Source organism: Zeus faber (genome assembly GCF_960531495.2).
Source record: "Zeus faber genome assembly, chromosome: 1".
Lineage (NCBI taxonomy): Eukaryota > Metazoa > Chordata > Actinopteri > Zeiformes > Zeidae > Zeus > Zeus faber.
The window spans coordinates 64,112,132-64,256,310 of NC_137193.1; the positions used below are offsets into that span (position 1 = coordinate 64,112,132).

At 42.2% G+C, this 144,179-nt stretch overlaps 3 protein-coding genes across 3 annotated transcripts in view; all 3 read right to left on the reverse strand.

Moving 5' to 3' along the window:
• The window catches only part of ttc14 (tetratricopeptide repeat domain 14), a 25,369-nt gene extending 22,036 nt beyond the window's left edge, over positions 1 to 3,333 (reverse strand). The window contains exons 1-2 of the mRNA XM_080000840.1: positions 3,204 to 3,333; positions 2,263 to 2,428 (exon numbers count right to left, since the gene is read on the reverse strand). Of these exons, the coding sequence (XP_079856966.1) occupies positions 2,263 to 2,396 (134 nt within the window). The 5' untranslated portion in view covers positions 2,397 to 2,428; positions 3,204 to 3,333. The remainder of the gene's footprint in view (positions 1 to 2,262; positions 2,429 to 3,203) is intronic.
• A 42,170-nt stretch (positions 3,334 to 45,503) lies between these two features.
• tm4sf18 (transmembrane 4 L six family member 18) lies at positions 45,504 to 55,460 on the reverse strand (the record flags this gene model as incomplete). Its single annotated transcript, XM_080009979.1, has 4 exons — positions 45,504 to 45,702; positions 46,126 to 46,268; positions 48,096 to 48,164; positions 55,281 to 55,460. 4 exons carry the CDS (start codon positions 55,458 to 55,460, stop codon positions 45,504 to 45,506), a joined length of 591 nt encoding a protein of 196 aa, XP_079866105.1.
• Positions 55,461 to 80,538: 25,078 nt separating this feature from the next.
• On the reverse strand, positions 80,539 to 120,905 carry pde6d (phosphodiesterase 6D, cGMP-specific, rod, delta). Its single transcript, XM_080016079.1, has 5 exons — positions 120,671 to 120,905; positions 98,164 to 98,252; positions 86,666 to 86,791; positions 81,993 to 82,098; positions 80,539 to 81,815 (listed from the first exon to the last, which is right to left on the reverse strand). The coding sequence occupies exons 1-5, from the start codon at positions 120,718 to 120,720 to the stop codon at positions 81,734 to 81,736; spliced, it is 453 nt and encodes a 150-aa protein (XP_079872205.1). The 5' UTR covers positions 120,721 to 120,905; the 3' UTR covers positions 80,539 to 81,733.
• Between the last annotated feature and the right edge of the window lie 23,274 nt (positions 120,906 to 144,179).

Genomic DNA, 144,179 nt, shown 5'->3' on the forward strand with positions numbered 1-144,179 from the left:
CTTGTATGGGTACTCCTCACTTAACAACCAAGTTCCCTTCCTAGGACCAGGTCGTTAAGAGAATTGGTCGAGACGCAAGGTGTAATTTCACGGTAAGGGGGCGTGGCGTTTGTGAACGCTAGTGAATACTGACCGACTGCGGGAACTAGACTTAGACTGAGAACGGTGATGCGCGATGGTATGCTTGACACTGAGAGGATGGGCACGCAGCGGTATTGTACACAGCGCACAATACAGACAGGTCTGAGAGCTGGTTGTAAGTCCAATTGGTCGTTAAACAGGTAGGTTGTTAAGTGAGGAGTACCTGTAGTTCGTAATAGTCCTGTCACAAGCGTCTGGTGTTCCGTTGCTCCATCTGTAGCTGCACTGTGTCTCTGTATATCCATTTAGCATCCTTCACCGCCCTCTGCGGTTTGTATGACGCCACTTTGTAATTGTCCATATTTATGGATACAAGACCTTTGATGTAAGCGAACGTGCGAGCATTCAGAGTGCCACGGATGGATTTAACGACCCATGGTTTCTGGTTTTGAAATAAACTTTCACTGTGGGAACGACGCTGTCCGCCTGGCTGGCTGGAGTCCTGACGGCTTACACCTGGTGGCTTGGGATGTGCTGCGACCTGGCAGAGCTGCGCAGAGCGCCTCCGGGTGCCTTCCAGGGCCCCTGGGGGGACTGCTTGCCGTTGTGGGTGTGGGTTGGGGTGTGTGGGGCGGCGGTTGGCCTTTTGCTTCTGCGGCGCGGCTTCTCTGCGACGGGCACCCTGGGTGCTGGGGGTGGCGGAGGGCCTGTATACCTGGCGGCCTGCCAGGACAGACTTATTGCAGCATCTTGATGATTTAGGAATTAATAAAGAGTTGCATTGCAGGTTGAGAACTTGAACTCCACTTGCAGACAAACTCTGTCCTGAATGCAATGGCATACAAATACTCTGTGTTGTATGCCCAGCATGCTGGCAGCACAGGTTATAAAAAACAAAAGAAAAACGATGCACGGCCTGTTAACAGGAAGTAACAAGATGGCGGTGTGATCGGACTCCCGAAAGCAGGGAGCGAGGTGTTCTTGTATCCGTTCTTGTACAGTATGTAGCAGTGGTCTAAAGTTCTATCTCACCTGGTGGCATATGTGACGTGTTGGTGGAAATTAGACAGAACATTTTTGAGGTTCACCCTGTTAAAGTCCCCAGCCACCACCACAGCCCCGTTGGGATGTATGTTTTGAAGTCCGCACAACTCATCATATAGAACTGCTCGTGCTGTGTCGGTGTCCGCTTGCAGTGGAATATAAACTGCTGTGATAATGACCGTGCTGAATTCCCAGGGGAGGTAGAATGGGCAGCATGAGATGGTCAGCTGTTTCAAGTTCAGCGAGCAGGAGAGAGAGATGACAAGAGAGTCTTGATGTTACTGTGGTTACTCCAGCTGCTGTTCGTCATGATGCAGACGCCTCCACCCTTGGATTTCCTAGACTCCCCCAGTCTGTCGGCGCGGAACACGGAGAAAGCCTCGGGTGGACGAATGGCGTGGTCTGGCACCAGCGGGTTCAGCCATGTCTCCATCAGGCAGAGGACACAGCAGTTTCTTGTATCCCGTTGGAATGTAATCCTTGCCCGAAGGCAGCCGCAGGCACCCCCAAAGACTACCCAGCCAGCACCCTAGTCCAAAGTCTGCATAATGTCCGATTGAGCGTTATGTGTGAACAGAAAAGGTGATTTTCCGGAGAATTCGCAGCAAGCGAGTGGGTGTGTCGCTGACGTCTCTACGACTGGTGCATGATGGAGATGTCATCAACGCGCCCATTCGGCCAGGGTGGAAAAGGGTCATTTACCACAATAACATACAAGGACAAAGAAGAAGAAGATCATATATATGTTTATATTGCGGATACGTCGGAAAACCTGGAGTATCAACGCCAAAAAAGTCACAATTACTGATAAGTCGGTAGCCTTGTCCGCCATCTTGGGTGTGCTGTAAAACTCTGCATGTGTCATTGCATCACGTCCAGCCTCCTGCATGCTCTACCCTGGCTCCGCCCCTCATCTCAACCAAATTGAGTATTTCCAGTAGACGTGAACATCATTTGAAATTTTTCAGTTGAAAATTATCCTACTGTGTACTGTGTTTTATTGTGGTATAGAATGGTGCATGACATAATTTACTTGAAGGCTTGCACAATATACATTGCTTTGGCAGTTGGGTAGATACTTAATAATAATAGATCTTTGAATGTCAAAATGGTTGCCTCTTGAAAACATAACTTTACCTTTCATAAGTTGCCTTGGACAAGTCCTGGGCTACCGCTTGGAAGTCTGGGTTTTCTGTCTGTTCACATTTCAGGGTATTAAACAGTGTCTCTCCATGATAGGTCAGACACTGCCTCAATAAGTCTCTATCCATCCCGTACTCCTTTGCGACTGCTGTAATTTACCCTGCAAGAGATTAAAGGGGAAGAGGCAGCACATTATTGGATGTAACTCAGTCCATGCAAGTCAAGTCCACAGCTTGTATAATGACATTATTATAGGAAGAAAATTGAACCGCTGACTTAAAGAACGGAAGCGTTCTTGCTTTACCATTATGTGGATTTACGCTGGTAAAATGTACTACATAAACTAATTAATAACAGAAGACAAGATAATTGGGGGGGGGGGGTTCAGTTACTGCAGTAGAAAGATGAGAGAACAGTGCAAGTCAAAAGGAGATGGATACATGGAGATAGGTGAAATGAAATATAAAATATTATATTTTGTAGACATCCATTAACAAATGTTAACACAGGGCAGCACATATGCAGCTTACTGTGTTAAAGTAAAGGACGGTATGTTAGAAAAGTAATAACATAGTTATAGCACTAGTAGCAAGTGACATGTTATATGTATAGTATGTTATAATAATATATGTAATGGCTATATATAGAGAGAGAGAATGATAATATACATATACTATAGGTGTATCCGTATCAATAGTAATACTAAAAAATAATTATTTATAATAATAATAATAATAATAATAATAATATGATGCAAGTTAGTCAGATAATAAATGCAAAATATTTAAGACAAAGTCTGCAGCCAGGTGAGTTGCCTCCACAAACAGTGGCCAAGTAGCGTAGCATAGCATGCTAGCACCATTGACCACAGCTAAGCATGCTAACATCGGCTTCCAGCGAAATTACGTAATGCTTTCGCTTCCCAAGTAACTTACATGTATTTCTTTGGTACGACTCGGCCATGAATTTCGTTTGACGACAATTAAACCTTTAAATCTACATAAATCTAACAAAATCATCATCACCTTCCCCAATCTCGGCGGACAGTGTGTTACACTAAATACTGTACGGGGAGAAACCGGGTATCTATAGGAACATTTGGACGGGGAGATTTTCAAAGTGTTTCAAAATAGAAATCATTTCATTTAAAAAAAAAAGCCTATCCATCGGTGTTGAATTTGTTTTAAATATACACCGTTTTCCAAAAACAGGCGCTTGTTACAGTGTTTTTAATTTTTAATAATAAACTGGCTTTATGCCTCGTACACATTGACGAAGTGCGTCAGTCTCTTGGCTCCGCCGGAAGCCATTCATTTCAACGGTGTTTTTTTTTTAGTGGAGAATTACTGCGTTTTCTACGGAAGAGTATAAGGGCCACTCAAAACAAAATGCCCATGTCATTCGATAGTGAACTCGGAATGTCGAGATGTAAATATAAATTCGATAATTAAGGTAGCGCTTAATTATATAATTAAGTTACCCCCCCCCCCCCGTTTTTACACCCGAGCGGGATGGTCTTAAACGGGATGACAATTTTAGAATTTAACAGGGGGAAACCCTGATTTCAACACCCTGGTGGAGGGTGGCGACACCTCCTCAAACAGGCCGTCCACCGAGAGGCCACTCTCCACGGGCCACGTAGTGCTCCTCATTGAGAAACACCACCACTGCCCCACTCATGCGGGAGGCAAAGGACAGATTCTGGGGGGCGACGGCCTTAAGAACCCGTTCCATGCCCACGTCCGTGTCCTACGGCAACCGCACCGTGTGGGCGAGACAGAGCCGTCATGGCTGTATTCTCACAATGTATTTTGACTTTAATCTCTGAATTCCGGGTTTATTCTCAAAACTTTATTTCAGTTTTAAAGTCGTAATTCCGAGTTTATTCAAAAATACAGGGGGATATATATATATATATATTGGGTTGGGGTTTCTTTTTGCGTGGTTGTAATAGAAGAACAATCTTTATTTGTCACACAACGCGCCACTACAACACATGCACACGCTTTGGTTGGTAGCCGGTGAAATGGCTTTTCTGCATTTGACAAATCCTGGCTTGTCCTTCCTCCAGAGGGGGCAGCCAGGAGAAGTGGGCAGCATTCAATGACGCGCCCGGAGACCTGGTTCCATATGTCCATTGCTGATCAGACGATAATGAGTGCATGCTTTTGGTGGGGGTCCTTACTGATGTTACATGGAGGAAACCCCATGTGAGCACAGGAAGATAACCCGCCGCAGCACGGTGCCAACAGTGCCCCAGGTGGGAATCGAACCCAGGACCTTCTTGCTGTGAGGCAGCAGTGCAATGCACTGCTGAAAGAAGTCAAGAATTATATTTAAGTCAGCCAGCTGTGAGTAAACTCAACCATTTAAGTAATGTTATTTTTAAAACGTTTTTTTTATATTTTCCCTCAAATTAAACTCAAAGAGACCTACAGCAGTCACTGCTAGTACCGTACAAACGCAAATAGATGAAACAGGAGTCGCCTCCATTTGAGATGCTGTTTACATTTTTGTGGAAAACCCATACACATTATACAAGAAAATGTGTAGTTGTCAACTTCCGTTCATTCACTGGAAGTCCTCCATTGCTCACCGTGCATTAAACCAACTGAATCAAATTGAATGACTCCTTTTACTGAATCGTCAAGAACTATCAGACACCTGCTAGTTTCGCACAGCAATAATAAACCAACCACAGGTCTTTCTTTCTTATTTAATTGTGACCGGACTAACTTATAGTGAAAATCTATACTGTGCTTTGTATAACACTGGGAACATTAGCTTCTGGAATTTTCCATTCCATGGCGGGACTTCTCTGATTAATTTATTTGCACATTCACAGACCCCACAGTAGGCCACTGGGTATATGATAGCTGATAGATCCGGCCCGTCTATTACTGGGAAAGTTATATAATTAACAAAATTATTACGTTATAAACTGCAAATTATTATGACTTCAATTATATATGACAATAACAGGGAGTTATCATGTTATCAACTGTAACTTGTAACACCACAGGGTTTGTAAACACGTAGAAATTACACTGAAATTTCATCATAATTATTCAACTTATGATACCTGTTGTGTTTGTGGCCATTATAACACAACAACATAATTAATTAATACACTGGAGATGGAGAGTAACTTTTATTTTCCTTAGTTTACTTGGAAGGTTCAACGTAGGCTACAGAGCAGATAAGCACAAATAAATGCGCACCTAATAGCGCATACTCATTTTCAACATGTTTTCCATAAACATACAAAAGCATATATTTTGTTTACATAGTCACTTAATTTATATATATATATATATATATATATATATATATATATATATATATATATATATATACATACACACACACACACACACACACACACACACACACACACAGTATACACACACACACCGATCAGCCACAACATTTAAACCAGTGACAGGTGAAGTGAATAACATTGATCATCTCGTTACAATGCCACGGGATATATTAGGCAGCAAGTGAACAGTCAACTCTTGAAGTCGATTTTATTAAAAAAAAAACGTTTCAATCAATGTCTCTGAAGCAGGAAAAATGGGCAAGAGTAAGGATCTGCGTGACCTTGACAAGGGCCAAATTGCGATAGCTAGACGACTGATTTGGGGCAGCCAGCAGGCCCTAAGGGGGCAGCCCCCCCAGCTGGCTATCTGGCAGTGGGCTAACAACCTACTCCAGAGAACCTCTCGGCAAGTTAACAGTCATTGTTGCCTATGCACCAACAGAGGTTGCAGACGACCAGGCAAAGAACGTTTTCTTTGATCAACTACATCTGGTCATCCAGCAGATATCCCCTCATGACATCACTATTGTGCTAGCAGACTTCAACGCCACCGTCTCCTCTCGCAGACCAAAAACATCATTGACCCAGAATCTCCAGATCCCATCACCAACAACAACAGTGACCGCCTCCAGCATCTATGCAGTGCTGGGGTCCTATCTATTGTAGACACGTGGTTCCCCAGGAAGAACATACACAAATGAACATGGTATAGCAATGATGGCAAAACCCGCAAGGCTTTAGAACACATCATCATCTCCAGTCGCTGGAAATCCAGTGTTACCAACTGCTGTGTGTATCGTGGAGCCCAGCTAGGCAACACGGACCACCGATTATTGGTTGCCCAGTTGAGACTGAAGTTAAAGGATGTTCCATCATCACGGGCCCCACCTCGACTGAGATCCTCTCATCTCCAGGTTCCAACCTTCACCTCAGTATTTACCCGCTCCATCTCCAACCGGTATAATGCCCTGGCCAAAGAAGAACTCACCAACTGGAATCTTTTTGTGTCCACAATTAACCAGGCAGCTGCTGACTCCCTCCGACACCCTCACCATACACCTAGGCGCCCCTGGATAACACCAACAACGCTAGAAATCATAGAGCTCCGTAGAGCAGCACGTCTTAGGGGCGACATGACTGAATACCGTCGTCTAAATCGCATACACAACACCGTGATACAAGAAGACAGGGAGAGATTCTGGCAAGGAGAAGCAGAATGCCTGGAGTCTGCCGCCGAAAAAAACTTCACCCAAGTGTTTCAAACCCTGAGGCGAGTGAAATCAGGCCCCCAACAGAAGGCAGTCCAGGTAAAGGACACACAGGGTATCATACTGAACTCCGAGGATGAATGCATCAGCCGCTGGAAGGAGCACTTCAGTGACCTTCTGCATCACCCCGCACCCCAAACTGACCCCACTCTCACCATTTCATCTGAAAATGCCAGCGCAGATGACAACTGCAGCATAGACCCCGTCACCAAGGTAGAGGTCGTGCAAGCTCTGACCAAACTGAGAAATGACAGAGCCCCTGGTATTTGCAACATCACAGAAATTGAAATTATGAAATTGGGCGGTGACAACACCATTGACTGGCTCACTGAAATCATCAGTCATGTCTGGATAACTGAGCACCCCCCGGAAGACTGGACCAGGGGTATCATCCTCCCCTTCTGGAAACACAAGGGTGATAAAATGGTCTGCAGCAACCACAGAGGCATCACACTCCTGTCCATCCCAGGCAAGATCTTCACCCTCATACTTCTCAACCGGGCCCTTCCGGCCATTAGAAGCGAAAGACACCCCAACAGGCGGGCTTCATGCCAAACCGCTCCACAACTGACCAGCTCTCTGCCCTCCGCCTCATCATTGAGAAGGTACACGAGTTCCGCCAAAACAGACACCTCTACATTGCCTTTCTCGATCTTAAGGCAGCTTTTGACACCGTGGACCACTCCTCCCTCTGGAAGATCCTCACCATCCTTGGAGCTCCAAGAAAGATTACCTCTCTCTTCCAAAAGCTCTACAGTGATGCCAAAAGCTGTGTGCGTGTCAATGGCACAAACTCTACCTGGTTCCCAATCAACAGCGGAGTGAGGCAGGGATGCGTAGCTGCACCAGACCTTTTTTAACTGCATCGTCGACCAGTTGATGGAACGGATATGTGCACGTATTCCTGGGGTTAAACTAGGCAGTTACACCCTCACAGATCTGGAATACGCGGACGACACCACACTATTCTGCTCCACTCTTGATCAGTTAAAAGAAGCCTTGGAAACCTACCAAGAGGAAGCCAACAAACTGGGTCTGAAGGTCAGCTGGCCCAAAACAAAATTAATGCACATTGGAGGTGCCGCCCCCCCTCCGCTGCATATCAGTAGAGAGGAGGTTGAGTTTGTGACCTCCTTCACCTACCTCGGGTCCATCATCACCAACGATGGCAACATTTCACCTGAAATAAACCGGAGACGTGCCCTGGCAGCCAGTGCCATGAAAACACTTTGGAAGCCGCTGTGGAGACCACTCCATATCAAGAGCGACCAAACTAAGGATTTATAACACCTCTCCATCCTCTTCTACGGAGCAGAAACCTGGCCTCTCAACAAGACCCTGGCTGCTAGAATCGATGGCTTTGACACCAGAGCACTGAGCTCAATAGAGGGGATAAAATGGCAAGATGGGTTTTCCAACATCATGCTGCAGGAACGCACCCAACAGCCCCTTGTGTCCCACCTGGCAGCACAGCGTCAAATGTGCTGGTATGGCCATGTCAAAAGGCTCCCCTCAGAACACCCTACTCACGCTATCCTCCACTTCCAACCTAAAGCTGCCGGCTGGAAACGCCCCCGCGGGGCCCCCCGCACCCGATGGATTGATGCCGTCACCAGGGACCTACACCAAATGGACCTGTGGCTTGCTGAAGCCGAGTCCCTGGCACTGGACCGACCCAAATGGAGAAGATTGGCTCTACGCATGACGTCGCCCCCGTACCGAGCAAGAGACCTGATGATGATGATGATGATGATGAGACGACTGAGTCAGAGCATTTCCAAAACAGCAGGTCTTGTGGGGTGTTCACAGTATGCAGTGGTTAGTACCTACCAAAAGTGGTCCAAGGAAGGACAACCGGCGACAGGGTGATGGGCACCTATGGGCTCATTGATGGACGTGGGGAGCAAAGTCTAGCCTGTCTTGTCCGATCCCACAGAAGAACTACTATAGCAGAAATTGCTGAAAAACTTAATGCTGGCTATAATAGAAAGGTGTCAGAACACACAGTGCATCACAGCTTGCTTACTCTGATCGGTCTGTGGCTACGCAGCCGCAGACTGATCAGAGTGCCCATGCCCTAACCCTAACCCTGTCCACTATCGATAGCGCCTACAATGGGCATGTGAGAGTGAGAACTGGACCATGGAACAATGGAAGAGGGCAGCCTGGTCTGATGAATCATGTTTTCTTCTACATTGTGTGGCTGACCAGGGTTAGGGTCTGATCGAATATCTGTGGGATGTGCTGGAACAACAAGCCCGATCTGTGGGGACCAACCAGTTAAAGGACTTAAAGAATCTGCTAACGTCGTAGTGCCATACTGTGTATATACTGTATATTTAACTAACAAAACCCATTTAGAACTCAAGTCTCTGGGGAGGTCTTCTCTGGGTAATGTCTTTCATGAGACTTTTGCTTTTGGGAATGAGTCTTTACAGGTGAGTCATTAGCACTGATGAGAGGTCTCATCTGTAGATGAGGCTGATGTGGATACATCAGGAGTGTCTGTTTCTATGTCAGGTTAGTCTGGGTAAAGTGTTGGTGTGTTTTTCACCTGCACATCCAGGATTTGGTCCACATGACTTCTCCATACAGTATGTTCTATCACACATTCAACGTATACATCAGTGGGCCATCTCTTGTGAAAATTGTCCCTGGTTGCCATTTTTCAGTCCAGTAATCACATCAACAAACAAGCTGGCCAACATTGAAGTTCCGTGTTGGCTTAGCATTCAAGTGTTTGATCTGTCTGTTCTCCACATTATGCTGTACATCTGGTTTAAGAAGATCCATGCGAGATCTCAGGTTCCTATTTAGAAACATCATCGCTGGAGACAGATTGGTGGTTGCATGTACTGCATTACGATAGTCAAGAAGGAAGTTGTCTATCTTGTGTTGTAGTGGTGGATTTTCGCTGTCCACTGCTTCAATGGCTTTCTTGAATGTCTGTACAAATCTTTCTACCAATCCCTTGATGGCTGGATGGTACAGGGCAGATGTAAAGTGCTTGATTTAATTTTTCTTTACAAAGCTTTGGAATTCCTCAGAGACAAATTGTCGTCCATTGTCTGTGCAGATTTGCTCTAGTATGTCATTATCGGCGAACATAGTCCTCAGAACTGAAAGGGTCTTTTCAGATGTGGTTGACTTCATTTTTATGACCTCTGGTCATTTGGAATGTGCACCGACTGCATTCAAAACCATGGAGTGAATGACTGGTCCAGCAACGTTGATGTGCACTTGTTGCCATGGTGATGAGGGCCATTCCCATGGATGAAATGAGGCTTGTGGTGGTGCATTCTGGACCTTTTGACATCCACAGTAGTTTTTTGTCCAGTTGTCAATCTGTTTATCAATCCCTGGTCACGACACATAGGCACAGGCAAAACCTTTCATCTTCACAGTACTCGAGTGACCATTATGCAATTCCTCGAGCACTCTGGTGTGAAGATTGAGAGGAATCACAACTCTTAACCCACACATTAGTGTTCCCCGACACACTAATAACTGCTCCTTCCTTGTTGAGAATAATGGGAACAATGTGTTACTGTGCTCTGGCCATACCTTCACTGTGATGTCATACTTTTGACAACATAGGGTCCCATTAGGGTACCCATTTCTCTCTCAATGAGGTTGTTCGTCACTGGTAGCTGTTCAACTATTGTTGCCTAAAATACCTCTGCTGAATCGATTTTTGTAGTTCTTTCTGAGGTCGGCAGTGGTGAACATGACAACCCATCTGCGTTGCCATGTTGCTTGATCCTCTTGTGTTCAATGTCATACGTGTGACTTCTCAGAAAAGAGACCATCGCAGCCTTTGTGTCATCACTGGAACGCCTTTTATTTTTTTTGGTTGAAGATTAAAACAAAAGGCTGGTGGTCAGTCAACGGTGTAAACTATTGACCATACAAGTATTGATTGGAATTTCTTAACTCCCTACACAAGACTCAGGGCCTCTCTATCAATCTGTGAGTAATTGTGTTCAGCTGAAGTTTGATGTTCTTGAGGCAAAGGCTATCGGTCTTTGTTAGCCTTCTGGAAACTTATGCAGTAACACCGAACCAATGCCATGGGGTGAAGCATCACATGCCAGTCGGATTGGTAAGGATGGGTTAAAGTGCATGAGCACCTCTTCCAAAGTTATGAGTCTTAGTCTCTTTAAAAGGTTTCAGCTTTCAGTCCACTTCTATTGCGGCCCTGTCTGTAGCAGTGCATTTAGTAGATGTGGGGTGTCGTTGAAAAACGGCACTTAACAAATTAAGAGAGATAAGGAAACTAAGGAATTAACTTCAAAAATACCTTTATTAAAACTTTAAACAAGTAGTATGAAGGCTGAGCAGTTCTGCAGAAATGCTGATTTCTTCAACAATGTCACACACTTTTATACCTTAAAATATAAGGACTGCCAATGCTGAACTTGTTACAGAAATTAAAGGGTCGCTTAAATCTGCAGTTTTCCAGTTGGTTTAAAATCAAGAGGCAGACAGACGCTGTTTTTTACTTGTACAAGGGTAAGGACAGAGATGTGTTCTCGAGCAGGTCTCTGAGTCGAACCGTTTATTTTAAGGGAGTCAGAGAATATACAGTATTGGTCAGTTCGATGTCACAGATACAGAGAATAATTGGTCAGGTCAAGATAAGGCAAGCTTTGAGGGTGGGGAAGGCCTTTTGGCAGGAACCCAAGGGAGAACACAATCTAAAAGGTATGTGAAAGAATTAACCCTATGTGCTGAAATAAAGGTATGTGACTGAGGATATATGAGGTTGTGTTCTTCATTATGTGTGCGCATATATGTTTATGTGATTACAAAGATTAAGATAAATTGTTACATTCCACCATTTTAATCATTTAAACATAAGGATAATAAAAAAAACAATGGAAAATGTAAATTCTAAAACATGAAATGTAAAACATCAAAGTAGAATATAAAATGAAACACACATACAGGGAACAAAATATATCAGTAAAGTCCATCAGAACAGAAAACAAACCAAAAACTAACCTCAAAACATGAAACGAAAACTAAAAACAAAACAAAAGCAACAAAGAAAGAAACCTCAAACCAAACCAACAATAGGTACATGTAAATGTATACTTAGAATGAAGCGGGAACAAATGCAATAAAACAAATGATCGTTAAACGAGAAATAAGCGGTATGCTTAAAAATAACACTTTGTATATGGTTATCAGAAAAAACCCAGCCCTTGACGTCCAGTAAAACCCAGTGGGAATCCCAGGAAGTTCTTTTGATGGAGGGGCGAAGGAAAAAGATGACCACATAACAAGGTGGGGAGTGGCCAGGTTCGAGGGGGATTGGACTGGAGGGGCGTGGTGTCCAAGGATCATCTGGTGGAATGTTGAGTTCTTCACCACCTCCACATCTAACTCTGAGGAGCTCCATGCTTATAGTGGACTTGTCTCGTAGATGGACCGCAGCCCACAGCCAGATCTCCATTTCCAGCTCGGCCAGGGGTGAGGGGTATTCTAAGGAGGGAAGCAAAAAGGAAGATTCAGGTTGCGCCAAAAATGCCATTTGCTGCACCACCACAACCTTCAAAATCATAGCACGGATGATCGGAGCAAGCTGGTCATATTTTCTGCAGAGCAGGTACATGTGCATAGCAAGAGGGGCTCCTTATGATAAGACCTTATCTTTGATGTTCGAAGCTCCTAACAAGCTCCTAACAAGCTCTGTGAACGAGTTCTTTGTTGAGACTCACCATCAAAGCAGCGCTGATGGCGGTGTCGTTTTCTTCACAGGATGGCAGGGATGTCGGTGAGCGGGGGAGACAGTTCTGGTGGTTCAGTTGGTTCCGTTGGGGTCAGTTGGGTTCAGTTCGTGGTTATATATGGGTTTTTATAGAGTGCCCTATAGAACCAGAATCATTTTGATTAGTTCTTAAATAAATATTACATTCTAATTGTCTAGTCTAGTTGTTGAAGCAATGTTCCGAAGCTGAGTTAATGATTACTGTGTTATCACTCAGGGACACTGTTTTCAGAAAACCCTGGAGTGATTATTTTTTTGACACTGCCTGTTACAGTGATTGACCTCTCCTTTCATCTTATGATAATGAACAATACATTAAGCACCACAGGGCTTTTCACACAGGCCCAAAGGACATTGCTATTTTCCTGATATCCTGCTGAGAGACATGCCTACTCCTAAATTTCCGAGAAGGTCTGTGAAGACCTTGTATACAGAGATCCAGTTCGGCCAACAACAGGCTAAATAATTTGGGACATCTGTTGACAACGAATAAAGTTCTGTTATGTGAAATAAAATGCAAGCGTTGACTCCTGCTGCTCCTCCCCTCTACCAATGAATTTCAAGTGTTTGGCCTCCAAGTACAGCGACCACACAATTGAAAATGATGTGCACATGCGAGGAGCCTAATCAACTGTGCTTCCTTGGACCGGCATTCGATGTCACCGCATCAGACAAAACACCAAACTGAATGACTGCAGTCTCAATTTTTTACTCCAACTGGGAGCTGTGGAATGACTGACCACCTGAATTACTGCTGGATTCCTAAAATAATTAGAACAAGATGTTCAGTTTCTTTTTTTCCCCTTATAACTCCAGCCAGAACAAAAGAACGTTCATTGTTTGAGTCATGACGTATTCATTTTTCTCTACTCAGAGTCACACCCTGGCATGGCCATTCTCGGCTGTTGTGGTTATTGTTGTTTTCAGATTGTGGAATGAGGCAATGCTTGCCCAGCCATTAAACAGGAAAACGTTTTGTTGCTTTTCGAACAACCTTTTTTTCCCCACCAGCTCCATGTTGGGTTTTCTGGATTACTTTAACTGTGGATGAGGAAGATGGTTTTATGTTAGCTGTGTTGTTGCAATCTTATGGAGATGAATTACGTCTTGTTGCATACTATGCTCGGAAACTTCATACCGGGGTTATTGGGTGATTACTTGCTGTAGCCTTTATCTTGCTGCGAAGCAAACAGGCTAATTTCTCTCAAACAACACCGCTCCATCATCAACATGTGCAACTTTCACTTTGCTTACTCCAACTTCTCTTCTTCCCTTTAATGGAGATTCACATGATTGCTTGACAGTGATGGCCATTGTGGCTTTGCACCGCCCAGATCTTGCTGCTGAAGTTCTTGAAAAGTTCAGCTATGATTATTTAGACTCATGAGTACAACAAAAAGGAAGGTTTTTTGTTTGGTTTGTTTTTCTGTCATCTGTTTTTTTATTGTATAAAACAGTGTTTGTCTATCTTTGTACAACCGGTTGTGTTTGTGTTTCTATCTGTTGTGAACTTTCCTTTGTTTTATTTGGTTCCATGAATATGTACAGGCAAGTGTAATATGGGGTGGTGTTGCTGATTGATAACATACAAAACATCTGTTTAATGTTTTAATGTCATAACCCCCCCATTTTGATCTTCCTATTAGTGTGGTTTACATTAACCTACTTGACCCCATCTCTATAGGAAATGTTGGAGCCAATGCAGCCAACAAAGCCGCCGCACCCAATATTGCTCTTGTCTAATAATGATAGTTGTCTCCTCCACAGATGACGACACAAGATTCCTCACCAACTTTTTTTTCCTCTACTCAAAGGCATCCTGCACTGATTTATTGTAGTGGCAGAGTCACTTGGTACTCATTGTACTGAGCTGTATCTCTCCAACTAGTTTTTTTATTGTTTTACTTGTTTGACATATGGTAAGTACCATTTGTCAAAAAAGAGGGAGTTCGAGAATTAAGTAAACATAATGATTGTGCTTAGAACAATACAGTAACCTCATGATGGACTTATTAATCTGATGCTTTGTCATGGTTAAGATATTGTTTGGTGATAATTTACATATTTTTCTTCATGGAATCCCAGTAAAGGAAAACTCAACTAAGTTTTATTCCTGCCATTAGTGATGACGGGAATGCGAAAATGATCACATGGTGTGACAGGACTGTCCCATTATGAAGTGTTAACAGGGAGACCAATTCTTTCCAAGACCAATTCCAGGAATATTTAAAAAACGTTACATAATTTACACACTGTCAATTATTTTGTAACCTAATCGATATTCTATGGACATTTTCTCCTACATATTAGACATAGCGATAATATTATTGTTGTTACACTAGGGTGCATACATTATGTTTTGTTCCTAGTCTGTAGTCGGTTATTCAACATAACTGTTTGGGAAATCACTGAATTATTCCACGTACCCTATTTTACATTTGTGGACCTAGACTAAACAATGTTGTCATAATATGTGTCTCTCACCCAAGTGTTTAAGTCTATGCCCAGATCAAAGCAACACTACCCGTCCTACTTGAAGGACCACTACACGACTTCTGATCAGGTGACGGGGTGGTGAAACGCGACTTCCAGAAGAAAAGCTGGAACTCTTAGTTAATAATCAGCGCTATTATTTGTGCTAAATGTGTGTACCTTGGAGTGGGTGGAACTCAGTGTTATAATCTTTCTGTGTGGTAGCTAACCTGTGGATCCTGGGCGAGGTCACACACACACACACACACACACACACACACACACACACACACACACACACACACACACACACACACACACACACACACACACACACACACACACACACACACACACACACACACACACACACACACACTTTTCAGCGACGGAGCTCAATTTGAGGTATAGAGTTAAATTAATTCAAGTGCTCTCCATTTATATACTTGCATGCATTTCATCTCAAAATAATTCCAATTGAGCCTATTAAATAATCAAATTTGCAAATCAGTTAAATACAAATAGCAATAATATCAATAATTTACAAGGACCTTTGAATGCTGGACATGTTATGGCCTTACTTAAATGTAGAGCAATTTTCTTTGATAAATCCTGTTGTCAGTACTTCAAGCCTTCCCAATCAGACGCAGTCACATCTACACTTGTCAAAACTGCAGCCAGTGGGTTCCTGCTTAAAACTGAGGCAATACAACACCGAATAGGCGGGTTGGCTAATTCAGCAATACATGGTTAATTCATAATTACAACATTAATCGATCCACAAGATATTTTCAAGTTTAAACTTAAAATTTATACTTTACACTGAATATCAACATCTACCTTATTCAATGTCAAATCAAGATTACTTTAGAGTAAAAAAAAAAAAAAAAAAAAGTTAATAAAATGGTTGTTGTGATATATATATATATATATCACCAAAACTGACAATTAACTCATGCAATATCACGATTTAATGAATAGTGTTTAATCTATACTATTTAGTTATTTATCATATCCTTTCATTTAGAATAACCAATTTACTAATGCTTTGTGCAATTGTGCCAATGTGTTACTGCTGTAACACTGCAGACTACCCCTCTGTAGGATAGATTAGGATTATTTTATCCCAACCAGCAGATCATTTTAAAACAAGCCAAACTACTACAATTGCGGAAAACAACTACTACAACTAGTGGTCCTACTACCATAACAGCAGACCCAACGACGACTACTGCTGGTCCAGCTGCTACAACTAAAGGCACAACTACTACAACTGTAGGCCTAACAACTAAAACTGCAGTCCCAACTTATAGAACTGCAGTCCCAACTACTACAGCTGTAGGCCCAACAATTATTACTACAGGCCCAACTACAGGTGCAACAACTTCAACTGCATTCCCGACTACTAAAATTGCTGGCCCGACGACATCAACTGCAGGCCAACTACTACAACTCCTGGCCCAACAACTACAACTCCTGGCCGAACAACTACAACTCCTGGCCGAACAACTACAACTCCTGGCCGAACAACTACAACTCCTGGCCGAACAACTACAACTCCTGGCCGAACAACTACAACTCCTGGCCGAACAACTACAACTCCTGGCCGAACAACTATAACTGTAGGCCCAACAATTGGAACTTCAGGTACAACAACTACTAAAACTGATGGCCCGACTATGACAACTGCAGGTCCAACAACTAAAAATGTGGCTCAAACTTCTACAACTTCAAGCAGAACAATTATAATTACAGGACAAACACCTCCAACTGCAGGCCCAACTACCACAACTCCTGGCCCTACTACTACAACTCCTGGCCGAACATCTACAACTCCTGGCTGAACAACTATAACTGCAGGCCCAAGTACTACTACTACTGCTCGCCCAACAACTGCAACTGCAGGTGCAACAACTTCAACTGCATTCCCGACTACTATAACTGCTGGCCCAACAACTACAACTCCTGGCCGAACAACTACAACTCCTGGCCCAACAACTACAACTCCTGGCCCAACAACTACAACTCCTGGCCGAACAACTACAACTCCTGGCTGAACAACTACAACTGCAGGCCCAAGTACTACTACTGCTCGCCCAACAACTGCAACTGCAACAACTTCAACTGCTTGCCCGACAACTACATCTGTAGTCCCAATTACGACAACTACTGGACAGACAACTACTGGCCCAACTACAGGCCCAACAACTAGAACTGCGGCTCCAACTTCTACAACAGCAGGCCCAGCAAATACTGCTGTGGCTCCAACTACTCCAACTGCAGGCCCAACTCCTACAACTGCAGGCCCAACAACTGCAGGCCCAACAACTGCAGGCCCAACAACTACAGGCCCAACAACTACAGGCCCAACAACTACAACTACAGGCCCAACAACTGCAGGCCCAACAACTACAACTGCAGGCCCAACAACTACAACTGCAGGCCCAACAACTACAACTGCAGGCCCAACAACTACAACTGCTGTTACAGTCTATGAAATTCAGAAAATTGCATTAACTCTAATGTAAATTTAACATACCCCAAATCCTATTTAATATCACAATTGGTGAAACCAGTTATGCAACTATAATTCAACTTCTTGAAGAGGTAAATGAGATGTCAATGTATAACCTAATATTTTTCTACAATGAAAGGCGACAATTTCATGTCTCTTCCATGGTGTATTTATTACTATGTTTCCCTTCTCTCTTCTTTCTCCTCTTATTTCTTCCTTGCCCAGGTCCTTAACGGAACAGCTCATACGATTACAGTGAGAAGCATTCAAAGATTCAAAGCGGTCCCATAAATGACATGAACAGATCTGTGAACTCTTAAATTGTAAGGTAAGGTTTGTATTAAATGCACTTTGTCATTGCATTAAATAAGTTTAATCATAGGCCAAATAAAACCCCTAAAGTTTAGCTGTTTTTGTTCTGCTACTTTTGTGCATCTTCAAGGTGCAGCAGTGTTGGGGTTACATACACAGGTCACATACACAGCATTAAGACCTGTTCTCATTCATATGACAAAAATACAACTGAACTTTAAAAGATGACCTCTGGTCAGGGTTCAAAGGACAATGTCTCAGGTAATGGGTTAGATTAAGGGGTGAAAATCTTAAATATCTCTGGAATGTGATTGTGTTTTTTGTGAAGTTATCTCCATCTCATGGTGACACACTGCAATTGAATTAGGCATGTTCAAGTTTAAATTAAACACACCCACCTGTCAGGACACATGAGGAGGAGGGGCGATTCCAGCCGAATGGCAGCTGGCTGGGAGCCGCATGGTGGTTGGCTGGAAGCTGACTGGAAGCTTGTTGCAATTCGGCTGTCAACCGGCTAGAAGAGCCCTCTTCAAGTGGTCCTACTGTACAAAGTAAAGTAACTTGTTAGTGTAACAAGTAACACGACACATTCGTTTCTAAATTCAGTTATCACCTTACAGTTAGGATCAAACAATTACAGTATGTCTTTACTTGTTACTTGTGTTAGCCTACATAAGTTCTGTATCTAGCTTATAAAGGAAGAATCTCTGTTTCTGGATGTATTGTGGTAGTCATTGAAATAAGACAACGTTTGCTTTAAAAGTATTGGCTAACCAAACAGAGATGAAGACTTACCCAACATGAAAATAAACGCTGGTGTTAAACCTGAACACTAAACAATCATGCATAACATACGACATTTAAAACCCTAATAACATAACTCTGAAGGTCTGAACACAATGCATGCTGGAATACAAGAAGGCAGAATGCTGAATGGCCACTGCCCGACTGGGTCATACAGCAGCAAGACAGTCAAGGAAGCGGCGAGCCGCTGAGTCCCACAGCCATCGCCCGCAGCATGGAGAGACCCTCCCGCCGCCTCCCCTGCCCAACCGGGGGCCAGCGTGACATGCACTTGGTCTACACTGCCCATGGGGGACCAACTGTGTGGCAATTACGTGACAATGCATCTCAGGCGATACTGCGGAGTAACGTAAAAGTGCCAAAATTACAATCTACAGAGAGTAATGAGGTAAAGTTGGCATTATTTTTTAAAGTAATGAGTTATGTGTAATACATTACTTTTTTTGAGTAATGACCCCAACACTGGGGGGGCGGATGCTTGAGTCTCAGATGGCTTAATGTTACAAGGCACATTAAAGTATGTTATTTCACTAATGCACACAATTCTGTTGACATTCAATTACCAATATGTTGTATGCTGTTTTTTAGAATCTACAATCTACCAGAAAGCCAACCACTGGTTGTCTTGTATTATAGGATGCTGATGCTTGAATGTCCACTCTAGCCGTAGTGTTTATTTCTTAAGTTTCCATTGTCATCACTGCAATTGTGCTTTAATTGCCTCAATGTCTTTTAGTAACAAGCAAGCTTTTTTTTTTTTTTTTTTTTTTATAAATCATTATTTGATGAAATGTATAGATTATTTAAAATCAACTACAAAATGTTGTATCAGTATTCTGGTACAGCAGCCAGTGTTTATTCTTATACTTAAGTGTATTCCCAAACCTTTGTGTTAAAGCGTCAAGTATTGTTGATATAGAGATGGTGTATATAGGACATGAGTCATAACTGTTAAGATCTCAGTGGTAATGTCCATTGGTATACCATGGACATTGATGTTATGATTCAATTTACTTGGGGATAACATCATACTTTATTGATCCCACATGGCAGCAATTTAATCATTGCAGCAGCTCAGTGGGGAACATGAAGTACAGAGAGTATAAGCACTAAATTCACATACATACTCACTGAGCACTTTATTAGCAACAGTACCCAATACCGGCTGGTCAAAATAGCCTAAATTATTCTTGGCATGGATTCCACAGGATATTGGAAACAGTCCTTTGAGATTCTGACCCATGTTGACATGATTGAATCACACAATTCCTGCAGATTTGTCAGCGGCAAATTCATGCTGCAAATCTCCTGTTCTCACATCCCAAAGGTGTTCTATTGAATTCACATCCAGTTACTAGGAAGGCCAATAATTAACATTGAACTCATTGTCATGTTCATGAAACCTGTTTGAGAGGACTTTTGCTTTGTGACATGGTGCATTATCATTCTGGAAGTAGGCATTAGAAGATGGATATGTTGTACCTTATGCCATGGAAGGATACACATGGTCATCAACAGCGCTCAAATAGGCTGTGGCATTCAAGCCATGATTGGTATTAATGGGGCCAGTGTAATCAAAAAAAAAAAAAAATAATTCCCCACACCATTACACCACCAGCCTGGACTATTGACACAAGGCAGGTTGGGTCCATGGATTCATGCTTTTGCCGCCAAATTCTAACCCTACCACCTGTGTGCCTCAGCAGAAATAGAGATTAAATCAGAGCAGGCTACGTTTTTCCCCCAGCCTTCATTTGTCCAGTTTTGGTGAACCTGCAACAGCAGAAGATCAATTAATGTTCCACTTCGACACTTTTGGCAGACAGAAAGTGAAACCTGACATGGTCTTCTGCTGTTGTAGCCCAGCCACCGCAAAGTTCCACGTGTTGCACCTTGAGATGTTTTTCTTCTAACCACAATTGTACAGAGTGGTTATCTGAGTTACTGCAGCCTTTGTCAGCTCAAACCATTCTAGCCACTCATTTGACCTCTGTCATCAATGAAACATTTTAGTCGACAGAACTTGTACTCACTGGATGTTTTGTATTTCGCACTATTCTGAGTAAACTCTGGAAACAGTCGTGAAAATCCCAGGAAATACTCACCAGCCCGACACCATGCCATGAACAAAAACATTTTCTCGATTCTGATGGAAACATTAACTATAGCTGCTGACCTGTATGATTTTATGCATTGCACCAGTGCCACACAATTGGCTGTTTAGATAATTGCATGAATGAGTGTGTACTTAATAGTGCTTAGTGTGTATATACACAGTACATACACACAAAGTAAATAACTGCCCCTAAAGTGTACTTTCAGTGAAATGTAAAATAGAACAGGGTGTAAAGGATAAGTATAACTTATAGTGCAATATAGCACAAGTTATAATCCAAATTGTATTCTAAATGTCCATGGGCAAAACATAATACAGTGTAACTATGTCCAGAGAAAGTATAATCTAGGATATGTATTAAAATGTCTGTGCAGAAACGTTAATATTCATTATCCACATGGCATGATTGTCCATGTGTAGCAAGTGTTAGTGTTTTTTTAAAGATGGGTGTTGCAGGTTGGGAATTGGAATTCCACTTGCAGATCACCAACACCCTTTGTTGTAAAATCAGGAAAAGTGCAACCACACTTAACAGTGAAAAGCTATGGCGAAAACCTGAATGCCATCAGCTATCGAGGCGAGATAACGTAAGTGCATAAAAAGCTGTGAGTTTTAACTTCAGACTTCACGTACGTTAATTTTGGTGTACTTCACACTTGTAGGTGTCGTTCTCTGGAACATGCTTGGCAGTTGTCATATTCCATGACAATGCCAAGGTTTCTAGGATGAGTGGGAACCCTGAAACACTTGTACAAATAACGTAATTTGGGATTATGAAATTAAAAAAAGTTTATTTAATTTTGAATAAATCATAATGCAATCACAGGTGAAAATAGACCTTTAAGGGGGTAAGCTATAAATTGCGTTGCTTGTATGTATAAAGAGAATGTACCATTTATGGAAAAATTATGGAGGTCTAATTTATGTATAGGAAGAAAATGGCATTTGTAAATGTCATTACAATTAAAATCTCACTCTTACACTTATCAACAATGACTGTAGACCAAATAGTGACTTCTGATTTATAACTTTTGAAGCCTATTATTGTAATCTTTGACAGGATAAATAATATATAAATATACATTTGAAGTTGCCTTCATTCATATCGTCTGCTACCATGTGGCAGTACTCGCCGCCTCCCTCAATCTGGATGCAGCCAAAGTCTGAGTCCTCATGCAGGGCCCTACTCAGCAGGTCGGAGAGCCCTCCAGTGTTGGTGGTGATGATGCCCCTTGGCAGGAACAGCGCAACGGTGCAGGTTGAAGCATGGGGTAGCCGCATATTCAGTTTATCCTCCTCCTGGAAAGCCGATTTAAAATATGAGAAGATGTTACTGCAGCTAGTCAACCTTAGTGTATGTTCTAGGTGTAACCAGCGCTGGACTGGGACAAAATGATTGGTCCTGGCATTTTTGGCCCACACAGCCGAGCAGGGCAGGGTGCAGAGGGCATAGTAAGAGGTGTGATTGGACCAGCCCAGTGTCAGTATAGAAAATTAACCCTAATGCAGGGCATCCCTGAAGCTGTTTATAGGCTAGTTTTCCTTGCCCAAAACCTGCAAGAGCTGTACAGGGCTACATAGGAGGAAATACTTGTAAACAACTGTATCATCATGGTTTGAATTATGGGGGCTATTTAAGACTTAAACACCCAAGGTAAAAACAGTTGGGGGTTCCAAACATTTATATGTCCTTACCCATAATTTTAAACATTTCCTATATTCTGGAAGAATCTTGCAATATGATTTCAGACACCCCTAAAGTGGACTACACCATTATGCTGAGCTGCTCCACAGTAGGGCACAAGACACAGCTCAGAGCAATCTTTTCACCAAACAAAGCAAATAACTGTTTATTGTATACTTATTTTCCAATTTAACAAAGTCCTGTGCATAATGGGGGCACTCAGTCAGTCTGGATGACCGACCTCTGTTAAAGTTACGTTCACAGCGGCAAACAATACGACTAAGAGTCTGTGACTCTAGGCTAAAATCAATTACACACAAGGAATTAAAGAGAAAGAGTCTGAAAGAAAAATCCACAGAGAAACTGTACATGGGGAACGTAATCTGATGGACTAACTCGTTTTACTTTTACCCCGGTTCCACTATTTGTCCAATGTTACTGATTGAGACGTCAAGCTAAAGCAAACATGACCAGTCACTAGAGTTTTAAAGCCAAGAGGGAGCTGATTTCTATTACATGGCCGAAAAGAAAAAAGTCGCAAATATGCAGAACAAGTGCAATAAAACTGATTTATCACAATGAGGACACACCAGATGTGTTTAAATGTAAAAGTTTTAGATCCAAAACTCAAAATGATATAGAAAGCCTAGCATTGCCACTGCCAACTTTCTCACTCAATTTAGCGACTGAATTTCTTAAAAAAAAAAAAAAAAAAAAGCACCTAGGGAAAAGGTGAGAAATATTAAGTTATATTGTAATTTCTTCCTATGCATGCTGCTCAGAGTAATCAGTCCACAGCTCTTCTGCCAACAGTGCTTATTGATCAAGACCTGTTTAATACAAACACCGTGTCTGTATGACTGCGGAAAGGGGAAAAGACTGGGGTTCAAGTTAATCACAACAGTATTAGCAAACTCTTGCAAATATAAATTGCTGTTAATTATATGAAACACTTCCCTCACCACAGCCCGTGTAAAGCCATATTGCTGCAACGTGTGTGGTGGACTTCTACCGTTAGGGTGTTCCTATAGCTTTAAAATAGTTTATTCTTGTAAGTATTAAAATTGGTTTGAGCTTCTCCCACTCTGTAGATTCAAATTTACCATGTCCCTGTGTGATTACATCAATATGCAAACGAGCACATGACATCAGGTGATTTTTAGCAACTTTTGGAGCTAGTGCTAGCTACTTTTCATTGCAAAACAGTTTGTTACACTGTACGTGACGAGAGAAGGCAAATTGTAATTGTCAGATGCTGGTAGGAGTGTACTGAGCTTGCAAAGGCTAGCTCAACAGCGCTTGCAAGGGTTGCTCTAGGCAAATGAGCTACCGGCTTTACGCCGTCACAGGTGGACTAGATTAGGTGGGATCACAATGATGTCTATTGCTGTCAGACCGTGACCTCCAGCACGCACTGGGGTGGGTTGCAGCCGAGTGTGAAGCGGTCAGGATGAGAGTCAGCACTTCCAAGTCTGAGACCATGGTTCTGTCGGAAAACTGTTTTGCTCCCTCCGGGTTGGGAGCGAGTTGCTGCCCCAATTGAAGGAGTTCAAGTATCTTGGTCACGAGTGAGGGGAAAATAGAGTGGGAGATGGACAGGCGGATCGGTGTGGCGTCTGATGCGGGCGTTGTGGTGAAGAGGGAGCTGAGCCGGAAGGCAAAGCTCTCAATTTACCAGTCCATCTACGTCCCGTCCCTATGATCATGACCTCTTGGTAGTGAGCGAAAGAACGAGATCGTGATAACAAGCGGCCGAAATGAGTTTCCTCCGTAGGGTGGTTGGGCTCAGCCATAGAGATAGGGTGAGGAGCTTGGACATCCGGAGGGAGTTCTGAGTAGAGCCGCTGCTCCTTCGAGGAGCCAGTTGGTGGTTTGGGCATCTGATCAGGATGCCTCCTGGGCGCCTTCCCTTGGAGGTTTTCTGGGAACGTCCAACTGGTATGAGACCATGAGGTAGACCCAGAATGCACTGGAGGGATTATATATCCCCCAACTGGCCTGGGAACACCTCAGGGTCCCCCAGGAGGAACTGGAAAACGTTGCCGGGAGAAGGGGGCCTGGAGCTCCTTGCTTCACCTGCTGCCACCGTGACCCAGCCCCAGATAAGCTGAGGAAAATGGATGGACAATGATGCCCCTTTTTAAAGCTCTGACAACCCTCTTGCAATATGTGACTAATAGCTTTTTGCCCACTGGACCCTAAAATAAAAAAAATAACCATGACATCTGGCTTGTTTTTAGTGGGAAAAGTTACAATCTGCATTTATTGCTAAACGACTCTGCAGTAGTCATGGATATTTATCTGGTGCCGATCGGCAGTGATGCAACATGACACCCGGGTAGACAAGCTAATAGTCGCCCCGCTTCCGGACATGGCACAGTCTAATATCTGATCATTTCATATCAGATTTAGAATTGAAAAGTTTACTTCCCCTAAACTGAATATATATTTAAAAACAAATGTGATTACACAATATGGAAAGGATTAGCGAATTAGAGCTGTTTACCTGAGCTTAACCATGGAGACTGAGGATGTAGAGAGGGCCATGGCTGCAGATCCTCATAACCTGCTCACCTGTCCAGCCACCAGCAGGGGGGTTGGGAACAAACAGTACACGACCTCCCTGCACACACTGAACCCCACCAGAGCACTCAAACAGGTTTGAAGAGCTGAGATAGTAGGCATTGATATTCAGAAAGTTAGTAAGCAAGCGTCTGTAGTTGAGTTACCGGAAGCCTCCTCAATTTATACTCAGGACTTCAAGCCGAAATATTCACAGTCATGTAAAAATGCCAGCCGACCTTATACATATGTGCAATGCTCACATGAAAGACTACAAAGTAGTCAGTACATTGAGTCGCTACAGTTTGATGCATTAAATCATAAGTGGAAAACAAAAACTGAAAGGAATACAGTACAAGCTAATGTTCCTGAGCCACGGAGAGATTAGTCATTCGGGAGACAAGCATAAGCAGATATCAAGGAAACTGTTTCCACTTTTAGGCAAAGTTTATCCAAGCCAGAAAAAAATACAACAGTCAACAGGACAATGTTTCACACTACCATTCAGCGAGATGAGTTTCGGCAGAGCAAAACTGGGGCAATATTAAATGTTGGAGGTTAAGCAGTGCACATTTAACGACTGAAATTTGCAGATGCCATCTCCTAGTCAGTCTTTGAGGCGCACAAATCTAAAGACTGAGGACAAACTGAGTTGTGGTACTCAGCACTCTCGAAAGCATCTCGCGAGATACAAAATATCTTGTGATTTGACAACAAAATAAACTTATGCCATACAACAGCTACTGTGGTTATTTGTGCAGCAGTGACACAAGACACTCAAGTCTGCCACAATTCACATCTCCATTTGAGAAGTCCACACTCCCCTACTTGCTGGTTTCTTTTGCATCCCCATTGTGCAGGCGCTCAATTTCTTCAGCCGCTGAAAATTCATGTGATTTGAGGCTTTGACATGCACAAAGGATTTTGGGAAGACTGCCCCGATAAAAGCAAACATGACTTGGCCAATTGGGATCGTACAGATCATAGCAATGACAGTTATGACTACAGAACAACCACCCTGATCTCAAATCATTTAGTCACATAATGTAGCCCTAGCTTCACTTGCAGTCACACACAAACCTGTAGATATGTAAAGGAGAACCTTTGTCCTGGAGAACTTAACAGCTGCCCCTGGAAATGAGTCACTAGCCTTCTCTCCATCTGTTTGGCTGACCAGCTGTAATCAATAGTGACACGAGTGGCCATTCCCATGGCATCTAGGGCTCCTTGCTCTTCACTCTGTGAAACACCATGCCTGATGGGAAGAAACTAGATGTTACTCTTGTTGCCCATACAATTTGCATGCGACAAATTACAAACACATGGAGTCGTCGGTTTTAAAGGTCCAGACATTGTTCAGTGTGCAAACTCACATTTTTCCCCCCTATCTGGACAAAAAAAAAAAGTTGATATTGCACTACAAAAAGGAAAACATTTAGGTTTCTAAAGCTGCATGAACAATATTTCAGCCAATGAAATCAGGCCACCTGTAAAGGATTGCCAAATCCTTGCTGCTGATTGCCCTAAGAGCCATCTTCATATGCTTTTCGGTAGCTCAGAATGGTAGGGCCTGCCCAAAATGGCAGACCGCCTGTTTGTCAGCTAATAAGTGCCTGGTTAAGAGTCTAACATGTGAAATAGAAACAACCTAATTTGTAATGTAAATAGGCCAACACAATAAAGAGAGCAATGTTAACTAATTGTGTGGCATCATATACAAATAGATGTTGCCGGTTTTCGGGAAAGTGTTTCCCCAACGAATTTGTTCTCAGAGATATGGTACTTTGTTCATTCTGCCACAGATTGACAATAATGAATGCTGGGAAGGGGGAGTGTTTGCTTGCATCAATCGTCAGTTCCTTGAATTTCGCATAGAGCAGCTTTTAGTAAAACTGAAGCAAAGTCATCAAAAGAGAAGTCCACTCACTCAGTTAATCTTGCACTTTCTATCCAGGGGAATTTACATGTAAAACACCTTTGTTGAATGGAGAACCATCTATATGCAATAGGGTTGCACGGTGTTCCGGGGTACACAGATTACTTGCCCACCGCCGTTTTGCTTTTAATAGAAATAAAAAACTGTTGCCATTTAGCCTACCACACGCCACCCAAGTGCCAGTTTCAGGGACCTCCAGCACAGAGACAGACGACGGGACTGTAGTCAGTATATTGTAGAGAGTGGGCTAGTTGGAATAAGCCCAGGAGGAGACTGACATGTCATGACAAGGGCTCCTCCTGTGAGTGTGTGGGGATTTTACCTGTTGCTTGTTAGGCCAAACAATAAGCAAGAGGTATACAGCCACTCTGATCCTGGGCCCAAATTACTTACTCGAGACAGTTGTGGCTGCTCAGACAACAAACCCATTGTCCATTTATACTATTTTGTATTTTTATAAAAATACTAAGCGTGTTATCAATACTTAGTCTACCGCTACAAAACTTAAAGTGGCTGCTTGTGCACACCCAGCAGAGTCGCAGCACAGTCTAATCACAGGAGGAAAGAAGGCTATAGGAGGCACCTTAGATCAGGTATAGATTGGGACCTGTCCCTCTCCAAATTTAGATAACCCTGATTTAAAAGAGCAGTTCTCACAAATGTATCTTTTCATTTGACATTGCTCCTGCTTCTGCAGGGCACATGTACTTCTCAGTAAGTGCGGGCGCTGTGACATAGAAGGCAGAAACGTTCTCACATGAATCTTAGCGTTTAATTTTACCTGGGTCATGATTGAGGCATTTTGGTCTGGATTTGGATGAAAATGTGTGGCATTAGAGACTTTTTCAACATCATCTGTTCTCACTGACTTATCTGACATAGCCAGAAAGTGCCCTCTGGGTAGACAAATGACATCTTTCACCATCAGCTCCCTCCTCTGCAGAGCCGCCCTCCTCCACCTCACACGAGTCAGTTTGATCGGTGAGGCAGAGGCCACCTGCAAAACCAAACTTTTCAATAGCGCAAATTCAGGCCACAGTGACCGGCGGTTCTGTAAGTGTTACAAAATTAGCCTGAGAGGCTCTTTGGACTCAAGTTTGTATGGACCTCTATATAATTTAAACTTACTGGTGACACAATGGATGGAGCGTACGATTTCACCACTAGCTCACTCATCGGAGGAAAAACCTGGTAAAACAAATCAAAAAGGAATGAATGATCAACTAAAAGGATAGGCTTACCATTTCTATAACACACACACACACCTCCATCTCTATCTCAGTTTTTCCCAATACATCAGGAACTGGACTGCCACCACCAAGGTCCTCTGCCCTGAGAGGAGGCACTGTGCCACACTGGGCTGGCTCACCTGGCTGCATCTGGGCCTGGGGCCTTGCATCCTCCTCTGTGTCAGAGGCCAGAGGATGCTCTCTGTGGCTCTAGGTAGGACAAAAAGTATTATAAAAGTATACACAAAGTGTTTGATACCATCTTTTGGATTGAATCACAGTTGGTCAAGTAAGGATTGGATTATTTCCATTTGGACAAGTAGTATTGACATCAAATTCTGTGGCAGCCATTGAGTCTACCACAATGTTCAAACACATTCCACTATAGACCAGACTGAAGCCATTTTTACCACCTGTGAGTACAAATTCTACCTTCTAAAACCAGGCAAAAATAGACATTGCAATTCAGATATTACATTTCTAAAACCAGGCAACCATCACAACACTACACCATAGAGTATGCTTCATTGGAAAAAGACAAAGTTAAGTTATTATATTTCTTAATAGCTCCACCTGCATTTACATCATTACATGTGTGCTACTTTCTAAACATTCAAAGTGGGCTTGGGCAAGTGATGAAATCAAATAAACGAGATACTGATACAGCTATGATAAACATAATTCCATACATCAACACCACAAAACAGAGCAAGGGAATGATTTTTAAATTAAAGATGAAAATCTATCATACCAGGGTGTAGCATTCTGAATTTTTTGTAACATTGAAAGAGAGGAAAGCCTGATATGGTGGACTCCATATTCCTAGACCCAGGCTGTATCAAATTGAAAATTGTCACAAGTGAGAGTGTGTACACACAGTGAGTTGATCTATTCATTTTTAACATTCTGTGAGTTCATACAGAATAAAAGTTATCTGGATAACTCACATTAAGGGTGAGGTGGTTCTCCTCCGCCTCCTGCATGGAGACCACAGTGCAGGACTCTGAGGCGAACAACTCCAACTCGATGTTCTCGGTCACCCCCGCTGGCCACTTCAACACCTTCATCTTCTCCGACCTGACTTATGCGCTTATGTGGGTTAAGTCTATTATCTGTTCAGTTTCTTCACTGCTTTCTGTTTGACAGTGTAGTTATGTATAGTTCTCCTTTTGTTTGGCGGCAGCTGGGAACAATTGTAGTTCCCACCAATTGATTGAAAATAAACTACGCATCTAGTCGCTGATTGGTTGGAAGAAAATCTCTCATCTCATTGGTTAATACACATGTCTCTAAAGGCTATTGGCTGGGATGCACCAAGTTAGTCACCATTGACCTATTTTATAATTTGAGCTGTCCTGTCAACTTTCATTAATACTCACCACTTCAATTAACCCGACCTTAAGATGATTTCCATAAAGATGAATTGATTGTTGTCGTATGTATTTGTTGTTATTGCTTATATTTAATGTAGGTATGCCCACAATTTGCAAAAGACTCAATAAAATCCTGAAAAACCTGATTGCCTGACTAATAATGTCAGTGTGTCTTCTTAAACAAATATATTTATCCATATATCCAAGGAATATTATTATTTATCATTTAATGCGTTTTCTTCACACAGATTTAGTGATGAGTGTAAAAATATTCTCCCTGTAATGAGAGAGGGCATGATGATGACATTATTCAGCCAATTGATATTAGGGCGCTTTTACACCAAATGGCCACCAGAGACTCAAGGCAAGGCAAGTTTATTTGTGTAGTACATTTCATACACAAAGGTTACAACACACCCAGGAATGAAAATTAAAAAAATGACAAAGATCAAAGGTTAAAGTGCAAATTACAGTTTGATTCACTGAAATTAATATCCCGTAGTTTTGAGTCTAGATTTAGGAACCTTTGGGGGAGCAAGCTGGAGATGTTTTGGAAGTTTGTCCAGCACCATAACTCAATGCTGCTTCTCTGTGTTTAGTCTTTACTATCGAACCAGATGACCTAAGAGGTTGGAATAGTTCAAATTGGAGGATAAAATCAGTGATGCATTTTGAACCTAAGCCATTGAGAGATTTGTAAACAAGCACTAGTATCTAATAATCAATTCTGTAACACACTGGAGACCTCGGAGTTGGTGTAATGTGTGCAGCTCCTTTGGTCTTTGTAGACAGCTTCAACTCATTCAGAAAGTTGATGCATGATTTCGAACATAGAGTTTTGGAGAATGTAGTCCAGCTTACTAGAGATACGGGCATGGGTGTGTTCTCTAGGTCTTATTTTGTCACGAATCCTCTAATTCTTGCTAAATTGTCGAGATCACATGTGTCAAACTCAAGGCCCGCAGGCCGAATTCGGCCCGCCACGTCATTTTATGTGGCCTGGGGGGGCTTAAAATAAAAGTCTATGCTGCTTTACGTTGTAGTGACCACAAACTACATCTCCCACAATGCATGTCAATTTTGTGACCTGCGAAATGACGGCACCCTGTCGCTAGATTGCAATGTTTCCACATCGGCGTTTGACTAAAGCAGTTTTCTAACAAGTGATGGAGTTGAAAAAGATCTACAAATAATCCCAAAATGTCCAACAAGAGAAAAATTGATGTAGAGGGAAGGCAATTTAATGAAAGATGGGATAGCAAAAACATGTTTGTGCTCCAAGGAGAAAAAACGGTATGTCTTCTGTTTTACAAGGCAGTGTCGGTGATGAAGGAATACAATTTACATGGCATTTTGAGAATTAAAAGGCAGACTGCAATTGCAGCAGAATATGTTAACAAAAGCTACAGCCAAAAATGATGCAGCAGTGAAAGATAGCTTTATTGTGACTGAAGTGTTTTTCAGAGGGTGCATTTTTGGAATGGTACACGCTTAAGGTATGTGAGCAGGTGTGCCCTGACCAGATAAAAAATGTAAAAAAATGTCAGTTTGTCAAGAAACACCATCGTAGACCGAGTTAAGAACTAGTAGGCAATCTGACAACACAGCTGCCGAAGAGACATTCAGTTACCTGGCTTTTTCATTAGCTGTTGATGGAAGCACAGACAACACGGATACAGCACATCTATCCATTTTTATAAGAGGCGGGAAGGCAGACTTCATTGTCAGTGAGGAGCTCTTGGATGTAGCTGCCATGAATGAGTTTTGATGAGGTGGAGAGGTCCGTAAGTAAACTAAATTACCCTAGGAAAAGTTAGTTGCCCTAACCACCAATGGCGCACCTGCAATGTGTGCATCACCTCATCAACTTCACCCAGAACTTATGTAGTTGTGAACTGAGACAACCCTTATTGTTATTTTGAGTTCATTACTTCTTTGTGTGGGTAGAAATATATTCACTGTGTTTACAGGTGTAGGTGTTCATGCAGCCAAATTTTAGTTTAGTTTAGTGTAATCAAAATAATCTTTCATTAGTTGGATGTATGCCCTTTGCAAGGGTGTCTGCAGCCATTTGTTTTTGTAAATGCCACATCTGTCACACATGTTCTTAGCAGCTCACAATTATTTGTTGTACCATAGTTCTGCCCCTCTCAACTGTGACAAAAAGTTTTAAACAAAGTTGATGTGATAACTTGGGTTTTATGATAATTGTCTTTGTTATTCATTTGAAAAGTCTAATCTTTGATTGATGGAGTCTGTGGGTTTCTTAACTTGATAAATTAAAGGGATTTATGTTATAATAACACAGAGCGATGTGCTTACATATATTTTTACATTTATGCATGTACAATATTTGTACACTTGAATAAATAATACATTTAAATAATTCATTAAATTGCCCTTGTGACTTCCAATCTAGAAAACCTGGAATTAAAAGGATAGGCCGTCGGCAGGAAATACAGAGACAGTTATTTAACAATATGTTAAGGAGTAGTTACACTTATACAGTCTTACAGTTACAACTGGCCTTTTGAGGGCAACCATATTTCTGATGTGGCCCGGGGGGTGAAAATGAATTTGACACCCGTGGAGATGATAATAGGCTGATTTTGTTATTGAATTCCATCCATGATTACATTAAGATTTATGTATGCAGAGATAGGGAGTCAAGGTCAGCAGTGAATTTCAGCCCTATCTTAGTTTTATCCCTATTTAGTTGTAGGAAATTCTAAAACATTCAAACATTGATTTGTTTAATGCAGGGCGGGCATATCAATGAGACCATAATCATTTGGTTAGAGAGCTATGTAAATTTGAGCGTCGTCATCATAACTGTGGTAGGAAAATTAGTTGTTTTGTAAAATTTGGGTTAATAGAAGCATGTACAGATTAAATAAGAGGCACAAGAATTGAACCTTTAGGAACTGAATACATGACATTATTTTGCTAAGATACATAGTTGCCATGCTAGAGTGCCTGTCTTGTAAAAAAGAATTGAACCAAATTAAGTCCAACCCAGTTTTCCAATCTGTCTAGCAGAATTGTATTGTCAATTGTGTTGAATTCAGCACAAAGATCAAGTGTTCAAATGAATATTGTTAGGAACCTTAAAAATTCCACTGCCAATCTTGAAGATTTTAACTTAAATTAATGTCTGTTAAGTCTCTACCTGTCGCCAAATTAGTTAACACAAAGGTGATTGAGCCTTTGGCCGACTTATGAAAGTCCTTGCATTTGAGGTATTCTAGATTCTAGTATTCTAGTATCAAGAACCTGTGACAACTCTCTCACCATGCATTCAAATTCATGCATTCATGTGTATTGGTGACCTCGAATTGTTATGGAGGCGTGACTCAGGTGCAAACTACCAACTGACTGACGTCACACAAGCAACACTGTTTGGATCTCTGGGAAACAAAAACACACCTGCAATTGCCTTGGTGCCGTCAAAAACAACAAAACACAAATCTTCAGGATTACCACTTTAAAAAGACGCATCTCAATGCTGTGATTGGGCCAAAATACTGATTGTTTATTATCCAAGTGATTGTTTTAGATTAGAAATTAGAAATACTTTTTCAAAGGTATATTTGACACTGGACTGTAATTGTCAATTGCAGAAGCATCTTTGCACTTTTTTAACAGGCGCCTAATAACTGTTTTGATGAAATAAGTACGTAATTGAGTCACATAAAAAAGTATTTTACCTGGAATGTGGCTGGAAACAACTCATACACATCAGTCTGGTGAGGAGTGGCGCCCAACAAGAGTAAAGGTAAGAACAGTTTCATCTCTATTCAATATGAATTGTGTTAAATATAGCCAACTATGTATAGGCTAATTAGTTAATGAAAACGGAAGTGACAATGAATAAAAAATATATACTTTGAAAATAAATGTAAATATAAATTAATCATAAACTTAAATTTTGGAGATTTAAAACCAGGTAGTCCAAAATGAAGTCACATACTATTAAGACTGACTGAAATGGAGACGAAATTGTTATTTTCCTCTTTTCATGCAGTCATCCTTTATGAATCTTTAATCGCAAAAACTAAATTTTGTGTCCAACAGCCGGGAACTGAATCCACTAGATAGTGCTGTTACCTGCTTGAGCAACATGTATAATGATGTGGAACGTTTGTATGAGGTCATCAGCAGCACATGGGGTCCACTCAAAATGGACCCGTGACACAGTTTCTGTGTCAGTATCTTCCATAGTGTCTGCCTGTCTATCTATCTGTCTCTATCTCTATCTCTATATAGCAAATTTAATTTCTTTGAGTAATGCACTGTGTGTTGATCTTGTTGAAAAGGGGATGGTAGCTCAGGCAGTAGAGCTGGTGGTCTAGTGATCTAAAGGTTGCTGGTTCGATCCTAGGCTCCTCCTCCTGCTAGCATGCTGTAGTGTCCTTGAGCAAGACACTTAACCCCTAATTGCTCCTGATGGCTGCGTCCATCGGTGATTGAACAATTGTAAGTCGCTTTGGATAAAAGCGTCTGATAAATGTAATGAATAGACTGTGCACCATATACCTTATATTCAATGCTGTGGCCATGCCGGTATGCAGGTCCACTTTGTTGCCCATTCCCATCCAATACTGTACCAGTACACCTTATCGCCCACTTCCATGTTCAGATCATGTACCATGTACACACGGCCATTAATCGCTACTCAGCAAACACACACTGAAAACAAGTTAATGTTGATAAATAAAAAATGTAATTGAAGAATATAAATATTGAATTTAATTAATATTTTGACAAACAAAAAGGCGATATGGGAGTTTCATCTCACCGTGCATCTTGTTACCCTCTACTTACATTTCATCTTCCTTCAGATTTCTTGGAGGGTTTCTGATATGGGTTCTGATGTTGTCATCTAAATACCTAAATATCAAAATACAACATTTTATAATGTGCATACCAAGCAGAAAATTGTTCCATCCATCCATCTACCTACCAGCTCTCATTCTCATCAAACACCAGGAACAGCAGGGCAAACTCCTTAACCTCTTTATTCAGACCCAAAGTCCTTAAAGTGACAGGAGCAGAATAATCTTGTATTATTCCATACTGTAGGGCCTTTCTGTATGAATAGGTCAAACAAAGTTGCGTTCAGTTTTAAATTGGTTTTACAAAAAAATACATTTATATGGTATATGGTAATTACAAAAATGTATTATTTACTGGAAAAAAAAGCTTGCTATGTCAGAGAATCTTCATAACAAAGTCACTCAATCTCACTGTGCTTCAATGCAATCCAAAGGGGCAAATGTTTGCGCCACAAAAGAATCATGTTAAAATCAAATTTTCAAAAATGAGAAGCTCACATAATTGAATCATACCTTTAATGAACGAGAATATCACATATCATTTAGAACTACTATTTGCAATTGAAAAACATGAAAAAATGCATGGTTTGCCATTTTTATTTTCAATATAACATATCTGTGAGTGTGCATTTACTTTAGGATTATGTGCCATTACAAATTAGCTTTATAATACATGGGCAAAATACAGAATTGAGATGGACAATCTAAAACAAACTTGCTTTAATAATTATATTGTCTAGATTACATATTATGAAATCTGGAATGACCAAATTTAGGTCATCACACTTACCGAGCCCAGCGACTTCGACAGATCACCAAAGGGCCAATCAGACCACTATACAGGTCCTAGTGGAAGGGAAAAGACTTAAATTCAGCTCATTGATGCGGTTTCAGTTGCAGAGGGTGTGTTTTTATGTCTGTAAGCCTACCTTGTTGATATCCACAGTGGAGTAGTACGCCCCTCCAGAGCACTCCTCTTGCTCTAATGGGAGAAATTTACTATAACATTCAAATGTAATATATAAGTATTATCTTGCCTACATGCTATATGAATCAAATAAATGTGGGGAAATATTGAGTAAAGAAGATACCACTCTCCCCCAGTGCTGATACAGTATGCTAAGGGGTGAATGAGTACAGTAGCTCTATAGAATGTGTAGAGTTAACAGATTTCCATATGTGGTAACACAAGCTCAAGGCCAGAAGGAGAATAAGGGTACAGTGGACAGATTTCCATATGTGGTAACACAAGCTCAAGGCCAGAAGGAGTACAAGGGTACAGTGGACAGTGGATATAAAGAGTGAATATATGGTATGATATGATGACGTATGGATGATAGATGTGTAGAATGGAGCATATAATCCAGCCTGGCTCTGGAGTTCTTTGCAAACCAACTCAGGCTTTAATGTTACTTGTTCACAAGTGATGATAAAAGTCTTTATCTTTCAAACTTTGGCTTCGTCAATCTCTCTCTTATTTTGTTAAAGTGTTAGAGTAAAGTTGATCTACCACACTCACTGGTTGGCCCAGCTGTTTTTGTGACATACCAGGTGTAGGTGTAAGTTTCACCAGGTAAGGTAACAGACAGTGTGCATATACAATGGATATTTTTTCCAGTGAGGAAGAGCGGCTATTTCATATTGGATAAAATGTGCAATGTTGGTTGCAAAATGTTATAAAGGGTTATAAAGAACGAAGGCAGAGTTCTGCTATGTCTGTCTGTCTGTATCTGATCTGGTGTGATAGACATTACGGCTTTCGGTCTTGACTCCGTGAGTGTGTATTGAATTAGGCATGGTAGCCATGTTCTTAAAAAACACTTTCACCCTCTCACCCACATCAGCGTGAATCATGAGACCTGAAAAAGGAGAGGAGAAGAAAAATTGATCCAGCATTCAATTGTATTTACAATATAAGCATTATACTCTGAGAACATTTGAAAGAAGAATTGAACATTTTTGTAAAAAAAAATACATACACTACTCCGAAAAAGTTAGGGATATTTGGCTTTCGGGTGAAATTTATGGAGAATGTAAAATGTTCATGCTTCAGTGATATTATATCATGAAAGTAGGGCATTTAAGTAGAAGCATGCAATGGTGATTTCCTCATCTCAAACAATTTATTGAAACAAAAGCCAACAACAGTGGTGGGTATACCATAACAAAAAATGCCAATGTCTCAATAACTTGTCATGTGCCCTTGAGGATCAATTACAGCTTGACAAACACGTCTCATGCTGTTCACAAGTCGACTTAATGTCTGCTGAGGCATGGCCCCCCACTCTTCTTGAAGGGCGGCACTCAGGTCATTGAGGTTCTGGGGTACAGATTTACAAGCCTCTACACGGCGACTCAGCTGATCCCATAGGTTTTCTGTGGGATTCAGGTCTAGAGAAAGTGCAGGCCACTCCATTTGAGGTACCCCAGTCTCCAGCCGCCGTTCTCTAATGATGCAACCTCGATGAGCTGGAGCATTGTCGTCCATGAAGATGAAATTAGGCCTGTGTTGTTCATGCAGGGGCACAATGACTGGATTAATGATGTTATTCAGGTAGTATGGGCTTGTCACTGTACCATTCACAAAGTGTAGGGCAGTTCTGTATTGACTAGACACACCTGCCCACACTGTAACACCACCACCACCAAAGGCTCGTCTGTGGTAGATGCATAGCGCCCTCCTTGATGTCTCCAACATCGTTGGCGGCCATCATTTCTGCTCAACGTGAATCGACTTTCATCAGAGAACAGCACTGAGGCCCACTGGTCCCTCGTCCAGCGTAAATGCTCCCTGGCCCATGCAAGACAATGATGCCTGTGCCTGGTGGTGTGGTCAGGTACCCTTGCAGGTCGTCTAGCACGCAGACCATGCTGATGTAAACGGTTTTGAATGGTCTGTTACACTTCACAGCGTTTCACTCTACAGCGCGGCACAAGACAAGGATGTCCGCTCTCCCCTTTACTATTTGCCATCTTTATTGAACCCTTCACGGCGGCTATCCGTCAAAACAGTTATATTGTAGGCATACAAACAAGAAACTGTTCACAAAATCAGTTTGTATGCAGACGGTATCCTGTTTGTTAGGCCCACAGCCTCCCAGCGCCAGTAGAGGCCGCTCTTGCCTCATCTGCAGCTCCCTCCTTGAGCCAATCGCACACACCTGGGATCAATTACCTGCATCACTCCACACAGTATTTAGTCTCCAGCTTCCCAGTCATTCTTTGCCAGACCGTCAACTAGTTTACCCGAGTTGTACAGCTACTGGCGCTTGTTTCACGTCTCTAATTTATGTCTCTTTGTCTTGTCTTCCCCTTACCTGCTTGTCTACTCTCGTCGACCCAGTCTGCCCATCCATCGCCAGCCAGCCCGGTTTACCTGCTTGTCTCCGCTCGTCGACCAAGGCTGTCCGTCCTTCTCCATCCAGCCCGGTTCCCCATCTCTCCACCTGGATCCTGGACCCCTCCTCCCGGTCATCACCATCCCTGCCCAGCCCTGCTCCATCCTTACCTGACTGGGTCCCCCCGGCCAGCTCCACCGTGTGGGCTAATAAACATCCTTTGTCTGCCTCCAGTCTCCCCGTGTCGAGCGTTTGGGTCTCTCTTAGCCCTGGTCGTGACACTGTTGTACATACAGAACCCAATATCATATTACCGGAGGTGTTCAATCTTATATCAAAATTCTCAGCTATCTCCAATTATTTAATAAATTGGACTACAACCACAGTCTTACCACTCATTGGGGGGGACTGTAATGCTGCAACCCAGAAACTTCACTTAACCATCACAGCGGGCAATTTTAGTTAGCTTTGTATTGAGATCTCCCCAATCTATCAGATTTGTTAACCCTTAACTTCACTCCATTGCTCAAATCCATTGAAGAAGAACCACACTAAAACACATGCTTTTGTATGGTGGCCGGCGAAATGAGGCCTCTGCATTTAACCCATCCTGGCTTGTCCTTCCTCCGGGGGCAGCTTTCGTTGACGGGCCGGGGACCTGGTGACGAGTGTCCATCGCTGGTCAGATGATGATGTGTGCATGTTTTTGGTGGGGGTCCTTACTGACATTAGGTGGAGGAAACCCCATGTGAGCACGGGGAGAACATGCAAACTCCACACAAAGGCTCCTATTTGGGAGATAACCCGCCCGGAGCACGGTGTCGCACACACGCACACGTGTGTGAGTGCATGTGTTGTAGTGTGGTGTGATGATTAAAGATTCTCCTTCTTAATTTGAATGCTTGCTATGTTATTGCCATGTTCTTTTTTTTTTTTTTTTTTTTTTTACTTTTAACAGTTATTGCTTTTTCATTAAACATCATACATTTGCAGCTGAGTTGAAATCTCTCAAAATTTTTGCAAAGAGCCTTTAAGAGTATATCTGATTTTCTCAAATTTAAAAAAATGCATGGTATCTCTAACCCAGCTTGAAAAATTAGGAGGTGCTTGTTCCTTCCAAGAAAGAAAAATAAGATGTCTTGCAATTAAGGAAGTAAATGCAATGATTACACAAGCTTTGCTTTTAAGGGAGCGAGTTTCAGGGGTTAATCCAAATAGGGCACATTAAGGAGTAGGGGTAAGTCTTTTCAAAACATCTCAGTATAGGAGCAGTGAATGAGGGATGAGATCACAAATATTGTTATAAAGAATGGAAATTAAACACTTACAGTGAGGCGACAATGAGAGAATGTTATCAATAGTGTTGCCTGTTGGAAGGTCTGGAAAGGACATAATATTTTTCCAGACAAATTTTCTAATTTGAAGATATCTAAAAAAGTTAGACTTGGGTAAATCTAATGACTGGGAGAGTTGCGCAAACGATCCAAACTTGCCATCCACATATAAATCAGAAACTGCTTTCATACCCTTTGAGGACCAAACCCCAAACGAGGAACCTGAGATGGAGGGTGGAAAGTTGTGGTTGTTAATAATAGGAGAGTGCACTGATGTTGTCTGCAGCTTGAAATGCCTACTAAATTGTGACCAAATTCTGACTGAATGTGAATTTGTACCCAGGCCTCACACTTACCCGGCAGGTCTCTGCCAATCCAGTGTAACATCACCTTTATGTTACATGTCCAGTAATAACAACATAAAGTTGGGAAGGGCCAGGCCAGCCAGTTTTTTAGGTATTTGAAGGGCACTTCTTTTAATTCTTTGTGGCCTACCATTCCAGATGAATGCGGCTATGCTCTTCTCCAGTGAATAAAAGAAGGATTTCTTAATCAAAATGGGAATGTTTCGGATAAGGTAAAGAAATTTTGGTACCACAATCATTTTTACCAGATTAATTCATCCATCTGGTTCATCCATCTGGCCATATCTTTCTTACATTTTTCAAATAGAACATTCAAGTTCTTGGTGAAAAGTGATGGGAAAGTGGATGTGATCTCGATGCCGAAATATTTAAAACCCTTAATGACAATTCTAAATGGAAAACATGAAGCAGGAATAAGAGCAGCTGACTGATTAATAGGAAAGATTTCACTTTTTTCAAAATTGATTTTATATCCTGAGAGTTTTACAAATTGGACAATTGTATTAAGAACGGAAGGAACAGATTTTACTGGGTCTGAAACATACAAAATAACGTTGTCTGTGCATAAGGATAATTTGTGTGTCTATGCCCACAAAGTCATTGGATTGTCTAAGAGCAATAGGTAGAGGTTCAATCGCAATGGCGAAGAGAAGAGGGGATAAATTGCAGCCCTGGCAAGTACCTCTGCCAAGAAGGAAATATTCAGATCGTTGTCCATTTGTATTTACCGCTGCTTGAGGTTGAGAATAGAGGAGTTTTATCCAGGAGATAAACCAATCTTCAAAACCGAATTTCTTTAGGGCTAAAAACAAATACTGCCACTCAACTCGATCTAATGCTTTTTCAGCATCAAGTTATATTTTCATTTCGGAGGATCGAGTTGAGGGGGTGTAGACAATATTGAGGATTCGCCTAAGATTGGAACTAGAGTGCCGATTTTAAATTAAACCTGTTTGGTCTGGTGAAATTATATGTGGGACAATCTTCTCCAGTCTCGTTGTTAGCGCTTTGGATAAAATTGTGTAATCTACATTCAATAGAGAGATTGGACGATAGGAGGTGCACTGGAGAGGGTCTTTGCCTGCTTTCGGTAAATGTGTTATTGCTGCTTAACGTAGGGTGGATGGGAGATGCCCAGATGTCAGAGATTCATTAAACATGCCTTGGAGTAAGGGAGAAAGCTCAAGTGCAATTTCTTTATAAAATTCTGCGGTATATCCATCTGGGCCAGGTGATTTGTTGCATTTCAGAGAGTTGATAGCTGTAATTATCTCTGCACTGGAGATCCCCCCTCCAAGTAAAGAGATATGTTTGGCTGGAACAGAAGATAGGTAGAGTGAGGTTGTCAAAGAAGTGGTTAAGCTGCAGAAGGTAATTAACACATTCTGAGCTGTACAATTAACTGTAATACTGTTTGAAAGTGTTGTTGATTTCCATGTGGTCTGTTAGTATTTTGTCTTTTTATGCTACCTATCTATGCCAAGCATCCTTCTTGCCAATGTTCAGTCTCTGGAGAACCAGATCGATGAACTTTGAGCGAGCATTAAATTCCAACGGGACACGAGAAACTGTTGCATCCTCTGCCTGACAGAGACATGGCTGAACCCACTGGTGCCGGATGAAGCCATTCGTCCAGCCGAGTCCTTCTCTGTGTTCCGCGGCGACAGATTGGGGGAGTTGGGGAAATCCAAAGGTGGAGGCGTCTGCCTCATGGTAAACAACCACTGGTGTAACCCCAATAACACCAAGTCTCTCTCCTGCTCCTGCTCGCCGAACCTGGAACAGCTGACAATCTTATGCCGTCCATTTTATCTCCCCTGGGAATTCAGCATGTTCATCAATACACCTGTTTATATTCCACCCCAAGTGGACACCGACACAACACATCCTATGATGTGTTGTGCGGATTTCAAAACAAACATTTCTAAATGGACGTACAGAGAGATTTTGGAGCCACAGATAGAGCAACAGGACACCAGACGCTTGTGGCAGGGACTATAACAAACTACAAGAGCAGCTCCTCCCCAGCCACGAGTGTGGACGCCTCCCTCGCCAACAAACTGAACTCCTTTAATGCGCGGTTTGAGTCTGGCAACAACACCGCCAGCTCGCCGGCTAATTGGAGTTTCAAGATTCAAGATTCAAGATTCAAGATTTTTATTTGTCACATACATATACATACTTTCATACATATATGCAGTGAAATGTAATGCAACACACCCGTTGATAGCACACAATATGTCCTAGGAAAAAAAAAAAAAAAAAAAAAATGTCTTTCTAATAGCCCGACTAACTGACTATCTAAAACGTAATACAGTAAGTTGAATACTTATAGAATAAAATAAAAATATATAGAATAAAATACAATAAAAATAAAATGAAATAAAATGGAATAGATAGAGGGAATATGCCTATGTATATACAGATATGTGCATTAAAGTGGCATGTGAATTAAAGTGGCATGTGAATGTGAATAGTGTGAGGTAGTGTTTGGGATAATACAGCACAGTATACAACAGTACGGCGCAGCAATACGGCATCACGAACAACCCTGAACAGTGACACAGTATGCGGTACAGTATGCTACATACAGTACAGTAGGTAGTGGAGCCTATGTGTATGGCTCAGTTAGGACCCCTGGTGAGGTCAGCATTGACAGTTCTAATGGCTTGCGGGAAAAAACTCTGTCTCAGTCTCTCTGTTCTCGCTGTGTGACTGCGGAGGCTCTGCTACTACACCTCCTGGTGTATAACTCCTGCAAGGGGGGGAGGGTAGTTCCAGTGGTACGTTCAGCTGAACGCACCACCCTCTGCAGGGCCCGCCTGTCCTGGGCAGTACAGTTCCCAAACCAGGCAGTGATGTTGCCTGTCAGGATGCTCTCCACTGCTCCATAGTAGAAGGACTTGAGGATCCTCACCGAGACCCGGAATTTCCTCAGCTGCCTGAGGTGGTAAAGACGCTGCCTCGCCTTTCTCACCAGAGTGTCTGTGTGTACAGTCCATGTTAAGTCCTCTGTGATGTGGACTCCCAGATATCTGAAGCTGCTCACCCAGAAGTCCCATTAATCCACAAAGGCGCGTGCGTCCTCGATTGTGATCCACGCCTAAAGTCCACAATCAGCTCCTTACACCTCCTTACACCTTACACCGCTGGGGATGAGCGCGCACTTTCAGTGTCAGAGCATGACGTCAGGAGGGCTGCTAATCAGCTAGCCCCGGTGTTCACTACAATATTCAACATCTCCCTGGCTGGATCAATGGTCCCTTCCTGCTTCCACCGTCCACCGTCAATACTGTCCCGAAGATCGCCTCTCCAACCTGCCTGAATGACTACCGTCCAGTGGCCTCCACCTCGGTGGTCATGAAGTCTTTCGAGAGGCTGATTAAGGATTATATCTGCGTCTCCCTCCCCCGCAACTTGGACCCGTTGCAGTTTGCATACCAGCAGAACAGATTCACGGATGACGCGGTCTCCCAGGTACTGCAAACCACGCTCACGCACCTGGATGGCCGGAAGGGGGCCTATGTGAGATTGCTGTTCATCGATTATAGTTCAGCTTTCAATACCATAGTCCCCTCCAGACTGGCTGTCAAGCTGAAGGAGCTTGGACTGAATACTCCGCTGTGCACCTGGATCCTGGACTTCCTCTCAGCCAGGCCCCAGGTGGTTAGGGTGGGGAAGCACATGTCCAGCTCCCTCACTCTGAACACAGGATCCTCACAGGGCTCTGTCCTCAGCCCCCTACTCTACTCCCTGTACACACCTGACTGTGTGGCCAGGTTCAGCTCCAACACCATCATCAAGTTTGCTACCGACACTGTTGTCGTGGGCCTGATCACCGACTCCGATGAGAAGGCCTACCGCGAGGAGGTGACTGACCTGTCACTCTGGTGCCAAGACAACAGCCTCCACCTGAAGATCAGCAAAACTAAGGAGCTGATTGTGGACTTTAGGCGTGGATTACAACCGAGGACGCACACGCCCTTGGTGATTAATGGGACTTCTGTCGACAGGGTGAGCAGCTTCAAGTACCCTGGAGTCCACATCAGAGAGGGTTTAACATGGACTTTAAATACAGACACTCTGGTGAGAAAGGCGAGGCTGCGTCTTTACCACCTCAGGCAGCTGAGGAAATTCCGGGTCTCGGTGAGGATCCTCAAGTCCTTCTGCTGTGGAGCAGTGGAGAGCATCCTGACAGGCAACATCACTGCCTGGTTTGGGAACTGTACTGCTCAGGACAGGCGGGAACTGCAGAGGGTGGTGCGTTCAGCTGAACGTACCACTGGAACTACACTCCCCTCCCTGCAGGACTTATACACCAGGAGGTGTAGTAGCAGAGCCCGCAGGATCATAGAGGATCCTCGCCATCCCAACAACGGACTGTTCCAGCTGCTGCGGTCAGGCAAGCGCAGTCACGCAGCGAGAACAGAGAGACTCAGACAGAGTTTTTTCCCGCAAGCCATAAGAACTGTCAATGCTGTCCTCACCAGGGGTCCTCACTGGTAGGCTCCACTACCTTACTGTACTGTATGTAGCATACTGTACCGCATACTGTGTCACTGTTCAGGGTTGTTCGGTGTTACCGTATTGCTGCGCCGTACTGTTTACTGTGCTTTTTATCTCACAAACACTACCTCACTTGATTCACATGCCACTTTAATGCACATATCTGTATATACATAAATAGCCTATCCCATATACATAGGGCTATCCCATATATATAAGCCTATTCCCTTTATCTATTCTGTACCCCCACCCTGCAATTCCCTTGAGTTCCTATTTTATTTTATTTTATTCTATATATTTTCATTTTATTCTATAGTATTCGACTTACTGCATTACCTTTTAGGAATCAGTTAGTTAGTGAAGTAGAAATTCTTAGGTAGCTACTGTGTTCAGTCTAAGACATATTGTGTGTTATCACCGGGTGCGTTGCATTGACATTTCACTGCATATATGTATGAAAGTATGTATATGTATGTGACGAATAAACCTCTTGAATCTCTTGAATCTTGAATCTTGAAAACGCACACACACACACACACACAGAAAAACTTGGCATGTTAGGTTTTGTTTGTTTTTAGCAAGTAAATCGCGGAATAACTATCAACAAAAATGCAACACAATTCAAAGGATTAGATAATAATTGTATTCTTGTATTTTGTATTTTCTTTTACCAGTATAGATCATATTAAAATACATCACGCTGCTAGACCAATTACAGTACATTTTAGTTAATTAATTTTGCATGCAATAATAATACTTTAAAATTGTTTGTTTGGAGATGATATGCAATCTGCCTTCATATCTATATCTACATAGTGATCTAGCAGAACAAATATTTTAAATAATTCTGTCACTCTGTCACTTTGCAGTATAAAGTAAACAATTTTGACAGGATTAAGGAATTCCTATGAGAATGCAATTCTCCACTCAGAGCCAACAGACTCTTCTGACTTTTCACCAGAAGTCCCTCCTCGCTCACCATGTATTAAACCAAATGAATCAAATCGAATGAGTGGGTCGTCAAGAACGAGTCAAAAACAAAAGACTCAAACCTTTCACACTTGGTGGGGCATTGCACCCCGTGCCCATGCCAAGAACTGGGCCGTATGTAACGGAACTAGACTTCAATACAACATCATTATGTTGAACAAGAATGTGGTAGTGGGGATTGGTTTTGGCGGCATCTGCAGGAAGGGAGCCCAGCGTCACAGCAGCTTTTCTATTTATCTTCATCTCCTGCAGCTGCTTCCTCTTTCAGTTGCCAATGCTGGCTTTCCCCACCCGCAGATGGCACACAACCACTCCCCACTATTACAGACAACTTTTACTTTTGATATTCAAAAGAGTGCATTAAATATAAATTATTCTTTACATCAGTAGATTTTAAACTGAGTAATCATACCAAAATGCTCTTTTCCAAAAGGGTGTTGACAGGATATAAGCAATTTGTCCATGTGTTAAAGGCATAGCAGGCATAACCTGTAAACATCTTTAAGCATTAAGACTGTACTCCTGTTTGTAGCAACAGGGCCTGCAGACTGCGTTGACCAGGCCATTCCCCAGCTGCAGCAGACAGACGATGAACTCCAGCACAGCCAGGCTCAGAAGCACGCACAGCAGGGTTACATTCCATTCTACTATATGGATAGGCTGCAAGCACACGGACCAGGACTCTGCCTCCAGGAGATACCTGGGAGGTAGAGAGAGAGAGAGAGAGAGAGAGAGAGACAAAAATTCCTAACCCAGTACCGGTATTAAAAACAAGGAACGGTACCACAGACGACCTGTTAAGACATCTTTATTCTCCCCAAGATCAATTTACTCTTAACGTCCACCAATTTTCTAATTGATTATGATTGACCTGCAAAAAAACATAGCTCCCCGAAAGACAGGTGATGTTGCCAATGCAAAGAAAACCCAAGTTGAGACAGTGCTGCACATTCTAACAGAGTTCATAAGCATCCAGTCAATCTCAACTAAATACTTTGACAAATTCAAACAAAAACATCCTCGATTTGTCCACATCACAAATCTAAACAGTACGCCTGCTGAACGCAACATCGCAGAACGTTTTTCTATTGAAATTTTTATTTTTTTATTTTTTTGCGCCTACCTTCCCCCTTCATTTGCAAAGGGGTACGTCCAGCCCAGAGAGGTGAAGCACTGGGGTCCCTGTAGCAAGGCGAGTCCTGATAGGACAAAACAGTAGCTGGACCCCGCCAGACCAACCACTGCAGCCAATGCTGACCCACACATCTTGAGAAAGACAGCAAGGGTCAGCAAGAAAAACAGACATATACATATCCATATTTGTCAGTGTCTGCCTTCTGTGTGTCTCCGTGGTGTGTGTGTATGTCAGAATCAGAATCAGTTTATTCCGCCAGATGCATTTACATATACTAGGAATTTGTTCTGGAGAGGTTTGGTGTGTTTTGCTGCAGACCATTAGCCTTAAAATAATGTTTTAAGGCTTAACAGTCCGAAATAATGGAGAATAAAAATAATAATAAAATAAAATAAAATAAAAAAGAAGTAAAAATAAAAAATATAAATATGATTGTCAAATATATAGAAAAACTACAAAATAGAAATAGTCAAATATTTAAAGATAGACGAATATATAAACTAAATAAATTATGAACTAAAATTATAAATTAGAAATAACTAACTAGCTTCTTGATGTATGAGAGAGCGAGGGGGCGAGAGAGAGAGAGAGAGAGAGAGAGAGAAAGAGAGAGAGAGTTTGTTCCAGCAGCTACTTGGTATGAACCTAATTCAAAATGTCCTGTCTAAAGAAAACGTTGCCCTCTGCAAACACATGCAAACACTCATGCACACACACACACACACACACACACACACACACACACACAAACACACTTGCTCGATTCCTCCGTACCTCTCTGTATTATCATTACAGTCAGTACTAGTATCCTTATTATTGTTTTTATTATTCTGAAGATTATTATTATTTAAATGCCTCATTTCTTCGCTACTATGCTGTTATTTTGCCAGACAATAGACAGATATACGTATATAATATGGCTATACACATATTTAATCATTGCATATTATACACACTGCTGCTATATACTATTTGTACTTACTTTAGTGGAATTGCCCATATTGGGCTCAATAGCTTGTATTATACTGTATATTTTTTTATTTTTATGCTATTCTACTTTATTTGAATAATATTTTTATTAATTTTTTCGGACTGTAAAGCTGTTTTATTTTATAATGCTAATGGTCTGTACTGAATTGCACCAAACCTGACTGGAAATAATTCTTTGTGTATGTAAATGTGCCTGCCGAGTAAAACTGATTCTGATTCTGATTCAGATAGTATCATTACATTTTTTTAAATTCTTTTATCACTTTCTTGACATGCTTTCTTTGATATGTTTTCTACTGCAACACTTGAGTTTCCTCCCAGGGATTAAAAAAATATTGGAAATCGTGTGTCATTATCATTTTATCTTATCTTAAATTGCCAGCTATTGGCCTCATTGTGGCTTGTACCAGGCAAAAGGATACTTGTTGAATCATTCTATCTGAAAAGTATTCAGAGGGTAGACTGTGTGAAACTATTATTCTCCGAACTGGGAGCGCAAAAGCTGCAGAATGGCATCGTCTCTGAAAAAAGCATGGTATGCTGGTGTGTTGACATTTATAGAGAAAGAGTGGAAAGTAAGCTATTACGGTAAGAACTCATAAGTTGCAGTAACTCCCCAAAAATGCTTTTAAAAGGGCACAATAGCCCAGTGCTGGTCATTTCCACCACTGACTATATACTATACTATACTATTTAAAAAATAAATACACATACATATACACACTACATCATATAATTGTAAATTATTACAATATTATAATTTACTACTCAATACTATAGTGTACTATCTACTTGCCATGTAACATACCTGTACTTTATATTAACATACTCGCCACCTGCCCATATTCACCTGACAAGTTAACATTGTGGTCTCTTATTCTTAGCATCAGTCTTGTTCAATTCCTTATTTCCCCTAGCTCTTCATTATCTTAGTATCCTCCCATCATTAGTGTGGTGTAGTTCCTCACCATTAAACTCTCATTCCAGCAACAGCTACATTTCCCCAGACTGACAAAGACCGCCACTGGAACCAACATCTACAAGCAGGGATAAAATAGCATTATTTGACCCCCAGCAGTTCAGAACAATAAGACAGTGTTATTATTTCCGAGCACAGCTGCCCCCCCCCCACCCACCCCTTACCCTTACAGGCACGATAGCGCCAAAGGAAGATGCAGCTGGACCTTTCTTCTTGTTCATTATTACACTCGGCCAAGCTCACTTACCAAGAAATATTTTCAATAGATATTCAACTGTCTCACCTTGTTGTCTGTCACAGTACACAGAGAGTTGACCATCTGAATTCCTGAATAATCCCCCACTGTGCACTAGACTTTTATTTAGTGCTATCTGACAACATAAGAAGTATATTATTCATGAACTTTTCCAAGTCTGTCATTTCTTAGGCCTCATTTCTAAAGACTTAAAAAAAAAAAAAAAAATTAGAGGAAAAAAAAAAGTTATATCAAGACAATGCAGTGAGAAAGCTTTTACTCAATAACATGAAAAAAGAAAATTTGTAATGGAAATAATCTTACAGTTGAGGTGTCTTGGAGGGTGTGGCGTCCCAAGACAGCCCCATCGTATAAGAACATTTCTAAGAGATGGTGCTAGGGGTCCCAAGAGAGAGAGAGCCGATTGCCAGGGGGCCCGGAGATAGGGGAGGTGGAATGTGTCCTGGGACCTATGTAGGGGGGCAAAGTGGTCACCATTGTCTTTGGGCAATGTATAAAAGAAACCGCCCATGTCTCATTCGACAGAGAATCCTTCCGCACTCCTTCTTCATCAACACATTCATCAAGAAACTGCAGTCTTAAAAATGGAAAGTAAACATTTTAATTAGAATACTAATTGAAGGCAAAGCTGAAAATAAAAGTGTGTAGCATTTGCTTGAAAGCACCTGAAGAGTCTCTAATATTCTTTGCTAGCTTGTTCCATAGTTTGGGAGCATAGATGAGAAAGGCTGTATGTATGGAAGACTTGAGGGATTCTTGATGGAAAGTAGAATACCAGTGATTGTGTAATGTAGGCCAGTCCGAAGCCATTTAGAGCTTTGTATGCAAGTAAGAGGACTTTTTTTGATTGATAAATTTTAATTTATTTCGAACACGTAACAATATGTAAAAAAAATAAACAAGAATAACATTTAAAATGAACAGTAAAAGTATACAGCAAACTCTCAAAAACAAATTCTCATAAACAACAACAAACCCTACCCTAACCCTAAATAAATGCTACATGTCCGAAAAGGAGTAGGAAGAACTATACACTTATTGTATATGGTCCTTATAACTCACACACAACTACCCCAATACTAATATGTACAACACAAATATCCATCCAGTGTCACTCCAATATAACTTAAACAATTACCTCAACGTTCATCCTCCCAGCCCCTCCTCATCCATATACCTTTAAAAAAATTATATCCAAACCATTCCACAAATTCCATCCACAAATTGATATACACATACTTTTCATAGTGGTACTAACACAATGTTTTTTTAAATAAACTTTCTTCTTAAATTTTAAACCATCTCTATATCTAAGAACTATCTATTTCTCTATCTATCCTTTGTACGTAAAGAAGTAAATTATTTCTTGCTTTATACATTTTTTGTGCAGTCTTAAATTCTACCAGATCCATGAACTTTAAAGCATGTGACTTTAAAAACAACGTGTCCTACATTGTTAACTATTCTTATGGCTCTTTTTTTGTAGTCTGCATAATGAATGTAATGTGCTTTTGTAAGTGTTACCCCACACCTCCACGCAGTTATTCAGATACAGTAATACAAGTAAACAATACAAAGAGTGTAACTGTGGCACTTTCGTGGGAACATGTCATGAGTGTGGGTGTGGGGATGGTGCTTTTAAACCTGCCGCTTGTTAGCCCAGCAACGAGCAGGCTAACGCTCCTTGCCAACTTTGCTCACACATATCTTATATGAGGTTTCCAGCTGATTTTGTGGTCCTTAAATCACGCCCGGAAATGTATTTTCATATGCTCTTTCTATATTTACATTACATTATTTTACAATTTCCAAACAGCATAATCTTTGTTTTGTTCAAATTTGATGATAATTTATTTATGTCAAACTACTGTTTTAATTTACTAATTTCCGTTGTCATCACCTCCAAAAGCTGCTGTAAATTCTCCCCAGAGCAGAAAATATTAGTGTTAAGTCCGCAAATAAAACAAATTTTAATATTTTTAATACTCTCCATATCACTTATGTACAAAATGAACAATTTCGGGCCTAATACTGAGCCCCGATGGACTCCAAAAGTACCACAATACTATTTCAAATCAGTTCTAAAGGAAATCTAAAATCAAAGTCAAAATGGATATAGTGTGATAAATAGATAAACTGGCATATCGCGATAAACTGGCATGCTGGTTCTTATGAAGTAGTTTGCCTAAGAACCTCACTTAGCTAGCTTAAGAAGGTTGAAGCCATCTTTACTTGGAACCCGACACACGACAACAACTCAGTCCATGTCAAGGTGGCGCGTCATGTGAAACAAACAAAATCTAGGGTTGGTGCATTTTTCAACCCAGGCCAATTTAAAATGTTGGTTCTGCTCATTTATAGTTAATAGCACAACCTTGCTGAATGCTTTACTATCGAGAAACTTACCGCTCTGCTGCAGCTTTTCAAAAATGGGGTCCAATGGAGCATCGTTTAAGGCTTAAAAAAACACGTCCAATCTCCAAAAAACCCTCAGTATGGCAGTGCTACGAACAGTTACATATGATGGGAGCCACCATTTTAATAAGGGTTGAAAACTAGCAAACCTATGTCCTTTCTAAATCGCATTCTAACAGAGGAAGGGGATTTCTCAAAACAACAAAGATGGAAAGCATCAAGAGCCAGAAAGAGGTCCATGTTGTGAAATGGAGACAGAGACGTGGAGGACTCCAGATTGCTCTTTGACAGATTTGGGTCTTTGAGGAGGCATGGTTGTCAGTTAATGAGATTTCCACCTTGTCTTTGAGAATGAAAAATGCTAGTGATGCATAAAATACAGATATCAGCTGTGCTCATGTGCTGGTACTTGAAAAAATGCTGCAATAATGATGTATTGGTACTTGGCATTAGTATTTGTACTTGGTCTGAAAACAATGACATTGGTGCGTCACTAAAAATGTCACAGTTAAGCATTGAATGACACCAATACCTTACATTGTGTAGTCCATTGAAAAACTGTATACTCATCATGGAAAAAGTTATTATGTGCAAGTGAGTATGAGCCTCTATACCCACAGGAGTACATCTACACGAAAAATGTGGATTGAGGGGAGGGCCTCCTTTGGGCCTCCTCCAAACCAAAGATTACACTGAAGTATAATCTTTGCTCAATACCATTCTTAGGGGTGAAGTTTTATCCTACCCAAAAACCCTTGCTGTTTAAGTGGGTTAATTTGCTTTAAAAAAAAAAGAAAACACAACCAAACAATTTATTCGTTGTACTATTTACCAAACCTAAAGAGTAGCTCCCTTCTGCTCAGTCAGGAGGTAAAACCTCAGATCCCTGACATTTGGGGCAGACGGATTAACTATGAATTCACATAGCAGCCCATTGTTCACAGGAGAAAACAGCACGAATCAAACGCAGAGCACGTTGAGAAACCGTAGAAGGTGTTTTTGGGGCAAATTACGCCACACACCACAACTCCACCATCTGAATGGGAATGGCTGGATTTAGAACAGTTTTAGTTACGAATATCTTCAGTTATTGATATAATGTTCTTCTTGACTGGGATATGCTGCAAACATGATTGAGGGGTGAATCATTTCAGTTGAATGCCAATTGAAATGTCTTTCAATTGAAATCATTATTAAAGTATTTTTGGTTGCTAAATGTGTGCACAAACACACGACTGTCTGTTGCTACTGTTTAAAGTAGCAATGACACATAGAACCAAACAAAAGCTAAATACACCAAGTGGACTATCAAACCAAGTTAAGCCTATTTGTTCTCACTGCAGTCTTCATCAGATCTGCATTGTATAGGGATAATCATCTTAAAATGATGAAATGAATGAATGAATGAATGAATGCTGCATTTGACACGGTTGTCACAATATATTACTAGACCAGTTTGAAAACTGTGTGGGACTTTCTGGCAGAGTACTAAACTGGTTTGAATCCTACTTAAAGGACAGGGAGTACTGAGTGTCTATAGATAATTACGCATCTGAGTGGACAAATAATACATGCAGAGTTTCCAAAGGCTCCATTCTGGGGCCTCTTCTGTTTAATGGCTACATGCTCACACTGGCTCAGAATATGGAAAACAACAAAATATGTTACCATAATTACTCAAATGACACACTCATTTACATAACCAGGGGACTATGGTCCAATACAATCTCTGAACAAGTGCATTGAACAAATCAACGATTGGATGTGCCAGAATTTCCTCCAATTAAACAAAGACAAAACTGAAGTAATTGTTTGTGGAGCCAAGGAAGGACGACTAAAAGTCAGCGCTCAGCTTCAATCAGTCATGTTAAAAAGCACAAACCAAGCCAGAAATCTGGGTATTGTCATAGGCTCTGAACTACATTTCAACGGCCACATTAAAATGATAACAAAGTCAGCCCCTTTGATCAGCCACAGCATGATGCTATGGGAAAGGGTAGTGGAGGCTAGGTTGAGAGGAGGTGGGGATCAGCGAGCAACAGTATGGTTTCATGCCAGGAAAGCGTACTACAGATGCAATAATTGCTTTAAGAATGCTGATGGAAAAGTATAGGGAAAGCCAGAGGGAGTTGTACTGTGTCTTTGTGGATTAAGAGAAAGCATATGATAGGGTGCAGAGAGAGGAAGTGTGGTATTGCATGAGGAAGTCGGAGGTGGCAGAGAAGTACGTATGAGTTGTACAGGATATGTATGAGGGCAGTCAGACAGTAGTAAATTGTGCAGTAGGCATGACGAAGGCATTCAAAGTGGAGGTGGGATTGCATCAAAGATCAGCTTTGAGCCCTTTCTTGTTTTCAATGGTGATGGACAGGTTAACAGATGAGATCAGCAGGAGTCTCCATGGACTATGATGTTCATTGACATTGTGATCTGTAGCGAGAGTAGGGAGCAGGTTGAGGAGAGCCTGGAGAAGTGGAGGCATGCATTAGAGAGAAGAGGAATGAAAGTCAGCAGGAGCAAGACAGAATACATGTACCTGAATGGGAGGGAGGGCGGCGAAAAGCTGAGAATACAAGGCGTGGAGGTGGAGAAGGCGGATGAGTTCAAGTACATGGGGTCGACCATCCAAAGCAGCAGAGAGTGCAGGAGAGAGGTGAAGAAGAGAGTAGAGGCAGGGTAGAGTGGGTGGAGAAGAGTGTCCGGAGTGATCTGTGATCAGGAGGCAGAGTTGAGGTTGTTGAGATTTCCATTGGGAGTGACGAGAATGGAAAGGATTAAGAATGAGTACATTAGAGGGACAGCTCAGGCTGGACAGTTTGGTGAAAAAGTGAGAGAGGCCAGATTGAGATGGTTTGGACACGTGTGTAGGAGAGATGAGTTACATTGAGAGAAGAATGCTGAGGATGGAGCTGTCAGGCAAGAGGAAAAGAGGAAGGCCAAAGAGAAGGTTTATGGATGTGGTGAGGAGCTGAGGTGAGGTACATGCAGGCAGTTGGTGTAAGGGAGGAAGATGCGCAGAACAGAAGGTATTGGAGGCAGATGATCCGCTGTGGTGACCCCTAACGGGAGCAGCTGAAAGCCGAAGACGAAGTCACCACCATAAGAATATATCAAGGAATAAAGGTCTTATTAACAGGACTCCCTAAAAGATCGAACAGACAGCTGCAGTTGATTCAGAACGCTGCTGCTGGAGTCCTCACTAAGTCCAAACAAGTGAATCATATCACTCCAGTCCTCAGATCTTTACACTCGTTTCCTGTCTGTCAAATAATTGATCTCAAAATACTACTGTTGGTTTATAACAAACTCAATGGTTTAGGGCCAAAATACATTTCCGATCTTCTGCTATGTTATGAACCATCCAGACCTCTCTGGTCGTCTGGGACAGGTCTGTTTCCTGTCCCCAGAGTCAAACTAAACATGGAGAAGCAGCGTTCAATTTTTATGCACCACATATCTGGAACAAACCCCCACAAAACTGCAGGTCTGCTGCAACTCTTACCTCTTTTAAATCAAGGCTGAAGACTTTTCTGTTTGCAGCTGCCTTTTACTAAACCAAATTAGCTTTTGACTAATTTCTTGCACTGCAATGTAACCTTTATGACTTGATTTTATGCATTGTATGTATTATATTTTCTAACTTTTTGAATGTCCTTTTATAATGTGTTCGTACCGTTTATAATGTGTTTTTTTTGCACTTTGTCTTAATGCTTCTGATGTTTTAAGTAAAGCACTTTGAATTGCCTTGCTGTTGAAATGTGAATACTAGTGGCTCCACTTTATTATAAGGGCTTCGTCCTATCACTTCGATTTCAGATAACTGAAAAGATTTCCAGACTGTTTCTCCGGGGCAAGGATATTGACTTCACAAGGTAGAATGTTATTCTGGGAATAGGGGAAGAAAAAGTTCTCCCGACCAGTTCTAAGGGGCTAGGATATTGCCTTGAAAAGGTAAATCGCTCTTCTGGGAATAGACAAAATAATTGTTAACAAAGAGTAAAAAACGGTTTCTTTGATTCCCTTCTTGCACTGCACTGAAACTTTTATGCATTTTAATTATTCTATTTTTTTAACTTTATGCATTCCATGTCCTTTTATAATGTGTTTCTTTCGCACTTCGCACATTTGAATTGACTTGTTGAATTGTGCTATCAAAGTAAACTTGCCTTGACTTAAAATGCTGAATACCACACACTACCGATAGTGTATTCAGGGGGCATCAAGAAATTCCCAAGAGGTCACCGGAAGAGAATCCAAGTATCGGAAGCTTTAGTGTGGTAACAAGTAATATTCATATCCTGGTCAAAACGCTTTGCCAAACAAGGTGGACTATTCCGCATTGTAGAAAAGACTCCACAGAAAGTAAGTTTCTGCAGGCTCTGCGAATTCAAGTGAGTGGGAAACGTTATAAACACAGTGTCTTAGACTACCAAAATAAACTTCACTACAATTGAACAGAATAGAATTTAAAAAAACAAGAAGTAAGAAACAGTTTCTACGCACCAGCAGTCCCCCCCCTCCAAGCCCACCGAAATACCAGACATAGCTCGCCAGCCGGTCCTGCTGGATGTAGGTGATTGCTCCCATTGGGAACAGTAGCAGCAAGTTGGTTAGGATACAGCACAGGGCTAGCAGCAGCAGGGCTAATCCCAGGTACCGAGTAAAACCCACAGGGCAACACATGCTGTGGCCAAGACACCCCACAAAACAACTGCAACGGACGGCATGCAAATGGGAGAAAGCAGAGTGGAAGAAGAGAGAGAGGGACATGAGGAAATGAACAAGTGGTCCCTGGAAAACTTGGCATTCGTGTGTGTGTGTGTGTGTGTGTGTGTGTGTGTGTGTGTGTGTGTGTGTGTGTGTGTGTGTGTGTGTGTGTGTGTGTGTGTGTGTGTGTGTGTGTGTGTGTGTGTGTGTGTGTGTGTGTGTGTGTGTGTGTGTGTGTGTGTGTGCGCATTTTCAGTTTTCCCACACCATTAAAGAAAGAATGAGCTTCCCTCAGTACCACTAGAGTCATCAGAGTTTGTCTCCCCAAATATATTACAATCCCAGTCAGTGCCCAGTTCATCCTGTCCATATCAGTCGGGTAGGTATGTTAGATGAATATATATTGATAGTCTATGTTCAATACTCCAAGTTCTTGGAAACTTGTTGTAGACATGTGAGCCAAATTCACAATGGGAACCATAACGATTGCCTTTTGTTAATGTGTTTGCCTGTGCTTCTGTGGGGTTGTGCTCGATCGGAGGACTCCAGTAGTTTGCGAGGAACCCTGATAATCCATCTGGAATGCAGATTAACTGAGATTAATGAGTCAACAAGCATGTTTCACAAACACAGCGCTTAAATTTGATTATGTAAAAGATAACGTATTTTGTATTAAGACGTTATTAACAGGTATGGACACGTTGTTCTAGCAGTTCTGGTGCTGATAGGGAGCCAATTGTGACTTTGAGCATGGTCAAATGATCAGACTTGGGGACAGATGGTGAATAGAAAATGGATTCTCTTTAAATATTATTTTAGATTAAATTTTAAGTGTCTAGGTCTCCTCTGTGTGTGGAGTGTGACGGGGCTTTATTGTTTTAGTCGCAGTCATAGAATGCCAATGAGTATTATTGGGCTTCATAACAACCACAATGAGTCAGACAAGAAGCAGGAAGTGCTTCCATGACCAACTTCCTTCTTCCTGTTAGCTAACAAATAGGCCTATGACTATGACCTATGACTAACTTCGTAGACAAACAGAGGTATACAGGGTGTGTAAACAACAATCAATGAGACGCCACTGTGAGTGAGTGATCCACTGATCCACTGATTAAAACTGTAGCATAACACAGACTGAAAATGTCTACTGATTGGTCCCTCAACTTGGTTTTATTAACTTGCTGTGCAACTTTACCATGATATATCAGCAAGGACATCCCTATGCTTCCTCATCCTATGTTCCCATTACGCTTATGATCGATCCCACACTTCATTGTTAAAATTTTAGTTCCTGTGTTTTGTCCAACCATCGACCAGTGCCATGGCCCACCACACTTCTTTTTTATTGCCAAATTGTTGTGAAAAGCTAGGTTGTGTTACGGTGCCCAGCCTACACAACTTGCAAATTCCTAATGTGGCTGGGGTGTTCACCCTATACAATGCTTTTCTTAAATTATTTTGTCTTGAAGACGGTGTTTAAACTTCTATAAAAAAAAAATTGCCATGGTAGAAAAAAAAGGTTGTGAAACTGTTGTTATAATGTATGGCATTATATTACTAACCACACCCCCATTTTCCATTTGGAGAAACAAGGGCCCTTCGTGGTCACACAACATGTGGGGGAAGTCGATTATGAGGTCGAACGCACAGACAGGGGGGGGTCTGCCCAAATTTACCACCTAAACTTCCTAAAATGGGGGATGGTAGCTCAGGAGGTAGAGCTGGTGGTCTAGTGATCCAAAGGTTGCTGGTTCGATCCCAGGCTCCTCCTGCTAGCATGCTGTAGTGTCCTTGAGCAAGACACTTAACCCCTAATTGCTCCTGATGGCTGCGTCCGTCGGTGTTTGAACAATTGTAAGTCGCTTTGGATAAAAGCGTCTGCTAAATGACTAAATGTAATGTAATGTAAAACAATGGAGGGAAGGCGTGCCTGTGTTACTGGCCACAGCGCGATTGAGAGGGACGAGTTCGGGCCGGAGGTTCCAAAGCCGGCAGATCGCAACATGGCCCTTTAGGTGACCAGCTCTCACCGGGCCAGAGCGCGGACATCGCGGCGCTGCATGTTCTCTCCCCTGCCCGGCTGTACGCCCCCTCATACTCCACCATGCGGAGACGAACCCGGGGATGAAAGTGCGCTCTCGGCCCTATCGCCTGCCCGAAAACAAACGGAAAATAGTGCAGGTGGGCCATGCTAAGGCCATGCTGGACATGGGGGTAATAGAGGAATCTACTAGCGAATGGTCCAGCCCCATGGTGCTAGTGGGTAAGTCTGATGGGTCAGTGCGGTTCTGTGTAGATTACCGGAAGGTGAACGCGGTGTCAAAGTTCGATGCCTACCCAATGCCCTGCGTCAACGAGCTTCTCGACCTGTTAGGTACGGCTGTTTTTTTACGACGCTGGACCAAGCGCTACTGGTAGATTCCCTTGTCCAAGCAGTCCAAGGAAAAATCTGCCCTCTCCACTTCGCAAGGCCTTTTTCAATTCAGAGTGCTTCCGTTCCGGTCGCTTGGTGCCCCTGTGACCTTTCAGAGACTCATGGACAGGGTCCTGCGTCCTGGGTAGGGCCTTCAACCTCTGTTCGGAACACGCCCCACTACAATGGCTCCACCGCATGAAAGACACCAATGCGAGGATCACCCGGTGGTATCTGGCCCTACAACCCTTCAACATTTTCCGGTTGATTCACAGGCCAGGTACCCAGACGGTCATAGCAGACTTCCTCCACAAGTGGCCACTTGTGGAGGTCATCTCTTGTTTTTGTGACATTAAGAGAGATGTTGTTGTCCTGGCACCAGCTGGTTAGTGCACTTCACCTCCTCTCTGTAGTTCATCTCATCATTGTCTGTGATGAGGCCCAGGATGGATGTGTCGTAAGCAAACTTAATGATGACATTTGAGCTGTACTTGGCAACACAGTCGTGGCCACCGATTCTAACCACCTGGGGCAGATCTAGCTGCAGATGGAGATGTCCAGTCTAAGATCGACGAGCTTAGTGACAAGTTTTAAGGGGAATGATTGTATTAAATGCCGAGCTGTAATTGATAAAAAATATTCCCACATATGTGACCCAATTTCTAAAATCGCCATGAGCCGCCAAATAAGTTGAAAAAACCTTTCTAGAAGGAAAATTCGATTTTTCCAGAATTGTGTTCCTTTTTGTTTTTTTTTAATCTCTCTCAATGCACTGTATCTGCAGATTCAGCCAGGAGCAAAAAAAAAATGGAAAGAGGCAGCCCCAAACAAGCTCTCAGAGTGTAGCTGGGGCAGGGTTGGGGTTAGCCCACATAATAACTAAAAGAACTTTGAAGGTATTTGGCATACGCACATTTACATATAAAATGACACACCAAGGTTGATATACAAAGACTAATATTATTGACTGTACCTTTTGTTATGTTGTCTGCACTTTTAAACTCTTAAATAATTTCACTTTTATAAAACATGTATATTCTTACTATTAAATAAAAGCTTTTTTAAACAATAAGATTTTGTGTGTCGATGACGCTGTTCAACATTCCCTCAAACCACAAGAACAATGCAGAGATTGCCCCATTCAGCAGAAAAATATTAAAAATATTTGCTTAATTCGCACAAGTGACATCTTGTTTTGAAGCTTTGATTCTTCGCTTTCAAATGACATGAAAAACGCACCAAATGCACCTAAAATCCGCAGTTAGTCACAAATGAACTCCTTTTACTATATCCTTTGACGAATCTCTGTAACCAGATACCAAAGTTCTGACAAAAATAAGGAGAAGAAATGTGGAAAATAACCAGAATATCTGGTCATGTGTGTACATCTAACTATCTAATCTAACTTTTCTGCCCCCGCTTCAGTGTGTGTGTGTGGCGCGCACACCTGCTACATCGGCTCGACAGATAGTTAACAGTTTTTCCAAGAATGAAGCAGCTTGTATCGTTCAAACTTTTGCAGCAGAAAACCTGTACCTGCCTCCATTGCTTGTTGTTGTAGCCCAATACGATTCGGCTGTCTGTGTAGAATGTGACCTTGTGGATGTCTGTGTCGAGTTCTTCTGTAATCATGTCCGCCATTTCAACAGCCAAGACCGCACCACAAAGTTCGAGCCGTGGAACAGTATGTGGGGGATGAGGAGCCAGCTTTGACTTGCACATGACGAATCCAATGTGAATGTATCCGTTTTCATCTGTTGCTTTAAGATAGGCCACTGCTGATATGGCCATAGTGGAAGCATCAGAGAAGACACAGAGTTCTCTGTGTTTTGTGGAGCACAAGGAAACGGGCACATAGGGTCTTTCAATCTGAAGCTGCTCAAGCTCACAGAGTGAGTTGGTCCACATTTTCCATTGTTCCTCTTTTAACGCTGGCAGGGGAGCATCCCATTCAGCTTGTTCAGCAGACGGCTCCCTGACTAAGGCTTTTCCTTGAATTGTGACAGGTGCCACATAGCCCAGGAGGTCATAAAGCCCATTGACAGTAGACAGGATTCCCCTTCTAGTGAATGGCTCCTTCTCTTTGGATACATGGAAAGTGAATGTGTCTGCATCGAACATTGCTTGCATAAAGTTGAAGAAGTGTTCTTTCATGGCATGTTTCTTCTCCAGCATGCGGCGGAGGGAGGCAAGGTGGTTAATAGCATGTTGTCTGTTGTTGGGCAGATGCGGCCTGTTTGGCCTGAATGGCAGCGGTGCTACCCAGCAGTGTGCTTCATTCATGTAGACTTCCTTATCCATGAGGTCAAGGAACAGCTCATCTTCGATGGAAAGGCCAAATTGGTCGTCGCGTTGTTTTCTTTGAAACACGTTTCTGCCCAGGCTGTCTGTTTCATCGGCTGCATGAGACACACATGGAGAGATGTGGCATGGCACAGGGCTGTCAATCTTCTCTCTGACCGTTAAGCTGCTGGTGCATGGGCTGAGGAGGAATTGGCGCCCACTCCTCAGCACACTGGTTCTGAAGACGCTGGCAGTGGTGGGTTTGTGTGCTCTTCCCAGACAAACATCTCCAATTATCACCCATCCAAGGTTGAGTCGTTGGGCAAACGGTGCGTTGTGTGGCCCATTACATTGTTCCCGCACTTTGTGCACCTGAATTAAGTCCCTCCCAAGGAGAATAATGATGGGCGTGTCTGGGTCCAGGACTGGGATTTTGTCTGCCAAGTGTTTGAGGTGAGGATGGTGTCTGGCTGCATCTGGTGATGGTATTTCAGACCTGTCGTCTGGCAGCATGTCGCACTCAATCAGAGTAGGCAAGGGAATGTGGATGTTGCCGTCTAATGACTCCACCATGAAGTTGCTGGCTCGCCGTCTGGCCGTTTCCACCACTCCTGAACATGTCTTCAAAGTGTATCTTGTTCCTGTGCCTTGAATTCCGAAATGTTGGAAGAATTCAGTTTTGCCTAGGGACTTGTTGCTCTAGTCATCAAGAACAATGTAGGTCTTCATGGCTAGGTCCCGTTGGCCCACAGGATACACTAATGCAAGACAGATTTTGGAGCATGATTTTGACGTGTTCATACTTCCACAGATATCTGTGCATTTGGACGTCACAGACGGAATGGCTTCCAGCGGCTGTCGCTCCCCGCTGTGTTCTACGGTACTCACGTGGGCATCCGTTTTCCATGGGGCGGGCCCTGGATGTAGCGCTGATGGGTGTTTGTCGCTGTTGCACTCTTGGCACAGCACAGGCTTGCCACAGTCTTTGGCAACATGAGTGGACGATGCACAGCATTTGAAACAGATGCGTTTTTCCTTCAGATACGCTTTCCCTTCTTCCAGAGTTTTGTTTCTGAAGCCACAACATTTTCTCAGTGGATGAGGCGTGTCATGTAGTGGACATTGTTTGTCGGGGTCATCGTGTTTCCTGACTGCTGTGGTGTTATCGTTGCCGCTGCCACTTGTTGAAATTTCAGTCCTTCTCACAGCAACTGATGTTTTCGTGTGATGACTGGACGGCTGGAAAACACTATTTTCTGTCTTTGTTGCACACCATGCTGCTGTCTTCTGGCGAAGCTGGGATCATTGCGTGTTTTTGCTTGTACACAGACAAAGTTGACGAAGGCTGAAAAGGGAAGATATGACACTTTGTTGTTGATCCTTGTAACATCATCCTACAGTAATCCCCTTCTATTGTAGGTTGGATGGTAGTTTCTGGACTATTGGGCTTACTCCACGGGAGGTGTTGAGGTATGAGAGACCAGGTAAGTATCCATCTGCCCTGGCTGCTTCAAGTTCCATGAGAATGTCTCCCAGTTCTCTTAGCTTGTGGTTTTCTTTGGCTGAGATTTTGGAAAAAATCTTTTCTCAGAAGAGCGTTTTCATAAACATCCTCCAGTCTTTGCCATAACATCTTGAGGCCTGCAGGTGGATTACGAATGTGTACGGCTCTGATCCTTTTAGCCTTCTCAGATGACGAAGGCCCAAGCCATTTGCACAGCAGATCAAGGTCCTCTCTGGCTGAGAGTTTTAGGTCATCAGTAGAGACGATAAAAGATGCCTTCCAGGCCCAGTAGTCCTCTGGCTTGTCCTCAAACTTCAGCAGGCCCGAACTCAGCAACTCACGTCGCATCAGATACTGTACTTCCCTTGGTCTGTTTCAGCCACTGCATTAGATGGTCTTGTGTTGTACATAGGGAATGACGGTATGTGGTAAGGCTGATTTGGGGTCCAGGTGGCTTCTCCTCTGTGTGTGTGGTGTCGAGGCAGGTCAATAAATTTGTGGTCACTGATGTCAGACGCATGGCCCCCCTTTTCACATCTGTTGGCTTCATCGCTTTCCATGGTAGGCTGGCGGACTGGTGAATGTGAGGTATACTGCGGCCTTGCATCTGATGGTAAGACTGTGACTGTATTTTCTATATTGGCTGCTTTTACACACTGATAGGACTGGTGACCTGGATGTGTAACAGGAATCTGCATTTCAGCATTTTTCTTATGAATTTCAACTTGGGTAAGTGGCGCTGTGTTCATTTTAATTGGGTTTGACAGCACATATTCATATTCTTCTTCAGCAGCTGCTTCTAGGATTTCAGCTTTGGATTAGCGGTAGCCTCTGCCTTTGCTAATTTCAGTTCGCGCAGACTGGCATTTAGAATGGCTTGTTGTTTCATTAGCTCTGCCTCTTGTCTAGCGAATGCGAGCTCCGCACGAGCAGCCTCTGCTTCAGCCCGTGCTTGCAATGCCATAGAGTTAGCTACAGCTTTTCTGCTGAATCTTGAGCAGTTGGATATTTGTGATCTTGTTTCTAGTTCATCAAAATCCTCTTTGTCTCTTTTTACTGACATGCTGATTGCTTTAGTCGTTTTGTTTTTGACTTACAGATTGGACGAATGCTGGCCGTTGGAAGATTTGTCTTTTTACTTTTCTGCCCCCGCTTCCGTGTGTGTGTGTGTGGCGCGCACACCTGCTACATCTGCTATCATCTGAACGTCTGTTTTATCTTAAATTAATAAGCGCTTTTCATTACAAAACATTGTAAACTCTGCCCACAAACAAATTTCTGAAGTTTGACGATAGTGTATGCAGATTGATGGCGGCAAAACTGCGCAAATTTAAATTCACTGGACAATCCACAGACACCCCTGCTCAAAGGAACCCGCCTCCACTAGACATGGATGGACATAGATAGAAGCGAAAGTTCTGAAGTCACAGATCCTTCTCTCACTGAAAGCGGACATTTCGCCAGTGATGAAATCAGAACTGAAAAATGCACTTTCTGAGGACTTCCACTTCCTCAAGAGTGAACTACAAGCGGTAAAAATAGAAATAACAAACAACACGGCGGTGATCCGCTCTGAGATGGACCAAATGAAGACTACAATCAAAGAGGTGGAAGGCAGACTGTCAACATGGTCAGATGAGGTGGCAACTTTACATATTACGGTGACTGACTTTGAAACAGAGATGACAGAGCTTCGAGCGAAATGTGATGACATGGAAGGAAGAATGAGTAGATGCAACATCAGGATACTGGGGGGAGCTAAGACGAACAGATGCATCGGTGTCAAAGCTCCTGAGAGAAGCGCTACAGCTGGATAAAGACCTGCTTGTGGAGCGCTCACACAGAAGCCTGGCTTCAAGAAAACCAGATGGGAAACCATGTGACATCAGAGCTAAACTCCACTACTATCAAGACTGTGTGGAGGTGCTGAGGCAAGCGTGCACTCGTGCTCCGCTCCTGGTCAGTGGGGAGACAGTTGCTATCTTTCAAGACTACACTGCAAGTGTCGCCAGGGCCAGGGCTGGCCCCTTCCTGACTCTGCATCACACACAACAGAGAGAAAAAGGAGTTCACTGACGTGAACAAAGCGATGGTCTACATTAAGAAGAATATCATCCCTATAACAGAGGTTGGAGTATAAATAGACTAGCTTTCTGTGCTAATACCATATCCCAATTTAAATCTCGCCTCAAGGGGGAAATACTTCTGTTTGCATTAATAGGAGGTGAGGAGGTGAAATTGGCCTTACCAGAGGACTGTTTTCAGCAGCTGTTAATGCTTCCTCTCCGCTCCTTATATTTATTTTATTTCTGGGCATAAGAGGCATGTCACCCTCAGTTACAGGCCAGTGATGCTCTATTTAATTTCATGGCCAACTTTTGACCGGACAATACTTGTCTAAGCCTACTTTCACTGTTCTTGTTAAGGCTATTGGTCCCAGTCCTATTTTATAATACAGTTTCACATGCAGTATTACTATTTCTTCTGTTATATTATACCCCAAGGTATATAAGCAACAGCTTATTTATCTATATTCATAAGGGGTGGGGAGGTTGCTATGTAATGTATCAGAGCTTCCTATACACCTTTAAAATAACTATATAAAGGACAGTAAATAAATTAAAATTAATAATAAATAAGAATGTGATTTTTTCTTTTTTTTCAAATTTTTTATAATTTTTCTATACAGCACTTCTCACCCTCAGCCATTAGCTTGCGATTCTCTGATGCATTACAGGGCTAACTTTGATGAGGCGACATGTGTAAAAGCACATTATCATTGCTTTTCCTACCAGTTTTAGTTTTATTTTAATTCTGTTTTGTCTTATTTTATCATGCAGCAGAAGTTTCTAATATATCATACCATACCATATCCCAATTTAAATCTCGCCTCAAGGGGGAAATACTTATATTTGCATTAATAGGAGGTGGGGAGGTGAAATTGGCCTGACCAGAGGACATCTTTCATGTAAGATGTTCTGCGGGAGCTTGAGCAGTCGCCTCTAGTGTTCTCCAACACAAACACTATATGTGTGGATTTCTTTTGGAAGGGTACTATGTTCACCTTGTTTTTGTAGCCGTTGTGGGGGGGAGGTAGGTGGATGCCAGACAAGTTCATCTATCGGCAAGGGCGTCGTTAAGGGGGGGGGGACCATAACTGATTCAGACCATAACAGATTGTTGTTTGTTGGACAACAATGTTGAATATGTGAGGATTTTTTTTTTTTCTCAACCTGTGCTGTCAGCATGCTGGGCATACAACACAGAGTATTTGTATGCCATTGCATCTTGGACAGAGTTAGTCTGCAAGTGGAGTTCAAGTTCTCAACCTGCAATGCAACTCTTTATTAATTCTTAAATCATCAAGAACTGCTGCAATAACTCTGTCCTGTGGATGGCCTATAGGATGCCAAGAGCACAGTCTTTGGTGATACAGAACCACCACCAACTCCCCTCTTTGGAGAACTATTTATCATGTTTGGGTCTATAAACAACTGAGAGAGGGAGATCAACTACGAGATGATAAAACATAGAACCAAACAACATTTACACAAAAACATAAATATTGGATGACAACATGTATTGAAAAACAGTTAATTAGGTCCAGGAAAACTAGAACTACAATTGGGCACGTGGCCTCTTCCATCGCACCTCGATGTTACCCCCCCGCGGCCAATGCCAGCAGGCCGCCAGGTACAGGCCCTCCACCACCCCCAGCACCCGGGGCGCCCGCCACAGAGAGGCAGTGCAGCAGAAGCAAAAGGCCAACAGCCGCCACCCACACCCCAACCTACACCCACAATGGCAAGCAGCCCCAGGGGCCCTGGAAGGCACCCTGCGGAGAGCGCAGCCCCGGCAGGTCGCAGCGCATCTTGAGCCACCAGGCGCAAGCCGCCAGGACTCCAGCCCAGCCGGCAGGGGGACCCACCCTACCACCCCCCGGCCAACCACGCCCCCACGCCAACCCGCCGGCGACCAGCCACACCGGGAAAACCCCAGTGCTCAATGTGCGCTGTTGGTAATTGCAGTTAAAATTACGGGGTTGGGGGTGCAAGTCTTTCAGGAAAGTCAAACCCGAACCCAAACCCTGGTCCGGTGAAGTGTTGTTTGGAGTAGGATTGGTGTGTGAGTGTATGTGTTCTAAGCTAATATGAGTGGGATTGAAATTGACGGACGGACGAGAAGCATGCTTGCGCAGGAGCATGACAGGCAAGATGGCAGCTGCCTGCCACATCCCCACCCACATAGCTTGCACCCTGCCCATCCGTGTTTCTGAGATAATCACCTTCAAAGTTTTACCCACACTTGGTTCATTCAGCTAGCTCCCAGAATGCATATGGAATTGGCAGACAAACAAAGCTGCATGGCGACTTAACATCCTGGTGAATGGTCACTGCTTTGTTCATGTGTTAGGAGGGAATGTTGAACAGCATCATCAACACACAACTAATTTTGTATTTTAAAAAGCTTTTATTTAACAGTAAGAATATACATGTTTTATAAAAGTGGAATTATTTTGGAGTTTAAAAGTATGTACAACACAACAAAATGTAGAGTCTATCAATAATATGAGTCTAGGGAATCTGAAATCTGAAATCTGAAAATCTGCCAATCACCAAACTCAACGGACTTCACATCATCAACTTCTTCCGTTGTAACAACAATGGGCGTATCGTCGGTCTCCTCCGGTGGTTCTTGAAAATATTCCGTTTCATCGTCACATTCAGGTTGTAATCCGCTGTTTGAAATGTTCTCCAAGTCCAGGATAATATCAGATTTAGCAACGCTGTCGTTCTCAGCGTCGCTCTCTGAGAACTGACTATCATCGCGGAAAATGAAGTCCAGTACGCGCTGCTTACACTGATTTGGAATTATAACACTGGTCAAATGAACGTCCGTGATATGATTTAGATCTTCCCCCCCGCTTCTCCTAATCCATAACAACAAGGAGACAAAAATTTTCACAGACAAGTGATGCTTGTCTTGTTTACGGAAGTTACGTCAGTGACGTCAGGATTTCTTCTTCGACGGTAGACGCTGGTACACGCCCCCTCCACAATGATGTCTCCGTGTGTAGTACGATTTAAAGGTTGAATTCTATCAAAATGGTTCCACATTGTGACTTCACATCACATGGAATATGGAGGAACGATCTTCACCTGGACTGTAGCTTTAAAGGACCATCGATTGTCGTTGTTCTGCTGTGTGCTGTGTGCTGTGTGACAAATAAAGATTGTTCTTCTTCAGCGCTATTCAGTGTCTCGGTAAGTGAACTGTGTTTCCCCATGTAATCTAACGGGAAAATTTAGCTGCACGGTTTAACATATTTGTACTATTTATAAACACAAAGGAACACGAATCTGGAAAAATCTCATTTTCCTTCAAGAAAGGTTTCTTTCAACTTATTTGGCTGCTCCTGGCGATTTTAGAAATGCTTGAGAAAGTGGGTTTTGGTGCGGTGGGTCACCTATGAGACTCATCTACGGTCCGCGTTCATTAACAGACTAATGTCCCCACTTGGGGAAATGTTGAAATGCACGTTTGTCACCTGGAAGACGCGACCTTAGCTTCGCGACCGTCTTCCTCCGCGCTGAACACGCCTATGAGACACACCAAAGGGTCAAAGACTGCGAACAAGATCATAAGAAACAACGTGAGTCCCTGACCCAGATGACCATGCTCACACAGGCCATCACCCAAGGTCAGCGAGGTCCATCACGGCCTAAGCAAAACCCCTCTCACCAGTTTAACCGAGGCTGAGGATTTCGTGGGAGCCGTATCAATTGCCGAGGCCGAGGAGGTCCAAACACCTGCTATCGCTGCAACCAGGAAGGACACTGGGCCTGCAACTGTTTTGTGCCATGACACAGATGACCACAGGCCAACTGGGGTCAAACAGGGGAATCAGGACAATATCAGAATGGACGCCGGGAGGAGGGGACCCCAGGGAACAACCCAAGCCATGGCTCTGCACGACCTGATCATGTGACACGTACACACACACACACACAGGATTCAAGTGCTGCCCGTTCTGTTGTTAGTGCATGCCCTTCACCACTCACTCCCACACTCGCACTGACACCGACACATGCACTGTCACAGGCTGTGCCAATACTCGCATGCGCAAACACTTTATGGAGCCTCTGGACTGCTCACCCCGAACAGAAACCTCAAACACACATTGATATGGTCTAAAATGTGTCCAATTAAGCTCTTAGGCTGTGATTTAATGTGTGCGTTTGGCATAAATGTCATAGCATGTGACGGCCATCTCGACGTCACCTTTCGATCAGAAAACCCACTTTACCCCCTCGCGGCACGCACCATTTTCGAAGGGCACGTTATCGATTCCATTTTTGCCGCCAATTTAGTAAATACGGGTCGTATGAAGGTGGGTCGGCTGACGTCTCCTTTATGCGACCCGCCAATCTACACGTCAATCTACACTGCCTCTGTGCAACTAAACGACAATCCTGACTACCTGTTTCAATGGACTGATGTTTCACCACAAACAGAAACTCTTACACTGTGTAGTTTGTACTATGACTTTTCCCATGCAGCATGCTCCGTTTCTCTCAGTACACCACAACAGTTGAAATTGGCATGGATCCAGCCACCACATGTTTCACTCGCAAAACCCTCATCCTCTGTCTGGAAGGACCTGGATCCCTGGCTCCGTTGTGCTTTAAGTGCCAACGCGCTTTACAGCCCGTCCACCGACATCTACACCACACCACTGCAGCACGTTACATTGTCGAACGATTTATGGTGTGAACAGATGCAGATAAAAGCTTTCTGTTGATAGGCGTATTAACAGAACATGATTTAAGAACTTCTCCCTAATGTCTTTGGGCCACCGGTCCCGCTGATATGGGATTAATTATAGAAGCCACTCCCTGCGTGGTTCAACAAAAGGGATCTTATTTCCCTCGTCAATCTCAATACCCCTGTCGGCGCGGCACTGTAGACAGCATAACCCCCATTTTCAATGCTCTCGTAGAAAATGCCATCATCATCCCAATTACCAATTCGCCTGTTAACACTCCAAGTTGCTTCTTGGTCCAGCGTTGTAATCCTCTTTCGGTTCTTGTTTTGTCTTCTTCGGTGGAAGCCGATCTCGTTCTCCTCCGCTGGTCCAAGCAGAAGCTTTTTTCTTTTTCTTCCTTTCTTCCCTTGTCTGAGCCCTGATTCTCAGTCATTAAGACCAATTATTAGGTGGAAAGCCGGCAGGGCACTTATGACTTCAGATCAGAAGATTACAGGCCTTGATCAGTGCGTGCAAGATCGGTCCGGAGCAACAAGTGAACTTGTAAGATAAAGCAATTAATGAAAAACACAAACTTATGAAATACTAGTAATTATGACAAACAAACGATGCAAATGTGGTATGTGAAACAACAATGTGTCAAGTAAAGTCAAGTGATACCTTAATTATGAAGCGCATTTCATACCAGCAATCACAATACAATGTGCTTTACAAAGAAGTACAATCAAAGGAAATGTATAAAATGTCTGTGTAATCATAGGAACAGTCAGTGCAGAATAAACAGATCTCACAGCATAGAGAGCAAACACACAAATCTCATAACATTGAGAACACACACAAACACACACACACACACACACACACACACACACACACACACACACACACACACACACACACAGAAGTCAGTCATAGCCTTTATTTCTCAAGTTATAAATATTTTCATTACAGTGTACACACATGGGAAAAAATGCATTTTCAGCCGATTTAAAGGCTGAAAAGGTGGTTAGTTTAAAAGCTTTAGTCCTTACCCTGTGTGACATGGTCAGACAGTATAAATACTATTCTGAACTTTTAGGAAACACTGAACCATTTTCTCTTTATAGGTGAATAAGTCAGAATGCTGCAGTAAACCATAGAGGTTTATCTACTATGAGGAACTAGTGTGTGCTTGTAAAGTGATATTTGTTGTTTGACGACTCTCATCATGACACGTAATTTTCTTTAAAAAATAATGATCATACACATGCACAACATTGCTAAGCATTTGCATAATATGTAGAGTATGTCCCATGTATTTCCCATTAATTTGAATAACATACATTATAAAACAATGTTTTTAAATATTTGAATTTAAAGTAGTCTAATGTATTAAAAAGTATATGTATATATACAGTATGTTAATATATATAAATGCTTTAGAAGATACAAGGACGCGTTACCATGGGGTAAGCTACGTGAAAACCACCGCATACAACACGAGGCGTAGCTTCACATTCCTGTCTATCATTTGTCCACGTTTTGTTGTAAATTGTTTATATTATTGTTATTTCTCTAATTATCTTAGTACTTGTAGAGTCCAGTGCTGAAGCCAGCACGTACGTAGCAGCTAACTGAGCCATTGGAGGGGCTGGGTGGGTGGATTGGTGAAGAAAAAATCCTTCCACTTATACATTCTGTTGATACTGGTAGTTAATTTATTGATGCCATGGGGCTCCAGGCATTTAAGGCCCCAGTTCGACGCCGAAGCATGCACGTGCGTAGCATTTAACTGAGCTATTTGGAGCTAACCCCATGTGTTAGCTTAATGATAGTAGTATCTCATACAGCTAACTGGGATGTGCAAGCTGTGGCAGCTGCAAGCTGCAATTTTTTCATCTATAGTTTGTGTGTGTGTGAACTGAATGAGCGGTCTATGATCATTTTCTATAATGATTCAAGATGCAAGATTCAAGATTCAAGAGGTTTATTCGTCACATACATATACATACTTTCATACATATATGCAGTGAAATGTAATGCAACGTACCCGGTGTTAACACACAATATGTCTTCGGAAAATTTCTTTCTACTAGACCAACTGACTGATTCCTCAAACGTAATACAGTAAGTCGAATACTTATACAATAAAATAAAAAAATATAAAATCAAATCAAATAAAATAAAATGGAATAGATAAAGGGAATAGGCTTATGTATATGGGATAGGCAATTATGTGTATACAGATATGTGCATTAAAGTGGCATGTAATGTTTTGTCAGATTTGATTTGCCACCTGACTGGGGAAGGTTGAGCTCTGTGAGCGACCAACAATGTCTGACTGCTTTAGGTTGCTGTGGCTTGCTGCTGGTGATTGATTCAGGCCTAGGTTTACACTTTGCAATAATATGCATCTTGGGTGATCCGATAAGTGCATCTGTTTACACCTGGTGTCACAATGCGTCTCCAACTGCCTATCGTGCCATTGGAGCGCCCTTCCCTGCTCTATATGTAAATCGAATATATTGCGATTCTAATCAAGCTTTGTATAATATAATCCCAGCTATTGCGATGGGCTTGTGGTTTGGATCCGCTTTTGTTGCTTTTCGGCTCCGAGCCGCTGGTGATGGCAATGTCAGTCATTACACATGCTGGCATTGCGCTTGGAGAGCATCGTAACAAATAACCACCATCACTTCCACCTCCATTTTACAGCTGCTACGTTCACCCCCCTCTCACCATTAACTCCCACTGCGCTCTCCTCAACTGCACCTTGCTCTGGTCATGCACTTTCAAACTTTATGTTCAACAGTCGTTAGTGCAGGGCATAAAATTTCAGCAAATAATTATAAATGAAGGGAATCATAAACATAAAATCCTTCAAACCCGTCCTTCACACATTGTATTACAGCTATCGAACCACCCAGAACGCATTTTATTTTTATGCACTGCGCTTCGCCTTGTCATTGTTTTCCTTTCTAAAGTTCAGCCACATTTTTGATTGTTTAATCTTCAATAATAACAGACTTTCACTGTTTAGGGAACACTCAACACTGACCGCACGGTTGTGCAGCAGTGAGATCCTGGACAGATGGCCACCCAGCTTAAGCTGAGACTAATATGTTGCGATCTGTTCGATTGCGAGAGGTGACCGGGTGGAAACTTTATTTTACGCCTTGTTTTATTCAATGTGTTTATATTATGAAATTAGAAAGAATGAAATGGCAGCAATTTCTTTTTTTGGGGTTGGGGGGGTGTTAATAGACTAACTGATATGATATTCTACAGACCAATCAATTGAAAATGTTTCTTAACCTAAACAGCCAGCAGTAAGGTTTTTGAGTTCTTTAAATTGCAGTACACTTGTTGTAGAAAATGATTTGTTTCTAAGTTATGGAGCCATTTCAAAATGCTATTGTCAAATTAGTGTCTTGTGCTGTCCTTATTTATCTATTGTGCCTTCACACGTTTAGATGCCTCGTGGAAAATCCTACCGTTGTTCTCAAGCGACCAAGAGGAGGATGGAGGAGCGACGCTCTGTGCCCATTGAACCTCAGCAACGCATTGCCACTTCTACACATATGTACCTAGCAATATTTATTGTTACACTAATGTTGTTGTGACACTAATCTCTGTCGCAATGTAGCTTGAATGTTATTCTCCCTTGTAAGTCGCTTTGGATAAAAGCGTCTGCTAAATGACTAAATGTAAATGTAATGTAGCAAACCATTCATTACATGACTGTGAACTGCCCCCCTTGTATTTTTGTTTAATTATTTATGAACAATACTTGTTCTGATGAATAAGATCTGATTTTCATTGAAAAAATTACTTTCTATGTTTTCAGTTTGTTTCAGTTTCACTTCTTGTTGGTGACTCCCATCTATGGAGTGTTGTGGATGGATTTGTGAAGATGCCAGAGGGAGGAATTTCATTTGGCTGCATGTGGACACCGGGGGCCTGTGAGCCGCTGAGTTGAGGACCGCGGTACTGAATGCTTTTTTGTCTCGGTGACCTGATGCAGTGTGTGCTGTAGCCCATAGCAACGACTTGACGGCTAGCAGGACCCTCGACGAGGCAGCAGTGAACTTTCGCAGCCTCCTGGTCAGTGTCTGCAGTCGCTGGCCTTAGGGTACGCTTGATATTTATTACTTTGTTGGTAGTATTAATATTATAAATACTTTTGTTTTGTGAGCTCTTGCACAACATATTTTACATTTTGAAAACAAATGTACTGTCAATAACAACTGTATTTTGTTTGTATAGGTGTTTGTCCTAGACTTCCCTCCGTGTCTGACTACAGAGATGGCGCTGCAAGATTTGCTCCGTGAGGAATACCATCATGTGGCAGCATGCATGGGTATGTTGGAATCATATTTTAGTTCAAGTACAGTTAAATGTATAATGAAGTATATCTTTTTAGACAAACCAATTTAATAAATATTTTTCAAATTAACAAAGCTGACCTACAGTATATGTATGCATATTTTTATCCATCATAATTGTTGTTTTTAGGTATCAAGTACTTTTCTGCAGCCAACCCCTTCCCATTGAACCACCCAGAGCTGTGAAGCAGAGATGGTGTAAGTACAATTGTACAAGTTTCATGTACCCTTCTTTGTAGTTGATACAACAAGTTCTGTCCATAGCTGATACACATTGAGAGTAACTGTGAAATACCATATACCCGTAATGATGTCAATCTGCTTTGTGCATTAATGTTTCAAAACTTATTTTTGCAGGTACACCTGAGTAATGCTGAAGGGATGAAGATCCTTGTGACATTGCTGTGAAATGCTGCTTATCGCCAACTGGAGACAACAGCACCGCCAAAACCACCAAAGTCAAAGGTTTCTCCCGGCAGGTCACTTTCAACAGTCTCTCCAGAAGTAGGTTTGAAGGGAGAGCTCATCGTGCCTCATCCTTCACCCAACCCTTTTGAGTGGAGACTTGCTGGAAAGGGCAGAAAGGCAATGGGTTGCACATTGTAATTGTTGGGTTAAGCCGTGATATTCCCTGATATTCACTCAAAATGTATCTATTTTTTTTTTAACAATTTTGATATGTATATTATGTGTGTAGTCTGCCTTTTGTCAAGACAAAGTCTTAAATCGTAATTTTGCTCTATGATTTCACAGGTGGAGACAACACCAGTTGCGTCGCTGGAATGGTCCATCCCGCTATCTCCTGTTTGGTTCAGCAGTGCCATGTTGGATGCGATGGATCAACTTGTTCCATCGCATCATTCTAGCCCTGTCCAGTGTGGAGATGTTCCAAAAGGCAAAGAGGTTAGTTGGCATGCAAATTGTATCTTATGAAGTGATTCATTCTACCTGCCACACTGTAAAATAATAGCAGTAGTGACTGCTTATACTGTCCAAAATGAGCTATGACCCAAAAATGGCTTCAACAAGTTAATTTTGCTTTACTTACATTTGAAAACCACGGTGGGACAATCGGCAGAAAGCTACTGCCTCCAAGAGGACACTGGGAAAGAAGCAGGTTTGCTTTGTTCTGCTTTTTTCTTCTTTTTTTTGTGGAATATTATACTTATTTAGAAAACATTTGTTGGACAGTTTGAGTTGACGGGCAGCAATGACATTTTTGATAGTAGTACTTTAGTTTTATTTGTTCATGCATTTCATTCTATTGCTTTTTGTTAGGAGAAGGCAACACCAACCGTTGTGGGGGTGTCTGCTAATCCATCACCTGCCAGTGCTGTGCCAGTTCTTGTGAAGGAGAAGCAGTGCTCTCAAACATTCGTCAATGGTCAGAGTGACGCTGCTCCTTAACATCCTGAAATGGACAGTGCTACAGTGTTTTCTGATGTTTCAGCTGAGCTTGGGGGTAACAGTTGTGTCATGGGAACAGGTGATGTGAGTTCTGTCCTGGGAACAGGTGGTGCTTTTGAGTGTCCTAGTGCTACAGATGAGGTTGTAGAAGCTTTTTCTGTCAAAGTGGCAAATTAAAGTGTTAATCTGGAAAACATTCAAGTTGTAGCTGAGCCTGAGGAGTGCTTAATTATCAACGTGGTGTAAGGGGATCATTTTATCAGGGGAATGATATTTTTACAAATGCAGGAGTACAGTGCATGGCAATAGGTTTGGCAAGCCTCGCAAAACACATGTTTCAAAGTGTTTTTGCATGGCAAATAGAAGATCTTTAAACATTGTCTCTCAGGAACCCCCCAACTTTATGTAAAGAGAAATGTTCTTTCTCTCTACAAAGTCAATTCTAACATGGAAGAACCACATCACATGTCGTCCTGTTTACCTTGTATGGAGACGAAGAATAACCACAGCGGAGCCTGGAGGTGCATTGTAAGGGATTGTAATCTGCGTCTGCTAGGTCATTTACAAGTTCCTGTAAATTTACTGTTTGAGGTTGTCATCCAGGGAGACAGTTGAGGGACACAGACTGGTAAATGACTTCTGACCCAAGCCACACTCTCTGTTGTTGTATCAAGCCCTCTTGATCAGAAATAAGATCAGACGGGTCAGAACACTGCTTTGGAGCAGTAATGAACCTTTCTCTTTATTCAGCAGAATAAATAATCTTCATAATCAAAAACTGAGAGCACTGCTTCTCAGTTTTTGTTTTCTTGTAGCGGGCAGATTAACCTCACCGATAATTACATAAAAATTTCTTCCAGAGTTTTGGCGTTGTCAGCAGGATCTCTGCTTGGCTCTGTTGGACCTCTTCATGACCAGGTTGTGTGCACAACGGCAGGCAGGAACCAACTGTAAAGACATCCAAGGAGTCATCTGGGCATGACTGGCAGATTCATCAGGGACAACACGAGATCTTGAAAAAATGAAGGTGAGGACTAACTGAGATATTGTACTGATCAGAGAAGATCGAAGGAAAAGCTATTGTGTAAGAAATAGCTCTGAGTAAAACTTAACTCAGAAATCCCCACCCCTCACATCGACGTATGGCCTGTTTGTGTGCGGCGCAACTAGGAAGGGGTAGTGGATAAACGGTCTGGAGGACCGTGGAAGTGGCCAATATTGTATCGATCAAGAGGATCGTGGGTCTTTGTTTATGTATCTTTATTTTTTATTATATTATATTGAATACATAATATTGTAGAGTATTGTTGATTCCTCCTAGCAGAAGCGTTGAGGGAAGGTGAGAAACTTCTGGTGTAGAAATACAATAAAGTTAATTAATAACCAGAGCAAAATTGATTACAAAAAAAAGGGGAATAAAAATAAAATCAAATACAATAATAATAATTGTTATTATTATAATTTTAATTACTCTTTTGTTTAATATTTTTATACTTTTTTTTACATTTTATTTTGGAGATATTGATAATCCAGCTATGCGACTTACTTTCTAACTAGTTCGGTAAGTTTGAAATAGTTAGGAAAAGGACGGAGTTCAAGGGCCCACTGTGTGACTCTATTTGCAGTATAATACACTTTCATATGAATCCTGTGTGATCAAATTGGTGACTGGCCGATTTATCACTCTGGAACACGTATGGATGAGATGAGTTCGGAGAGATTCTATCAGTTTCTTGGGCTATGTTTAGCCTCCTGGATGTTAAAAATCTCAATGAAACAAGCAAAAGTAGCATTATAATCTAAAATATCTGGTAGGTTTGCTAGAAAGGATACCGTAAAGTTTAAAATTAATTTGGAAAATATTTTTCTTTTTTGGAGTTGACTATTGTGTACGTATTGTTGACTATTTTTTTTAATATATAACAAGGTGAGAGAGAGCTGTAAAGGTAATGATAGACTGAAAGGATAAGGGAAGTTGAGATGTGAAAGACAATTTCTTTTTTTTTTTAGGGTATTGCATTAGCGTATTGGGTGACGTGGCTGCCTGCACAGGCGCTCCTTGTTGATCATGTACATTTTCATCTTTTTTTCCGATTTATATCACTATGTTCGCCAAAAACTCATCTGCAGTGATCTCCTACAGCCGCGATGCACTCGTGGATATAAAAGTTTCCCTGGGACTTTTTATCTGCGGATCCAGAGTGGCCCCCAGATATTTTACGCACCCACGCTCTTAACAGCAACATCAATAACAGCAACAACAAAAATGGAGCGGCTGTTCCACGGCACCGTGGTAAACGAGCCGGCATTCAGGTCAGAATGAGGACACAACCTTACCGTCCACCTCTGCCAAGCATTATTCTTGCTAATGTCCAGTCCCTGGACAACGAGATGGATGACCTTGGAACGAGCATTACATTCCAACGGGATACGAGAAACTTTTGCATCCTCTGCCTAACAGAGACATGGCTGAACCCACTGGTGCCGGATGACGCCATTCGTCCAGCCGAGTCCTATTCCGTGTTCCACGTCGACAGGTTGGAAGAGTAGGGGAAATCCAAGGGTGGAGGCGTCTGCCTCATAATAAACAGCCGCTGGTGTAACTCCAACAACATCAAGACTCTCTCCTGCTCCTGCTCGCCGAACTTGACACAGCTGACCATCTCATGCCATCCATTCTACCTCCCTCGGGAATTCAGCACGGTCATCATCAAAGCGGTTTATATTCTACCGTAAGCGGACACCAACACAGCACTATCAGACGTGTATGATGTGTTGTGCGGACTTCAGAACAAACATTCTGATGGGGCTGTGGTGGTGACAGGGGACTTTAACAAGACAAACCTTAAAAAAGTTCTGCCTACTTTCCATCAACACATCATGTGTGCTACCAGGGGAGACAGAACATTGGACCACTGTTACACAGCATGTGAGAACGGATACAATACCGTCTCGCTCACTGCTTTCAGGAAATCGGACCACGCGGCCATCGATCTGATCCCTGTTTACAAGCCGTGCATCGAGCGTGGAAATGTAGTGACGAGGGACGTAAAGCGGGGGTCAGACCAATCAGAGGCCGCGCTTCAGGAAGCTCTTACTGATGTAGACTAGGACATGTTCCAATCACGTTCCAGTGACATCATCGTTCCCACGGTGAAATTTTGGATATTCCCGAACCAGAAACCGTGGGTCTATATCCATCCGTGGTGCTCTGAATGACCGCACGATCGATAACAACGACGGTCTTGTATCCGGAAATATGGACAGTTACAAGGCGGTGTCATACAATCTGCGGAGGGCGGTGAAGGACGCTAAATGGATGTATAGGGACAGAGTGGAGCGACAGGTGGAGCAACAGGACACCAGACGCTTGTGGCAGGGGCTGCGGACTGTTACAAACTACAACAGCAGCTCCTCCCCAGCCACGAGTATGGACTATCTGATATGTGATATGCCCTCCTAAATATGGCTGATATGTAAATATCCCTGAAAAAATTTGCTCAAATTAAAATAACCTGGCCTCACAGGATCCAGGAAGGGACGGAGAGCTAAGCACTAAATTGAATAGAAGCTCGCCTTCCTGTTGGGACCACATTCATCCTGCCTTTTATACCTTGAGATACAAAAAAAAAAAAAAACAACACATCCCATAGCTAGCAAACAAACTGAACTCCTTTTTTGTGTGGTTTAATTAATAATAAGCTAATTGGAGTTACACCACTGGGGATGAGCGCGCTCTCTCAGTGTCTAAGCATGACATTAGGAGGGCTCTGATGTGCGCGAACACCACGAAAGCTGCGAGCCTAGATAGCATATCTGGGCGAGTACTGAAGACCTGTCCTAACCAGCTAGCCCCGGTTTTCACTAGGATATTCAATGCCTCCCTGGCCGAGTCGGTGGTCGTCCCGTCCTGCCTAAAGAGGTCCACTCTCATTTCTGTCCTGAAGATCACCTCTCCAGCCTGCCTGAATGACGACCGTACGGTTGCACTCACCTCGGTGGTCATGAAGTCCTTGGACCCGCTGCAGTTTGCGTACCGGCCAAATAAAACCACCGAAAATGCAGTCTCCCAGGTACTGCACACCACGCTCACACCTGGATGGCCGGAAGGGGGCCTATGTGAGATTGCTGTTCATCGACTAAAGTTCAGCTTTCAATACCATAATCCCCACCAGACTGGCTGTCAAGCTGCGGAAGCTAGGACTGAGCATTCCGCTGTGTGCCTGGATCCTGGACTTCCTCTCAGCCCGGCCCCAGGTGGTTAGGGTGGGAAGGCACATGTCCAGCTCCCTCACCCTGAACACAGGATCCCCCAAGCGCTGCGTCCTCAGCCCCCTACTGTACTCCTTGTACACACATGATGGTGTGGCCAAGTCCAGCTCCAACACCATCATAAAGTTTGCTGACAACACCCTTGTGGTGGGCCTGATCACCGACAACGATGAGAAGGCCTACCGTGAGGAGGTGGCTGACCTGTCACTCTGGTGGCAGGACAACAGCCTTCTCCTAAACATCAACAAAACTAAGTAGCTGATTGTGGACTTTAGGAGGGGATTACAACCGAGGACGCATGCGCTGCTGGTGATTAATGTGACTTCTGTCGACAGGGTGAGCAGCTTTAAGTACCTGGGAGTCCACATCACAGAGGATTTAACATGGACTTTACATACAGACACTCTGGTGAGAAAGGCGAGGCAGTGTCTTTACCACTTCAGGCTGCTAAAGAAATTCGGGGTCTCGGTGAGGTTCCTCAAGTCCTTCTACTTTGGTACTGTTGTGTACTGTATATCTCCATACTCACTTTATTCACAAGCCCTTTACTGCACATATTTCTATATGGGATAGGCCTATCCCATATAGATACTTCCATTCCCTTCTATTTTGTACCCTCACTTTGTATTATCTTTTTGAGTCTTTAATTTTTATTTAGTTTTATTTATATTATTCTATTCACTGCATATATGTATGGAAGTATGTATATGTACAGTATGGGATAAACCTCTTGAAATCTTGAAAAATATATACACACACACACACACACACCGACATACACATGCACAAACACGCACACACACACACACACACACACATACTCCTGTAGGTGTATAGGTGTTCCTGATTGACCTGGTGACCTAATTATTCATTCAATCAATTATCTAATCTGCCTATCGTGTAGCAGCAGTGCAATTCATCAAATCATGTAGATACAGGTCAGCAGCTTCAGTTAATAGTCACATCAACCATCAGAATATGCAAAAATGTTACTGTATCTCAGTGATCTCGACCATGGCATGATTATTGGTGCCAGATGGGCTGGTTTGAGTATTTTTGTTCCTGCGGATCTCCTGGGATTTTCATGCACAGAATGCTGCAAAAAAACAAAAAACATCTTGTGAGCGCAGATCTGCCGACAGAAACGACATGCTGATCAGAGGTCAACAGAGAATGGCCAGACTTGTTCAAGCGAACAGAAAGGCTATGGTAAATCAGATAACCACTCTGTAAAATTGTGGTGCGCAGAAAAACAACCAGAATGCCCAACATGTGGAACCTTGAAGCAACAGCAGATGGGTGATGGGTTACAACAGCAGAAGACCACATTGGGTTCCACTTCTGTCAACCAAGAACAGAAAGCTGAGGCTGCAGTGGGCACAGGCTCACCACAACTGGACAGTTGAAGACTGGAAAAATGTAGCCTGGTCAGTTAAATATCCATTTCTGCTGAAGCGCACAGATGGTAGGGACAGAATTTGACACCAACAGCATGAATCCATGGACCCAAACTTCCATGTGTCAACATTCCAGGCTGGTGGTGGCAGTGTAATGCTGTTGCTGATTTTTTTCTTGGTAGACTTTGTGCCCGTTAATACCAATCAATCATCACTTGAACGCTACAGGCTATTTTAGTATTGTTGCTGACCATGTGCATTCCTTTCATGGCTACAATTAACCCATATTCTAATGTCTACTTCCAGCATGATAATGCACCATGTCACAAAGAAAAAGTCATCTTAAACTGGTTTCATGAACATGACAATGAGTTCAATGTTTTTCAGTGGCCTTCCCATTAACCAGATCTCAAACCAATAGAACACCTTTGGGATGTGATAGAACGGGAAATTCGGAACATGATGTGCAGCTGACAAATCTGCAGGAATTGCATCAACATGGACCAGAATCTCAAAGGAATGAATCCACATCTTGTGGAATCCATGCCAAGTAAAATTGAGGCTGTTTTGAGAGCGAAGGGATGCCCTACACCACCTAGTATTAATGTTGTGCTCATAATAAAGTGGTGAGTGAGTGAGTGAGTAAGAGAGAGAGAAAGATATTTTTTATTTTTACATAAGAAGAAAGCTTGAACAATGAATGCAATACGTTGACAGAAACAACATGTAGATATTTAACATTGGACTAATTTAAGTCATAAATTCTGTTGTATGTAAACATAAATCCTATTTTACATAGTTCAGTTTTCAGCTAAAAAAACAACTCAAAAACCAAATCTGTGAGATACACTAGACAAGTAACCTGGTTAAAACATGGCAAAGACACACAGAACCAACTGGCTTTCAGCAAGCAGTTATTTAATTTGAAGATTTTCTGTGAATATTCCATGTCACTCTAAAAACTTGTAACAATGTAATAAGTACACAATAACTTAGTTTCAATTAGTTTGATAAATGTAAAACTTTTACATCCACTCAAAGACCAATATAACCACAATATTGCAGAACCTTAAAACTTCTGAGCAAAAACTATACATTAAACAAAAAAACAAATCATAATGGATATGTGCTAGCACCCTAGTCTTACTAATTACATACTTTTTCAACCAAAACCTAACATTTGAATCAAGAAAAAGTTTAAATGTTATGAAAAAAACAGCTTGTTAAAATGCATGTGAAATACAGCATTGCAAAGCTTATTGTGGAACATTATACAGCAGAGCTCTTGTGGCATATTCATTGGGGGAAATCAGCAGAAACACAGCTTCTGTGAACGCTGACGACCACAAAACAACCGGATATGTTTGACAGGGAGATAAGTCTCAATCCTGTGTAGTCTTAAAGGTAAAGCAAATGGTTTCAAATTAAAAAAAAGTTACAAATGGGATCATTTACAGGTTGGTTTCCAGGTGAATTTCAATCCAGTAGCAGGTACAGTAGCAGGTTTACATTAGAATAGTCTGATGACACCTGGGAAGACAATATCTGGTCTTAATCCATTTCCTTTTTCTCCTTCTCACTTTCTTTTGCTGTGTCATGGTTTGGGTTCATGGGGTTTCAAAGAAAAAGGGGTTGTGTGGAGAAGGATGGTCAATGGCTGCAAGTGATTAATGACAATGACAATAAAATAATCAAGGTTTCAATTCAGCAACATTGAGAGCAGCTCTGGGACCTGATGGTTTCTGGAATAAGCATGCTGATCCCTGTAAAAGGATGATTCATTGTTATGGAACAAGTTGCTTCTTCGAATGGTGGCTCAGCTTGGTAGGTAGTGGGAAGCAACTCAGACGTAGAAAAGCCGTACCCTGGACGTGCTGACATGGAGCTCATCATCATAGAACTTTGTTTCGATAATCACATTGCCCCTAGAACAGAAACAGACATAATATTGCATCTGAAGTATCTGAGATAAGTATCCCGGATAGGAAATTTATAAATCATAATATGATAGAAGATGCTCAGATATTGCAAAAAAATCTTACAATTGTCCCTTGAACAGCAGATGAGATAATATAGCATTTTTTGCAGTAGCTGAGACTCACGTGAGTACATTAGCTGGCATCATCTGGGACTCAGGAGCCGCTTCTATCAAAGACTGCCACGTGTTGGTTGAATTAGGGATGACAAATCCAAACTCAAAGAACCATTCTGTAAGGTGGAAAAAAGCAAAAGGTTTACAATGGATGTACATTAATGCTATTTGTTGGTATCTTTTCAAAAAGATATGTTAACGGTAGAAACATGGTAGGGGCCATTTAAAATGTGTTTTTTCACTATTTTGATTTGAAATGATTGTTGTCATTGTCTTCAGGTGGTGACACCACTAGTAACATACAGTATGTCACAGTATGAGGTGGATGTGTCAGGTAAACACAATATATATTTTATCAAACAGTGTTTTAAAACCCATTAAACCGCCAAAAATGTACATCTAGCTTTACCCTTTACACCCTAAGATGGTTACTTTTTTTATTTTAAACCTTGCCCTCTTCTGATGGATTGATTTTTTATATTGACGTGCTCTTTTTTGTGAACGCTCATCCATTTTGACGATGGGGTCCACCATCCAAAGCAGCGGGCAGTGCGGGAGAGAGGTGAAGAAGAGAGTGCAGGCAGGGTGGAGTGGGTGTAGAAGAGTGTCTGGAGTGATCTGTGACAGAAGGGTTCCAGCAAGAGTGAAGGGGAAGGTGTACAGGACGGGAGTGAGACCAGCTATGTTCGGTTTAGAGGCGGTGACACTGACAAAAAGGCAGGTGGCTGAACTAGAGGTGGCAAGGTTGAGGTTGTTGAAATTTTCATTGGGAGACAACGATGGACAGGATTAAGAAAGAGTACATTAGAGGGACAGCTCAGGTTGGACAGTTTGGTGGAAAAGTGAGAGAAGCAAGATTGAGAAGGTTTGGACACGTGTGTCAGAGAGATGAGAGTTACATTGGGAGAAGGATGCTGAGGATGGAGCTGCCAGGCAAGAGGAAAAGTGGAAGGCCAAAGAGAAGGTTTATGGTTGTGGTGAGGGACATGCAGAGGGTTGGTGTAAGGGAGAAATATGAGCAGAACAGAAGGTATTAGAGGCAGATGATCCGCTGTTGCGACTCCTAACGGGAGAATCCAAAAGAACAGAAAGGCTTCTATTTGAGATAACCCACTGGAGCACAGTGCCAACAGCGCCCCAGGCGGGTATCGAACCCAGGACCTTCTTGCTGTGAGGCAGCAGTGCAATGCACTGCGCCACCTTTCCGATCTGCTGAAAAATACATCCCGTTATCCGATCACGCTCATGTGATTGGACAGCTGCGCATATGGACTACCGTTGCAATTTTCAGTTACCACAATAGTGAGATTGCTGATTTTGACACTGTTAATTATTGTTCATTATTCACTACAGAACAATAATAGAACATTGAACTAGCTGAGTTACAATAAAACTGATTATGGGACTGTCACCAAGTTTCAGTATAATCCAACTTGTAACTCTCACTGAGTAGGACCCAACATATAACTAACATGGAAATGTCCAGTTCAAACTTCAAATGAAAGTCTCTTTCGCTTTAAGTTCAAATATACATATTATTATAATTATTTATACTATATTTATATGGAACTTTGCAAATAAATTGCAATCATTACAAAAAAATAAAAAAATAAAATAAAGGCTAACCCTTGAACGATTCATTTTCCTGAATGACTCATCAAGAAGCAAGTCTCGTAAAAGAGTAACTTTTCGTCAAAAGTTTAGCTCCGCTGGATAGCGGAAGAAAAGTCTGCACAATGTAAAGATATTGTCAGGCGATAAATAAATAACTGGTCTAATCTTCTTTGTTTACCTTGAAGTACCTCCAAACAGCCGACATTTTCTTTCTTTCGCTCTCTTTTTTGAGTGTCAACTACGTTACATAATGTTGGTATCGGGTTTGAGTATCGGAGCATTTTTTTTTTAAAAGAACAGTACATGAGCACAGTATGGGGCGGGTAAATTTGACCAGCATAGAATCTAAAAATATATCTGACACTGATCGGCTTGTGAAAACCGACCAATTCCAGTCATGGCTGATCGATCTCACGTTTATATGTTAACATTACGGTCACATTTTTGTGCTTTATTACAACTCTCCCACTTCCCATTTTACCTCACAATGCAGAATCACACCTTGGTGGAAAAAAAAGTACTGCTGCGCTCAGTGCATTGCGTATCAGTGGATGTTGAGTGAGAGGAGAGGAAGGGGTGACAGAACCACAGGTTCCAATCTGAGGCATGTAGTTTAAATACCCAATAAATGTACGGTATTGTTTTGTATTGATTGATTGCCATCATTAAATTACAAAATATATACTGTATATATAATTATTATTTTTTATTATTTATTTATATATAATATATTTTCTTTTTGCGTAGTTTCAGCTGGCATTTCATTCCTGCGTATTTTGACTAAGAATTGCGTAGTTGGTACACAAAAAATCGTGCAGGTTGGCAGGTCTGTACATGCTGTGCCAATTTTGTAGGAAATGAGGCGAGACATTATGCCAGTGTATTCTACCATGAAGAAATGACCCATCAAACTTTGGATAATGTGCAGATATTAGAATATGAAAGTGTGTTACCAATTTTACCGGTGGCGGACCGTCATTGCCTTCATGGCCTTCAGTAATGTAAGATTTCTCAGGAAGAAGAAAATATGTCTTAATTATTAGTATAATGAAATGTTTTTTTGCGTCACTTTGGTCAATCTATTATCTCTCATTATGTTCTGAGTGCTATAGATGCTCGGGTCAGGAGGGATTTACCAGTCTGTCCGAAAATATTTTATCCGATCAGCTTTGTTTCTCCGCCGTCTCCACGTGGAATATGAATTCTAGACTCCCTCTCAAACACCTTCAGAATCTCCACTGAATAGCTCTGCTACCTGAGTGAATGGGGACCTGATTTTGTACTGACTGACTAATTAGCCAGTCAGATTTAGATTTGTAGGTGGTGGGTCGTATTAGTTCACACTTTCATAGTGTCACAAGGCCGCAATAGGATAAAAGATGGGCTTCTGGAGAACTTCCTTCGAGTAATACATGTTCAATACAGACATCTATGACAAGGACCTCAAAGCATCTGAATAAAACATAATTAAATTGTAAATAGTTAAATTTCAAAAGTTCCAACTTTTTCTGTTATTGCTGGGAAGCACAACTTTTTATTATCTGGAAGGCAATCATCTGCAAGTCAAATAGGTAAGCTGGAATTATTTTTAATGCAACAGTAAATAGAAACATGCATAAACTGTGGTTGTGACCGTCTAGTGAAATGGTGCATAAACAGAAATATGATATATGAATATGAGAAATCCCCAGTCCATGTCCATATATAGTCAATCAAGTCATGGCAACACCGAGTCGGAGCACAACTTGAGCCCTCTAATAATAAAAAAATTATCTGTCTTGCTTAAGTTTGGTTTTGCCTCTGTTATTCACTGTTCACAGCTATATTGTTTTATGGTGATATGGTCTTGTGATTTTTAGATGGTTTTCATTCAACAATAGACTAAAGGTTTGGTATGGATTACAAATTGTGCGAAATATGTTGAATATTGTCAATGACGTTCAAATAAGCCGCACACAGCACCTTCTGGCATGATTACAAAGGCATGTTATCATGCGAAGTAGCTCAGTGACAACTAGCCTTAAAGCCTCACATCTTAATTGGAACACAAAACAACAGACGCTTTTTGGAACCTTTTCTAATAGACGGGGCTGACTCACAAGAAGTATTGTGAGTCAAAGACATTTCTTTTCTACTACTAATGATAAGTCATATGTACTCACTTCCTACATTCTGCATATAACAGAATAAACTGGAAATATTTTTTTACTTTCTAAAACACAAAAACAGCTCAAAGTTACAAAAAAGAATAGCTCGTCTTGTTTCCAGTAATAAGTAAATTCAGTAAACTTCCAACTGAACATACAGCAAGCACAAAATAAAATCAGTACAGTGTGGCTATTCTTATCTGATTATCTGGTTCTCGTGGAAGTGGCAAAAGGTTTAAGCGGCGGCTGATTTGGCCATCTAAGGCAGAAAAGTTGATACAATTCAGCAAAATTTCCACTGCTCGCTAACATTGCAGAGATTGATTTGATTTGCATTATTGCGATTTCATCAAGGTGCTGCTATATACTGAAAATGCCAGGAATATAATTCACATCTGACAGTGCTGCATGTCAGATGTGGTGATGAGCAAAACTGTTGCATCATAAGACTCCCAAACCCACCTAGCTGCTAGTCCTCTTGCTCTGCTTCTCCCCACATGCCGACGGAACACCCCAGAATCTCATACCAAACTACTAGACCCATGAACTTTCTGCACATGGTCATCCACCCAAACACATGCATAAGTTGCTTAACATTGCAGCTTTTATCTAATATTTCTATATTATATCTTATATTTCAAATTTTATCTGATATTTATATTCTGTACATTTTTTTTTTTTTTTTTTTTACTTAATTTCTTACGACATTATTATTCATATTTATCTGTAAATATATAGTGTACATATTCTTAGTCCTTTATTCTTTTGAGTATGGAATAATTCCATTTGCTCCCTGGGGATCAAGGAAGTTCTATCAATAAAGTTTAAAGTTCTAAAGTTTTATTGGATAACCATTTACAACATATTATACGTGTGATGTGTGTGCAATTAGTTAGCATATGGGGGTGTGAATTTTGGATACCTTCTAAACACTGGCCTTTGAAGAACACCTTTTGCTCCAGCCTGAACTTCTCCAATTTCTCTGATGATGAAAAGTTTAATTCTCTGGACACTGCTTTACACTTGAGAATCTTCTTAGGAACACGGGCTAGAAAATGAAAAACACAAAGAGCAAAAAGAAAAGAAACGGAGAGTTACAGAATGGACAATAAAACACAATATTTTGCTCAGAAACGCTTGAAGCTTTGTGCACTTGGTGATATTGGATGATTTGCAAAAAGGAATGTGCGTCCCAATCTCTATACCTCTCACCTGGCCAGTCGTAAAATCTAACATCTCCGGTTCATATTTTCATAGCAATATTCTCTTGCAAGAATATAAGGTTGGTTTTATCTTAAGTCTTAAAGTAGTCTTATAGGCTCCTATAGTGTGTGCTACTCAACCACTGTAGGATGCAAGTCTGATCCCGGGATCAGACATGCATGCACGCGTTCTTGCTAAATGTTACAGTGTGCGTACTACTGGATCCACATAAAGAGCAGAAATGAGTGAAAAAGCGACCAAATTTGACCCAAATCACAGACACGGTCTAATTCATAGAATGCCAAAACATGTACAACAGGACTAAAAGTATCTGGACATTAGCTACGAACACGGTTGAGGTGTTGTTTGAACCGGTATGTCACAAACATCGAGTGGTTTAAGTTTCATCCAAATCTATCCACATATGAAGCAAGAATTAGTGAGAAATCAATCAACTTTGACCCAAATCACAGACAATGTAATTCATCGAACGACAAAATACGTACAACAGGGCTGTGGTGTGGAGATGGGATGGTTTGAGCAACCACACCTGACCTGGATCTCGGTGATTTAGTCAGGGTGGCTGCATACCTGTTGCACATTGGTTGGGCAAACGAGCAGCAGGTTAAAACCCCCATCTTCACACTCACTCAGGATAGCAGCCCTGTCATGACATGTTCTATCTACTCCTGGCTAATTCCACCTAGCTTCCTCTCTACAATAAACTGATGTCTACAACCCATCGTCGTCTGTGTCTCTGCGCCGGAGGGCCCTGAAAACGCCACTTGGGTGGCGTAAGGTAGGTAAATACATCATAATTGACGCACACAAGACACAATGTCACCTGCCGTCACTGAGACTGCACATGAATTACACACAAGGTAAGTTATAACAATGACAAGGTTTGGTTTAGAGTAAAATATAAACTGTTGTTTTTAAGAAACTTCAAGTATAAACAGTTTCCCACACCTAAACTTAATGCTAAATTAATGTTAGTTCCATAAATTTTGTCTGCATTACAATATAGACAAGTAATCAATTAAACTGAATTTTCCAATTGTAGATTACTTACCCTTACTTCCGAAAAAATACAATCAAGTACTAAGTAAAAGTAATTAATTTATTATGTTTGTGAAATAACATGTATTTATTATTATTGTTTTGCAAAGTTATTACAAAGTTTGTTTTAATTATTGTTCCAGATGCCAAAAAAATACCTGAAAGTCAAAGACAATAAAGAAGCAATTACCCAAAAATCCATTCCTTGAAGGTCAGTCCATGTCGACTGGTCCAGATGAGAGCACAGATGGGTTAAACTGCAGGGCATTTCTGCATGAAGCACCTCCGACAGTGCCATTGGGTTGGCTGCAAGGTCGTCAGTTGGGGGCCACCCTTCACTGGTGTTTCGCTCCTTTAAACCCAGAACACCTCCAGGTGGTGGAGCAGCGAAAGGGACGTCTCCCTGACACTCCTTGCAGCCAACCCTAAGACCCTTGCTTTCAGCACGCCTTGTCCTTTCTTCGGTGGCGGTGCTGGTGTTGTGGGCCTCATCTTTCCTTTCTTTCTCTGTGGCTTTGGATCACATCTTCAGTGCCGTACCCCATCCAAGGCCAGCCCTCCCCGGCTGCTACACTCCAACAATCTCTCAGTGCTTTAGACGATTGATGGCCTGGTCAACTGATTGGTTGCGCTCCACTTACGACCGGTGCGAACCTGGGCGTTACGGCCGCCAGGATCCGGTGAGTCCCTCAGCTCGAACACGAGCCTCACCTTCTCCAGCTTGTAGCTCAAGCTGATGGATTTCAGTGGAAGCTTCGGCAATGTTTCTCCCAAACAGTGCCGTGATGGTAAAGCAACTGGGGAGGCCCAGCCACTTTCTGATGTAGTTGTTGGCTTTGGCATCCAACTTCAGGGCTGTCGATAGGGTGATGTCACACAGCTTCAGCAGCCACATCAGGCGTTGGTACAAGGTGAACTGGTAACACCCAACCTTGAATTTTCCTGGCAGGAAGCTGTGGTCGATGTCGCTCAGACCCTCCAAGAGCTGGGATGTGACATGTGCAGCCATGTGCCTGTCGGAAAGGTCGGCTGTGTACAGACTTCCGAGGCTTCACACCGGCTGGTCCGCCAAGAGCGGGATCTTCTCACCCCCGACAGAGAAGGAGATGTTGTCACTCCTGACTCCTTTCCTAATTGAGAGACTGCGCGACTTGGCAGGTTTGATCTTCATCTGTGCCCAAGAGAGCAGTTCCTCAAATCTTTTCAGGAGTCTGGAGGTACAGGCTGCAGTCTGGAGAAGTGTGGTGACATCGTCCATGTAGCTCCGTAGGGCCGGGAGTCGATGACCTGATTGGGTCCTGACTCCTCGGACCATCTGTCTTCCTCCAATCAGGACGATCTCAAAGGCTGCTGTGAAGTGGATGGGCGAGATGGAGCAGCCCATTACTATCCCTTGCTCCAGCTGGTGCCATTCAGTTGAGCTCATCTGGGTGGAGTAGCAGATGTGGAAATTGTCAAAGTACTTTTCTCCAAGGCCCTGGATGCATGATGGTATGTGAAAGAAGTCCAGGGCGAAGTTGATGAGCTGGTGAAGAACCGACCCGTAGGCGTTCGCTAGATCCAGCCATTCCAGGTGGAGATCCGATTTGTGGCTCTTGGCTGTTTGGAGAGTGTTCCACACAGCTGGGAAAACCTGGAACGTCTGCCTTTTAGCAAGTGGCGTTAATGTAGTTATTTGCCAGGAAGTAGTAGGTCATCGCTTTGCCATTACCGAGAAGAAGATATTTCCCTCCACATTCAGCAGGGCAATACGATGTCATGGGAATCCTTCTCCTTTGGGATGAAAGTGGTGATTGCTCTGCTCCATGCTGATGGAATGGCTTGGGTTATCCAGGTGACTGTCATCAGCTTCTACAAAAGCTTGAGGAGACCTGGACAGCTCTTGTACACTCTGAAGGGTACGCCATTTGGTCCGGGGGCTGATCCAGCTCTCGCTCACTCTACCACCTGTTTGACTTCAGTCCATTTGGGCAGGCTGGTGTCAAACTGTGACGAAGGCTCTGGTGGGCGGGGTACGTGCACTGCTTCAGTTCTTGCTCGGAAGCTTGCAGAGCCCCCGACTTCTTTTCCTCAAGGAGGCCTTGGCTTTCTTGGTCCTGGAGAAAACTTGCCTTCTCCTGGCGACTTCTGTGTTTCCTGATCCTTTCAGCTTTCCTCAGGTGTGAAAGCCTGGCTCTGATCTGATTCCACAGGTTTTTCAAGCCCTCCTTCTCCTCATCTGTGGCTTTACTCCATGACTTCCGCAGCAGACGTCGTTCCTTTACCAGCTGGAGAACTTCCCTCTCTCGTCTCGCAATCTAGTTAGGAGTAACCCTCCTCCGGTGCATCTCTCCTTGTCATTGGCTTTTGGCCAATTGACTTTATGGGTTGGCTTCTTAGATGTTTCTCTTGTGGGTACTCTTCGATGCTCATGCTGTGGGTTAGGCTGATGTTGCGGCACATCCCCCTGGGGAGACAGGTCTTCCTCTCTCTCCAGATGCAATGGTGGGATTAGTAGCGCTGTGGTGCTCAACCTGGCTATGACTCCTTGTCTCATCTGCTGCTGCGGTGCAAGTTTGCATCGGGGTGTTGCCGTCGCATTTAGTCTTCCCCTGGTGGATTCTGAGGCCCAAGTATGTTGTTACCTTGGACCACCCACAGCTGCATGCTCTCAGGGTCTTTTGATCATTCGTAGTCGTCCTTACCGTGGTATCCGCCCTAGATGGTTCATCTTCCACCCCGCCTCTCGGTGGACCATAGGGTTGTTTCTTTCTTATTCTGCTGGTAGTTGATTGAGGGTGTCCAGGAAACAGCTGCCTTTCGGACGTGTGAGAGCTGGGTAACTAGCCCCTCCACCCCAGTGCAGTTTTTCCTGGCGCCAGCCAGACTTAAGTCCACGGTGTTTGTAACTTTTGTAACTTGTAATGCGTTTCACAGAAACCAAAAAACTAATACATACGTAAAATAAATAAACTGGACCCCGTGTATTGCTGTCTGCAGATATAAATATAATTATTATTATATATTTTTCTCCTGTATTTTGTCCAATAACTCATTCGTATATTGTTAACTTTTTGTCCATTTTGGCATACCTATAGTCGAGGCCATTCATAACCTGGGCACTTACAATGGCACTGATTGGCCCATAGGGGGAACTATAATATGCATTCTAGGTCAAAGCCTCATTGCTGCCATGACGTTTATCTGAAAAAAGTGAAACTTGAAGCACATATGAAGCTGGGCATTCTGAACAATTTTGCAATTGCACCTCTTATTATTTTTCGCCATTTTGAATTTTTTGAAAAACCTTCAAAAATCTTCTCAAGAACTGTCAGTCCGAATGACATGAAATGTGCAGGGAAGGTCCACGGGATACCCATGGACATCTTTTGCTAAGTAACTGGTCAAGAATCAGCAAAATTTATATTAATTATATTTAATATGAATTATCCTTCTCCTTTTTTCAGCTGCTCCCGTTAGGGGACACCACAGTGGATCATCTGCCTCCAATACCTACTGTTTATTATTTAATATTAATTATATATAAAAATATTTCATAAAAATTGGCAAAAACATTCAATTTGCTGTTAATTCATCATCATCAACCAACCACAGGGACACAAAGCATAACACCTCTTTCCCACAGTGGCCACTATAATAAGCACTTTCAGTCTAAGGTTCATTGCGTCTGCTTGCATCGAGGTGGATCTATAGAAGGGCATACTGTGCACAAAGTTGCTCTGTTCTTTCGATCATGTCATTTTGCAGAACCCGGTCCATTGCTGCCTTGCAGCTATATTTATTAGGGGTCCAGCACCCTAATTGACCCCTAAAAAACAATACACAATTGATATTGTTCAGGGTAAAATTCTCAGAATTTTGAAATCTAAAACTATCTGGAACACAAACTCCAGCAGAACCTACGATCATGGTTGACTTATTTTTTGAACCTCTATGTCTCAAACAACTTGTGGGTGAAGTTTCATCCAAATCAATCCACATATAGAGCAGAAATTAGCGAAAACCAAATTTTATCGATATCACAGACACGGTCCAATGCATTTCACGCTGAAATATGTCCAACCCGGCTAAAAGTATCTAGAACACAAACTTCAGCAGAACCTACGAACACGGTTACAGGGTAGTTTAAACCAGTATGTCAAAGGGATCTTCTGGTTTAAATTTCATCCAAATCGATCCACATACAGAGCAGATATTAGTGAGAAACCAAACAACTTTGACCCGAAATATTCAGCTCGCTTAACTGACATGCCACAATTTGTAATCAAAATGAACAAGATAATATCAACAGTAAGACACTTTATGACGTCATCACACTATTAACTATAAATGTACAGGTTACGATTGAGAATGTCCAGTCGGACCATGTCCAGTTTGCGAGTGAGTACTCGGTCAAGCTGTACTTCGAGTGTTCGACGTTACCAACTATCGATTGACCCGTGTATTCATATAGCTTCTTACCTGGTAGATGTCAGTAGAGCTGTTGGATTGATATTTAATCTTCGTAAAAAAAATAATGACAAATAAATGTTAAAGTTCCATAAATCTTGTCTGAATTACAGTATAGACAAGTAATCTATTAAACTGGAATTTCCAATTGTAAATTATTAAAAGAAAAAAAACAATACAGTAGTTATTACAACTCATATGTATTTATATATAACTAAAATGAAATATATTGTTATGAAAATGAATTACAAAAGTTGTTTGTTATTGCTCCAGATGACTTGTCATTTCTTTAATTTCCAAATTACTCTACAACTTACAAACAAAATGAGGACTTTTAGCTCAGCTATTTAGAATTGTTATTTAGAACTGAATTCTCTCACTCTCTTTCATCTAATAGAACACAAATTATGTTACATTAGAACTTAAAATCATTGGTTGATGTTGGTTAAAATGGGAATGCTTCATACATAATGTCATGAAAGTTTGATTTGTGGAATTACATGGACATAACTAGAAGAACAATCTTTAATCGTCACACAGCACACCACACTACAACACATGCACGCACACATGTTTTGGATGGTGGCCGGTGAAATGAGGCCTTTGCATTTAGCCCATCCTGGCTTGTCCTTCCTCAGGGGGCACCGGAGCACGGGGAGAACATGCAAACTCCACCCAGAAAGGCTCCTATTTGGGCGATAACCCGCTGGAGCACGGTGCCAACAGCGCCCCAGGTGGGAATGGAACACAGGACCTTCCTGCTGTGAGGCAGCAGTGCAATGCACTGCGCCACCGTGTAATAAACTGGACCCCTTGAAGAACCCCAGGCAGCTATAATTAATATAGCTGCCTGTAGCTATATTAATTATCATTAATTATTATTATTATTATTATTATTATTAGGAGGGGTCTATCCCTAAAACTATCTGGAAGACCAACTTTGGCATATTACACGGTTAGAACACGGTTGACGTCTTGTTTGAACCGCGCTGTCACAAAGACCTTGTGGTTGAACTTTCATCTAAATCTATCCACATACGGAGCAGATATAAGTGAAAAACTGACCAAAACTTGAGCAATTTAAATACAGACGAGCCAGTACATCTGATGCCTAAATATGTCCAACCCGGCTAAAACTATCTGGAACAAATACTTCGGCATTAGCTACGAACACGATTGAGGTGTCGTTTAAACCGCTGTCACATAGATCTAGTGGTTTGAATTTCTTCCAAATCGATCCACATATGGAGCACATATTAGTGAAAAACCTAACAACTTTGACCTGAAATATTCAGTCAGACTTGGTGAACGTCACACGTCTCGAAAGTCACACGAGATGACATATACAATAAGATGCTTTATGACATCATCATATTATTTACTATTAATGGATTCCAGTTGCGAATGTCCAGTTGGACCGTGTCCAGTGTGAGCCGTGGACTGGATCACTTGATTTACGTGTATATTTATATAGCTTCTTACCTGGTAGATATCAGTAGATTTGTTCGATTGATATTTAAAATCTGTGGTCCATATTACTTTGCCGGATTTATGAAAAAAATTATCAAAAATAATCCTTAAAATGTCTCTGTGATGCGTTCAAGATCCAGACAGGCGTCAGCAAAATAGAGGCCCTGCAATGGTAATTATCCACAGAAACATCACAACATTTTCGTATTTCATGGAAACAGAACTTACTGAAAATGTAATCCAAGTAAAAAACTAAAATTAAATTTACAAAAAATAAAAGTAAATTAAACTGCTATTGTAAAACAACCTAAATATGTCATAATTGACGTATACGAGACAACATCTACCATCACAGAGACTCCGGATGTACTTCAATGCAACAAGTTATAACAATGACATGACAGTTTAAAATAGAAAATAAAATATTTTTTGTAATAAACATTTTTCTATAACCAAACTTAACAAATTTTAATGAAAAGGCAGAAAGTGTTCGTATTCTTGACAAATTATTCCATAATAATTTGAATTGCAAATTTATGTATATGTTACATAAATGTTTTCTTAATTACGATATAGACACGTAATCTATTAAACAGAATTTTACAATTGTACATAGAACGCATAAGCTGGACCCCGTGAACTGCTGCTTTTTAATTATAAAACGCCAATAATAATAATTACTATTATTATTATTATTATTATGTTTATTATACTAGTAAAAGTAAATTGTTATTTGGACATAACTTATAATACTACATTGGATTAAAAATCTGGACAACATTTTACACATGGATATTCAAAATATCATTTTAATATCTACTTCACTTCACTATACAGGGCTCTAGACAACCTTTTTCCACTAGTAGCACAGAATTTAGGAGTACCACTGAATGTAACGCAACAAATTCATGTTTTTTCCATCTGTATTTTCCATCTGTATTACTGATAAATGTTTTGGTAATAAATATACCATTTACAGAAATAACAATCTGCATTTTATTATAAATAGAAAAAGTCACAGTTTTGAAGTAGGGCTTTAACAGAAAAAAAATTATTACATTAAATTATGCTTTTTTTTTTTTCTCCTAAACAGACACCAAATAATAAATTAACCAAACATAAGGTATGTGGTCAGCACATTACTGTAATTAACAACAATGGTGAGAGCCTCAGCTCTCCATCACACACACACACACACACACACACACACACACACACACACACACACACACACACACACACACACACACACACACACACACACACACACACACACACACACACACACACACACACACACACACACACACACACAATATTTGAATGCTATTGAATTTTAAAATACAAATGATGTTCCAATCTGAAAATTAACATATGAAAAAAAAAAAGCAGTATGTGTTTCAGCAGAAAAGCATTATTTTTTATAAAAATATAATGCACATATGTCAACATACATCCTCTTTGTGCCCGCAAGTAATTGAGCTTTTTCCGTGCATCAATTTTTTTTATCCGCCAGCCGAGCGGGTGCAGGTTGGGCCAGCTCTTCCTATAGGTGAGATAAGCGGTCGCCTAAGAGTGGCGTGGAGCGGGAGCGATCGGGGCGTAATTTACCCACCTGTCTCCCTCTCGATCAGTGATGGGGTGACAACGATTGCCGCACCACAACAGTGTGTTTGTATTTTAGATGTAGTTTATTTTTCGCTCCTTACGGAACAAAACCAGCACCAGCGTAATGAGGTCCCTTTCTCTGTGACTCATATTGATATAGGATGACGATTTAAAAAAAAAAATTTTAAAGTAAAAAATGTAAAAATGGTCATGAAATGTGACGAAATGGTGGCAGTCTGGAGCCCTGCTATACACTTACTATACTTCTATAATTGTTGCTACTGCTGTTATCTCTGTAACACTACCTTCTCATTGAAAATGATCACTACTACAGTACTGCTAGAAATGACCTGTACTTACTTAGTTTACATTAGTAACTGGCAGCTGCCCACATTGGACTCACAAGTTCACATAGTGGTACTGGTAATAGTGTGTAGACACACTACATGGCCAGAGACAGGGCTCGACAGTAACTGTTACCCTCGGCAATCAAACTGAGTCAACCATTTCCTGGCCTCTGGTTGCCCCCTTTGGCAACAACTTCTTCTATAAAACATTGGGAGAGCAAACTGCAAAATGTGCACCCCAAAATAAATACATTTTAGTGATATTTAAATATTGCTGTTAGTAAGAACCAGAACGTTGCATGTGAGTAGACCCACGTGCACACCGTTACACACGGGATACTAACAATTACATTTGTTGTTTTTTTCTGATTAGGGTAACTTGTGTGAGCCGGCACGGAGGTGCAGTGCATTGCACTGCTGCGTGTGTGTGCATGTGTTGTAGTGTGGTGTGGTGTGTGACAATTAAAGATTCTTCTTCTCTAGAACGATGTCATCCGCTAACGATTAACTACTGGACTCATTCTCTGTTCAGCTAAAAGTACATTTCAGACCTTTTTTCCCTCCATACACGTGTTTACATCGCTGTACAGTTAACTAAAACTAAATTTAAAACTAAAACAAGGTTTGAAAAAACATTTTTGTTAAAGCCAGACATAAAAAAATTAAAACAAATTTAAACTATATTATTTACTTACAAGAATAACTAAAATAAAGTAAAAAATATACAGGAAATGTCTTTAGTTTTAGTGTTTTTTCTAGTAAATTTGTCAATATAAAGCCGTTAAAATTCAATAATCAGTTCTTATCTTTGTAGACGGACTGCATTAATAATAAGCATGGCTCAGACCTCCTCTGGTGGAGAGCTACTTTTAAATATAAAGATGCAAATTACACTTTAACACTGTTAACAATGTCTGTCTGTGTGGTGAGCATATACATGTGGGTGTGAGACAGAGACAGGCTAATTGTGATCAGGCCAAGTGTGAACAGAGGAGATAGATAGTGTTAGCACAGCTTTTGTTTGTCTTGACTTGTGTTTCATCCCCTCTGAAGACTAAAATTCTGTAAACTATCGGATAAAACACGAACTAGAGTTAACAAATAATTATGTTTAGTCACAGCAATGAAGCTTTTAAACATTCTTTTATGTCACATTTTCATTACTAAGCCAGACCTGCCAACCTTGGGAAAATATTTTCAGTACCACAATAGTGTGAAAGGGAGTCTCCATGGCGTTTGAGTTTATTGACACCCAAAACACCCATATGTGCTTTATGAACATTCAATTTCAAAAGCACAGGCATTCATATGGAGAGTAGAAATGCATTGGATGTATTATGGCAATTTTAAAAAGTAGTTTTGCATGAAATGTGATATTACTTATATATTAAAAAAAAATACGGTAAGATATGTGACTAAAATGTGAGTTTCCTGTTTTTGAAAAGCAAATTGAACCTGTTTTTTTTTTTTTGTTGTTTTTCATCATTAGACTGAATTTAAGCACAGTGAGAAGCTGCAGCAGATCATTATGTCTCTTCACAGTAAACTGTTTATAGCACGACCTCAAGTGTGAGGTCGTGCTATGAACAGTTGAACCAACATGTTTATAAGGCTTGGGTTGAAAAATAGCAAACCTTTCCTTAAACCCTACATTCACACATGCGTTGATAAAAGCGCTTACAGTCGCTGACGCTATACTGTAACTGTCTCTTGTCTCCCACAACCTGCTGCTTGTGGGCATACCTACTGATTTGCATATCCACCCTGATTGGGCAGTTTCTCGCGGGACAACACGTAGCAATAGCGGATTGTTTGAATATATGTTCTCTTACTTGTCCTGAACAATCCAACAAAATCGAACAACATTCGCCTGTGGTGTGCACAGGCTATTTTAGCCAAAGGAATAAAACCCCGAATATTGTGAACCAACTTCTACATTAGCTGATACAGGTGAGAAATAAATCGATATTCGGCTACTGCATGGCATATTTTTTGCCATTTTTTTTAACAAACATGTTTTGTCTGACTGTTTAGGAGAAATAAGATATTGTAGAGTCAAACTGATTGTCAGTCTGATTGGTTCATTCGGGTTGTCGCCTCAGCGTGTCATGTCTCATTTGCATAGAGCGGAACCGAGCTCAACTTTTGTCGTTGCGCACTGCTATCGCTTGATGTTGCTGACGCCTGTGTCGCTTGATGTCGCTGGCTGCCAGGGAAAATGTACGTGATCCTGGCCCTTTTGACGCCCCATGTGTGAAAATAGGTTAAGTATAGGGAAATCTACCTTCGTGTTCCACTCCTGGTAGAGACAGATCGTCGGTTCCCTGCCAAAGCACTTTGCCCGTCTCTGCATCCCGAAGGTTCATCCAGTTACTAAGAGAGTGAGTTAAGAATAAAAGAGCAAAAGGACTAGACAGTTTTTTTCTGGTGCAAAAATAGCTTTGTTCGTGCCCATGTGTGTTTTTGCACTCACAGAAGTGAACAAGCCCCCTCCCCGGTTTTGCTCCAAAACTCTTAATACAGGGGGTTCCCATCATTTTTTGGCTCTGGACCCGAATTTAAGGTCCGGAAATTTTCCGAACCCTAGCTCTTTAAAATATTGATATTTCTTTGCTATTGGACTTTAATGACATAAAACTTTAGGCTACAATCACCACAATCACAGAGTACACTGTAGGGCTGTAGGGCTGAAGGATTTGGTAATAATAGAATTGCGATTTTTTTTTTTTTACCAATATTACCATTGAGTATGCAATTTTTTTAAGTTCCACATCTTCTGTATAATTATTCACTTAACACAAGCAATAAATCCCTCTATAGTATAACCAACACAACATTGGCTCTTTGTTGTAGGCCAGGACTACGTGTTATGATGAAATGTGAATAACTGATGGATGAATTTATATGAATAACATAGCTTTATTCAACTACTGAATTGTAAAAAGAAAAATCTTCAATGACATTAGAATGTTGACTGATTCATCTTCAAGCCTTGTAAATTGTTAGTCCGAAAATTCACATTCGAAAAATATGCAGTTTCAGCAGAATTGTTTTATTTTTTATAAAAATGTTGCGCACATACGTCCCCATATACGAAGGGTCGCTTCCTGTGCTCAGGGACAGCTTGCCAATACGAAGGTAGCCCTAGACAACCCTATTGGTTAGATTGTGTAACATAAAAAAACAAAACTTATTTAATTTTTTTTATTCGAACTATTTGAAAATTCTGTTCTATTACATTGCGATATCAGTTTGAATTTGATTAATTGTTCAGCCCTACATCAAAGCACAATATGTTGGCACTCATTTGAACTCACCATGTCTTATGAAACGGTTGTGCAGCAGTGCAACTGTCACATCTAAGCCTGGACCGGGCTTCATGCAAAAAAAAAAAAAAAAAAAAAGAGCACTAAATCCGGCTTTGCACAAATAAGTGCTTGCGAAGGGAACGGCAAGTTTTAAACTGCACCACAGTGTCGCCTCTGGGTTATCCACTCTTGCTGCAAACCAAATCTCCTCCACCGAATCTCCAGAATGCAGTCCTTGCAGCGAAGATTTAACGCTATTAAGCATCTATTACAGTATACAGATTGCGCTTTCTCATTCAATAATAACAAAAATAGATTTAATGACATAATTATCTAGATAATGCAATGGCTATAAGTTATCCAAGTTACTGTGTCACTCACTGAGGTATAATAGTCCTTGGTAAGTGGACAAATTTGTGTAGAAAATGTATATAAACTTTATTAATCCCAGACGGAGTTGCAGAACTACTGTACGCAGTATCTCAATACTACTCTATTTGAAAACCTATATATTATTATATAACCTAATACAGGTACTCCTCACTTGACAACCGAGTTCCGTTCTTACTACCAGGTCGTTGAGCGAATTGGTCGATAAGCGAGGACCTGCCCCGTTACCGTTATTTCACGGTAAGGCCGGGTGATTGGAATGCTCGTGAGGTGAATAGTGATACACGCGCACACAGTATATAGACTGTGTATACACACACACACACACACACACACACACACAGTATATATATATATATATATATATATATATATATATATATATATATATATATATATATATATATATATATATATATATATACACACACACACACACACACACACACACACACACACACACACACACACACACACACACACACACACACACACACACACACACACACACACACACACACACACACACACACACACCGGCCACTTTATTAGGTACACCTGTTCAATTGCTTGTTAACACATAGCTAATCAGCCAATCACATGCCAGCAAGGCATTGCATTTAGGCATGTAGACATGGTGTGGATGACTTTCTGAAGTTCAAACCAAGCATCAGAATGGGGAAGAGAGGGGATTTAATTGACTTTGAACGTGGCATGGTTGTTGGTGCCAGACGGGCTGGTCTGAGTATTTCAGAAACTGCTGACCTACTGAGATTTTCACGCACAACCATCTCTAGGGTTTACAGAAAATGGTCCGAAAAAGAGAAAATATCCAGTGAGCGGCAGTTGTGTGGACGAAAATGCCTTGTTGATGTCAGAGGTCAGAGGAGAATGGGCAGACTGGTTCGAGATGATAGAAAGGGAACAGTAACTCAAATAACCACTCGTTACAACCAAGGTATGCAGAACACCATCTCTGAATGCACAAAACGTTGAACCTTGAAGCAGATGGGCTACAGCAGCAGAAGATCACACTGGGTGCCACTCCTGTCAACTGAGAACAGGAAACTGAGGCTACAATTAGCACAGGCTCCCCAAAAATGGACAATAGAAGATTGGAAAAACGTTGCCTGGTCTGATGAGGCCCGATTTCAGCTGCGACATTCAGAAGGTAGGGTCAGAATTTGGCGTAAACAGCATGAAAGCATGGATCAATCCTGCCTTGTATCAACGGTTCAGGCTGGTGGTGGTGGTGTAATGGTGTGGGGGATATTTTCTTGGCACACTTTGGGCCCCTTAGTACCAATTGAGCATTGTTTAAACGCCATAGCATACCTGAGTATTGTTGCTGACCATGTTCATTCCTTTATGACCACAGTGTACCCATCTTCTGATGGCTACTTCCAGCAGGATAATGTACCATGTCACAAAGCTCAAATCATCTCAAACTGGTTTCTTGAACATGACAATGAGTTCACTGTACTCCAATGGCCTCCACAGTCACCAGATCTTCATCCAATAGAGCACCTTTGGGATGTGGTGGAACGGGAGATTCGCATCATGGATGTGCAGCCGACAAATCTGCAGCAACTGCGTGATGCGGTCATGTCAATATGGACCAAAATCTCTGAGTAATGTTTCCAACACCTTGTTGAATCTATGCCACCAATAATTAAGGCAGTTCTGATGGCAAAAGTGGGTCCAACCCGGTACTAGCAAGGTGTACCTAATAAAGTGGCCAGTGAGTGTATATATACATCAGACATGCTAACTGTTGAGGGGTGAAAAAGGTGAGAAGGATGCATGAGTGGAGAAAAACACAGACCCACTAGGGGGTTCCGAGGTGTCCGAGGTCTGGCGGCGTTTCCTTTTTGAAAAGTAAGTTACTAAATGCTCATTTGTGACTACTTTTAGGATTACTTTCGGGTTGACTTGATCACAAGTTATAATAATTACAACACTGCGCAAAATTAAGTACAAATTATGAATTTATTAAGTGCAAAAGGCAGCCCCACTAGGTGCATAACTAATTAAAAACTTGATACTCTCCAGGAACAATATTGCTAAACTAGACAATTCTGGGAAAGTGTTTGGTGCTTGCCGGCACAAACCGCCAACTCAGTGCATGTCGTTGAGTTGCGTGGCGTGAATTAAGTGTGCAGTGGACGTAGTGGTCAGTTGCCAACTGACCTCCATGGCGCCCTGCCCAAAATTCTATGTGCTTAATTCACCCTGAGGGTCCGTGTAAACAGAGAGGCTCCCTCTTACCAAGTTGATGTCACTTTACTGAACACAATGAAATTATACTTATCAAAAAAACCTTTACTTACATTGTCATCATCACTTTCCAAATTACATGGATTGGGGCGCTTGAGACTTAACTTGCGTTATCTCCAATAGTTCACAACATAATAATAAAAATAATAATAATAATAATAACTGGGATTTATATAGCACCTTGAACAAAACCAAGGACACTTTACAATGGAAAACCAAAAAAAAAAAAAAAACAAGTCGAGGTAGATAAATTTAAATAAATAAAGAACAGGAAAAAAAAAAGGAAACCAAAAAGGGTCAGGGGCAGTAGGCCTCGTTGAACATGTAGGTTTTGAGGAGGACTTTGAAGGTGGCCAGGGATGGAGCATTTCGAATGAGACTGAGGGGGAGCTGGGTGGATGGTTTTGTGCTAGGTATAACTGGGTGTCATCGCCGTAGGTGGGGAAGCATAGACCGTGGTGGCATATGAGCTGACCAAGGGGGAACATGTAGATGGTGAAGAGGGAGGGGCCCAAGCAAGGAGCCTTGATGCCTTGCCTTGGTCAACTGGGCCAGGGAAGGATCAGGAGTTGAAGGTGTTTGTGAAGCTCATGGTTGTAAATCTGCTGTTGGATTTGGGCGTCAACTGCTCGTTCCAGGATTTTGCTCAGGAACGGAAGGTTGGAGATCGGGCGGTAGTGGTTGGGGTCACATTGGGGTCAGATGTCACATGCTGTTTGAAGGCCTCAAGGTGGACAGTGAGGGAATATCTTCTGTAGAGCCTCTCCAGCTGATTGTCGCTGGCCTTCATGGTGCGGAGTTCAGAGCTGTACCAGGGGGCAGGGAGAGTGAAGGAGTCAGTCAGGGTTTTGAGGGGGGCAAGAGAACTGAGGCTGAGGGAGAGGGCAGAGTTGTAATGGGCAACCAGGCCATCCACCGTGGAGTCAGGGGGATTTAGGGCCAGGTGGGTAGTGAGGGTGTTGATCAGGGCTGGTGTACTCACTGGTGTAACTTCCTGAACGGGATGGTACGTTTAAGGCATTGCCTGGGGGGGGGGGGGGACAGTAACAGTGAACAGGACAGCATGGTGGTCAGAAACAGCTAGGTCCAGGCACTGAAGATGGGAGGGAGAGGTGCCAGTGGTGCACACCAGATCGAGCGTGTGGCCTTCGGCGTGGGTGGGACCTTGAACGTGCTGTGTAATGTTAAAACAGTCCAACAGTGACAGGAAACCTGTGGCAAATGTAGAGCTGGTGGAGTCCACATGGATGTTGAAGTCACTGAGCAGAAGGGTAGATTGGGACATGGAACAGACAGAGGTAAGCTGTTCAGACATGAAGGTGGAGGCTTTAGGGGGGCGAGTGATGAGGACAACCTGGAGGTGTGCAGTCAGAGAGAATGCAACACATTCAAAGAGGTGGTGTTTGGCACAGAGAGTTCTGACCAGGATGTCTGCTCAGTGTATTACAGCCAGCCCACCACCACAAACTATGGAGCGGTGCTTCTGTATGTACACATATGCGGGGGGGTGGCTTGGTTGAGTGTAAGAAAGTCCTGTTGAACTTGCCATGCTTCTGTTAAACAGAGGAAGTCAATTTTCCATTCCATGATAATGCAAGTGAGTAAATGAGTAGTGATTTATTGCTGGGAGATTGTGCATTTTGTAGCATAAATGTTGCAGTTTTAACTATGAAAGGTGAGGCAGGTGAGTTGGAAGGAACGAGCCTGTCAACACAGACCAGCGGCTGCAGAACAGAGTGCACATGGGATTTGTGATGGTGACGCTGCCTCCGCCGATTCGACATAATGGATGGAATAGTGCGATCCGGGTAAACAGACTTACAGCGAGCAGCCCTGTGGATATAGCAAGGGCAGCGCAGGAGTCCGATGGATTTAATGTCGGCGAGGCAGTTTGGAGTGGAGTGACATGTGTGGCACGGTGGCGCAGTGCATTGCACTGCTGCCTCACAGCAAGAAGGTCCTGGGTTCGATTCCCGCCTGGGGCGCTGTTGGCACCGTGCTCCGGCGGGTTATCTCCCAAACAGGAGCCTTTCTGTGTGGAGTTTGCATGTTCTCCCCGTGTTCACATGGGGTTTCCTCCACCTCACGTCAGTAAGGACCCCCACCAAAAACATGCACCCATCATCGTCTGACCAGCAATGGACACTTATCACCTGGTCCCCGGGCACGTCCACGTATGCTGCCCACTGCTCCTGGCTGTGCCCCCGGAGGAAGGACAAGCCAGGATGGGTCAAAAGCAGAGGATCCATTTCACCGGCCACCATCAAGCATGTGTGTGTGTGCAAGCATGTGTTGTGGAGTGTCGTGTGACGATTAAAGACTGTTTCTTCTTCTTCAGAAGAGATTCTTGAGTTCCAATGTGGAGTATTTTACGAGCACCATCTCAGCAACAGGTGAGCACCATCTCAGCAACAGGTGAGGGCCCATCTTGGCAAGCTGTGCTAGCAGTGGTAGTGGCGCTAGCTAGCAGGGATAGTTTCAGCAGAAAGAGAAAATAAATAGCCTCAGGTAGTTGCAGCAGTTGGCCAAAACTGAAGTAGCAATAGCCAAAAGTTCGGGTAGACGAGAAACAAACAAAAACAGACACGCAAACACGCAGGTGAGAAGCGACAACAAAACATGCCAGCGTCCTGTCAACGCAATGCGACGGTCACTAATCTGACTTTTTCAGGGCTACGAAACGTATATTACCTTCAAACGTTGAAACCTTAAAATCGGGGAAAACAAGGCTGCATTTCTAGACCGCATTTGAAGACACCTCCAGAATGGGACAGCACTTTGTCGCGCCAGTGTAACGCATTCGGTCTTAAAATGCAGCCAACAAGGCTGCAGCCCCTGATATGGGACACAGCTTGTACGTCCATGTCCGTGCCCTCGTTACTTTTCTTGAAGCCAGGTGACAGCAGGGCGGTCATACATACAACATATGTATATGTATGTCACAAATAATCTCTTGAATTTGAAATACATATACACACACACACACTATATTGTATGTGTGTGTGTGTGTATATATATATATACACACACACACATATACACATGTATATATATGTACACACACACGTGTATATATATATATATATATATATATACACACACACATATATATATATATATATATATACACACATATATATATACACACACACACGTGTATACATATATATATATATATGTGTGTGTATATATATACATATATGTGTGTATACACACACACACACACACACACACACACACACACACACACATACATATATATATATATATATATACACACACACACATTTACAAGTACATATATACACACACATATAGTGGGGCAAAAAATTATTTAGTCAGACACCAATTGTGCAAGTTCTCCCACTTAAAAAGATGAGAGAGGCCTGTTATTTTCATCATAGGTACACTTCGACTATGAGAGACAAAATGAGAAAAGAAATCCAGAAAATCACATTGTCTGATTTTTAAAGAATTTATTTGCAAATTATGGTGGAAAATAAGTATTTGGTCAGTAACAAAAGTTCCTCTCAATACTTTGTTATATACCCTTTGTTTGCAATGACGGAGGTCAAACGTTTTCTGTAAGTCTTCACAAGGTTTTCACACACTGTTGCTGGTATTTTGGCCCATTCCTCCATGCAGATCTCCTCTAGAGCAGTGATGTTTTGGGGCTGTCACTGGGAAACACGGACTTTCAACTCCCTCCAAAGATTTTCTATGGGGTTGAGATCTGGAATCTGGCTAGGCCACTCCAGGACCTTGAAATGCTTCTTACGAACCACTCCTTCGTTGCCCGGGCGGTGTGTTTGAGATCATTGTCATGTTGAAAGACCCAGCCATGTTTCATCTTTAATGCCCTTGCTGATGGAAGGAGGTTTTCACTCAAAATCTCACAATACATGGCCCCATTCATTCTTTCCTTTACACGGATCAGTCGTCCTGGTCCCTTTGCAAAAAAACAGCCCCAAAGCATGATGTTTCCACCCCCATGCTTCACAGTAGGTATGGTGTTATTTGGATGCAACTCAGCTTTCTTTCTCCTCCAAACACGACAAGTTGAGTTCTTACCAAAAAGTTCTATTTTGGTTTCATCTGACCATATGACATTCTCCCAATCCTCTTCTGGATCATCCAAATGCTCTCTAGAAAACTTCAGACGGGCCTGGACATGTACTGGCTTAAGCAGGGGGACACGTCTGGCACTGCAGGATTTGAGTCCCTGGTGGCGTAGTGTGTTACTGATGGTAGCCTTTGTTACTTTGGTCCCAGCTCTCTGCAGGTCATTCACTAGGTCCCCCCGTGTGGTTCTGGGATGTTTGCTCACCGTTCTTGTGATCATTTTGACCCCACGGGTGAGATCTTGTGTGGAGCCCCAGATCGAGGGAGATTATCAGTGGTCTTGTATGTCTTCCATTTTCTAATATTGGCTCCCACAGTTTATTTCTTCACAACAAGCTGCTTACCTGTTGCAGATTCAGTCTTCCCAGCCTGGTGCAGGTCTACAATTTTGTTTCTGGTGTCCTTTGACAGCTCTTTGGTCTTGGCCATAGTGGAGTTATGAGTGTGACTGTTTGAGGTTGTGGACAGGTGTCTTTTATACAGGTAACGAGTGGAGGACAGAGGAGCCTCTTAAAGAAGAAGTTACAGGTCTGTGAAAGCCAGAAATCTTGCTTGTTTGTAGGTGACCAAATACTTATTTTACCGAGGAATTTACCAATTAATTCATTAAAAATCCTACAATGTGATTTCCTGGATTCTTTTCCCCCATTCTGTCTCTCATAGTCGAAGTGTACCTATGATGAAAATTACAGGCCTCTCTCATCTTTTTAAGTGGGAGAACTTGCACAATTGGTGGCTGACAAAATACTTTTTTGCCCCACTGTACGTGTATATACGCACGTACGCGAATGCACGCACACGCACACACGCACACACACACACACACACACACACACACAGTACAACTTTATTTAAAAAACAAAAACTGCCTTATTTTACATATTCTTATACATTTTACTTATCGTTTTCCTGTTGCTTTGCTTTACTTTACATTTATGTTCCATGTATGAACCGAACACCAAGACAAGTTCCTTGTACAATGACAGCATTAAACAGATAGAATCTTACAAAATGCACAGGCACTACATTTCCATGAGGAATAATAAGTAAGGGGAATACTGTATATTCTTAAATGTGTGAATCATCCAGGTCCGGACACAGACACACACATGGCCCTCTGTGTGCCCCAATCGCTGTGTCACGTTCCTCCAAATAAAACAACTAAAAACTGTGTGGGATTATTTTCTGCGCATTCTGCATGGAGAGGGGGTGATCGGGATAAAGTGTCCCCATTGCGCATGGTTTCGTTACAGACGTAAGCAGACGTAAAATAAAATAACCTACATCTAAAATAAAACACACTGTTTTGGCGTGCCGATCATGGCCACTCTATCACTGTTGCGCGCATCACTGGCGCGCATCGTCAGAGAGGCAGGTGCGCATAATGCTCCCCGATTGCCCTCTCTCCACGCTCTCCGCTTTGGATGGCATCCTAGGCCGACGACTCTCTCGTCTAAATAAAGAGCCGAGCCAAGCCCCACCGAACAGTCGAATATTCACATTGAATCTGATTAGACTGACAAAATTCTGAGTCAGGTGCAGACCTAGCAGTCACCACTGCAAAGGGTTGCACAACTAAGTATTACAAAAGGGTGCCATTCACACTGCCGAGGCCATATTTTCCATTTTCTTCAGTAAAAAAAATTAAGAATAAAAATCAAGTTAAGACTGATATTTTGTTAGGTCTATAACTTCAAATCCAATAAAAATGTCCTGATGACCAAAACCTAAATTTCCAATTATTTCTGAATATATTACATACATTACATCGTATGTAAGGGTGCGGATACCATTGGCCAGAACTGTAGGGGAGTCAGACCCCCACTACCATTCCACCGGCTGTAAATATTGCATTCAAAATGTCAAAACAGAAATACAAGGATGGATACATCTCATACGACTTTGACAGCAATTCAAAAGATTGGATGGAGAAGTGTGGAGTTTTAAAATGAACAAAGTGCACCTGCACATGAAACACCCACAGCATGAGGGAAAGACAAGGGAGTTTTTTAAGAGACAGTGTTTGATGGTGGAAGAGTGAATTATTATACAGTAATACCCAGAGAAATTGTAATGTACATAAGTATGGTTCTCTCGTAGTTTGTCTGAGTGTGCATATATATATATATATATATATATATATATATATATATATATATATATATATATATATATATATATATATATATTTGTATTTGGCTTTCGGGTGAGATTTATGGAAAATGTAAAAAGTTCACGCTACAGTGATATTATATCATGAAAGTAGGGCATTTAAGTAGAAGCATGCAATGGTGATTTCCTCATCTCAAACAATTTATTGAAACAAAAGCCAACAACAGTGGGGGGTATACCACAACAAAAAATGTCAATGTCTCAATAACTTCTCGGTGCCCTTGAGCATCAATTACAGCTTGACAACGACGTCTCATGCTGTTCACAAGTCGACTTATTGTCTGCTGAGGCCTGGCACCTCACTCTTCTTGAAGGGCGTCCCTCAGGTCATTGAGGTTCTGGGGTACAGAGTTACGAGCCAGCTGATCCCATAGGCTTTCTATGGGATTCAGGTCTAGAGAAAGAGCAGGCCACTCCATTTGAGGTACCCCAGTCTCCAGCAGCGGTTCCCTAATGTTATATTACATTACATTGCATTTAGCAGACGCTTTTATCCAAAGCGACTTACAATTATTCAAACATCGACGGACGCAGCCATCAGGAGCAATTAGGGGTTAAGTGTCTTGCTCAAGGACACTACAGCATGCTAGCAGGAGGAGCCTGGGATCGATGAGCTGGAGCATTGTTATTCATGAAGATGAAGTTAGGCCTGTGTTGATCAAGCAGCGGCACAATGACTGGACTAATGATGTTATTCAGGTAGTATGGGCTTGTCACTGTACCATTCACAAAGTGTATGGCAGTTCTGTATTGACTCGACACACTTGCCCACACTGTAACACCACCGCCACCAAAGGCTTGTCTGGTGACAAGAGCGGCTGATGCATTGCGCTCTCCTTGACGTCTCCAACATCGTTGGCGGCCATCATTTCTACTCAACGTGAATCGACTTTCATCAGAGAACAGCACTGAGGCCCACTGGTGCCTCGTCCAGCGTAAATGCTCCCTGGCCCATGCAAGACGATGATGCCTGTGCCTGGTGGTGTGGTCAGGTACACTTGCAGGTCGTCTAGCACGCAGACCAGGCTGATGTAAACGGTTTTGAATGGTCTGACGTGACACTTGGGTGCCTCTCACCTCCCTTCAATGTGGCTGGAGTTGAGTGGCATTCATCATCCGGTTCCGCAGGGCACTGTTCACAATGAAGCGCTCATCAGTGTGGGATGTGGCCAAAGGACGTTCACTTCTATGCCTTTCTGTGACTCTTCCAGTCTCTCTGTATCTCTGTTGCAACCTGCTGATGACACTCTGTGACGCTCTAAAGCTCAGTGGCCACTTCCCTCTGAGAACATCCTGTTTGAAGCCTCGCAATGACGAGGTACTGTTCATCAATTGTTAGGTGTCGTCTTGGTCCCATGATGTCAACATGTGAACAGCATTATGAAGAGAACTGTTTAAATATCAATTCTAATTGAACCAGGAAATCTATTGGTCGATTCATGGATCAAACACCTGTTGTGAATTTTGCTGTTCAGCTCCTTGTTAGAGAACAGCAAGTTGTGCAAAAAGTACTGAAACATTGAACAGTTGGACAAGTGCATTCAAAAGTTTAGAGAAGGTCAGATTAAGTTAAGCGGAATATCCCTAACTTTTTGGGAGTAGTGTGTGTGTGTGTGTGTGTGTGTATATATATATATTTATATATATATATATATATATATATATATATATATATATATATATATATATATATATATATATGCACACTCAACACTCAGACAAACTACGAGAGTTCACTATGTGAACGCTTGGAGCGTTCACACTACACAATCCTTTTTCTTAAATTTTTGTTTTTGTTGTAGCAGTGTTCAAACTACATGATGTGTCACAGACAGGGGTGTTCCAACTATATGATCCTACACTCGGCGAGGGGTGAGAGTTACGTGAGACAGCCGCTGTCCCCTACAAAAACAGCTGCAGGACTTGGGTATTTTTCCATGTGACTTTGCCAAAATAAAAATAAAAATACGAAAAAAAAACAACAACTAATGGAGCTTTATAAAGAAGAAAGGCTTGCTGTTGTAGTCGCTTGTGCACTAATTTCTATTGTACTGACAAAAGAAAAAAACAACATAATGTAAATTTGCAGGAGTGGGTGGGCAGACATGGACTGCATGGATTAATCCTGCAGAGTGGAGGTAAATTATTATTATATAAATGAATTCCAAAATAGTGACGTGTAACGAAAATAGCTAATATTCCTCTATAAATGCATTTCATATACAGTGGGGCAAAAAAGTATTTAGTCAGCCACCAATTGTGCAAGTTCTCCCACTTAAAAAGATGAGAGAGGCCTGTAACTTTCATCATAGGTACACTTCGACTATGAGAGACAGAATGGGGGGAAAGAATCCACGAAATCACATTGTAGGATTTTTAATGAATTAATTGCTTAATTCCTCAGTAAAATAAGTATTTGGTCACCTACAAACAAGCAAGATTTCTGGCTTTCACAGACCTGTAACTTTTTCTTTAAGAGGCTCCTCTGTCCTCCACTCGTTACCTGTATTAATGGCACCTGTTTGGACTCGTTATCAGTATAAAAGACACCTGTCCACAACCTCAAACAGTCACACTCCAAACTCCACTATGGCCAAGACCAAAGAGCTGTACAAGGACACCAGAAACAAAATTGTAGACCTGCACCAGGCTGGGAAGACTGAGTCTGCAATAGGTAAGCAGCTTGTTGTGAAGAAATCAACTGTGGGAGCAATTATTAGAAAATGGAAGACATACAAGACCACTGATAATCTCCCTCGATCTGGGGCTCCACGCAAGATCTCACCCCGTGGGGTCAAAATGATCACAAGAACGATGAGCAAACATCCAAGAACCACACGGGGGGACCTAGTGAATGGCCTGCAGAGAGCTGGGACCAAAGTAACAAAGGCTACCATCAGTAACACACTACGCCACCAGGGACTCAAATCCTGCCGTGCCAGACGTGTCCCCCTGCTTAAGCCAGTACATGTCCAGGCCCGTCTGAAGTTTGCTAGAGAGCATTTGGATGATCCAGAAGAGGATTGGGAGAATGTCATATGGTCAGATGAAACCAAAATAGAACTTTTTGGTAAAAACTCAACTTGTCGTGTTTGGAAGAGAAAGAAAGCTGAGTTGCATCCAAAGAACACCATACCTACTGTGAAGCATGGGGGTGGAAACATGCTTTGGGGCTGTTTTTCTGCAAAGGGACCAGGACGACTGATCCGTGTAAAGGAAAGAATGAATGGGGCCATGTATCGTGAGATTTTGAGTGAAGACCTCATTCCATCAGCAAGGGCATTGAAGATGAAACGTGGCTGGGTTTTTCAGCATGACAATGATCCCAAACACACCGCCTGGGCAACGAAGGAGTGGCTTCGTAAGAAGCATTTCAAGGTCCTGGAATGGCCTAGCCAGTCTCCAGATCTCAACCCCATAGAAAATCTTTGGAGGGAGTTGAAAGTCCGTGTTGCCCAGTGACAGCCGCAAAACATCACCGCTCTAGAGGAGATCTGCATGGAGGAATGGGCCAAAATACCAGCAACAGTGTGTGAAAACCTTGTGAAGACTTACAGAAAACATTTGACCTCTGTCATTGCAAACAAAGGGTTTATAACAAAGTATTGAGATGAACTTTTGTTATTGACCAAATACTTATTTTCCACCATAATTTGCAAAAAAATTCTTTAAAAATCAGACAATGTGATTTTCTGGATTTTTTTTCTCATTTTGTCTCTCATAGTTGAGGTATACTATGATGAAAATAACAGGCCTCTCTCATCTTTTTAAGTGGGAGAACTTGCACAATTGGTGGCTGACTAAATACTTTTTTGCCCCACTGTATGCTTCTACATTCCACCTTCCCCCCGACTTTCCTCGCCTGCTTTCATTGACTGCTGCTTTCGTTGGCAAGCTCCCGATGCTATTGCAAACTGCATGAACTTGTGTCGCCAAGCTCTCGATGCTATTTCAAACTATAGAAGCTTTGTCGCTGATAAAGCCAGATTCGGAAAAATATTGTGTAGTCCAAACAGGCCATAAGAGAATTGGAGGGGAGTTTTTTTTTTCCTGCCGGGCAGCATTGTGCTGGTTTTCCTGTTTTTATTTTATATTTATTAATTTATTTTTGATAGTTTCCTGCTTGTATAAAATGAAAAAGACAACTCAAAGATGGCCTCGCTCCATCCCGTTGAGCCGTGCACTAGCTCCTTATGCGTGTCCACGCACAGGCCGACCCCAGATTTGTAAAGGGGTGCCACATCCAGACTTTCCAGTGATCTGTATTATTTACAGATCACTGGAAAGTCTGACATTATTGACATTATTAGGGGTTGTTGATTTTGGTCCATTTCCTGTCTAAAAGTGTCTGGCACACAGCAACCGCTGAACCCACGGACATGAATGGAGTGTCGTTGGATTCAGGGCAGTTCAGACATTTTCTTCTCCAAGTTTGATCCGTATCTGTCTTTATTTGGAGCAGGAAATAGTGAAAACCTGTTGCCAATCTACTCAAAGTAGCCAAATGTTGGTGGAGCAGGGCAGGCTGCGGTGGTGCAGCCGACTGGGGTGGTGGAACAGGGAGCTTTGTGACATCATCATCCAATTTGTTATATTATGTGCAGGTTGTGGCTCTGGGGAGGATTTCACATGGGGCCAGGTGCATAGTTGCACAAAACAGTTGTTTTAAAGAAACTCATGTATATCCAATTTCCTACAGCTAAACATAGCAGACTTGAGAAGTTAGAAGCTGATAAGTATTGACAAGTTGTTCTGTAATAATTCTAACGGCAAATAAATGTTGAAGTTCCATAAATTATGTCTGCATTACAAGATAGACAAGTAATCTAATTAAACTGATTTTTTCAATTGTAGATTACTAACCCTTCATAAAGAAAAACACAATGGAGTAATAATTAAAACTAAAAGGTATTTATTATGTTCTTGTAATAACATGTATTTATTATTATTGTGTAAAGTAATTACAATGTTTGTTTTTGTTGTTCCAGTTGCAGAAAAATTGCCGAAAGTCTAAGACAATAAAGTAGCAATTCCAGCCTTCGAGGTCAGTCACAATATTGTCAACGGAAGAACGAAAGAAAAATACTGTGAAAAAAATACTAATTTGAAACTTAAATTTAAATTATTATACAAGTGTTAATTTGCCATCTGTGTCAGTGTTAAGAGGCTCATTTCATCAGGATGATTCACAGTTTGGAGACAAACAGTGCTCCTATCAGTTGTTCTTAACAACAAGATCCAGAATGTTTGCACATGGACACAAAATTACCTAGACGATGTTTTGATTAAAGGAAATAATATAGATCAGGATATGCTAAGTCTGGTAGAGTAAATGGTAAAGTTGTAGGAAGAGATTATATTGCAATAACAGAATTGGAAACAAGACGAACAAAGAATTACTGGAGTATTACATCGATGACATGACGATGGTAATGAAGACCAAATTAAACATGTCACCAAAGGACAATCGTACAAAATGAAGATGCTGTGACGACCCGCCATCAGGACAACTGTGTGTATCTGACAAGTACGAAAACACGACCATTGTAGTGAGGTTCAGACAGACATGGAAGTCGCAGAGAGTGAAACTGACATGAAACTCTCAGAGGAGGAACTGTTAGTAATAGTGGGCATAATAATGACTATGGCACTAATTTGACAAATAAACATCTATGCAATAAGTGTGGGGGAAGTCAGGAAAGTTTCAACACTGACGATGACCACCACACCTACCAAAATTGTAATAGAGTCCAACTCATGGATAAATACAACTGCAACATTAGTGGCACTCTACATGTCACCAATGATGCAATGCCACCGAACCTGGATGTTACAGTAACTATTACAATGTTTGTCATGCACCATATATCATCAAGCTGATGTTATAAAAATGTGCCTCCCAAACAGTCTTATTTTGTGAAACAACTACATATAACAATGTTTATAAATACTGTTTACTTTGACAACTTAATAAAAGTTGCCCATTTTCTTTTTAACATTACTAAAGATTGCTGTTTTAATAATACATACGTATTAATTGCCGTGTATCTTTATAAATACTGTGATATTTGTTTGATAATTTTGTCCAGATGTTTAGGACAACTTTCATAAAACAATTATTCAACATGTCTTGCCATTTCTTGTCCTAATTTGCAAATGAACTCTATTTTACAAGTTATAAACAAAGTAAGGGCTCCTATAACTTAAAAATAAATACAAATTACAATATTTTTTGGATTACTCTCCTCTGCATTATCGGCCTCCAAGGATCCCAAACACGACAATCTCAGAACCTTCAGGCTGAGGATTGTTGGAATCGGAACCTTTCATACGTCGTCGTCCAAGTTTGATTCAAACCTATATACCTTTGTATAAGGAAATATTTATAAACATGTGTTACATGAGAACACAACAATTCCACGGTTCATTTCTGAGTGGTCGTAAAAATCCAAAAATTGTAGCTCGTGCTTCATTGCACAGAATCCGGAGAAGTGTAATACGTATCTAACACAACTAAACTGGACCCCATTACTAAAGGCGTTACAAACGTCGACAAACAGTCCCATATTTCCTATTAAACTAAAAAGATATAGAAAAAACAAGTAAAAGTTATAGGGAATAGCGATAACGTGGTCAAAATTGGCATTGAACCACAGCCTTCATCTGACACTGCTGCTGCAGTGGCCTAAAGATGGAGGACAATGGAAAGCTTCGCTCAAACCGTTTTTTTTATTAAAGTGAAAAAACTGAATGAAAAATATGGTTATAATATACAGATGAATATTAGGGTCACGCAAAAAAAAAAAAAAAAAGAATGCCCCTGTGTTTCGAGGATAAGCTTGGAATTCCGATGTGGGGCGAGGCCCCGGAGCAGGGAACAGAGTGCACCGCTCTCCGATGTGATCACTCCCTCTCCATTACGCATTTGGGTACAGGTGGGAACGAGATATGCCATTGCACCCCAATGCCCCCAAATGCATAATGGAGAGGGAGCGATGTGCTATGCTCTGCACGCTTCGTCACACATTGGGGCTTTCCCCGTTTCCCAAACAAAACAACTAAAAACAGTGTTTTTAGCACGGTTTAAAACAGACTTTGTGAATTACAGAGAAATTTGAATGACAGAAATCTGTTCAGAATTACACACAGGGTCTTAATGAGTGAATGAACTGAAGTGTTGGATCAGGGGGGTGTGAGCTGGTAGGGAGGAGACATGCATCATGAGCACATGTTGCAATATTATAACATTGAATGTTATAATACATATAACTTTCTGATTATCACGATTATAATAATGTATAACGTGAACATAACTCAGAGAATTGGAGTGTAGTTTTTTCTCCTCTAGACAGCGGAGCGCAGTACACACCGTGGTTCGTTCCCTCTCCACTGTCCTGCAGATCGTAAAATGGAGAGGATCCACTGCAATGTCTCCAAAGCTGTATTTTTTTCCGTTAGTTTCCAACTTGTATGAAACTACATTTATTAAACATAACTCAGTTAAGGGACTGTCCCGATCACTGTGTAATAGAATGAACTAAATAAATAACCTGTGCATCCTGTGGAGCGTCAAGCATATCTCCCCGTTGCTATTGGACTTCAGTTAAAACTGGAGGTTTTTGTGTAAATCCTTTACTTTTAAATAATAAATCCTGCATTTCTGTAATGGGGAGACTTTCCCGACCAGACCAATTTGACGCCGCTGGCGCGATGAGCACGTACTTCCGCTTACAGGCAGGAAATCCTTTGAGTAGGCGGTCCTTCAATGTGGCCAAGGACACATTTGTGACAGCTTCTGGTGAAAAAGGGGAGCAAGTCGGCAAACACGAGGTCCCCCAAATCAACACGAAAGTTGCTTTTTTTTCCCAAAAATGTGTTTTTCATTTTTTTCAATATTATGAAAGTTAAATGTTGAAGAACCCACTCAATATAACAAACAACAGTTTTAGATCACTAAATACTACCAAAGTAAGCTTGTTTTAGTCTTGTGTGTCTCAGTCTGGGGAGCATTGTGTGGGCCTGATATCCTTGTGCAACTTGGTTTAATTGGCCTGGTTATCTATTTGCAAATTGGTTTCATTATAAATGAATGATTATGATTAATGATGATGAATTGAATACATATCAACTACAAATAAATAAATAACATTTAGGGAGAGTATCATATATTTTCATGTGTTCTTTTTTTTTTTTATACTCTCACACTTTACCCCACTGACAACAACAGGTGTCCAGTGGGGGAGTGGTTGGGGGTGGAGTTAACAGCAATTGTTCCCACCCATTTCCTGCCTCTGAAGTGTAAAAAACTTGATGAACTTTGAGGGGCATTTTCTCTGCTTTAGGTGTACCAACATTCAATTAAGCATATCTTCTTAAAATATTTTCAGATTTCAATGTATGACAAAATTTCCAAGCTTACAATCTGCACATTCGTAATCTGTTAAAAAAAGGAAAACTGAGGCAAAATGGCCTACTTGAGACCCAAAACACCAGTTGCTGTCACATTTGCATATACACCACTAAAAGAATGTGGCCAAATGCGGCACAGACCATCCCCAAATGCGGTCTGAACGATCAAATCTCAAACCTCAATGAGGACGCATTGGGTGCGTTTACACCTGGCATTGGAGCACATTGTACTTGTGATCATTACCAAAGTGTAAATGAGGTCTAAATCCAAAGCTTTACACCTCATGCTTAAGAGAGAGAGTGGGATTTGTTGCACATGTTGCCTGACAATAAATAAACAGCTGTCAATTCATGATATTTTCACATCTCTTAATTGTAATACTAAAAATACAATGTTAAGAAAAGTTAAATAAATAAATAAATAATGCCACACGATAAATAGAAGGCTTCAAATAGACCCTGTGATAGGTGATCGCTATTGACCAATACTGCTTCCAGCGATCCATGATCGGCCCCAAAAACAGTGAATGGAGTACTCTTGAGTAAATGTTGTGAGTCAGCTAGCTGGCTCCAATCTCCACATCAACAATCCAAACATTACAGCCTTCAACCACAGACTCTTCATAGGTGGAGAAAATGGACCAGAAACATCATCTTAAAGCAAAAATTTAAAAGCAAACACTGTCAGGCAGCATGTCAACGACCTGGGTTGAAGAGGCAACACCAGCTCCAGTTTCTCCTATTGTCAAAGTCTTGCACTAAGTGTCTCTGTCATACTCAGACGCCAAGTGTCAGGCACACCTGCACCGCACACTTACAAGATTCAAAGTCTCCAAACCATCTGTGGTACCCTTTATACACTCTCCCTTCCCCCATCCTTTCTGTACATACATTTCAAATGGCAGAGGTTAACAAATTCAAGTTTTACTATGTGACAAATTCATGAGTGAGTAAAGCTGGCCCATGTTGCCATAATCAAGTATTAGATTATTTGCAATAAAATTCAACATTGTCTCTAGTTCTGCCAATATGCCAAGTTATCCTGCAATAGACTGCCATTAAAAAGGCAATTGCCTTGTAAAGAGCAGAATAAAAACATTTTGCATAACTGAAATAATAATTATTATGACTGAAATATATCTATATCTATATCTATATATATATATATATATATATATATATATATATATATATATATATATAATATTCAATCATAATAGTTTAACTCACAATCACAATAGAAATGCTGCAACCAGAAGAAACATTGAGCGGCTGGGTGAGCATGAAAATTATCCTGGCATACAACATTGTTTTCATCCGATACATGTATCTTATACACAAAAAATGGGGATGTCCTGATCAAAAACCAACGATCAGGAGTCATGATGACATTTTTCCTTTTTGGTCTCAACCCATAAAATGTTGCAAAAATGTACAGCAGATACTGCAAACACCATTTTCAGCATTACAAATATATATTTTTTTATACATTTATATGTAAAACCTTAAGATAGCAACTTAAGTGTATTCATATTGTGAAGCCATATCATGTAGTATATAAAGTTCAGGTTGGACCTCTGCCGATACTCTGGCCTACTCCGGCCGATAGTGACATTAACTAACTTGAATCTGGATTGGGGACCAGAAAAAGTTGCTGAAAATGTCCATTAAGAAGTTGAACTAAGCAACTGGTAACAACATATGCATATATATAATGTGTAAATATACACATTACTTTAATTAGCCAACTGCACTTCTGACAGCCGTGACAATGTATTACTTAAAGCAAGAATATTGCTGCAACAACAGAACGTACATACGTACTCTAATCCTCTTAAGTCACACCTCCACTTGAACTTATCTTCTGCCAACCACGTGCGCTTACCTCCCTTACTCCTCCACACTTAACTTTCCAGAATGATCTGCGGTACTCTGAAGACACAAATCACATGCAGCAAATACAAGGTGAATGCATTAGGGTTGTTGCCCCAAATAGAAACTACTTATAGCAGCACACCATTATTATTATTATTATTATTATTATTTTTACAAGTGTAAGATATAAAAGAAAAATAAGCACCTTAAGAAATATAACAAATCATTTCAGTAGGTCACAAAAACCCAACATGTCTCTTACACTTAAATATAAATAAAACAACTTCCTTCCAACAAGACCCAGAGTAAGACTTTCATAATAATTTTTGCTTTTTGGTTAGTCAAATGACAGTCATCAAGAAGCTCAACTAAAAACACTTGTATTTACAACAGTTGCTGGGGGGGGGGAGTAGTCACACAGGGGAATGAGGCAACCCCACACAATTACAGGGGATAAGGAAGGACTTTGTGAAAAATTGCTCCAAAAACATGCTATTAATTTCGAGTTCAAAAACATGTCCAATATCTACTCTAAATATAGATGTGCACATAAATCTGACTTAACTTCAAAGTAAATAGTTTGGACCTGTAGGCATACAAACAAACTGTCAAACACAAGATAATGAGTCCCTCGTGAGTAAGTACCAACGTCTGTAAAGACGCAAGCCATAACGTCTTAAAACGAACCTCTAGCCTCACCTCACTATTCAACAAACAAAGGGACAAGACAATCTCTGAAAATGCAAATAGCACACAGTTACTGGTTTTACAATATACCACAATGAAAAGTTAGAATTAGAGTAGTAGTAGGAGAGTAGAATTCTAAAGTTTATATAGGGTTTATAGATAATGTAGGTGCATTGCCACTATTTTGTTTGAAACAGCTGGTGTTGGTCTGTAGTCCACTATGTCCAATATAAATTGTGTAATGGTTAACGGTGAACTGGGCTACCGCAACATGCAAAGTGGTCAGTCATCAGTACTATCACATAACGTATCTAAGGGATGAAACAAGGTAATCCAGAAAAGTTAACCAAATCTCTTTTCAAAGTACTATAAAAACATACATCTCCAGAAAATTATGAATTCAATTTAGCAGAGCCAGCTACAGTGTATTATCACAAGCAACACGGTTGGCAAACACTAGCACTAAACCCCTTCCCCAAGTCACAATTATACAGACAACTTTTCAACACCACAAACAAATTAATGTGAAAACAGGTAAAAGAGCAGGCAGTTGGAGAACAAAAAGTATGGCTCAGAGGTTAGGAGGAGTCCATTGGTTCCTTTTGGTGAGAGTCAGAAGCCCAATTGCAAGATTCTGCAGCTCACGGTTTTATATGTTCATATTTTAAAGGCTGAAATGTTACAATCTCATTGCACCAGCCGCTTTATTTCCGCTCCATTGCCTTTAAAATTTAAAAATTATAATACAATATTGACAGTAGAATATAAATAGTAACAGGAATAATATTCCTGAATTCATGTTTGTTTGGTGTAGTGGAATTAATACATATATATATAAATATAATTTCTCAAATGCTGTTCCTGGACAATTTGTTGGTTACAAATAAAACAAAGAGGGTAGAAGCAGCACTGATGGAAATTTTATATGCTTGCAAAAAAATAGGAAAGCCGTTTAAAGACAAGTTGGCAAAGTTGTCCGCCAATACAACGGGTACATTTTTTAAATTATTAAATACAGATGGTAACGGAAAAAAAAAAGTTAAAACATGTTGTTCTCTTGATAATAAACACGTCAACCCAATATCTTGAATGTGTTGGCACTTCATTAAACTCAGCTTATTTATTTTTGTCTTAAGCACGTCTTCATTATGGCCACAGTAGGCCTGCCACATAAATAAACTGCCATAATAAAAGGATGCCGTTTTGCAGTACATGTTATTCTTTGGCTGGTGAAACACGCTTTGGGAGAGGGACATGCATTTGTGTGATTCAATTTGCAACAGTATGTCGACCCACACATACTCCAAAGTTGAACACAACGTTTATAGAACATTACATATATATAACCCCAGGTTCGCTCACATTGCTGTCAGCTGACTAACATATTTGTAGGGTTGTAAAAGTAACATTGACACAGCAGGCTTATCTTGAAACTATAGGTTATTGAAGACATGACAAAATGTCATTCGAATCGCGACAGAAAGTCAGTCAACCTACTTGTCACCGTCCCTGTTTGATTACAGGGAAACTTGTTCCAAAGAAAAAGGATACAGTTTGAAACCCTTCAAAATCTCCTTGGCCCTGTCTTCGTCCGAAGACATCTCCAAATTCAGTATTTTGTACTTCAGGTAGTGCGACGAGACACAAACCCAGTAATCCGCCGTTCGTATTAGTATCTATATATAGGAAGCCGAAAGCGAATATGCACCCAATATAATTAAATGCCGGCGGAATGTAAAGGCAACGATAACACAGTTGCCCTCGGGATCAGTGCATCTAAATTTAATCTGGGAGCCACTGAACTGATCCGATAATAACCAAACTAAACTATAGTTGTTGATTGACAGATCGACTAAACAATCACAAATGCGTCATGGAGCAAAACAGCAAATTGTGGTCTGAAAAGGGGCAGGTGGGGCGGGTCTTAAGAGGATAGAGTCGCGTCACTGGTGGCAACGATCAGATAGCGTTGAGGAAGTGGCGAATACGGAACGCCAGAGGCTCATAATTCCCCTCCGTGTTTTGTCTCGCTGACTGGTCAGTAAAATGGAGGACGCGCGGAAGCGTTTCACCATTCCAAGGAACCTCACAAAAGGCATCATGATAGTTGAAGACATGGCGATAGTAGATCGAACCGTGGTAGCGATACAAGCCTCGCGAGGCTTTTTAGTTTCTTCCGGTTTCTGCCGAAAAAGCTTCAGGCCATGTAAAACAGCAGCACCTGGTGGTTTGAAAAGTTGTAGCAGCCACTTCATCTGACTTCCTGGTGGACGTTTGTGCACACTATATAAACCAGTGGTTCTCAAACTTTTTTTTAGTGATGTACCCTCAGTAAGATGTTTTTTTCAGCTGAGTACCTCATTGACTGGAATTGGGAAGGGGAAAAAAAAGAAAATTAACAAATTATGGGCACTTTGGGCGTCTTAAGTTTTGTTTTTTAAACATAATATATAACCAACAATTTTTCAAAGTACCCCAGAGTATCCAGAGGGGTTTGAGTACCCCCATTTGAGAAGCGTTTTATTTCAATCTTCTCATAGTCGTGTTAAATTATTAAAGTGCTGCAATAAATGCATATATCATAATCTATGTTGATATGCTTAGCCATAATTGAATGTTTTGACTATCGGGTACATGTTTGTGGTGTGGGGGTTTAAGCAACAGGTAAAAAACACATCTCCACACATACACAGGTAGAGCCTCTGTCATGACAAATAGATCTGCTCCCAGGTTATTCCATTTTACCCATTCTTTACAATAAACTGGTGTGTTTGCAACATCTCTGCCTGTGTCCCTTTGTCAGAGGGCCCAAGCGGCAGGAGGCACATCCACGATGTTAAATGATTTGTTTCAACAGCTACAAACAGCATGAAGACAGTATAAACCCTAATCTATTGAAGCATATAATGAAATTACATTACATTGTGTCATTTAGCAGTCACTTTTGTCCAAAGTGACAAACCATAAGTACATTTTGTCAGTGTATCAAACAACTGTTTATCACAGTCACAGCCATCTAAACCTTCTGGATTCAGTAACAGCGTAGTTGGCACTTTTTTATCTTGTTATATATTTTTTTCATTATGAACATTAAAGTACGTTCGAAAGTAAAGAGGAAAGTATGGAAGTGCATTCCTGCCTTATAAAACACAAATCGGGTCAGAATTTGAGATAAAAACTCTAAATTTTGACTTTTTTCCCTCAAATTTGTGGTTTTGTTCTCAAAATGACAACATTTTGGAATTATGAGATAAACAATACACTATCTAAAAATGGCGTAACCAATAGCTGTTTTTTTTTTAAATAGATAAATCTTAAATCTTTTAAGACATTAAACACAGAAACCTACTGAAAAGAAATCCATATTATTCCTGAGATTACATTTTTTGAATGCTTAAATGCCTGTTCTCTTAGATTCAGTATTGAACAATGGAACTTTCGTTTTTTAGAGTTACAAGGGCTAAATAGCACCCTAATCATGGCATCACCCACATAGTGAGCAGCAGTGTGATTATAGTTAAAGGGATGTAGCATGTCGCCTGCCAGACGCCCCCTGAGTGGCGTTTTCAGGGCTCTCTGAAACAGAGATGCAGACAATGGGGTCGAAAACACACCAGTTTATTGTAGCAAGTGGGCCAGGTGGAACAAGCCTGGAGCAGATGTAGAACATGTCATGACCAGGCTCCTCTCCTATGTGTGGAGGGATGTGGGTTTTACCTGTTGCTTGATGATTAATCTTATGGGCAACAGGTACACAGTCACACTGATACCGGGCCCAGTTACCTAGACCCAGGACAGGTGTGGCTGCTCAAACAGCACCACCCCGACACCACAAGGGCTAATAGACAACTTCTTTGCTTTTAATTATCATTATTAAGTAATTGTTGATTTGACAGTGTCATGACTATAGAATAATGACACCATAGGCATTGAGATTTGTTCCCTATAAGCCTCGATATCACTATGCAATTCGGACGGCTACTAGGTACAAATCCCAGGGAATATTATCAATTTGCGGCAGTACATCACAGGAAGTGCATCAACCAATGCGCAACCATTAACGTAAATGGCTGACGGTGGAGCAATGTGCTCCACGTAGATCATAATCCCTTGAACATAAAAACGACTCATTGAAATTGGTTGAGAAATGTAAATGTCATAGTGATTTTTATCCACCAAAAAAAACGCAGCTCCCCTATTTGCTTGAGTTCCTTTACAGGCCAGTCTTCCAATTTGGCGCAGCAGTCATTGCGGTGTCTATGTATACAGTTTATGTCTGTAGCAGGCTCACGACCCCAGTTCAGGCAGAAGGACAGAGAGAGACACAGGTTTTTTTTGAGGGGTGCCGGCACACCGGGTTTTATTGGCAGTGGTTTAACATTAAGTGCTCCAGTGCGGAGATAATAATAAATGATAACATAAAACAAATACAGAAACGTTCAGGGTTTTTTCTCTGTATCAGTTGAGGAACCCACGGTTTTGGAGCGCACCTTCACAATCCCTGTCCGGGGATCCCCTCACTAAAAGACAAGCAGACACATAAGAAAACTTCCCAGCTGCCGTGATTGGCCAGTCAGTTAAACCAGACAGCTAATACTGAAGTGGGGAGCGTCAGTCTACTACAATGACTTTCCCTTGCCTCGCCTGCTCAATCACGTCCCCTAGTCTACCACAATGTCTTTGTTGCGCAACCAAAATAAACAACTTGAACTAAAAGTGTGACAATTTCAATTTTGCTCTACAGTTAACGTGCTGTTCTTTCTTGTCTCTTATTTCCAAAGTGGTGTTGATCATCTCCACAGAGATGCATAAAGCGATCTGGTTGTCTTTGCGACAGCGGTGCAAACAATAATACCACTTGGAAATACAAGAGGGTGGTGGGTTAAAAAGTTGTCTATTGCCTTTAATGAAAACCCAAACTAAAACCAACAAAAATGGTGGAAAAGGTTAATTTAAAAAAATGTTAATTAAAATTAAAAAAAATTTATAATAATTAAAATAAAATTAAATGAATCTAACACAAAAAACTAGAACCACACTGAAAAAAAAATACAGCGCTTTAAAACAAAATATACATTTTATTAAAAAGGAAGATAAATACCTCTTGTTTTAGTTTTCTTGTTTTCATTTTCTCCGATCCTTTCCCAGTGCTCTGGGAGTTGATCGCTACAAGATAAAAATGTTTGCATCTTTTGCAAGTGAGTACTGTCTCCATGATGGAGGCAGCCACAACGTCCCGGGCATTGGGTGGTCTGAAACATCGGCGTATCCAGGACGTTTTGACTGGGGTTGCCAAGATGGGACACAGAGAGCTTGGGATGGCCATGGCCTAATGAACCTTAAGGTGATCAAAATGTGTAAATACAGATGTTCAATGCATGGCATTGCCTCAAGGTGCTTGGCTAAGCCACGGCTGTAGACGTGGCTTCCTTCCCGCGGCTTCCTTCCCACGGCTGCCCGGCTGCCCCGATTCGGCCGAATCAGCACACGTGTGGCGCTGATTGGTCCGGGAAATGCTCTTCCAGGCGTCTTAGCATAACCCCATGGCTGGTCATCTCGGTCACGATAAAACACGTCAGTGCATAATGGCCCACTTCAATTGGCTGGACATTTGTGCAGGTTTGTGTACAGTAAATGGTGTGCCAAGTGTCCTGAGTGCCAGTTAGTCAACCCTACGGCTACACCAAGAATGCCGTTGAGGCCCTTTCCCCTAGTTGAGGCCCTATTCGAAAGACTCGGTATGGACTTCATCAGGCCGTTATACTGTTGTGCCCGTGGGTACCGTTTTGTGTTAGTCCTAGTGGATTATGCAACCTGTTACCCATGAGGCAGTGCCATTGTGCAGTATTAAAGTGTGGAGTAGGCGCTGTTTCAGGTCATCTCCCGAGTCGGGATTCCGAAGGAAATCCGGACCGACCAGGCCACTTCCTTTATGTCACAAGCACTTCGGGAACTTTACGAGTTACTGGGTGTCCGCTCAATTCGGACGAGTGCTTGCCATTCCTAGTCCGACGATCTGGTGGAGTGCTTTCAAAACATGCTGAAAAACATGATTCGGAAGTTTGTTCACAACGATAATTGGGAAAAGTGGCTGGACCCCCTGTTGTTTGTGGTGTATGGGAGAAATTTACTATACATTGAAAGGAAATACTATTATGTACTATACATAACAAGAAAGTATCATAATGATCTAACCTATACACTATATGAATGAAATAAGTGTGGAAAAAAACAAGTCTGGGACCAACCTAAAACACAGGGAACGTTTGTGTACGTATCAAAGAGGCGAAAGATAAACTACAGCTATGTGCGGAGCATGTGTGTACATTTCACAGTGGCAAATGAAAAACATGTACCAAAATAAAGTAAAAATGCATGGGATGTTATGACAGCCTGTAAGAGATGGAACTACAGGGCAGGGGATTAGAGTCTGGGTCTGATCGAAAAAGATAACTTTCCAGCAGAACTGCTCAGTCTTCATATTACTTGTTTTAAGTTCTAATGTATGGTCTTTTTGAATTTAATTCCTTGCTTAACTGATCTTTCTCTTAATTTATTAATGTTGTTAATCCACAACGTAGATTGGCATCACCAACAGGATTGAAGAAATGGGACCAACGCTGCTGTTGAGCCGCAGGTCGGGGTCTGGCAACGAGTCACACAAAACAGAGTGGCCACTCATTTGAGAAAGGTGAGCAACATTCTTACGTATTAGTTATAGAAATATTGTGTGATCAGTACCTACCCGATCTTAACGCTAAGCAGTAAGTAAAGTGTCTGTTCAAATTTATGAACCATAGTATACATGAGAGAAAAGAAAGAGGAAGCCGTGGATGAATGTGCATGCATTAATCATAAGCTTTTGTGATATACTAGACTGCTGATAAAGGTTTATGAAGGCTTGCGATTTATTAAAAATTGCTAATATGGTTTTTAAAAGCTTTTGTGGTATTCCTGATTGCTGATGATATTTCTGAAAGCACTGTGATACATTGCTGGTGATATTTTCAGGAGCTTTGTGGTTTATTGCAGGGAATTTCAGAGGCTTTGTGGTTAACTGCTGATATTTTTTGAAAAGTAATCCACACATACAAAGAAATCAAAACATATATGTCCATACATTACATTATGTGTAATAAAGTGGAATGAAACAGGAAAAAAGTATTGAACACGCTTGCTGAAATTTCTTTAATACTAGAAAAGCCTTTGTTGGTAATGACAGCTTAAATACGCCTCCTGTATGAAGAAACTAGTCGCATGCATTGCTCAGGTGTGATTTTTGCCCATTCTTCCACACAAACTGTTTTAAAATCTTGAAGGTCCAGGGGGCCTCTTCTATGAACTCTGATCTTCAGTTCTTTCCATAGATTTTTAATTGGTTTCAAGTCAGGCGATTGACTGGGCCATTCTAGAAGCTTTATTTTCTTTCTCTGAAACCAATGGAGAGTTTCCTTGGCCATGTGTTTGGGATCATTGTCTTGCTGAAATGTCCACCCTTGTTTTATCTTCAGCATTCTGGTAGATGGCAGCAGATTCTTATCAAGAATGTCTCGGTACATTTCTCCATTCATCCTTCCTTCAATTATTGTTGCGTGGTATACTGAGCAGACCCAGGTGCAGAGAACGAGGCAAAGGCAGTGATGAGGTGGCAAAAAAAAAAAAAAGGTTTACTTGTAACAAGCACACAACAAAAAAACGGACAAAAGACAAGTAAGAATTTCGTGGGCTTGGAAACGAGAGCTTTGTCAGGAGTCTAGAAAAACTCAAGGCTGAGCACGGAAGGACACAAAAGACAGGGTAAAATAGGAAAGACAAAACGAGACACAGGTGAAACATATGACATAATGAGGCTGGGTAATCAGAAACAGGTGAAACAAAGCAACATTGATGAGGCAGTACTGGCGGCATCTAGTGGCCGATGCCGGAAGGACCCGGGCGAACCCTGACAATTATTTGAAGTCTGCCAGTATCATATGCTGAAAAACAGCTCCACACCATGATGTTTCCACCTCCAAACTTCACTGTTGGTATGGTGGTTTTAGGGTGACGTGCAGTGCCATTTCTCCTCCAAACAGGGTGTGTGCTATGCCATCCAAAGAGTTCAATTTTGGTCTCATCTGACCAGACTATTTTATCCCAGTATTTCATTGGCTTGTCCAAATGTGGTGCAGCACACTTTAAACTAGCCTCAACATGCTTTGTCAAGCACCGTGCAAGCAATGGTGTCTTGCACGATGAGCGTGCATAGAGGCCATAGCGGTTGAGGGCATTACTTATTTACAGTATTTATAGTACTCCACACAGTATTTAGTTTCCAGTTCCCAGTCATTCTTTGCCAGACCGTCAACTAGCTTACCTGAGTTGTACAGCTACTGGCTCCATTCCCAGTTCCAAGTTCCTTGCTCCTAGTGCTTGTTTCAAGTCTTGTTTCGTCTTCCCCTTACCTGCTTGTCTCCTCTCGTCGACCCAGTCTGTCCTTCCCTCTCCAGCCAGCCCGGCTTACCTGCTTGTCTCCGTCGTCGTCGACCAAAGCTGTCCGTCCTTCTCCATCCAGCCCGGTTCCCCGTCTCTCCACCTGGATCCTGGACCCCTCCTCCCGGTCATCATCATCCCTGCCCAGCCCTGCTCCATCCCTACCTGACCGGGTCCCCCCGGCCAGCTCCACCATGTGGGCTAATAAACATTCTTTCTCTGCCTCCCGTGTCGTACTTTTGGGTCTCTCCTAGCCCTGGTCGTGACAAGAACATAGAATAGAAGAATAAATGACTCAGGTCACAATACAGGGCATGACATCGGTCATAATGGTCTGCAGTACTTGGATAGATAGATTTCAGGTAGTCTGTATTTTGAAAAATTAACTCTATGTAGTACCTTGAGTTATATAAGTTCTAGCCTTGCACAAGGCGTACTTGAGCATATTCTGTTCGCTGCTTCATCTCACCACACATTTCACTGCATATATGTATGGAAGTATGTATATGTATGTGACAAATAAAAATCTTGAATCACTGATTTGTGAAGTCTACTCCCAGCTCCCGTTCCAAAGCAGATCTTGTTTAGGCAGCGGAATGACTTCCAAAAGTCATGAGTTGTTCATATATCTTGATATGAGTTTTCATTTTTATTTTTTTTATGAAATTGTAATCAGAAGGTCATCCCATGCTTTGTAAGTGGGGAGGGAAGGATAGCCTGGAAAGAGAGAGGAGGCACAGTGCCTAACTTGAAAGTAGCGAAACAGATGAGATGCAGGCAAATTTAAATTAGGACAGATTTGAGAAAGTGCTGTCTTTGCAGAGATCTCTCTATCTTTTTTCTCTTTTGTATATTTCATTTTGTTAGTACACCTTTCCCACTAGATTAGTTCTTTGTTTGGAGAGTCAAATTTATTTTGGTCTTAACAGCATCATCAGGGAAAAAACGCGGACGCTTCCCCCACATGCAAATAAGCAAAAATGCTTACCTTGTTTAAAGTGGCCACTTTTCAATCTGTAGGAAGGACCGCCACCTTGACGACACCATGCCTTGAGGCTCAAAAATATCTTCCTTTCCTGCTCTTTTCCAATCCTGTTTGACGCAAACTATGTGGTGGAAAAAATTACCCTGGAGAAGAGGTCCTTAGTTCAATGTGTTTGCATGTTCTCCCCATGCTCACATTGGGTTTCCTCCACCTAACGTCAGTATGGACCCCCACCAAAAAAATGCACACACTCATGGTCTGACAAGGGATGGACACTCGTTACCAGGTCCCCGGGCGTGTCGACGAATGCTGCCCCCTGCTCCTGGCTGCCCCCCCGGAGGAAGGACAAGCCAGGATGGGTTAAATGCAGAGGCCTCATTTCGCCGGCCACCATCCAAAGCATGTGCATGTGTGTGTGTGTGTGTGTGTGTGTGTGTGTGTGTGTGTGTGCATGTGTTGTGTTGTGTGATAATTAAAGATTCTTTTTCTTCTTCTTCTTCATATAACTGAGGATCTATTATAATATGGTGGATAATAGTCCTCTCGGGCGCAGGAGAAATGGCGTTCCGCTCCTGGACTGCTCACAAGCCCGTGCGCCGATCTCCTCTGTAAGACAAACAAAACATTAATGACAACTCCCTGCCTCGAGTCAGACGGTGCTGAGTGGACTGATTCAACGCAGCTTGGTGGCCACGGGAAAATGGAACCGTGCTCTCGTCCGCAGCCGGTGCTTGACCACGCCCCTTTGTTCCGCCACACAGTCTTTTGTATGTAAGGGAGGAAACACGAGCAAACTTTCGATACATTTAGCAAAAGTGCATCACACACACACAGAGAAATGCACCATCTTCGACTAAGATAGTAATAATAATAATAATAATAATAATAATAATAATAATAATAATATTAACTGTTGAATAAATGTTAAACATCAAATCCAATCAGAAAACAGAATGGGATGGGAAAGAGATTTTTCTATTGTTTGTTTTCTGGCAGCGATTTATCTTTCTGCTAGTGGGTACGAGTTGTGCCCCGTTCCTTCATGTCCTGTCCCCAAAATGTTTTTAGTTGTTTGATTTTATGGCTCTCGCATGGAGAGCCGTGTCCTCATTGAAATGTTATCGCTGTGCTTTTTTGTGAGCTTCTATCAATTTTATCCTGTTACTGGCAAAAAACAAACAAACAAACCAACAAAAAAAAAAAATGCTTTACTTGAAGAACCTCAGTCCACTGACGGGTCTCCGACTGATGATTCGATTTGTCCAACTTCATGGGGCAGCCCTGCCATTTAAAATGTGCAATGGAATGTCTGAGTGGGGGGTTTGTTTCCAAATTGTTGCTATTGCTGCTCTGGGACAGTAAATCATCAAAAGCTCTCTCATCTGCATAATTCTGCTCCACAGAAGCCCCCTCTACTGTATGCTGATAACGCAGTGAAGGACACTAATGAGGAATGTTTGTCGGTAAAATCTCTGATGAAGCTATTCGGTCACGTGCACATTTTTCTTCCAATCTTTTTGCCCTTTTCCAGTGAGCTTAGTATTTTCTATCTGACACGGCAACTTTCCTAAATCCTGAACACAGCCCAGAAAAAAATAAAATAAGTACTGATGAAAATTCAGAGGAACAGAGGAAATCAAAAAAGGTATAGCCAGCCCAATGTGAAATCCATGCTGTTTTCAATGAAAAAACAGAAGAACACAAAAGATTCTGGTATGAATAACATTCATTAACATTCATGTAAACAGAAATATCAGTACAGTTGACCAAACAGTTGATCATAATAATAATGAGCAGAACTATATCGAAATACACATTTTATAGCTGTCACAAGAAGAAGTTGCAGTAGATTATCTACTTTGACTGCAATCACGATAAAACACTTCTTCTTTTGGCTGCTCCTGTTAGGGCTCGCCACAGCGGATCATCTTTCTCCAATACCTTCTGTTCTGCACATCCTCCTCCCTTACACTGACTGCCTGCATGTCCTCCCTCACCACATCCATGAACCTTCTCTTTGGCCTTCCTCTTTTCCCCTTGCCTGGCAGCTCCATCCTCAGCATCCTTCTCCCACTGTAACTCTCATCTCTCCTACACACGTGTCCAAACCATCTCAATCTCGCATCTCTCACTTTTTCACCAAACTGTCCAACCTGAGCTGTCCCTCCTATGTACTCATTCTTAATCCTGCCCATTCCAATGAAAATCTCAACATCCTCAACTCGGCCACCTCCAATTCAGCCACCTGCCTTTTTGTCAGTGCCACCTCCTCCGAACCGTGCAACATGGCTGGTCTCACTGCCATCCTGTAGACCTTCCTCTTTTACATTACATTACATTAAGCAGACACTTTTATCCAAAGCGACTTACAATTATTCCGACGGACGCAGCCATCAGGAGCAATTAGGGGTTAAGTGTCTAAGTGACACTACAGCATGCTAGCAGGAGGAGCCTGGGATCGAACCAGCAACCTTTAGATTACTAGACGACCCGCTCTATCTCCACCCACCCACAACAAGAAAGGGCTCAGAGCTGATCCTTGATGCAATGCCACCTCAACTTTGAATGCCTTTGTCACGCCTACTGCACACCTTACTACCCACTGACTGCCCTCATACATATCCTGTACCACTCTTACGTACTTCTCTGCCACCCCCGACATTCTCATGCAATACCACACTTCCTCTCTCGGCACCCTGTCATATGCGTTCTCTAAATCCACAAAGACGCAGTGCAACTCCCTCTCGCCTTCCCTGTACTTTTCCATCAGCATTCGTAAAGCAAACATTGCATCTGTAGATCCGCTGATCGCCACCTCTCCTCCTAACCTCGCCTCCACTACCCTTTCCCATAGCTTCATGATGTGGCTGATCAACTTTATTCCCCTGTAGTTACTACAGCTCTGTACATCTCCCTTATTGTTGAAGATGGGTACCAGTACACTTCTTCTCCACTCCTCCTACATCCTCTCCCTTTCCAGGATGGTGTTAAACAGTCTCGTTAGGAACGCCACTGCCATCTCACCTAAAAATTTCCATGCTTCCCCTGGTATGTCATCTGAGCCAACTGCCTTTCCACTCTTCATCTTCTTTAATGCTGTTCTCACCTCATCCTTGCTAATTTGCTGCACTTCTTGATCCACTATCCCCACATAATCCTCTCTTCACTCCCTCTCATTTTCTTCATTCATCAAACCCTAACCTGCTGTACATCCTTCCCAGTTTGGTCCTTATGTCTTGCCAATCGGTACAAGTCCTTTTCTCCTTCCTTACTTGTACTCCTGTCTACTTTCTTCATCTCTCTGACTATCCCATTTCTTCTTCGCCAACCTCTTCTGCTCTATTCTCCTGTACTTACTCATTCCACCTCCAAGGGTCTTTGTCTTCCTTCCTCTTTCTGCATGATTCACCGAGTACCTTCTTTGCCGTCTCCCTCACCACTTCTGCAGTTGTTTCCCAGTCTTCTGGTAACTGGTCATTCCCACCTATTGCCTGCCTTACCTCTTCCCTAAACTGCATGCAGCACCCCTCCTTTTTCAACTTCCACCATTTTATCTTTGGCTCTTCTTTCACTCTCTTCCTCTTCTTGGCCTCCAGAGTCATCCTACAGACCACCATCTGATGATGCCTCGCAACACAACCACCTACCACCACTTTGCAGTCACTAATCTCTTTCAGATCGCACCTCCTGCATAAGATGTAGTCAACCTGTTTGCACCTTCCTCCACTCTTGTATGTCATCCTGTGTTCCTCCCTCTTCTTGAAATAAGTATTCACAACAGCCAATTCCCTTCTTCTGGCGAAATCCACCACCATCTGTCCTTCCACATTCCTCTCCTTGACACCATACCTACCCATCACCTTCTCATTCTCTGATCCCTTCGCCAACATGCCCATTGAGATCTGCTCCAATGACCACTCTCTCTCCCTTGGGGACGCTCTCCACCACTACATCCAACTCACTAAAGAATTCCTCTTTCTCTTCCATCTCACACCCAACTTGGGGAGCATATGAACTGACCACATTCATTATCACCCCATCAATTTCCAGCTTAATGCTCATCACTCTGTCCGACACTCTCATCGCCTCCAAAACACTCTTGACATATTTTTCTTCAAACCATCCCTACCCCATATCTCCTGCCATCCACTCCATGGTAGAACAGTTTGTACCCGGCTCCGATAGTCCTGTCCTACCTCCCCTTCCACCTGGTCACTTGTATACATAGTACATCTACCTTTCTTCTCTCCATCATGTCAGCCAGCTCTCTCTCTTTACCCTTCATAGTGCCAACGTTCAAAGTTCCTACTCTCAACTCTACTCTCCTACCCTTCTTCCTCGACCGATCCGGTGCGGAAATCAGATATGTTGTCCACATGTTTGATTTGGCATGGGGTTTTTTTTGTTTTTATTTTACCTGTGCTGTCAGCATGCTGGGCATACAACACAGAGTATTTGTATGCCATTGCATACAGGACAGTTAGTCTGCAAGTGGAGTTCAAGTTCTCAACCTGCAATGCAACTCTTTATTAATTCTTAAATCATCAAGAACTGCTGCAATAACTCTGTCCTGTGGATGACCTGTAGAATGACAAGAGCACGGTTTTTGGTTTTAGAGAACCACCACTAACCCCCCTCTTTGGAGAACTATTTATCATGTTTGGGTCTATAAACAACTGATCACTACTCCAAGAGGGGGAGAATCACCACGGGTGAGACAAATAAACATAGAAGCAAACAACATTTAGATGAAAACATAAACATTGGATGACAACATGTATTGAAAAACAGTGAATTAGGTCCAGAAAAACTGGAACTACAACTGGTCATGTTGCCTCTTCCTGTCATAATTATGGCAGGAAATGAGGGAGGAAAGGAGAGGAATGCAACCAGGAGGGTGCTGGGGTGCACTCGAAGCAGGTGTGGTGGTGTGTGCATGTGTGATGGGACTGCCTCTATGTGTTGTGTGTGTGTGTGTGTGTGTGTGTGTGTGTGTGTGTGTGTGTGTGTGTGTGTGTGTGTGTGTGTGTGTGTGTGTGTGTGTGTGTGTGTGTGTGTGTGTGTGTGTGTGTGTGTGTGTGTGTGTGTGTGTAAGATGTCCACGGTGAGTGTACATGACTTATCCCCATTGGTACTGGTGTAGAAGGTCGGTATTATGTCGCGGCGCCTCCAAGCAGCGGAAAGGGCCCGAAGCCCACCCGAACTCTGCAACCCTGTAGACACCCTACGGCTGCAGGAAAGCCCCATGTACCCTGCCCTGCGACCACAGAAGACCCCCGGGCCCCCAGAGAAGCCAGAGAGCCGTGGAGCAACCCCCACGCCTAGCCCCGAGGAGCATTACCCAGTCCCAGGGAGCACGAGGAGACCCCACACCCCAGGGGCGCACACATACAACCAACCCCCAGGTGCAGGCACAAGACGCAGCCGCCGGCGCACAAGACACAGCCGCTGGCATGGGTCTTGTGATTTGGCATGGTTTTTACGCCAGATGCCAAACTAGCAAATATTAGTTATAATATTAAACAAAACAAGGAAGACCGGCCTGGTAATAATGATATGTTCAATTTAATGAAAAATGTCATCTCCTGTTTACTCATCTCGCAGAGCAACCACTATGCGGTCTACACAGCGCAACCCCCCTGTCTTTAAAACAACCGTCCATGTTTGCCTGTAAACCAGAACTTGTGATCGCTAGAACTCACCGTCTTGTCTGTGGAAATAGGGCTGCACTCTCAGTCACGGGAGGCCATTTCGTGCCGTGTCGGGCACGTAATTTATTTGTTGAATTTTTTCCTTTGCGATTCCATAAAATATGAAAAATGTTGTGGCATTTTTGTGTGTAGTTACCATTGCATGGCTGCAATTTTTCTGACGCCTCGCTGGATCTCAAACGCATAACTCAGTTGCTCATTTCAGTGTTTTCGATGGAGTGCTGACAACATTTTAAGTCGTTTCTTTTTTTTTTTTTCATTAATCCGGTCCAGTGATGTGGGCCACGGATTTAAAATATCAATCAAACAGATCCACTGACATCGACCAGGTAAGAAGCTATAAATATACACATAAATCGATAGTTTGGTAACTTTAAAGGACTCCTAAGTGACCATGCTGCACACAGCAACAGTCAAACTGGACGTTGTCAATCGGAATCTGTACATTTATAGTAAATAATATGATGACGTCATAAAGCGTCTGTGGCAGTTTTGCCTACCAAACGCCACCCAAGTGACGTTTTCAGGGACATCCGGCACACAGAGGCACAGACGATGGGGCTTCAGACACACAGTTTATTGTAGAGAGTGGGCTAGATGGAATAAGCCCTTGAGCAGATAGACACGTGTCATAACAAGGGCTCCTCTCCTGAGTGTGTGTGGGGATGGGGGTTTTACCTGTTGCTCGTGAGACCAACCAATGAGCAACAGGTATGCAGCCACACTGATCCTGGGCCACAATTACCTAGACCCAGCTCAGGTGTGGCTGCTCATACCACACCAGTTATTTTTATTTAATTTTATTTATATTATTCTATTCACTAACTGCATTAAGTTTAGGGATTCCTTCGTTTCAGTTATTTAGCTAGGTATAAGGGTTAGGATAGCTATTATGTTCGGTTTAGAAACATAATCGTGCATAATCCCCTGGTGCATTGCAAAGACATTTCACTGCATATACAGTATGTATTAATGTAGGTACTGTATATATATATGACAAATAAACCTCTTGAATCTTGAATCTTGACCATCCCCCCGACACCAAAGTGAGGCCACACACACACACACACACACACACACACACACACACACACACACACACACACACACACACACACACACACCAAGCAGAGAACAAAAAAGAAAATAAATGCCTAAAATACAGACTCTGACACAGTGTTACTATACCTAAAAAGGACAGACTCTGACACAGGGTCCTATACAGTATCTTAAATTAATAAAACACTGGATTCTGAAACAGAGTTCCCATACCTCAAACCAACGAAAAAGGTCTAACAAAACAGAACTGGTCCCCTTCCCGGGGACCTGGTTCCCTCGAACAGCATGGTCCATCAGCTTCCTTCCTCCACTGCAACGGCAGCTTACTTCCTCCCCCCTTCTGAGGCGTGGGGCCTCGGGCTGCTGTGCTGGCTGGTGAAGGCGTGGCCGGACTCGGCTATTGTGGGGGCTGCTTGGAGGGGTGGCCTGCCTCCTGGGCTAATGGATGGTCCCAGTGGTGGCTGCTGGGCAGAGTACCCAGCTGCCAGTGTTACCCGTGGTGGTTGCTGTGGCTCCTACTCCCCCGGTCCTCCACCAGACACCCTGGGTTCTGCTGCTGCTAGTCGGGAGAGTACAGCTGCTGTGTCCCTTCCCTGTGCCGGAGAATCCCTATTCAGGCGCCAGTGTGGCAGTTTTGCCTACCACACGCCACCAAGTGGCGTTTTCAGGGACCTCCAGAACAGAGACACAGATGATGGGGTTTCATACACAGAGTTTATTGTAGAGAGTGGGCTAGATGGAATAAGCCCAGGAGCAGATGGACACGTGTCACGACAAGGGCCCCTTCCTGAGTGTGTGTGGGGATGGGGGTTTTACGTGTGGCTCATTAGATTGAGGTGTCTTGGAATGTGTGGCATCCCAAGAAAGTACCCATTGTAAAATATAATTACTAACAGATGCCAGGGGTCTCAAGAGAGAGAGCCCATTGCCAGGGGCCCCGGTGATAAGGGAGGTGGAATGTGAACTGTGACCCATAGATTGGAATCAGATGGCCGACTTTGTCTCTGGACAAGCATAAAAAGACACTCCCTAGTTCCATTCGGCAGGGAACATATTTGCCGTCGGTTCGCTCCCAGACATTCCATGGCAAGTCTGGTTTGATGCTGTTCTTACTTGTAATAAACGTAATATTATAATCAAGTCAGCGTCAGCAGAGAGTCCTTCTTCATCAACACATCATTGACCACAAAGAAACTACAAGATCAATCAACGAGCAAAAGGTATGCAGCCACACTGATACTGGGCCCCAATTACCTAGAACCAGGACAGGTGTGGCTGCTTAATTCAAACCATCCCCACATCACAGCGTCTTATTGTAGATCTCATCTTGTTCATTTTAGAACAAAATGTGTGATGTGTCAGTTAACCAAGACCAGCTGAATATTTTGGGTGAAAGTTGTTCAGTTTTTTAGAAGAAGCTTTAATTGACACACACACACACACTTTGGATGGTGGCTGGTGAAAAGAGGCCTCTGCATTTAACCCATCCTTGGCTTGTCCTTTCTCCGGGGGGGGCAGCCAGGAGCAGTGGGCAGCATTCATGGACGCACCCGGGTGACGAGTGTCCATCGCTGGTCAGACAATGAGTGCATGTTTTAGGTGGGGGTCCTTACTGACGGGAGGTGGAGGAAACCCCATGTGAGCATTGGGAGAACATGCAAACTCCACACAGAAAGGCTCCAATTTGTGAGATAACCCGCACAGAGCCAACAGCGCCCCTGGCGGGAATCAAACCCAGGACCTTCTTGCTGTGAGGTAGCAGTGCAATGCACTGCGCCACCGTGCCACACAGTGCCACATGTGCCACACAGTTTTAACAATATCTGTTCTGTTTGTGGATAGATTTGGATGAAATTTAAGAGATCCTTGTGACATTTAAACAACGGCGGTTTAAACAACACCTCAACCATGTTCGTAGCTTATGCCAAAGTTTGTGTTCCAGATAGTTTTAGGGTTGGACATATTTTGGTGTCAGATGTACTGGCTCGTCTGTGTTAAAATCAATCAAAATTCGGTTGGTTTTTCGTTAATATCTCCTCCGTATGTGGATTGATTTGGATGAAGCTTCAACGCCAAGGTCCTTGTGACAGCACGGTTCAAACAAAACATAGATTTGTGTGTTATGCGAAAGTTCAAGTTCAAGAGCTTATTTGTCACATACATACATACGGTCGGTCATACATATATACAGTGAAATGTTAAGTTGGTGTTCCACATAGTTTAAGGCTTCAAAATTCAGAGAATTTTTTATTGAACAATACATTTGTGTCATTTCTGAATGTTCACTTATATTAATTTACAATGCAGTGAGTTACATCATTATCTTATCTTTATGTAGTACAAGCAGTGGCTCGGTCCATGGGAAAGAAACACTGTTTTGGTTTCGATTGTGTCCTTTTGATTGAAATATCGCTGGAACCAATGACAGCTTCAAATCTCCACCTACCCTTCATCCTCAAGGCCATTACAAATTGCTTCCTGCTGCTTCCACCGCATGCAAAATATAAAGTGCACCTGCATGATCTAGAGAAATCCCAGGTCCAAGTCTAGATATGTTCAATGACGTCATGGCAACCCAGAGCTGGACCTTGCAGTTTGTGCGCTATAAAAATAAAATTAAATAGTGCGCGCGACTTACAAAAATTTTGAAATATTTTACAATGCACTTTATCTGTTCACTTTAGAGGGCAGCTTGTGAGACGTGCGCCAACGCCAAAGAGTTAAATATAGAAGTGCCAGTCAGCACTGGCCTATAGATAATGTGTGTGTGTGTGTGTGTGTGTGTGTGTGTGTGTGTGTGTGTGTGTGTGTGTGTGTGCGTGTGGGTTTGCGTGTGGGTGTGCAGCAAGTTCAACCAAACAACAATTTTTGTTATCATTTGGGTTAACTCAATGGTATAGCCCTAAGAAAATTTTATAAATGTGGGCAAGCTGTTTGTCATTAGTCACCAGTTTGCACGTAATTCCCAACATACACCAACCACCTTGAATGTGCATAAGAGTTGCTGGACACTGCCTAGCAGGGTTGTTGATTGCTTCCTGCATACACCCCCAATGCACTCATTCTAACGTCAGGCATGATACTGTATTCTTCAGTATCTCATAACTAGGGAACCCCTGAGGTTCAAGGGAGCAAAAGAGATGAAATTGTTCTGTCAAATTACAATTTGTTCCCCCCAACTACTCAACTATACCCTTAAATTGATTACAATTTTCATATTAAATTAGTCGATGAAATTCACTTAAATTATTAAATCCTTCAAAATGATTGAATTGTGCCCTATTCAAATGACAAATGACTACATTGCGTCTACAAGTCAACATGGATCATCTGAATAGAGAAAAAGATAAAAAATAGATAGAAAATGTCTATATATAATCAAATTGTTCTGAATGAACAACAGCCAGAGCAACACGATGCAGTCTTATAAATGGTTTAATCGACATTAAGAAAGAAGAGAAGAAACAGTCTTTATTCGTCATGCAACACACCACACTACACATGCTTGCACACACACATACATGCACATGCTTTGATGGTGACCGGTGAAATGGATCGTCTGCTTTTGACCCATCCTGGCTTGTCCTTCCTCCGGGGGCACAGCCAGGAGCAGTGGGCAGCATACGTGGACGCGCCCGGGGACCAGGTGATAAGTGTCCATCGCTGATCAGATGATGATGGGTGCATGTTTTTGGGGGGGGTCCTTACTGACGTGGAGGAAACCCCATGTGAGCACGGGGAGAACATGCAAACTCCACACAGAAAGGCTCCTATTTGGGAGATAACCCGTCCAGAGCACGGTACCAACAGCGCCCCAGGCGGGAATCGAACCCAGGACCTTCTTGCTGTGAGGCAGCAGTGCAATGCACTGCACCCCCGTGCCACAACCCCAAGAGGATGGGCTCATTGAATTGGTTGAATTTGTTTGTTTTTAAGGTCCTGCATGGGCACTGAGCTATATTACTGGACCCTCATAGTCCAGCTCGGCCCCTCAGATCCGCAGATCAAGGGCTGCTAACCATCTCTCGGTCACATCGGAAACCTTTTAGAGACAGGGCTTTCTCTATAGTAGCACCTAGACTCTAGAATAGTCTCCCTGAAAATATAACAACCACAGAATCTCTGGACTCCTTCTATCATCTGTAACGATTTGTGAAATGATATGTACTCTATATTTGGGTGCATGCGTGTACATGTGAAGCTGTGTATGTATATTTGCATGTTTGCAATTACCGTATCTTAGAACTTTTGTATAATGATAACTTCTGCTCAATTATTTTTGTTGTAAAGCACTTTGGCACAAACCTGGTTTGTTGTAGTGCTCTATAAATAAGTTTGACCTTGATCATCATCTTGTTAATACTGTATGATCATATGTATATGTATGTGACAAATAAACATCTTGAATCATGAATAGTGCTGTAAAGCATAATGCACATTTCCCACGTTTTCAAACCAAATACAGAAGTTACATAGTGCAATAACAGGTATTTGGGGGGGTGGGTGGGAATGAAAGAGGTGCCATTTTTCATATTAGAAGTCAGTGTACCATCCTAGTAGTACTCAAGATCAGTCTTGATCTTAAGACCACTTAGTGAAGGTCTCGTCTTAGAATCAACCACAATTTTACTCAGTCTTGTTTCGGTATCAGACAAAGAAGACTCTGGATTTTATTTCAAGACTGGTCAAGACCACAATTGCAGGGATATCACTACATTGCCTGAGCATTGTCTGATTTATTTGTTAACATCATTATTGTGATTTGGTGTAAAACTTCCTGCTTCAACCGCAAACAATAACTTCACTCATTTCTAATTTGAAATTTTTGTTACTGTTAACGGCTGTCATCGCTCCTTACAGCCCCTTCACATGCAGTCAAAGAAAGTGAATGCAGAAGGCAGGAGAAGAAGCTATGGCTGTCTTGTAAGAGATGATGGTTTCTCGTGGAAAATAGTCACCCAGAAAACCTGGTGCTTGCACAAAAATTATGTTGTGTTAGGTGGATGGTAAAACATGGAAAAGGAGTGTTTCCTAGAACGGAAACTAAAAATTGGACATTGTAGCAGTTCCAACAGAAATAGGTCAGTCTATTTGCACAAGATATAGATATAAATATAAAGTGAAGGAGTGCCGGTTGATATGTACATGAAGTTGTGGTGATGTACATTTAATTTACATAGGTGACTACAGATGTTGCAGGCTGAGAAGCCTGATGGCCTGAGGGTAAAAACTGTTTGTGAGTCTGGTAGTCCGTGCCCGGATGCTCCGGTCACGTTTACCAGACGGCAGCAGCATGAACAGTTCATAGCCTGGGTGGCTGTAGTCCTTTATGATTTTCCATGCTTTCCTAAGGCATCGTGTGCGGTAGATGCCTTGCACGATGCGCTCCGCTGTCTTCACTACACTCTGGAGCGCCTTGCGATCAGCAGCGGAGCAGCTGCCGTACCAGGCGGTGATGCAGCCAGTAAGAATGCACTCAATGGTGCATCCGTAGAAGCTGGTGAGAGTCCTGACAGACATGCCAAACTTCTCGAGTCTCCTCAAGAAGATTAGGCACTTTTGGGCAGTTTTTATTGCCGCGTCCAATTGCCTGGACCAGGAGAGGTCATCACTGATAAACATACCGAGGAACTTAAAGCAGGTGACTCCCTCCACTTCAGCTCCGTCGATGTGGATGGGGGCATCCTCCCCTCCTGCTGTCGTTTCCTGTAGTCCACGATCATCTCTTTAGTCTTGCAGACGTTGAGAGAGAGGTTGTTATCCTGGCACCATGTTGCCAAGACGCTGACCTCCTCTCTGTAGGAGGGTTCATCTTTGTTGGAGATGAGACCCAGGATGGTGGTGTCATCCGCAAACTTAAGGATTGTGTTGGTGCTGCTGGTGGCCACACAGTCAGGGCGTACAGGAGGGGACTAAGTACGTAGCCCTGTGGGGCTCCGGTGCTCAGGGTCAGTGCAGAGGAGGAGAGGTTTCCCATTCTCACCACCTGGGGTCTGCCCGTCAGGAAGTCCAGGATCCAGTTACAGAGGGAGGTTAAGACCCAGGATCCTGAGCTTGGGAACAAGCTTAGTGGGCACAATTGTGTTGAATGCTGAGCTCTTATCTACAAACAGCATGCTCATGTACAGTATGTCTTGCTCTTGTCCAGACGGGAGAGGGTGCTGGGTGGTGTCGTCCGTAGATCTGTTCGGGCGATATGGAAATTGAAGGGGGTCCAGGGTGTCAGGAAGGGAGGAGCAGGTGTGGGTTCTGACTAGCCACTCAAAGCACTTCATGATGGTAGAGGTCAGTGTTACGGGGCGATAGTCATTCAGGCAGGTGATGGGTTGTTTCTTTGGTACCGGGACAATGGTTGTCTGTTTGAAGCAGGTGGGGACTGTAGACTGGATCAGGGAGAGGTTGAATATGGAGGTGAATACCTCCACCAGCTGGTCGGCGCACGCTCTGAGGACATGGCCTGGAATGCCATCAGGCCCTGGAGACTTCCAAGGGTTTACTCTTTTAAGAGCTCTCCTCACATTAGCCGCAGACAGGAACAGAGTGCAATCATCCTGGTCCTCAGTTAGCCTTGCAGCCGGGATGGTGTTGCACACCTCAAACCGTGCGTAGAAGGTGTTGAGCTCGTCGGGAAGAGAGGCGGCTGGCTGGGCATCACTCCTGTTTCTCCCTTTGTAGTCTGTGATGGTGCGCAGTCCACACCACATGCGCCTGAGGTGGGAACCGTAGTAGTCCGACTACAGCTTTTCTCTGTAGCCTCTTTTGGCATCTCTGATGGCTTTCCGAAGGTCATATCTTGACTTCCTCAAGGCACCGTAGCGTCCAGCCAGGTTTCTGTGAACGCCAGCACACAGCAGTTAGCAATGTCCCACTGGAAGTTAATCCGTGCGTGTAGTTCGTCCATTTTATTTAGCAGGGATTGAACATTTGCCACTAAAATGCTCTGTAGTGGCGAATTGCAGAATGTCGTCCGAGATCTGCACGGAATTCGTTTGGCTCTTCTCTTCCTCCTCCTCCGGAACCCATTTAGACCTCTGAAGGTGTCCTGTGGTATCTGGCACCAAGATCTTAGCAGCAGATCCTTTAAGTCCTGGAAGTTGCGAGGTGGGGCCCCCATCGATTGGGCTTGTTGTTCCAGCACATCACACAGATGCTCAATCTGATTGGACCCTAACCCAAGCCATCCACATGATGTAGAAGAAAATGTAATTCATCAGACCAGGTCACCTTCTCCCATTGCTCCATGGTCCAGCTTTGAGGCTCACATGCCCATTGTAGGCACTTTTGGCAGTGGACAGGGGTCAGCATGGGCACTCTGACCGGTCTGCAGCTATGCAGCCCCATACACAGAAAGCTGTGAGTTCTGGGACCTTTCTATCAAAGCCAGCATTTACTTTTTCAGCAATTTGTGTTACAGTAGCTCTTCTGTAGGATCGGACCAGATGGGCTCGACTTCGCTCCCCACGTGCATCACTGATCCTTCGGCGTCCATGACCCTGTCACCGGTTCACTGGTTGTCCTTCCTTGGACCACTTTTGGTAATTATTAACGACTGCATGCTGGGAACATTGCATAAGACCTACCGTTTTGAAGATTCTCTGACCCAGTGGTCTAGCCATCACAATTTGGCCCTTGTCAAATTCGCTCAGATCCTTATGGTTGCGCATTTCTCCTGATTCCATCACATCAACTTCAAGAACTGAGTGTTCACTTGCTGCCTAATATATCCCACTCCTTGACAGATGCCATTGGAACGAGAACGAGCAATGTTATTCACTTCACCTGTCAGTGGTTGTAAAGTTGTGGCTGATTGGTATATATACAGGTACTCCTCACTTAGCGACCTACCTGTTTAACGACCGTTCAGACTTATGACTAGCTCTCCGACCAGTTGGTAATGTGCGCGGCGTTTCAGCGTCAAGCATCTCATCGCACATCACTGTTCTCAGTTTGTCCCGTTACCGCAGTCTGTCAGTATTCACTACACTATACTAATATACACTATATACATCTCATCTCATCACCGTTCTCATTCTCAGTCTCGTCACCGCAGTCCGTCAGTATTCACTACACTAGCATTTGCAATCACCACGCCCCCTTACCGTGAAATAACATGGGTCCACGCTTATCGTCCGATCTGCTTAACAACCTGGTTGTAGGAACGGAACTCAGTCGTTAAATGAGGAGTACCTGTATAGTTATAAAAGATGTGAATGAAGACAAATCTTCCTTTGTTTTCTGTGGGTGTATTTATGGGAATGTGGATCTTTCAGTTCAATTTGAGGAGTGGCTATGGATTGCATGTTCTTGCATTTGATTGTAGGTGTGTCATGCAGTGTGAGACTCGTGCTGGTCTGGTCCTGGTCTCGACCTGGTCTCAACCCCTCAAAGTCTTGGGTCTTGTCTCGGTCTGGATACACCCTGGTCTTGGTCATGACTTGGCCTCAGTTTATGTGGTCTTGACTACAAAACTGATGTAGTGTAATCCACCCACACCATGCATTGTTATGGATTACCACTTTAACCACACTACACCGGGTTGCAGTTACCCTCATTCAGCCCTCAGCCACATACGTTGAGTTGACAGCTCTTTCTGGCCGCCTTCAACAGCCCATAAGGAATGGCTGGTTATTATTTTTTCCTGCTGAATCCAGCCAAGAATCCACCCCCCCTTTTAAAACGAGACAATTTTAGATATATTTCCAACAGCAACATGTCACAGTGTTTTGAAGCACATTGCTGCGTTCCTTTTTAACTCGGAAATTGGTAATTCGATGACGCCCATTTTGGACTAAATGTGTTCCATTGCCTCTGTTTGGGAACTTTGTTCAACGTC

Coding starts and splice junctions, on each gene's coding strand:
- pde6d (XM_080016079.1), bottom strand. CDS start 120,720: ATGTCTTCGGACGAAGACAGGGCCAAGGAGATTTTGAAGGGTTTCAAA. Junction 98,253..120,670: donor ATTTTGAAGGGTTTCAAACT/GTATCCTTTTTC, acceptor TCACTCTCTTAG/TAACTGGATGAACCTTCGGG. Junction 86,792..98,163: donor ACCAGGAGTGGAACACGAAG/GTAGATTTCCCT, acceptor TTCATTTTCTAG/CCCGTGTTCCTAAGAAGATT.